The sequence below is a fragment of the Nomascus leucogenys genome, chromosome 3, assembly GCF_006542625.1.
Source record: "Nomascus leucogenys isolate Asia chromosome 3, Asia_NLE_v1, whole genome shotgun sequence".
In the NCBI taxonomy this organism is placed as follows: Eukaryota; Metazoa; Chordata; class Mammalia; order Primates; family Hylobatidae; genus Nomascus; species Nomascus leucogenys.
This window is the reverse complement of record NC_044383.1, coordinates 76946968-77091146: the sequence shown is the minus strand read 5'-3', so window position 1 is coordinate 77091146 and position 144179 is coordinate 76946968. Positions and strand designations below refer to the sequence as shown.

The following is a 144179-nucleotide window of genomic DNA, read 5'->3' as shown; positions in this document are numbered from 1 at the left end:
TAATAATTAAAATTACTTCAAGGTGCCTGACAAAATACAAAAACTCTAAATAATAATTGCAAAAACAGATAAGTGTTTGATGACAGATATGGAGAAAAGATAAAGTGTAGCGAATAAGTTCTCTTTTCTTTTGAATCCTAATGTAACAGAAATAAATTGTGAAGTCCAAAGAGGCATTCACATTTCAAAACTCAGCCAAATTTTACCCAGGGACCTAACCAAGTATGTTTTGGTTTACTTTGTGGCTGCCTTCTTCACAAATTCATGGAATTCATTCACTTTGACCCGCAAAACAATATAAAGTTTGAAATTGCACTTAATTTCTCCAGTAATTTAAAGTGGCATTCTTAAAACTGATAGGATATTGTGGTAGCATAGATGATTCAGTTCTTAGATGTACAATTTGTAATGAAGATATTTGAACCCCGAGTGCTCAAATTGTCAATTGCATGTAAATAAACCAAAAAGAATTCAAGAGTTAATTTTATATTTAATAGACCAATTCAGCTTTTCAATTTCCCATGTCTGTTCTGGTGTATAATTTTTTTTATCATCTTACAAGTCATCCCTCCGACAGAGGTGTGGCTTTGTTATTTTGTTTTGGTTTTTCAAACATTGAGGTTATGGCCTGTCCCTTATTGTAACATGCGTGTTCATGAAAGCCAGTAAACCAACCTGTACTTATGGTGTGTTGGGCTTCACACTCTGGTAGGCTGTGGCAGACACAGAAGATGGTCCCCACATAGAAATCAGTTAAAACCAAGCCTATAGATAAATTTAAGTGGTAAATCATGCCACAGAATACAAATGCTCTTAGAAACAGAGGCAAGAACACTGATGTTTGGAGTGGTTCAGTATAATCCCGCTGGAAGAAAGGACTTGAGTTGGTATTTGAAACATAATTTAGGATTCAGAGGGAAGGGTACTAGATTTTCAAGGGGGGTAAAGATCATGATTAAATTCTGAGGAGAAATCAGTCAGAAGTCTACTGACTACATATCAGGGATGATGTTAAAAAGTAATGATGGATTCATTTGACTAGGTAGAAATCATTTTGCAGAATCTTGGTAACCTGACAAACAAGTCAGACTTGATAGGCAAAAGGAAGCCATTAGGTTAGTTCTTGAAAGATGTGCATTTAAGGAAGCTTCAGGTGGTAATTATAAGCATAAGATTGAGTGGGAATGACACCAAAAGCTGGGACATCCATTTGGAGACACATGAATCACAAAGAATCCGTTCAGAATAATGAAGGAACATATATGACTCAATATCTGGAAGGGAATCCACTGACTAATTCAAAGTCCTTTTTCCAGAGGTAGAAGCTAGGACTTAGAATGATTATATGGTTTGTACAAGGTGATCAACTTCCCAGTTAGCAACAGAATCAGGACTGAAGCCTAAATTTCTGGACACCTAGAAATTTTCACTGGAGAAATTTTGAAGAAAGACATTACAGAACGTGATAATAGGCAAGTTTACCAATAACAATAAAGAGGAAAAGTCTAAGCTTACCTCTACTGCTTAGAGATCAGAAGTGAGTGTCTTAGTGCCACAATTAATTGTGAGAGAGTTAAGAAAATTATCTTGGGTGAAAAACTGATGAGTTAGAATTAGACTAAGTTGGATTCCAGGTGATGGTAGAATATCTAGGTAGACACGTCCTACAATAATTGGAAATAAGGACATGCTCAAGGCTGAGATCACAGTTCTATAATTTCTGCCCAGAACTCTCTCTGGAATTCCAGTATCAGCATATATCAAACCACTCATCTGACACTGGCACCTCCAATTTAGATTGGCCAAAACTAAATTCATTATCTTTATTTGCTATCTTGGTTAGAATCATGATCCATGCCATTCATTTTCACTGGGCAAATACTTGTTATCACTGAAGGCAGAAACCTGGAACTCATCTTTACCTCTTTCTTTTACTTCATTGACTGCAGCCAATCAGTGACCAAATCCTAGTGGATTTTTCCTCCTTAATATTTATGACAATAGTCTCTTATCTGGCTCCACTGTCTCTGGCCTGGATCCCATTTTAGCTTTCTTCCATATAACTATTATAATTATCTTCTGAAATGCAAATCACTTTATCATGTTATACCTGTACTTGTAATTCTTTAATTACTATTTTCATAGTCTATATAGAGCTTAAGCCCCTCTCCCCCATAATCGTACCCTTATTTCCTTCTCAAGAGTTCCAACCAAGAAGAATATGTGGAATTGTCTGAATAGTCTATCTTGTTTGCATCTCAGCATCTTTGATTGGGTAACTCTCTCTACTTGAAATCCCTTCTCTCCACATCTCCCCTATTATATGCTACATTCCTTCTAGCTAGTGAACAACTGTCTATATTTCAATACTGAAACCAAATATGACCATCTCTACTTAACCTTTCCTGATCATCCCTCACTCGGTAGAATTAACCAACCTCTTCTTTGTGTCTTCTTTGTACAAAATCCATATCATTGTATTGCAAGAGTACTTGAATGTCTATAATGTCTTGAATGCCCTTTCTAGACTGGATAGTCTGTGAGGACAGAAACCATACTCAATTCACCACTGTATCTCCTGAAAGAGATCCTGATCCACAGTATGTACTTTATAAGGGCCTGCATTTACGCATTGTGAGAATTCTCTGAATAAAAGCGACACTTGAATGAGACCAGAAATGTAACATTTCCAAGTGGGTTGATTCAGAGACCTGGATGACAGTTAAGGTCCAAGGACAGCTAAAGAAGCCATAAAAAAAGACAATAAATGACAAATTTTGGCTGGGTGTGGTGGTTCCTGCCTATAATCCTAGCACTTTGGGAGGCCAAGGCAAGAAGATAGCTTGAGGCCAGATATGAAGAACAGCCTGAGCAACATATTGAGACCCCCATCTCTACAAAAATAAAAATAAAAGAATTAGCCTAGCATAATGGCACATGCCTGTAGTCCCAGCTACTTAGAAGGCTGAGGCAGAAGGATACCTTGAGCCCAAGTATTCAAGGTTACAATGGCTATGATTGCAGAAGAAAAAATTTTTTAAGAAGGAATGGGAGAAAATCAAGGAAACTTCTTTTAATTATCAAAAGATATTTGTATTACTGTTACTACACCATTGAAAAACTGAAGACAATATAAGCCTCCAAAATAAGGCACAGTAACATATTATTTTGAGAGAATATTATGATGCCAATAAGTAGTTTAAATGAAACATAGGCAGATAAATGCTTATATAAAACAATGCTAACTGAAAAAGTAGAAAGCAATGTTATACAGCTCGCTGATCACAACTATATAAAGATATATGAGCCCAAATTAAAAAGCAGAAGATGGAATAAGCATAGTTGCTGTATTAAAACAAAAGAATTCAATAGATTTTTCTGAAACACTTATATGTTTCATTTAAATGCTTAATATTTAAAATAATGGGTGTTAGTATTGAATTCAATTAAAAAATTCCAACAGTTATTTGTAAGTAAAATTATACCTTAGATGGGCTTGGTAATTACTACTCAAAAGTTCGTAGTACTAGTTCCTTTTATAAAAAGAACTGAAACATGTGTAACAAAAATTATCAAGCTATAACGTCTTTGCTTCATATGTTCAAATTTTTATGTTTTGTGCTTTGTTTGTTTTTAATATGATATACCTGCACTGACTAACATAGTGTTATTTTATGCTTGTAATGGTCCTGTCTTTAAAACACAGATCACTGGGACTTGACTTTCTAGTTCCTTTTCTGGACTAAAATTTCCTAATGTCCTTTATAAGTCACATGCATGCTAACTCAACCAATCAACATATATGGAAGCTCTAACTATTAGGAGTAAATGTGTTCAGTTCACCAAGTCCATTTATTTCTGATCAGACACCTACCCAGAGTCATCTTTAGTTCCTTGGGATATCAAGGATAATAGAGTGAGGTTTGGGTATAGATAACAGGTTTAAATAAGGGCGCCAAATTATAACACTTCAGGCAGGAAAGGTAAATTAATGAATCAAATTAAGCTTGAGAGTACATGCCTATCAATAAGAGAGCAGTAGTTACTCAATTTTGTGACAAGCTGCTTTGAAGAAATGCCAACCCAATATTGCTGGAGCTTCATATTAAGCAAGAAAGTTTGAAATCTAGATTTGTCTGTGAAATCTCCTCATTTTAAATGACTGCTGAGTGAACTATGAGACTAGAGAGTAATTGAGGCTCATAGCCCTAACTAGGCCTAATTACAGTAGTGGTCAAACATTGAAGATCGCAGCTTGAAGACAGATTTTATTTCACGTATGCAGTGTTTTTAATAATGTTGAGCTTCTGCTCCCTTTCAGGCACTGAGTGAGGCAAAAGATTAGTGTGGGTTATTAAGAATGCAGTGATCATATAGAATGTCCCTCTGGTCACTCCCCTAAAGAAAGTTCACAGAGAAAAACCAGGAAGGCCCAGTCAAAAAACTGTAAGGACTGGTTTGTGCAACGTCATAGAAGCCAGAAACCACAGAATTCTAGTGATATAATTGAACACTGTTGTTAAAGAATTGGAACTTGGAAGTTACGGGTGACATTAAAGGGAGGCATTTTGATGAGTCCTAGGACACAGGTAGAAGAACATAGAGGAGAGAAATAAATGCGAGAAGAGGAATTAAATGCAGCAAATATGGATCACTCTTGTGAGAATTTTAAATAAGAAGGGGAACAGACAGATTAGATGGTAGCTATAGGGTAACATAAGGGAAGAATTTATTTTAATGTTTTTTAAGGATGATAAAAATTTAAGCAGGTTTGTAGGGCAAGAAGAAACCATTAAAGGGCAAGTGGTTGATATGGAATGAATGTTGAAGATTCAGGAGACAGAATGGAAGAAACTGGCGGATGCAGGAGCAGCTATCTCAGGGCCCAGATGGAAACAATTGGTCTTGAACAGGATGAAACAATCTTTATCTTATGAGAATAGAGAAAACTGTATAAAAGTTGAGTAGAGATGGGAGGCAAGTGTCTACATGGGTTGGGGGCAAGAAAATGGTGTCAAATTTTTCTCAATACTTTTCTCTATAGAGTTGTGATGGACCACATATGAGCCTCAAAAACTTATCTTTCCATCCAACTAAAGTCCATGCATTCAGGTTCACACTCGCTTTCTCTTAAGCCCACACCCTGAGATTGACACCACAGATCTTACCATTTCTATGGAAAGAGAAGAAAGCAAAATGCATAAATTTTCATTTTCTCTGACACTAAAGTAGAATTGACATAAAACACCTAGCCTGGGTTTTCTTTTCTAATTGGCCATCCAAGAGTACCAGTGTTGGTACAAGTCACCCCCAAACCTCATCTGCTGAGCATGATAAAGAAAAGAGAGCACTTTCAGAAGAAAGTTTTCAAAGAGATCCAAGAGAAGAAATATTGTCCAGTTCCAGAACTTTCCACATCCTCTATACTGCTTCTACTAAATAAAGCTCAAGCTTTTAGTGGGAGAATCTTAGTGGGATTTTAGTTTTCCCATAATTAATAAGAAAACCTTTTCCCTGGAAAGGGACAAGGAGCATAACATATTGAACTACTTGACATATTCACTCTTTGAAACAGTTAATTTAAAAGTATCTTTTCAGATAAAGATTTCCAGGTCTGGAAATAATGACATTCGCCTGAATCCAAATCTCTCCACAAATGCTCTTTTAAGCAAAATAAGTAAAATTAACAAGGAATATAAACAAAACTGCACATGGCCCATCTACATTGCTCAGAGACAGAGAATGCCATGAACTTAAAATTACCATAAATAAAGAAATAAACACCACATTTCGACAAAGCTCCCCAACCATTACAAGCTTATGAATTTGAAGAGTGAACAAGGGGAAGCATAAAAGACTCAGTGAAAAAGAGGAGGGGAGAACAGACGACTAAAACTAAGTACAGACAAAATTACCCCTTAGAAAGAGAAAGTCCAAAACCAAGTCATAAAATACTGAAAAACAAGATTTGGTAATTCATAGCACCAGCTGCAGGGAAGGGGCTTAGTGGTAAGTAGGATAGAGCATGAAAATATCCAAGAAGCACGCTTCTATGGGAGAATCACATAAATAGAGAAAAGATGGTGCCTCTGAGAGGCATAGCCCCTTATTTCTTGAAGAGAAATAAAGAAGGAAGAAGAAAATATTAAAAATTCTGCAGAAAAAAAGAGAAAAAGTAAGCACCAATACCTCCACTGCCAACATCATTGATTAAAAAGATGGCACATTACTATACCTCAGGAAAGGGCACTTTTGAATTCAGAACCCTATCCAAAATATGCCTCAGAATAGAAAAGTTATGGCTAACTCCATACAAAGCTACTGTACAAGGAAAAGAGAAAATGCATTTCAGCTGATGAAAATTCTTCCCCTCCTCTCAAAAAGAAAAGCCATGAGATAAAAGAGTATAATACAATACTCCCAGCTGAATTAAATAGCATTAAATGAGCATTTTGAAATTTTTTTAGAAACTAAATGTAAAAATTCGAAAACTAGAAACCTTTTTTAATAAAATGAAACTTGCCGGGAAAATATGCATAGGAGGTGATTAAACAGTGATTAAACACAGAAAGAAGTTGAAGTAAAAGACAAACCATCTCAGAAAAGAATAAATTACATGATGCCCAAAAGAGAATACATTTACATAAATATTTAATTAGAGATGTCAAAAGGGAAGAATGACAACCAAGAGAATGAAAATAAGATTTTTTTAAAAAGGAGTAAAAGAGAAAAATGCTTAGAAGAGAAAATAGAGAGGAACGGGGTCCAACATACATGTAACAGGAGTGCCTGAAGAAGAAACATAAAACAATAAAACAGAACCAAAATTTGTAAATATAATCAAAAAAAACTTTCTAGAAATAAGAGATAACTTAAATGTCATAGTTAGAAATAGTGACCCCTACTTGTAAACCCAACACTTCAGGAGGCCAAGGACAAAGGGTCACTTGAGGCTAGCGGTTTGAGACCTGGGCAACATAGCAAGGCGACTCTATCTCTAAAAAAATTTTTAAATATTAGCTGGGTGTGGTTGTGCATGCCTGTAGTCCCAGCTACTTGGGAGGCTGAACCACGAGGATCACTTGAACCCAGGAATTTGAGGCTGCAGTGATTTATGGTCATGCCACAGCACTCTACCCTAGGCAACAGAGCAAGACCCTATCTCAAGCCCCTCCAATGCCCCTGAAAAAGAATATCCCACTGTATACATGGAAAAACTGAATAAAATAGTCCTTCTGAAACGACTGGGCTTTATAAATAAAGAAAAAGTAATATGCAAGAACACTTGGAAAGTATTGAAAGAAAAAAGCTATAAGAGGGTACGAGCCCTACTAGATGTTATAATGTACTATGGAACAGTGTAGTACTGGTGACTGAATAGACGGGCAGACCAATGGACTAGAATAAAAAATCAAGGAACAAACTCAATTATATATGAACATTTTTCTTTGTTAAAGAAATGTGATAAAGTATTTGATAAAATATTTTATAAAGGTGGTTTCTCAAATTACTGGGGTAAAGATAAATTGAATGTTTTAATAAATTGCTTTGGAACAATTAATAGCCATTGAAAAAAGATAAAATTTAATTCATTCTTGACACATACAACAAAACAAAATGAAACAACATAAATACTAGAAGAAAACACATTAACTTCTATAACCTGGCTGTAGGGAAAGACTTAATAACCATGACTCAAAATCTGGACACAATTCAAAAAAATTGATATATTTAACTACATAAAAATAGAGATTTTTTTTGACATAAAACACCACAAGCAAAATCAAAAGACAAATGACAAACTGGGAGAAAAATCTGTGAGATATAGTGCAGAGAAAGAATTAGTATTTCTAATATAAAAAGAAATAATGAACAAAAATCCTATAGAAAGGTGAACAAAAGTCATAAATAGTCAACTCACCAAAAAAGAAAGACTTAACAATGACTCTAACCATGTGAAAAAAATGTTCAACTTTACTCATAGTAGATGGTAAAAATTAAAATTATACTGAGATACCATGTTTCACCCTTCCAACTGGCAAAAATTTAGAAGCTTGACGATATACTCTGTTGATGAGGTTTGGGAAGAAAATCACTCTCATACAACACCAACAGGAATGCAAAATGATATAACCCTTATAGAAAGGGCTTTGACAATATCTAACAAAACTGCATACATATTTGCCTTTTAATCCAACAATCCCATGTCTAGGATTTTACCCAGAAGTTACAGCTCTAACAATATGAGGTTATTTATTGCCACATTATTTGCAACTAAAAAATATTGGAAAGTACCTAAAAGCCCTAATGTAAGAGATTGAATGAATTAACTATGGCACAAACACACAGTGAAATATCACGTAACAGTGAAAACAATGAAGAGAATACATATGAACTGATACGGAGTAATTTTTATGTCAGTACAAAAAGGTATATATAGTATGCTACCTTTGTATAAAAAACAGGGAAAGCAGGAAACATATAAGAATATGCTTGGCGAGGCTTGGTGGCCCACGCCTGTAATCCCAGCACTTAGGGAGGCCAAGGCGGGTGAATCACCTGAGATCAGGAGTTCAAGACCACCCTAGCCAACATGACGAAACCCCATCTCTACTAAAAATACAAAAATTAGCCCAGAGTGGTGACGCATGCCTGTAATCCCAGCTACTCGGGAGGCTGAGGCAGGAGAATCGCTTGAACCCAGGAGACAGAGGTTGCAGTGAGCCAAGATCACGCCATTGCACTCCAGCCTGGGCAATAGAGTGAGACTCCATCTCAAAAAAAGAAAAACAAAAACAACAACAAAAAAAAGAACTACATATTGCATATACTCCTTCAAACATATTCCTTAACTTTTCCTCACAAAAAAATAAAATATTGTCCCCCAACCCCCTAGAAGGCCAAAATGGAAGAGAAAAGGAGACGGAACAGAGGGAGCCAAACTACAAGGGTTAATGAGAGGGGAGTCAAATTCCCTCTGTTGTGGCATAAACCATTCAGTTGCAACAGTGAAGGGCACCAGAAGAGAAAATCATGATCCTCTTCCGCAGAGAAATTAATTACTTTCTTAGATTTGAAACCTTTCCAGTGAAAATTTTCCTGTTGCTCAGAAGCACCTTTCTAATTAATGTCTTTAGTTTCTCAGGTAAGCTCATGCTACACAAATCCCCTCTCAGCTCTTTAAGAGGAAGAGGCATTTAAGGCACGAACTGCAGGCTAATAGGAGAGTTCCATGGAGAAAATGAACTGGCAGTTGGAGTTCGTGCATGCTATTCTCATGCATGGAGCCTTAGGATGAGGGGCCACAAGAATCTTTGCCCCCTGGCTTGGTGGACAGGAGTATGTGCTGACTCAAGGCTCCAGTGCATTCTTGAAAAATCACTGCACAGTTAACTTCTAAATTAGTGAGAACAATTGTAAAGATCAACAGAAAACACCAAGCTCTAAAGACATTTCCTACGGCATAATTTGAAGAAGTAGAATACATGAAGCAGTGAGCCACAGAAAATCAGGTCTTAGCACTAATTAGAAAATTTTCTAAGCTTTCTCTCTCAAGAAAATCAGTTCATTGGTTAAGGGGCCAATTTGAAACATGGTTGGTTTACAGATTTTCTTCTGGACTGAAAAAAATTACAGCCAGATATTTAAACCAACATTCTAAATAAAATTGTGAAACTGATTAATTACTTACTGTTAATAAAATTGTAATGAAAAATCGATTATTCACTAGTAGTTAAAAGCTGTTTTCCATATGTCAGAATGAACATAACCTATAAAGCAGAAAAAAATAAAACACCCACTAGAGTTTCTTGTTTAATCAGAAAAGGGAGAAAGAAGCTTAATACTGTGTCCCCAGAAACATAACTTCCTCCCTTAAGCCCTCATTTTATAACATTTACTTTCAACAATGTAATAAACGTTTACCTCATGCTTAACTGTGAATACTAACTAGCAAGGCAATCTTCTTCTCTTATAGCGTAATCCCATCTGACCCAGAATAGAGATGCCCCAAAGAGCTATTCAATGTTTATCTATATGTGTGTATGGCTTTTTCCAAGTAAGTAGTTCAGGAGTCATTTTTGCTCCCCCTATCAATGGAAGATCCTGCTGAACTTCATCCAAATTCACCCATCTCATTTGATTTTTGTATGTTTGGTTCAACTGTTCACACTGATGTGATGTCTCATGCATCACATCAGTGTGAACAGTTGAACCAAACATACAAAATGCCCTGAGAATCCATCTGCCAAAAACTATTCTTTCAAATAGAAATAAGAAAATAAACTCTCCTTGAGCAGATCAGTTGGGCCAAGATTTCTCCTCACTAAAAGGGATACACCTTGTAGAAATAGATCACCAGGGTGTTAGCTGACTCACCATCTTTCTCAAAAGATTGTCGCACCTCCCGTCCTGACTATTGTGACAGTCACTCCCAATAGTTCTATCTTCCTCCTGCCCATGTACAGATTCAAAAGGTGGTCTAATGTGGACTTCTTTCATCTCAGCCTTCTTCTATGCCCAGGTCACATCCTATACATATTATCTTAAATTTTCACTTCTATATTTGCAAAGCTAAAATTCACCTTTATTTTTCAATTGTCTTTTTTTTTTACTGTTTCCGAATTCATTGTATCCTCTCATTTTTTTAAGACAAAGTAGGTATTATCTGTGTTTTATTTTGCCGAATTTTTAATAAATGCTACAAGAAAATATATAAATATAAAAACAGAGAACACATAAATAAATAGGAGTTATAAATATATGTTAGGACTAACTAAATATCAGCAATATCACTAAATATTCTAAAGTCGTATGAAAAATTTCCTGCTACGTGTTGGGCAGACTGGATACTAATACATCTTTTTTATTATATAATTGAGTATATTTGTTACAGAAAAATTAGGAAGATACATATAAGCCTAAAGAAAATGAACACCTCCCTAATCCCACTGCTTAAGATGACCACTGCTAACATTTGGGGTGTGTCCTTTCTGATTTTTCACATTCTTATACATGTCATATTTTTCTTACAATAGTGGGACTCACTGTATCATCTTTTTTGCAATGCGCTTTCTATGTCAACAAACATATATTTGAAACATTATTCTTTATGCCTGCATTTTATGAATTTTATGAATGCCATAATTTTGTTATCCAAATCTTCAAAGATTTTTAGATACTAAACCTGGATCCATTTGTTGCATGGAATTTTGACTTCATGATTGTTTATAACAGTTAATGCACACTGACCAGGTTCCACCTAAAGCCCAAGGATGTATCAGAATATCAGCAATAATGTTTAGCTCTTAGAAAAACCGCACATAGTAATGTGAAATCCAGCTAAATGCATTTTGTATTGAACTACAGCATTTAGTTCCTCGGGCTCATCTATCAATTAGGGTGATAAGCAGGCACTCAAAAGCTAGCTTTTCAATTATGTTTTCTACCTTCAACTGAAATGTTCCTGTCATTGCATATCGTGTAGTAATTTTGAAAAGGCTTCATCTTAGCAACCAAGTGATAACTTTAAAATCAAGAATCTGAACCAATTAATTCCTAACATTAATTACTTCTTTTAAAACAAAAGGCTCTTTAAAGTAAGTGACTGCAAATATACTTTTTATCCCCCTAACGGTCCTTATCTCTTTTTCCCTCAGCTCACAATTCTGTTGACAACTCATGCTCAGTCTCAAATCATCATTCAAATCATAATTAAAGCATAATTCTGAGCTCTCTTTGTACATGCTAATTCCAAAACCACCAGATGTAAAAGCCACACAGAAATTCCTATAGAGTATTATTAGCTTGCAAGGAGCAGAATTAAGATGCATAAAAGTATCTTCTATAGCAAGTAAATATTTTGGTTTTAATTACATTATTACCTTGTTTTATGCTACTAATTACTACAATTTATTGCATAATTGACTCTCAGAGAAAAATATTAACAGAGCAGTTCTGCAGTCTTAAACTGAAGATAGTATATACTAATGATTTTGCCTAACTACTCACCTCCCTTAAAAAAATGCGAAGTATTTTTTGTAATAAGTTTGATAAATCTCTTTCCTATTTTTGCACTAATATATAAAGTTAGGTACCACAGTTATTTGCTGATTTATTTCTCTATAAATAACAGGGCAATAAAAAATTATGTTACTGAGCTGGGGACAATATATTATCTGTCTTTATTCCCTATCACCCAGCTCACAACTTGAAACTTAGTAGGTGCTCAATAAATTTTACTAAATAATGAGTTAATTATTTAAAGTGATCTTTTAACTTGACATCATAAAAGTAGTATTACTTAATACTAGCTAGTGTCTATTTTAGCCTTTACAGATTAAAAACCTGCAGCCTTTAGAGCAAAAGACTGATTAGAAATAATAACAGTTTGCGTAGATTGAAAACAAATGAGCTCATTCTGAGACTGGACAGCCATTCATAAGCCACTTGAGCTGCCTGTCCTCTTGCAGTTTATGACCTCAGTCAAGCCTTTCCAGTGAAATAAAGCTTTGTGTTCACTCCAGGGCCATCTATTTTTCTCTCTGTAATTTGTACCAAATTTTAAAGGTTATAAATATTTGCAGTGAAGCCTAGTTGCTGAGCTGCATTCATTCACACTTAGGTGCCTTTTATTATTATTATTAACTGCAAGACCAGGGACTGGCATTTGCTTACTTCATACTTATTTCATAATAACCTGATCATACGTAACTTTGAACTCAGGATGTTCTTCAAATGCCATGATTTATTAGGTCCTCCTTGGTCATATAGCAGTCAACCTCGTCAAATGCAACTAGGCCAACCTCATTCTCCAAGGAGTAGTAGCTAGCAGTAAAAAGTGAAGAGTTATTTCTTACATGAAACTATATATACTTGAATTCTTTTTCAGATTGAAAAAATTTCCTGGATAAATTATACTGCAAATGACAATAAAATGAATGAAAATAAGCATAGTTATATATATAAATTTTTTCTGCCCCCCACTTCAAAGCCTATTTCCGTCTTATTACTGTGCTTTTTCATTAATTTCCCTTGAACTAATGTGCCCTCTAATGGTTAAAATAAAAATATTATCAGAACCATAAAATAAGTGCCAACTTATTAATTGCAAGAAATATTCCTACTTAAAAGATACTTCTTTAACTCAAAACTATGCCTTCAAGATCAAAATGTATGTCTTTTAATAAATAACAAGAAGAATAAGCATTTTATTTGTTCTATGCAACAGACCATGCAAATGAGATATAGCAAACCAACTTTCATCAATAAATTCAAATGCTAGTTCCTATAAACAAGGATCAAGTATTAAGGCTTGCATATACTGATAATGAAATCTAGATTGGGGCTATGCCTATGTTACTATCCTAATTTAAGCATTTAAGAAATGTTACTCCAAAAATATATTTTTTTGGTTCTTTCTTCATTTTCATTTCTCTAACCTGAAATGAACGTTTGTCCTCACAAACTTCATACAAGTAAACATGTGTACACACAAAAATGTTAAATAGCTGTGCATTTTTGTTCACAATTTACCCTCAGTGTTCATGCTCTCTTATTTTTTGTCACACTGTAATATCAGAAAATAATGCATATTAAGTAATTACCCATTTAATGTGAGCAACGTCAATTGTCAATCCAGATAAGACAGGGATTTAGGAAGAAATTACTTAAATGGTTTACCTTGGCTGATTAAGTTCAGGAAAGGTATTGTAGTTTTATAACAGAATTTATTTCTAACAATAATTTGCTCAAGGCAGAAAAATATAAGTAGAGAAAACATATTTAATTCTGTCCAGAAGGGTAGAGTTGAAATTAAAGACAGAAACAAAATATCATGCTAATAGACCTTCTGCCTTGTTTAACCATTACTGCTAGTAGTTGAGATAATTTGCTTCTTATCAAAACGTTACAATATGTACTTAACATGGAATTTTCAAGTCCCTTCCAATTGGTAATAGTTAAAAAAAAAACCCTGCCTTTTTTTCCTGTCTCAGAAAGTAAAGACATTATTTTTTGTGTTGTATATATGGGGTACATGTCATTGAGGTAAACTGAACTATCAAAGACTGCACTGAGTTAGTGATGGAAGTCATATTCGAATTTAGAATTATTGATGTGATTTGCTGATTTCGCTGGTGCTTTGTGTGCATCACAAAAATGTTTTATTTTGTTAGAGAAAAAAAATTACATTTACCTGAATTAAATTTCTGCCTTTATCTTCCAGAACTCATTGGTGGAAGATAAAGATGTACAGATGTACAATCTATATTGCATGCATGATATTAATATTTTAAGTTAATACAAAAACAAAGAAAAGGCTGCAGGCTGAGGAACAGGAAACCTGGATTCTAGTTCTGTTTGTGCTACCAAATGACCCTGAGCAAGTTATGAAAGATTCTAATCCTTGGTTGTTCACCCTCTGAAGAGGAAAATTGAATTAGATAAACTGGGAGCTCCCTTCTAATTTAAAACCTCCAGTTTTTAAAGTAATACACATTGAAAATATATATACACATTTCGTATATATAATCTAAAATTATAAGATGTCTAGGTTTTTGTATTTTTTTATTATACTTTAAGTTCTGGGATACATGTGCAGAATGTGTAGGTTTGTTACATAGGTATACAAATACCATGGTGGTTTGCTGCACCCATCAACCCGTCATCTACATTATGTATTTCTCCCAATGCTATCCCTCCCCTAGCACCCCAACCCCCAGGAGGCCCTGGTGGGTGATGTTCCCCTCCCTGTCTCCATGTGTTCTCATTGTTCAAGATGCAGTGTTTGGTTTTCTGTTCCTGTGTTAGTTTGCTGAGAATTATGGTTTCTAGCTTTATCCATGTCCCTGCAAAGAACATGAACTCATTCTTTTTTATGACTGCATAGTATTCCATGGTGTATATGTGCCATATTTTCTTTATCCAGTCTATCATTGATGGACATTTGGGTTGGTTCCAAGTCTTTGCTGTTGTGAATAATATTGTGAATACTGCAATAAACGTATGTGTGCATGTGTCTTTACAGTAGAATGATTTATAATCCTTTGGGTATATACTCAGTAATAGGATTGCTGAGCCAAATGGTATTTCTGCTTCAAGATCCTTGAGGAATCACCACACTGTCTTCCACAATGGTTGAACTAATTTACATTCCCACCAACAGTGTAAAAGCGTTCCTATTTCTCCATATTACCTCCAGCATATGTTGTTTCTGACTTTTTAATGATCGCCATTCTAACTGGCGTGAGATGGTATCTCATTGTGGTTTTGATTTGCATTTGTCTAATGCCCAGTGATGATGAGCTTTTTTTCATATGTATGTTGGCCGCATAAATGTCTTCTTTTGAGAAGTGTCTGTTCATATCCTTTGCCCACTTTTTGATGGGGTTGTTTGTTTTTTCCTTGTAAATTTATTTACGTTCCTTGTAGATTCTGGATATTAGCCCTTTGTCAGATAGATAGGGTACAAAAATTTTCTCCCATTCTGTAGGTTGCCTGTTCACTCTGATGAAAGTTTCTTTTGCTGTGCAGAAGCTCTTCAGTTTAATTAGATCCCATTTGTCAATTTTGGCTTTTGTTGCCATTGCTTTTGGTGTTTTAGTCATGAAGTCTTTGCCCATGCCTATGTCCTAAATGGTATTGCGTAGGTTTTCTTCTAGGGCTTTTATGGCTTTAGGTCTTACGTTTAAGTCTTTAATCCATCTTGAGTTAATTTTTGTATAAGGTGTAAGGAAGGGGTCCAGTTTCAGTTTTCTGCACATGGCAGGCTAGTTTTCCCAAAACCATTTATTAAATAGGAAATCCTTTCCCTATTGCTTTTTGTCAGGTTTGTCAAGGATCGGATGGCTGTAGATGTGTGGCGTTATTTCTGAGACCTCTGTTCTGTTCCATTGGTCTATATATCTGTTTTGGTACCAGTACCATGCTGTTTTGGTTACTGTAGCCTTCTAGTATAGTTCAAAGTCAGGTAGTGTGATGCCTCCAGCTTTGTTCTTTTTGCCTAGGATTGTCTTGACTATACGGTCTCTTTTTTGATTCCATATGAAATTTAAAGTAGTTTTTTCTAGTTCTGTGAAGAAGGCCAATGGTAGCTTGACAGGTATAGCATTTAATCTATAAATTACTTTGGGCAGTATGGCTATTTTCACAATATTGATTCTTCCTATCCATGAGCATGGAACGTTTTTCCATTTGTTTATGTCCTCTCTTATTTCCTTGAGCAGTGGTTTGTAGTTGTCCTTGAAGAGGTCCTTGACATTCCTTGTAAGTTGTATTCCTAGATATTTTATACTCTTTGTAGCAATTGTGAATGGGAGTTCACTCATGATTTGGCTCTCTGTTTGTCTATTATTGGTGTATAGTAATGCTTGTGATTTTGCACATTGATTTCGTATCCTAAGATATGCTGAAGTTGCATATCAGCTTAAGGAAATTGTGGGTTGAGATGATGGGGATTTCTAAATATACAATCATGTCATCTACAAACAGAGACAATTTGACTTCCTCTCTTCCTATTTGAATACCCTTTATTTCTTTCTCTTTCCTGATTGCTCTGGCCAGAACTTCAAATACTATGTTGAATAGGAGTGGTTAGAGAGGGCATCCTTGTCTTGTACCAGTTTTCAAAGGGAATGCTTCCAGTTTTTGCCCATTCAGTATGATATTGGCTATGGGTTTGTCATAAATAGCTCTTATTATTTTGAGATATATTCCATCAAAATCTAGTTTATTGAGAGTTTTTAAAATGAAGGGATGTTGAATTTTATTGAAGGCCTTTTCTGCATCTATTGAGATAATCATGTGGTTTTTGTCATTGGTTCTGTTTATGTGATGGATTACGTTTATTGATTTCCATATGTTGAAACAGCATTGCATGCCAGGGATGAAGCCGACTTGATCGTGGTGGATAAGCTTTTTGATGTGCTGCTGGATTCGGCTTGCCAGTATTTTATTGAGGAGTTTTGTATCAATATTCATCACGGATATTGGCCTGAAATTTTCTTTTTTTGTTGCGTCTCTGCCAGGTTTTGGTATCAGGATGATGCTGGCCTCATAAAATGAGTTAGGGAGGAGTCCCTCTTTTTCTTTTGTTTGGAATAGTTTCAGAAGGAATGGTACCATCTCCTCTTTGTACCTCTGGTAGAATTCAGCTGTGAATCTGTCTGGTCCTGGGCTTTTTTTGCTTGGTAGGCTATTAATTACTGCCTCAATTTCAGAACTTTTTATTATTCTATTCAGGGATTCGACTTCTTCCTGGTTTAGTCTTGGGAGAGTGTATGTGTCCAGGAATTTATCCATTACTTCTAGATGTTCGTGTATTTTCATAGAGGTATTTATAGTATTCTCTGATGGTAGTGTGTATTTCTGTGGGATCAGTGGTGATATCCCCTTTATCATTTTTTATTGTGTCTATTTGACTCTTTTCTCTTTTCTTCTTTATTAGTCTGGCTAGCAGTCTATCTATTTTGTTAATCTTTTCAAAAAAACAGCTGCTGGATTCATTGATTTTTTAAGGATTTTTCATGTCTCTCTCTCCTTCAGTTCTGCTCTGATCTTAGTTATTTCTTGTTTTGTGCTAGCTTTTGAATTTGTCTGCTCTCGTTTCTCTAGTTCTTATAATTGTGATGTTAGGGGGTCGATTTTAGATCTTTCCTGCTTTCTCCTGAGGGCACTTCGTGCTATAAATTTCCCTTTAAACACTGCTTTAGCTGTTTCCCAAAGATTCTGGTACACTGTGTCTTTGTTCTCAGTGGTTTCAAATAACTTATTTATTTCTGCCATAAATTCATTATTTACCCAGTAGTCATTCAGGAGCAGGTTGTTCAGTTTCCATGTAGTTGTGCAGTTTTGAGTGAGCTTCTTAATCCTGAGTTCTAATTTGATTGCACTGTGATCTGAGGGACTGTTTGTTATTATTTCCATTATTTTGCATTTGCCAAGGAGTGTTTTACTTCCAATTATGTGGTCAACTTTAGAGTAAGTGCAATGTGGTGCTGAAAAGAATATATATTCTGTTGATTTCGGGTGGAGAGTGCCGTAGATGTCTATTAGGTCCGCTTGGTCCAGAGCTGAGTTCAAGTCCTGAATATCATTGTTAATTTTCTGTCTCGTTGATCTATTATTGATGGTGGGGTGTTAAAGTCTCCCACTATTATTGTGTGGGAGTCTAAGTCTCTTTGTAGGTCTCTAAGAACTTGCTTTATGAATCTGAGTGCTCCTGTATTGGGTGCATACATATTGAGGATATAGTTAGCTCTTCTTGTTGCATTGATCCCTTTACCATTATGTAATGGCCTTCTTTGTCTCTTTTGATCTTTGTTGGTTTAAAGTCTGTTTTATCAGAGACTAGGATTGCAACCCCTGCTTTTTTGCTTTCCCTTTGCTTGGTAAATATTCCTCCATCCCTTTATTTTGAGCCTATGTGTGTCTTTGCAGGTGAGATGAGTCTCCTCAATGCAGCACACCAATGGGTCTTAACTCTATCCAATCTGCCAGTCTGTATGTTTTAATTGGGGCATTTAGCCCATTTACATTTAAGGTGAATAATGTTATGTGTGAATTTGAGCCTGTCATTATGATGCTAGCTGGTTATTTTGCCTGTTAGTTGATGCAGTTTCTTCATAATGTTGATGGTCTTTACAATTTGGTATGTTTTTGCAGTGGCTGGTACTGGTTTTTTCCTTTCCATACTTATTGCTTCCTTCAGGAACCCTTGTAGGGCAGGCCTGGTGGTGACAAAAATCTCTCAGCATTTGCTTGTGTGTAAAGGATTTTATTTCTCCTTTGTTTCTGAAGCTTAGTTTTGCTCAATATGAAATTCTGGGTTGAAAATTCTTTTCTTTAAGAATGTTGAGGCCAGGCGCGGTGGCTCACACTTGTAATCCCAGCACTTTGGGAGGCCGAGGCGGGCGAATCACGAGGTCAGGAGATCGAGACCACAGTGAAACCCCGTCTCTACTAAAAATACAAAAAAATTAGCCGGGCGTCGTGGTGGGCGCCTGTAGTCCCAGCTACTCGGAGAGGCTGAGGCAGGAGAATAGCGTGAGCCCGGGAGGCGGAGCTTGCAGTGAGCCAAGATTGCGCCACTGCACTCCAGCCTGGGCGACAGAGCGAGACTCCGTCTCAAAAAAAAAAAAAAAAAAGAATGTTGAATACTGGCCCCCACTCTCTTCTGGCTTGTAGGGTTTCTGCAGAGAGATCCGCTGTTAGTCTGATGGGCTTCCCTTTGTGGGTAACCCGACCTTTCTCTCTGGTTGAGAGAAATTTAACATTAATTTAACATTACTTCCTTCATTTCAACCTTGGTGAATCTGACAATTATGTATCTTGGGGTTGCTCTTCTTGAGGAGTATCTTTGTGGTATTCTCTGTATTTCCTGAACTTGAATGTTGTCCTTTCTTGCTAGGGAAGTTCTCCTGGATAATATCCTGAAGAGTGTTTTCCAACTTGGTTCCCTTCTCCCCATCACTTTCAGGTACACCAATCAAACGTAGGTTTGGTCTTTTCACATAGCCCCATATTTCTTGGAGGCTTTATTCATTCTTTTTCATTCTTTTTCTCTAATCTTGTCTTCATGCTTTATTTCATTAAGTTGATCTTCAATCTCTGATATCCTTCATTCCATTTGATCAGTTTGGCTATTGATACTTGTGAAAGCTTCACAAAGTTCTCATGTTGTGTTTTTCAGCTCCATCAGGTCATTTGTGTTCTTCTCTAAACTGGTTATTCTAGTTAGCAATTCATCTAACCTTTTTTCAAGGTTCTTAGCTTCTTTGAATTGGGTTAGAACATGCTCTTTAAGCTCGGAGGAGTTTGTTATTACCCACCTTCTGAAGCCTACTTCTGTCCTTTTGTCAAATTCATTCTCCATCCAGTTTTGTTCCCTTGCTGGCAAGCAGTTATGATCCTTTGGAGGAGAAGAGGCATTCTGGTTTTTGGAATTTTCAGCCTTTTTGCACTGGATTTTTCTCATCTTCATGGATTTATCTACCATTGGTCTTTGATGTTGGTGACCTTCAGATGGAGTTTTTGTGTGGATGTCCTTTTTGTTGATGTTGATGCTATTCCTTTCTGTTTGTTAGTTTTCCTTTTAATAGTCAGACCCCTTTGCTGCAGGTCTGCTGGGGTTTGTTGGAGGTCCATTCCAGACCCTGTTTGCCTGGGTATCACCAGTGGAGGCTACAAAACAGCAAAGATTGCTGCCTGTTCTGTCCTCTGGAAGCTTCGTCCCAGAGGGGCACCCATCAGATACAGCTGGAGCTCTCCTGTATGAGGTGTCTATTGACCCCTGCTGGGAGGTGTCTCCTAGTCAGGAGGCCTGGCAGTCAGGGATCCACTTCAGAAGGCAGTCTGTCCTTTAGCAGAGCTCGAGTGCTGTGCTGGGAGATCCACTGCTCTCTTCAAAGCTGGCAAGCAGAAATGTTTAAGTCGCTGAAGCTGCACCCACAACCACCCCTTCCCCGAGGTGCTCTGTCCCAGGGAGATGGGAGTTTTATCTATAAGCCCCTCACTGGGGCTCTTGCCTTTCTTTCAGAAATGCCCCACCCAGAGAGGAGGAATCTAGAGAGGCAGTCTGGCTACAGTGGCTTTGCCAAGCTGTGGTGGACTCCACTCAGTCTGAATTCCTGGCAGCTTTGTTTATACTGTGAGGAGAAAACCGCCTACTCAAGCCTCAGTAATGGCAGATGCCCCTCCCATAACCAAGCTCAAGCATCCCAGGTCAACTTCAGACTGCTGTGCTGGCAACAAGAATTTCAAGCCAGTGGATCTTAGCTTGCTGGGCTCCATGGGGGTGGGATCCAATGAGCTAGACCGCTTGGTTCCCTGGCTTCAGTCTCCTTTCCAGGGAAGTGAACAGTTCTGTCTCGCTGGCATTCCAGGTGCCACTGCAGTATGAAAAAACTCCTGCAGCTAGCTTGGTGTCTGCCCAAACAGCTGCCCAGTTTTGTGATTGAAACCCAGGGCCCTGGTGGTGTAGGCACCTGAGGGAATCTCCTGGTCTGCAGGTTGCAAAGACAATGGGAAAAGTGTAGTATCTGGGCTGGAATGCACCGTTCCTCACTGCACAGTCCCTCATGGCTTCCCTCAGCTAGGGGAGGGAGTTCCCATCCCCTTGTGCTTCCCAGATGAGGTGACATCCCACCTGCTATGGCTCGCCCTCCGTGGGCTGCACCCACTGTCTAACCAGTCCCAATGAGATGAGCTGGGTACCTCAGTTGCAAATGCAGGAATCACCCACCTTCTGCATTGATTTCACTGGGAGCTGCAGACTGGAGCTGTTCCTATTCAGCCATCTTGTCAGACCTTAGTTTTTTAAATACTATAATTTTTATTTTCAATTTCATCATTGTATTTAATCATTTTACAAAAATTCATAATATTCAAACAAATTGTGATAGGATAAAATATCTTGTGAAAGTACTTTTCAACTATAATCACTGAGAATTAATGTAAGTAATCCCACTGTCATTTGCCCTTGTTTACATTGATTTTGATTAAGTTGTTTAGCTTTTGTTTTGTTTTGTTTTCTGGTATATGTTCCTACCTCTATACTTTGGAGACAGGAATTATTTTCTTTATATCAGCTCCCCATGGTACCACTATTTGATAAATGGGTCCTCAATAAGATTGACCAATATAATCATGATTGACTATGCCAGTTTAATGAATAGAATACAACTGGGATCAGGTGAGTGAGTTATCAGTAAAAGAAGTGAATGAGTATGTTTTCATATTCTTTATGGAGAACTTAGGCACAATATATCAACGAGTTTAAAAGTACATGTAGTAAATGTATGTTTGCACTAAAATCTATATCATGGTAAATGATTGGAACCAGAGATGTTTTGGTGATAAAGGTGAAAATACCTAAACAATCAACACAACTCACGTTATGCAGATTTAGAACTGGCAATATATTGAATCTAGTTCTTGAATCTCATAATGTCTCACTATGAAAAGATTTGGGAATAAAGGAATAATCAGTCCAATGGTTCCTCTATGATTTCTCAGCACAGTATCAGCCAGGTGGAACCTCTGTTAAGATCACTAGCTGTTTGGAGGTAGCCAGGATTGGCAGGTAAGCCAAGAAGCCTTGGTGCATTCACTAGAAAACCTCCCCTTGTCCTTGTTCTCCCCAGCTCTCTTTCATACTTTTATTCCCTGGAAGCAAGAGGAAGTCTTTCCCTTCTATCAAGAAAAACTGAAGCCTAGGTTGTAGGTATAGTCCAGGTGTAGATCGAATTGATGGTCAGGAGCCTGCATTCCCTACCTTTACTCCTCACTTCAATCAGATGCTCCTTTTCTTCGCCTCTGCCTGCTCACCTGGCTCACTGCATGGTTATTACTTCTGCTTGCTTAACACCATATGTCACACCCACATGTGAGAAAGCACACTGAAGGTCATCCATAACCGTAGCCTAATTCTCTAATTTCTGATCTCAGATACCAGATGTTTTATCCTGGTCTCTAATTATTTACTTCATGACTTCCTACCCTGGCCCCTAGAATTGCAAACCCCTGAGGTCTGCTCAGCCCTTCAAACATTACTGCGATTGGAGACCTCCCTCTAGAATCATCAGTGCTAGAGGCATGAGAGGCAGAATAAGGTGGCTGTTAAGACATGGACTCTGTGGCCAAAATACCTGGGTTTTAATCCCAGATCTTTTACTTACTAGCTTCGTGACCACAGCAATTAACTTAACCTCCTAGGTATCAGTTTCCTCTTCTATAAAATAGGGACAAGTATAGCAACTTCACAGAGTCAACATGAGGATTAATCCTGTTTCTAAAATAAAATGTAGAGAATAATGTCTGGCACGTAATAAGTGGTCAAAAATGTTTGCTGTTATTAGAGTGGCCAATTTCACTTTTTCTCTCAGTCATAATGGCAGAACACTAAAAAGGCAATTAAATTAATTTTAATGACTCAATCATCTGGCAATCTTAGTTTTCATTTTTTATAATCAAGGTGCTCATAAATTCTAGTTTTCCAATTTATAGCTGTTGTCCTGGGGTAATTATTAATAGCAACCTCTTTTATTCTCAGAAGTGTCCAGATTTGGACAATAACATACGTAATCACCCTAATTGTAATACAGAGTACTCAGTTGTTCTCCTGTACAATTAGAAGAATGAATTAGATGGCCTCTGAGATCATGTAAAACATGAGGGTTTTGTGAAAATATATGTTATATATATGGAAAGAAATATTTGGGTGTTTTATAAATAAATTTTAAAATTGGATAAAGAGCCATTAGCTTCAGTGAAGATGACATAATTTGATGGCTTTTTAAATTTTTAAAATAAATAAAGAGTGAACTTACATGTATGTGGAGTGCTGATTTTACTTTGCATGTTCAAAATGCATAAGAACGTCTCTGAACTGTTCCCTCACTCTCCTTTAGTTCTTCCTCTCCTCTTCCCTACTTGCTTTCACTCTCTCTTCTCTTCATTAGATTTGAGGTGGAGTAGGGAGTAGGCAAGAAGAGAGAGCGCTTTTTCCCTCTCCTAAAACTCAACCTATACTCTGTTAAATCAGGGTTCCCAAAAAAGCTTCATTTAGTTCATTGCTAAACATTTCAAAGCACTTAAAGCCAGAAATAGCTTCTGGAGGATGACATAATTTTTTAAGGTTAAATTAAATACACCACATGAGAATTGTTTTTATTTCTTATCTATTTTCCATCATACAGATTAAGTTTTCCAATTCAAATATTGTACTATTTATGTCCATCTTAAAATTACTTTTAATCACTCTGTTTTAAGTCATTGATTAAACTTGTAAAATTTAAGCTAAATAAATAACACTTATAGAGCATATATTGCAATTAATACTACTTACTTTAAAAGTTGATTGATATATAAATATAGTTCACAATTATGAAAATAGAGATTTCCACAATTTCAGAACCTGTTATTGGTGTATTCAGAGATTCGACTTCTTCCTGATTTAGTCTTGGGAGGGTGTATTTGTCGAGGAATTTATCCATTTAAGTCCCTTTGTAGGTCACTCAGGACTTGCCATCCCCATCAAGTTACCAAAGACTTTCTTCACAGAATTGGAAAAAACTACTTTAAAGTTCATATGGAACCAAAAAAGAGCCCGCATCGCCAAGTCAATCCTAAGCCAAAAGAACAAAGCTGGAGGCATCATGCTACCTGACTTCAAACTATACTACAAGGCTACAGTAACCAAAACAGCATGGTACTGGTACCACAACAGAGACATAGATCAATGGAACAGAACAGAGCCCTCAGAAATGATGCCGCATATCTACAACTATCTGATCTTTGACAAACCTGACAAAAACAAGAAATGGGGAAAGGATTCCCTATTTAATAAATGGTGCTGGGAAAACTAGCTAGCCATATGTAGAAAGCTGAAACTGGATCCCTTCCTTACACCTTATACAAAAATTAATTCAAGATGGATTAAAGACTTAAATGTTAGACCTAAAACCATTAAAATCCTACAAGAAAACCTAGGCAATACCATTCAGGACATAGGCGTGGGCAAGGACTTCATGTCTAAAACACCAAAAGCAATGGCAACAAAAGCCAAAATTGACAAATGGAATCTAATTAAACTAAAGAGCTTCTGCACAGCAAAAGAAACTACCATCAGAGTGAACAGGCAACCTACAGAATGGGAGAAAATTTTTGCAACCTACTCATCTGACAAAGGGCTAATATCCAGAATCTACAATGAACTCAAACAAATTTACAAGAAAAAAACAAACAACCCCATCAAAAAGTGGGCAAAGGACATGAACAGACACTTCTCAAAAGAAGACATTTATGCAGCCAAAAAACACATGAAGAAATGCTCATCATCACTGGCCATCAGAGAAATGCAAATCAAAACCACAGTGAGATACCATCTCACACCAGTTAGAATGGCCATCATTAAAAAATCAGGAAACAACAGGTGCTGGAGAGGATGTGGAGAAATAGGAACACTTTTACACTGTTGGTGGGACTGTAAACTAGTTCAACCATTGTGGAAGTCAGTGTGGCGATTCCTCAGGGATCTAGAACTAGAAATACCATTTGACCCAGCCATCCCATTACTGGGTATATACCCAAAGGACTATAAATCATGCTGCTGTAAAGACACATGCACACGTATGTTTATTGCGGCACTATTCACAATAGCAAAGAGTTGGAACCAACCCAAATGTCCAACAACGATAGACTGGATTAAGAAAATGTGGCACATATACACCATGGAATACTATGCAGCCATAAAAAATGATGAGTTCGTGTCCTTTGTAGGGACATGGATGAAACTGGAAAACATCATTCTCAGTAAACTATCGCAAGGACAAAAAACCAAACACCACATGTTCTCACTCATAGGTGGGAATTGAACAATGAGAACTCATGGACACAAGAAGGGGAACATCACATTCCGGGGACTGTTGTGGGGTGGGGGGAGGGGGGAGGGACAGCATTAGGAGATATACCTAATGCTAAATGACGAGTTAATGGGTGCAGGAAATCAACATGGCACATGGATACATATGTAACAAACCTGCACATTGTGCACATGTACCCTAAAACCTAAAGTATAATTAAAAAAAAAAAAAGAAAATAGAGATTTCATATACTTCAGTAGACATGCAAAATTTAATCTTAAATATGAATCACACTATAATTGTGTGATTGTTGCAATAAGCTGAAAGAAGAAAAAAAAACCAAAAAACAAGGATCCTGCAGAGAACAAGAAATTGTGAAAGCAATCATTGTGGGAAATAATTGTTACATTTATGATTCTTTCAATTATGGATTATGGAGACGATTGCAAGGCAACCTCTTCAGTTTCAAGACAGCATGGTGTTTTATATAATAAGCCTCTGAATAAAGCAACTGTTATCAATAGTGTTTGCAACTTAATTGGCTACCTTTGAAGCCAAGGAGGTCTTTTTGCTCTCCAGCTTTGATTCCCAGCTATATTTTAAAACATTGGCATTCTGTCCAGCTGTTTAACCTCCATCCATGTTCACAGATTCTCTGGAGGATAGTGCACATACATTTTACTAAAGCTGAGCAACATTTTCACAAGGGAGAAACAAACCTTACAATAAGCCCAGAATCTGTTAAGCATTCATAAGTGTATGTGTTTATACAACAACATGCCCACACTGCACCTCTGCCCTATTATAATTATATTTAACATAAAAGGAACATCACCTCAAACCACAAGTAGAATTTATTAAGTTCTTAAACAAAGCTAGCCTTTAACGCTTAGCCCATTTACCAGAAATAGTATTAACAAGGAATGCATTCCTGTTTCAAGGTTTGTCTAGAAGAAGCTTTGCCTCAAACAGGCTTTGGTCCCTCAAAGGCCAATGTTCTCAAAGGCATCTGCCCTAACAGGAATGTCAGCCAGTGAGGATAGCGGCTTGAGAAATGACAGTTTCATGGCCCTGGTTTCGTGTAACCAGGAAGAGGGAGGCTTAGTAATACCAGAAAGTGGGGGGGAAAAGACAGTATAAATGTACAGCTTATGATTAAAAAGGGGAGATCAAGAATTCTACTGACCCAAATATCTTGGAAGGTAAAATCTGGGGGAGGCAAACACTTAACTCAAGCTCATTTCAATGATCCATCCCATTTGCTTTTCCTATAGTGAGGTCTCAACTATAATATAACAATATCCCCTTTAATTTATGTCATAGAAAAAAAAGCGTTCATTTGATGTCTCTTGGCATTCAATCAGTAATACCAAAATAGAAAGTATATAAGAGTGGATTATTAGAGACACCAATATTTTAAAAGCAATACACTGATTCAGAGTGAAGTTTCCCACAGTGATATTATCTCAAATAACTCAGCATTTGATTGGTTTTACCAAGACTATTTCTGGTTTTCCTGGATAATGAGTGCTTATCTAAAACTATTTGGAATGAAGTAAATGCAGTTCTGGGCAGTGAGGTCCCAGTCATGGTTTTCACTCAATCAGCTCCTGCAGAGGAGTCCTTCTGTCCCTCAGACAGTTCCTTCTGTTGCTGCCCCTACACCCTGCTGTCCTTAAACAAAGATATGTAATCATTTTAGAGATGTCGAAAGACTCCCAAAATGCCTCCCCATGAAATTCAATACTGACAAATCCTACTTTTATGGCTTTTCCTATACCTCAAAGGATTTGTTCCAGACAGCCCTTATTAAAATACAAGTATGTTACTGGAAGTCTTAACACTTTGTCATCCACTATGATAGTAAAACCAACCTTGCAATTTCATAAGCTCTTTGTTAGGACATTAAAAAAATTGGATTCGTTTTCATTCATCCAAACATATATTGTCAACCAACCACAGCTAGACTAATTGCTGGGAATCTCAAGATAAATTTTATAAAATGTCTCTACCCTCAAATGGTTTACTGTCTGTTAAGGAAGAGAGAATACTACATGCAAATCATTTAATTGCATGTAATGGGTGAGTCTTAATAAGGAATTGTTTGATTAAAAAAAATTCACTTCGGCCAGTTAAATAAAGGAGATAGTAGCATAAAGACTTGAGTATCTAATAAGAAATTACAGTCTCAAGAGGAACTCAAACAGGAATTGATAAGCCAACAGGAACCAAAATGGTATCCCACTCATTCTCTCTTTCTTAGGCCCCCAAATATCTCTCATATATGCTTTTTCTTGCAATCTGCTTCATTTTCCTACTCTTTTCCACAGATCAGCTCTCTTGGCTTGCATGTGTGACTATGAGAGCTTTAAAACCATGAGACCTTATTCATCCAACACCCATAGCCAATGAATTTACTTGCTCTATATCTCCATATCAATTCCTTAGAAAGAGAATCTGACTTAATGTACAGCAGGTCTAAGGACACATTCTCTTAAAAGAAAGTGTGGTGATGAGAAGTAGACACTTGTCCTCTCCAGGACAGTAAGATAATTTCAAGGTGAGCCTTGAAGGAAAGGTAGGCATCTTTCAGAGACACAAAGGGGAAAAGGCAGTCTAAGACAGACGGAATGACATGTTCAAAGGTATGGATGGAGCAAAGCAGCCCATAAATAGCCCATAAAGACCCATGTATAAAGATGCATGGCCAAGAGGCAATTTATGAAGCTGGGAAGATAGTCGGGAACCAGATGAGGAAGCACTTTTTATGCTGTGCTAAGGAGTATGATTTTTACCCTACACCTGATGAAGGCAGGGTGTCAAAATATTTAAACAGAGAAGAGACAAAAGCAGACCTGTGTTTTAGAAAGAAAACACTAACAGCAGGGTGAAGGATGGACTGGACACACCACTCAAGAAGCTATTTCAGTAATTCAGACAAAAGGTGGTGCAGACTCAAAATAAGACCATGGCAAAGAGGAATAGAGAAGAGGAAGGTTTCAAAAATATTAAGAAAGTAGAATCTAAATGGAATGGGGTCAGTTCAGAAAAGCAAAGATTCACAAGCTTTGATATGGAGAATAGAAGAAAGTTTAAACCAAACCCAAGGCAGGTGGTAAGGGGTGTACCAGACATGGGAAAAAAGAACACACTGAAAGAAATGATGGGCATATGAGAAACATTGTACCTTCTTTCTGATCTTTTTGTGGGCTAGTCTATTCCATGGTCTCTGAGTATGTTAACCCAAATAAATAAAGGAAGACCCCAACTTTTCAGGATGTGAGCATAAGAGGCTGAAAAATAATTGGTAATTAAGCCTTAAAATCAAAGGCATACTCCATTTATCCTGTTATTTTATTAAAATGTCTTTCAGTTCAATGTATCACACAAAAGGACAAGAATTCACTTCTAGTGAAGCCTTAACTTGTGAATGCTGGGCCTTGTTTTATTATGTATTTAATTAGAAGTTTTTGTGGTGTTGTTTTCCTTTCAATTCCATGAAGAAAAGGTAAAAAAATGAGGAATGTGAACTTCTCAGATGATCCTATGACTTTGAAGCCATGTATCTAAATATATGATCTCTTGCTTTTGCAGTTAGAAGCCCTGGGGAGCTACGTTATCTGACTGATTATGAATGCATATATTTTCATAAGAATACGCAATCTTAACCAGCTCAGCACAGGACACTGAAGTGACTAAGTATCAAATTAAGGATTATTCTTTTTTGTGCAGAATTCGCTCCAGCAAGAAATTGAACAAGCGGATTTGAAATCCAAAATCAGTGGGACCACCTCCCAAGGTATTATTCATTATTAGTGGGTCCCAGTCTTCCAGTTTCTTATCTCCCTGTACACCCAATGCTCCCATTGCTTTAAATTATTAACATTATTTGCTAAATGCCTTCGGTATGCTCGGTACCCTGTCAAGCACAGAAAAAAGGTGCCATACCTGCCCAGGGGCTTTCTACCTAAATTACACAGGTATAATTTAAGTTTGAAAATGAGTTGTAGTTGTCAGTTACAGTCTTTTCAATGAGCTTAGAAGCAATATGACAAAACTAAAAGAACATAGATTCATATATTGAATCTTTCCCCCATCCTTGGATCTTCTTTCTATCCCACAGCCCAGTTCGCTAACCCAGACAACAACATCACAGAAATATGCCACAGGTCAATAGTGAGAGGTCATTGATAGCTCAGAGAAAGTCATTAGCACTTAGAAACAATCCTGTGTATGTGCCCCACAGAGAGAGGGGAACCTATATCCAAAAGCAGCAGCAAGTGAGGAAAGCTGAGTGAAAGGTGAAGTTTCCACAACTGCCTCCCTCTTCCCTGACCCTACACCACCCAGTCCAAGGCACTATATTGCTGGCAACACTCACATTCCTGTCCAGATCTTCCCCATCTTCAAAGGCCTTGTTCACCCCAGACCTCTCCTCCAACTCCTGTGACAAATGTCTGGAGAAGTAAGGTCTGAAACTTCAGTACCTCTGATTTCAGTCCTTTACATACCCTGAGAAACACATCTCATCAATATATATTGTATTTGCGTTTACATGCAAGTCCAAGTGTATAAAAGAAAGAGAAAGTGGGGGTACTCTTTCACCTATATTTCTTCCCTTCACTCCCATTATTTCTAACAAAAACAATCCTTTTTAAAAATCAAAAATGCTGTGTTTTCCTCAAGGTCAGATCAGTGATAAGGCAAAGGCAGTGAATCTGGGCTCTATTCCACAAGATGGAGAAAACCCCAGACAAAAACCACAGGAGGCAGATGTGGAAAAGGAAAGCAGGATGACCATCCCTTGAGCCAGTGAAGCAAAGAACAGTAGGGGGTTTGGTGCAAGGGATGGGATATAAGGAAATGGCCTGAGACTTCAGAGAATAGCTGCAGGTTTACTTATACTAGAAAGTTCTTCCACACCCCCAACCCTACTGTTATCACAGCCACCACTAAACCAACCTCACCCCAAACCCTAGACCCTGCCAGTAGTTTGCCTGCCAGTGGTGTCTCCACCACCTATGGTTTGTCGTTAGGGCATTCCTTGTTTCCTCTGCCTAACAGGAAGAAGAGGAATAATCAATCCTTCCAGGATGCATAAAGGGGAACCATGCAGTACACTCAGGAGTTCAATCACTGAAAGTCATTTCCTGGCACAACATCATTCCACAGTGACACAAGTTCCACTGCCTTTGAGGGCTAAGCCGAGAACCTCCACATACACGTTTTTCTATGGGAGGATGTTTGAGTTACCTAAATTTGAACACGTTTCTCCTTTGAAATATAAGTTCCGTGAAGGCAAAGGTCAAGTCTGACCATGAATATAGTGAACAGTGCATATGAATACTTTTCTAAAAAATAAGTACTTACATACCCACTGCATTACTGCCTGCTGGCTTTACCCTCTACCTTATTCATAGAGCCAGCTCCTCAGTCATTTCAATCCAGCCAAGTACCACCAGCTACACCCACTTCTACAACACACAAGGCCAACTCTGCCACCTGCTCTGGCCATCTCTTTTGCTTCCTATCTGGATCATTCCACCATGCATTTCCTCCCCGATGCATGCTTAACACACATATTCATTATTGATTTAAGGGTTATTTACTGAATGCCTATTATGTACAATACATTGTGCCAAGTACAGGGTATTATTAAGTTCAGGGTTTTACAAGTTTTAACACTCCATTCATGTCTGCTGTAACCTAATAATTTCTAAAATGTCAAACAGGTTTTAGTCCACTGACACAATATGAATCTAACTTCTTATTCCTCATACTCCTGGCATTTGTCTGGAGGGTCTTGAATGTATGCATAGTTCATTTCTCACTGATCCTTTATAGTCTTGTTGTTTGGAACACCAAAACCTTAGTCTATTTTCATTCAGGTAAATAAAATAGCGTTCAATAGATAGCACAATGAAACTGTGTTTTGCAGACTGTATAAAAGTAATTTCAAAAGTAGTTATGTTCTTATGGGGCTTAAGATATGCTACCCCAAAATATGGAACCTTGGCATATGTTGAGCTGAAGGAATAATTTAAGCTAAAATAATTTGAAAAAATGGCAAAAGCAGAAAGGTCTCCCTGACCTGTTCCCATCCTTCTCCCCTGCAGCAGATCATAAACCTAGGAAGGATTTTCTGACCCGCCCCCAAAGGAGGTCATAAGAGCCTCAAGTGAGAAGGGTCCTCCTTATACTCGGAGAAAAGAACATCTTTACCTCTGTAGAAAGAGAGAAATCGGAATCAAAAGACCTTGCTAAATTTCCCTGAGTTTATCATATTTAGCTCATACTCTATTTGTCCTATCATATTTCTCCACAAATGTCCACTCTTCACCAAACCTTCCAGAAGAAAACAGTCAGGTTTCACTGTTCTTCAGGTCTTCATTTCCTTATGAAATGACATTTTCCCATGTCACATAAAACTTATATTTAATAAATTTGTATGTGTATCTCTTGTTAATCTGTCTTTCCTTATATGGGCTTCAGCCATGAACCTAGGATGGGTAGAAGAAAATATATTTTTCCCCAAAATATGTACACCTATTCTGTATCAGCTAAAAAAAAAGATAAAAAGAAAATCTTCCACCCCTACAGAGCAGAGATGATGCTCAGGAGACAAAGAAAGCAAAAGGAAAAATATATATATATATAACAAATGCAAAACAAAACTGTAATTAAAATTGAAATAGCAAAAATCCTGAGAGTAAAAACTACTGCTACACCATGTTTGCTTGAAAATACAGATTTTCCGGGCAAAACAATGAGGCAAAGGTGAGTTTTTGCTTGACAAAAAGATTTACAGAATCACTTTGCAATATGAATAAAGCATGGTTCTATCAGTGAAAACAGAATATACACATACATACCTCTTTTCTGGTATGCATGAATATCGCAAATCTGTAGTATTTGTACAATAACTAAATACAAGCTTGTTCAATAATGGATCATCATTTATCAATTTTTAGCTCCCATTCTGTCTTCTAAACCTTGCCAAATACCTATAAAAATAAGAATAATCAGGTGGGAAGTATATTTTAAGAACAGGTCAAATGATTTAAGGTTGGATCAGTCCTCTCCTTTCTCTTCACTGCCCAGACTTCACTTGTCAGATCTGGAATCCATAAATGTCATAAGCACAAAGCTAGATAATCCACATCATTTGGGGGAGGGGTGCAGAGGTAGAAAAGAGGAGAGAAATAGAGAGACCACATTTAAAGAAAACATTTTATTATCATACTTTGTAAATGTTGGTTAAAGAAATGTTTTAATCTTATTGTAATATATTATTCCTAGTTTCCATGCTGCCTAAATTTTTCCTATCTAAATTACTACCTGGATTTGCCAGTAAATTTCCTTTTTTTCTCTACATTTTCTATAGATCTTTTAATCTTATCTGTCTCCAGGCTCTCTCATCCCTGCCTCTCCCCGAACCCTTCTTTCATTTGTCTATATAATCTATTTTCCTCTCAATAACTTTATTTTTTTCTTTTTTTAATCTTAAATCTGGTTTGTTCATAATCAGGTATATAGACAACAGTAGTGACTAGTACGGGATGCTAAAAACTAGGTATAAAAATAGCAACATCATTTTATTTTTAATTTTTTAATCAGGTTTTTTCTTTCCTCGGGGAGGAGTCTACCTTACTTTTTATTGTCATAAGCACCTTTATTCCGTTAAAGGCATAAATGCGAATCAACATTTCCAACAAGAGCTCAAATCCTAAACTAGAAGTCCAGAGAATTCACGGTATGTAAAAACTTGTGGGTGCCTTGACTTTTTAATGGGAGTAGATTTGGGTCTGGATGAAGTCACCGATGTTTCTCAGAAGAAACAAATGTCAGCGCGACCTATTAAAGTCAACCCTGAGCTAGGTAGCAACAATGAGCTAGGGATTAGCATTGACAGCTCCCTTAATGTGATTCTTTTGGACAGGGATTAATTTAATGTGTTGCTGTCAAATGAAACAAAAAACGAGATGGATTTACTAATGACTCTATTCTATACCACACACTTTTCCACTCCTGATCTATGTCAGAATGAATCTGACAGCAAGAGAAAATAATTTTTTAAATGAAAAGGAAGAAGACATTGCCTTCTTGACAAACTTTCAAGAAAGGAGTTTTCACTGGGCTCCCAAGAGGAAGGATGAGCGTGGGGTGCGCGCCCACGTGGAGGGAAGCACTGGGAGCCGCTGCTCCAACGAACGCGCACAGCACCAGGCCCGGACCCGGTGTCAGGTCCCAGCATTGACACAAACTGGCAAGACAGCTTTAACTTCTGCAGGCTTCAGTTGCCTCTGATGTGAATGTTAACGGCTCTATTACGCGGCTTTTAAATTTCCCCTTAGCTCTAACTTGCTCACCTCTAGAAGAGGGAGCCCCCAAACCCACCAGGAGCTCTAGCCTTGTTTCAAAGACAACTCGGCTGTGAGGCTGTGACAGAGAGGGGGCGAACCACAGAGCGAAGGGTTGATCTTTAGCAAAACGGTTTGCCAAGTCAAATGCTAAAGCCTCCTTAAAATAATTTGGATTCTTCTTTGTTCTCCCTAACAAAGAAACTTCAATTCGCAGTTCTCTGCGAAGAAAGACAATGCAGACAAGCCATTTTCAGGTGAAAGGTGTCTCGTCAATTGATAATCATTGAATAATCACTGAGAACTGGCAGGAGCTATTCTTCGAATAGGGTGCTCATAATATGCAACTGCATCGATTTACAATATAGACTGGGCATGATTCGTCCATGTGATTGTTTTGATTTACCCCGAGGTACACACGTTGCTAGTCTTGTGTATTTGTGTATATTCCTGTAAGTTACCGTTAGGTTGTAATAGCCCAGGCCCCCTCGTGTCTGTGAGTCTAGTCTCACCGACAGTGAAGCCCTCTAGCAGCGTCTGAGCCCAGGCGGAGGACACATTGTCCCCGCCCGGCGCCTGAGCCCTGGGACGTGTGGTTGACTGGGCTTCAACCCGGTACAGCCCCCGCCTGCAACCCTCGGGGCGCGCCGGTGGGGCTGGAAAGAGGTGTGGGCCGGGACGGGGGCGCCCCGCGATGGCGAGGCTGGGAGACCTGCCCGTGGCGCAGGAAGAGCTTGAGCGAGACGGGGAGCGGAGGGATGGGGGATGCTTCTCCCCTCACCACAGCCTAGACGCCTCCCGGCCCTCGCTCCCCTGCCCAGACTGCGGCTGGGGAAGGGACGCCAAGAAAGGCTTCCCGGTCGCGCCCCTGAAAAGCGCCGTTGCTTGGGGAGGAAATGGCTCCCCGCCCGGCCGCCTCCTCCGCTCGCGCCTGGCGCCCGCTCCTTCCCGGCCCCCGGCCACGCTCTGCCCGCCCCGCGCGTCCTCTCCCCCGGCGGCCAGCGTGGTCTGGCCGGAGCCCGGATCTGGGGTGAGGAGCGGTGAGAATCCTGGCTCTGGCACTTAGCTCGGTGACCTTGAGCAGTCACCTAACCTCTCAAGGTCGCTGCTTTCCCAACCGTAAAGCGAGACTGAAGCCGCCGTCTCTGCGGGCTCCCGAGAGGATGAAAGGAAGGATGGAGACCCAGCCTCGAGCTCCCAGTGCCCGGCCCCGTCTCCGTCCGACTCGTTTCTTCCTCTTCTCTATTTTCTGCCTACTCTTCTCTAGTGTTTGCTGTCGTTTTTAATCCTGTGTTTTTCCTCTTGGTTTTGTCTCCCCAGTCTCTCGCAGAATCCATTTCCTTTCAATTCTCCTTTTTCTTCCGTGTTCGTTATCATGATCAAATTCATCAAAGATTGGTTTCCACTCCCTAGACCCAGGCCTCCCCAAGAAACCGCCCCCCCATAATCTCCAGCGCCCCCTCGCCGGGCTACCCCAAATAAACAGACAGTCAAGAAAGAACTCGGCTTACTACACGAACACGGTCTTAAGACACACGTCCACTTCGCACCATTTCCAACCATTAAATTTCTGCTACGTGTGACCTCTGAGACCACGGCTTCCCTGAGGGCAGGAGACACCGTGGCTTCTTTGTTACCATGTTCCCAACACCAGGCCCAGAAATCCATGCGAGGGCTGGAGGAACGTCGGCCCGCGACCAACAAGCCGAGTGGGGAGCTAAGACTGGAGCCCAGACTTCCAAATACTCCTCTTGGTCCTTGCTACAGAGAAAAACGAATTCGTATATGATGTTCCATAGTCAAATATGAACATATTATTTAAAAGCACAATGTTGACTTGTGTTTTTTTAAAAACCATGTTCCGTAACTTTTACCTGTAGAAATGAGGTTTGGATCAAGTTCTTAATTAACGAAAGTTGGTTAACAGAGAAAATTAAAACACCACCAAATTGAGTTGCCTAAAGATGAGCTGCAGTTATACTCATTTATTGAAACATTTTAAAGATGCTTAAAAATACACGTTATTTCTTTACAACCAAAAACCACACTGTATACACTCTCATAGTATATATAATACAAAGATTATAAAATGCCATAAACTATAACCAAAGTATGTACAAGAACTTTTTTAAAAGAAGAAAAAAGCTAAGGAAAAAAAAAAACTCTTGTAAAGAAGGCTAAGCAGATAATTTTTAGTTGCTCGCAAGTTACTTCAAACCTAAAAGTAACAGGTTTCCTTTGAAATTATTTCTCATTTTTATTAGAATCTAATTGAAGATCACCTGTAAAAGGTGGGGGAAGGAAGACAAGTTGGGAAATAGCAGTTCTATATAAAGATTTGTGAAAAAGTAAAAGAACCACAGTACCACCTTGTGGGGAAGAGAGATTTTTTTTCTCCTTCAATATTATGGTTGTTTTATTTCCCTATACTGCAGTCACACACACACACACACACACACACACACACACACACAAATTAAAAAAACAAAGCCATTTGGGGCTGAAAGCAAAAATTTAGTTGTGATAATATGCTTTTTCTAATATTTTTAACACACTGGAATGTTTATATTAAAACTTTTAAGATTATTCTAGCAAGTTAAACATTACAATATGTGATATTAAGAAATTTTACCCTTAATGCTGCAAATAATCCCATAAATCAAATGTCAAATGTTAGGCATGAAATAGTAAATATAAAACTGTGAGCACATTCTAACAGAATAATAATTCTTTTAAAATTGGCTTCAATTTCAGTATTAAATACAATTTATGCATTTTAAAAATGTATTTCTTTTTTCAATTGCTTAGACTTGGAAAAAACATATTTTTAGATAAATACAAAGCAATTTTTATATATTAAAGTTGTTCATCTCATTATATCTAAGAAGGGTGGAGCAGCCAGATATTTATAGAACTCATAATTGTTACCTTAACAAAACTGTTCTAGCCACTTTCAGGATATAAAGAGGGCACAGATCATAAAGCTTGAATTTTAAAAAATAAAATTGTAAGACTCCAGAGCCAAGAAATGCAAAACAAAAACCGTTCCTCATCTATTGTACATCTGGAAATATCTTAAATGACACGAATGTTTCCTGCTCTAAACGTGTTTTCTGTGAGGCAAGAGGGAATTCAGGGGTTACCTGTAGGCATTCTTTATTCTTTGTGCTTCAGAATCACAGGGCTGGTATATCCCTCTGACCTTCAGGAAGGACTAAATCAAAAGCATCCCAGGAAGAGACCAGTGTATTTCAAACTGTGTTCAGCAGAGCCCTAGGGGCTGTCAAAAGATTATGAGGGGAGGGAAACACCGAGAGAGGCCCCTCACTCACAGCTTCCACCAAGCAAGTCTGCTTTCATCATTTTCACATATAGGAATTCTGCCTACACTTCATTGTAAACAACAGGCTCTGTGGCTTTAAAAATCCAACTAATTTTGTATAAGTCTAATAAATAAATGTCATAAAAAATGTCCTGATGCTTCCTGCAAGTTTATTAACAAATGCACTTCAAAAGCAGCCCACCATGCTTCCACATACTTCATTCTTTTCTTCTTTAAAAAGATTCATTCATTACAAAATGTACATAGGTTGGAAAAACTTTTTCAACTAAAATGGAAATACATTAAACTAAAAATCTCCTTCTCATAACCCCAACCCATTCACTCCCCAGGAGTGACACAGTTAACGTTCTGATTTGTATCTTCCTAGACAGTTTCTCTGTGTGCACAGGCACACGCCTGTATGGGTGCATACACATGCCCACCCCCAACAGTGTTTGATTGTTTGTTTGTTTGTTTCAAGAAAACAGGATCATATACCTGTGTTTTTTCTTCTCAATAGCATAATAACATCTTTCTGTGTCAGTAGCTACAGAACCACCTCATTCCTTGCAATGACTCCATGGTATTCAAGGTATGGATGTGTATAATTTATTTAATCTCATCCTTATTGTTGAATATTTGGATTTTTCCTCTATTTAAAAAAATATTTCCTACACTTTTCACCTGGCCAACATCTATACATACAAGTTTCGGGTTTTTTTAATGTTTCTTCCTCAGAGTAAACCACACCATCAACTTATAAGAAGTAACAACTGCAAGTTTTTTGTTTTGTTTTTTTTTTTTTTTTTTGAGACGATGTCTCGCTCTGTCGCCCAGGCTGGAGTGCAGTGGCGCAATCTCGGCTCACTGCAAGCTCCACCTCCCGGGTTCACGCCATTCTCCTGCCTCAGCCTCTCCGAGTAGCTGGGACTACAGGCGCCCGCCAACACGCCCGGCTAATTTTTTTGTATTTTTAGTAGAGACGGGGTTTCACCGTGGTCTCGATCTCCTGACCTCATGATCCGCCCGCCTCAGCCTCCCAAAGTGCTGGGATTACAAGCGTGAGCCACCGCGCCCGGCAGTGCAAATTTTTAAAACATAATTTCTCAATACAATATACTTTTCCTGAAAGAGCATTTTAAATACAACAGAATAGGATTTTTGTAAGCATAGTTTCATATTAATTTCTTTACTGGGAAACAAACCTATATCTTTTTAAGATTTTTTTTTTCCAATACCACACAAATGAGATTTATGCTTTTTTGGAGAGCTATTTGGCTGCATCTATCAATATTTTAAATATTCATGTCTTTCAACCTAACATCAAGGTAGCTTTTCTACAGGAATATTCACACAAGTTCACTAATTCATTGAACACATTTGTTGAATCGATCCAAGTGCTAGTCATTTTGCTAATTTCTCATGGAAGAGTGTTTAAAAGAAAAAAATACTCAGGGGGATTATAGTATAGTGAGAGAAATCTATACTGGATAATCACGTGGTACATATGCCATTATAAATTGTGAAAAATAGTAATAGGAAAAGTAAATTATAATAAGTGATTTTAACAGTGGGTTTTCTTCCCAAAGAGCTACAAAATGTTACACCGTCTTCTCTCTCATTATACTTCACCTTTTAAGCCCAATCTTTTATGATATATTTCTAAGGCATCCCACATACATTTTTCTTTTTTTTAAATATACCTCAACACACGGACAAACCACTTAAGTCTAACTAATGAACCTTCAAGATTGACAAGTCACTGCTTTCAGCTCATTTTAGTCTTTTTCCCAAATTTATTATTAAGATATTATTAAGATACTTAGGCATTTGTATTTTACCAGCCCTTTCACTTTTCTATTGTGAATTCATTTTTCAAATAATGAGAAATAAGGAGAAAATATAATAGAATATTCAAATATATAAATAAATATAGTTGTTTGGATAAAGCCAAGAACATAAGTGCAGCTAACTTTTTGACTGGCAATCAACACCAACCTACTACAATTTCAAAATCATTGCCGATAAGATGGTTTAGAAGAGTCCAAATTTAGTACACAGAAGGTAGTTCAGGCATGCCAATCTCAAAGTCTGTACAGACTTTAATACATGAAAAGATATGTATGAAAGCTAAAAGCTAACAAAGTGTTTTTTATTGTAGTGAAGGAATAAGAGCTAGAAAAAAAGGTGTGGCAATGGTTTAGTTTTCAAGGATGTCAGTTGTGACAAGTAGTAGGAGACACCAAGACTAAGCTGAGCTGTGAACCCACAGAAAATTTTGACAAGTCTGAGCATATTTAGAGGACAAGTTAGATTTGCCTACCAGGCTGGGCGCGGTGGCTCACGCCTATAATCCCAGCACTTTGGGAAGCCGAGGTGGGCGGATCACGAGGTCAGGAGATGGAGACCATCCTGGCTAACACGGTGAAACCCTGTCTCTATTAAAAATACAAAAAAAAATAGCTGGGCATGGTGGTGGGCGCCTGTAGCCCCAGCTACTCGGGAGGCTGAGGCAGGAGAGTGGCGTGAACCCGGGAGGCGGAGCTTGCAGTGAGCCGAGATCGCGCCACTGCACTCCAGCGTGGACGACGAGCGAGACTGCGTCTCAAAAAAAAAAAAAAAAAGATTTGGCTACCAAAGGTCTGTTTGTAAAAGGTGCTCCTGGAAAATAACTCATCTTTAGGTTAACAGAGACTTTTAGAGTACAGGTTTGACCCAACAAAGGATAATGAGCCAGTCTCATTAGAGGAATGATTTTGGCTGTGTTAGCAAGCTATGGAGACTTCCTGAAAGCACTGGTAAAAATTTAAGAGGCCAGAATAACTTCAGGGTAGATGGAGGATGGGGAGGTGATAATCAGAGAAGTACTGTTTTGTTTTTGTTAGTGTGAAACTGTGACCCTATGACCTCATTTTTATCCTGTATCTGGTGCAACCTAAGGAAATGTGAGTTAGATAACATAACAGTAGGCCCAACTGGAGAAAGCCATTATGAAGCTCACACTGGCTTTGTTGTGCTAAGTTCTTTCTTTCAAGCTTTGGCTGAGTTTGAATTTTGGAAGCAGAGTTCTTTCTATCTGAATCATGAGAGAACAGATCACTATCAAAGAAAGATTATTTGAGAACTCGTTAATGACTCCAACTGGTATAAAACAATGTCTTGAAGCTATAATAGAATAAACTCCCACTCTTCTCCCCCCTCCCCCCTCCAAAAAAAAACAAAACAAAACAGCCCTGATCTCCAGCATTTGGGGTAGGGATTGACTGGGAAGGGGTATGAGGGAACTTTCTGGGATGATGGATAATGTTTTATAATATAATAGGCTTTCATTTATACAGGTATATTCATTTGTTGAGACTCAGTGAATGTATACTAAAGATATGTGCATTTATTATATGTAAAATTTTCCGCAGAAGAAAAATATGTTTAAAATACTGAATTCTTGTTAATGTTATCAGTGCTGAACTATGTAGGGGAAAATGTACCAATGACTGCAATCTACTTTCACTAGTAAATACATCAAAAATTAAGATGTAGTAATGGGTGGATAAAGGGCTAAATAGATGGACAGAGATGCATAAAACAAGCAGAGTAAAATTTTAATGATAGACTCTAGGTGGCAGATATTTGGGTATTCACTGTAAACTTCAAGTTTGATGTATGTTTGAAATGTTTAATAATAAAATACCAGGGGGAAAATTAATTCCTTGAATCCAAGAAGGTTTGAAATCTAAAAGGGACAAGAGTAGCCTAAGAATCTGTTTACAAGCCATCTAAAACAACAAAGAACCAAAATAATGGGAACAGGCAAGATCAGAATGTCAGCTCTTCTAATTTTCCCTGCTTCTGACTCCCCTAGATCCCCACAATTGGTTATACTGGTTTCCCACCTTGAGGTCAGTTTTTTCCTGGTTATCCAGCCATTCTGAGTGTTAGGTAGTCAGTATGTAAGCAGATACAGCTGTTCACTACACAGCTACCCCTCACTTACACACAAACATCACACTCGAAACAAACAAGCTTAGAAGCAGACACTTGCCCATTACTCAGTCTCATCACTGGCTTCCATGTTGATGCCTGAGCCTCTTCCACCCACAGTCAGGCTTGGGGTTCAGTGCCCCAGGGATGACAAGTAGAATTCTGGAATTATCCTGTCCCTTTCAATCCCAGCTCTGGGAAGCTCTAGTTGTAAGGGTGGAGTTTCTGTTTTGGTTCCTGTTATCTCATCATGTCTCTGTGGTCACTCTCCCACTTTGGAGCCTGAGACCCAGCCTATCACATAAATAGATGATGACTACTATACCAGAATGACCCCTAGGATAAAGAAGAGAGCTGGAAAGAGTCCTAGACTTGGAAGCATGAGACTCAAATAAGGGTTGAGAGAGTTGAGGCTACCACTAAAGAGCTTGAGGTCAAGCCACATAATTATTTAACAAATATATTTAAGTTTCTGCATTGTACTAGGCACTATGCCAGGCACTGACCAATTGGTGGCAAACAAAACAGATCTAGCCTCTGACCTCACAGAGCTGTCAATGGTGGCAGAGTTAGTAAACACCAAAATATATATACATATAAATAGATATACATGAATATATAACAATTTATTATAAATACTATGAAAAAAACAGAGTTCTCTGAGATTATATTAAGGCAACTCACTTTAGATGGGTTAGGTAAAGAAGAGCTCTCCAAAGAAATGCCATTTAAGCTGGGACCATGTGAAGTACAGGGTAGAGAGGGGAAGATAGTCAAGACTGGCTGAAGAAAATATGAAAGTGTCTGAGACAGATTAATATTAGAGGAAAGGGAAGAAATCTGGTGTGACTGGTGTAAACTGGTATAAATCAGGGAAGGTATAAGTCCTTGGATAAGGTTTCAGACAAGTGAGCATGAACCAGATTTTATCACGCAGGCCTGAAAAGTATGTTAACGCCTTTGGGTTTTTATTTAAGCACAATGGGAAATAATTTAAGAGTTTTGGGCAGAGAAATGAAGTCTTCCTGAGTGCCACGTGACCCAGAAATAGCCCCAGTTCTAGGTACCAAGGCTTCTGAAATAATACAACAAGAATGTCAGCTTCAAGAAGTCAAGGGATTTTTATTTGTGTCACTCACTACTCTTTCTCTAATGTCTAAAATAGCAGGAGCTCAGTAAACAGTATGTTTTCTTTACAATTATAGATTTAGGTCATACTCAGTTTAATGGCTCTGCATTTAACTATGAATTCAACACCACAGGGCACTTCTTTTGGCTCCACAGCAAAGAAAACCCTAACTCTGCCACACATAGGATAGGGGCCAATTTGATATTTTGATCACAAAACTCCTGTGGAGGGAAGGAGAACAATGGATTCATATAGATTTACATAGTAAGTATTAGGAAAAAAGTGAGAGAAAAACACAATCTGCGAAAGGATGGTGGGAGAGCGTTGGTGGAGCCGTTGGAAATTAATGGTTCAAGTAAGAGTGGAGAGGTGGATCTCCAGGCACTACTGGATCCAGATGCTCAGACTTTGTCAGTAGGTTTCCATTTCTCTCCATCTATCCTCCAATTCCTTTTACAGGCTTTGTTTTCAAAGCAAGCTCTTCCCAAATGGTCACAAAGATAGCACTATTAGCACCAGGCATACAGACTATCAGCCTAGCAACCCTGGAAGAAAGAGAATGCCTCTTTCCTATAGTTGTAGCCAAAGTTTACTGGTTCTGATTGGTCTAACTTGGTTTACATACCTACCCCTGAACCAATCACCAAAGACATGTTGCAAGAGAGATACTACTCTCATCATTCACAGATGGTGTTCCCACCACTGAAGAGAGGAGCAGTCAACCTCACCTAAAACCCAAGTACTAGGAGAGGTCATTCTCCAAGGGAAAACCGAGATGTTAACGCCAAAACAAACATCAACGACAGACTTAGAAAGCATCATTTCTAAGTGCAAAGAATGCTAATGGCAAAGAATGACTAATAAACCATTGTTTTCTTCAAATAAAACGCATATATTAATCCAAAGCTTTAAATAATGTACTGTATTGTACATAAGCTTTCTGCTATGTTTTCTCAAGGTCTGGCTAGTTGCAAATTTCAGGTAAACACTGTAGTCAATGAATGCACAGAATACGGTGAACATGAGAAAACCATAGTTCTTAGTTTATAAATGTTTACACTGACATATGACTGTAAAAAAATAACCATTTTTAAGATTTTTATGTATTTCTAAGGAAGTATTAACTTAATATTTTTAATAAGCTGAAAAAATTGCTGCAATGTATAAAGCTAAATATGGCACTTATTTCAAACTTCTGCATAGTATTAAGAATTATTTGTGCTTCAGACCACTTAATAAAAAAATGTATTCAGTTTTGAGCATTTTTATACTTAATCAAAAGCTTAAATATTTTTTAGCAAATATGCCTGAAAAAAACACAAAAACTTTGAGAAATGCTAATCTCAGTGAGACATTAGTGGAGTAATAAAATAAACCCTGAAACAAATAAAATTCGACAATAATGAAAACTCATTCTCAAAAGAATGACAATACAAAGAGCAAAAAAAAGAGAACTAGTTAGGTTGATGTACGAGATATGCAAAATCAGTAAGCTGCAATCAATATAGAAGAGCATAGCAGAGAAAAGTGTATTTCCACTCTGAGTATTGCAATGCAAGTACTAGGGAAAATAACCAGGCACATTGAGTAAAACCAATAAACTCTTATTAACAGCTATTAAGATTTGCAAGAGCAGCATGTAAATATAGCTGTAAACAACAAAATAAGCTCAACTTTAAGCTTCTATGAAAGCAGAGAGTTAAGACTAAGCAATCATTAGTGTTAGTCATTGTTATATATCTACCTAGCATAGTACCTAGCACATAATAGATGCTCAGTGAGTTTTGTTCAATTAAAAAATTACACATATAATTACTCCACCCAGTGATTTCTATTATTTAAAGCTATAATTTGGTAGGTCATTTGGTGATCTCAAAGTGAAACCAGTTAATGCAAAATCTTTGTGTACATAAATAATGTGAACGTGAATTTATATATACCAGCATTTATGTGACTGTTAATCTGCAATCAAATATACCTAGTAAGATTCTGCCAGTCATATGTTAATGTATATGTTTTCAGGCCTGAAAAAGAAATAAAAAGTCTAACTACTATCTGTATTTAGCAGACCTGCACTGCTACAACCAAGGTTCCACCTGGATTATTTGGACAATACCAAGTTTTTAGTTCAGTTTCCCCTAGAAGCAAAATCTGAGAAAACAATTATTGAGTGCACATGGGACGGTGTACTCAGTGGACTTACAGGAAAAGTCCATGGAACAGTGATCCTTACAGAAAAAGGGGAAGATGATGGAGAAAAGGAAAAGCGGGCAGTAAAGGGTGTATTATTAAGAACTGCCCAAGTAGACACCACAAGGAAGATCTGGAATTAGTCCATAAAAACAGGTGAAGAGCCTGGGTATTTATACCTCTACACCACAGATCACTGGGTTAAGGGCCATCACCTGAAAGAAATTAATTTCCATCCCCTTCCAGCCAGCCCATGTATGTGGGCAAAGTGGGTTTTGGCAACTCAAAGGTAGCCACCCAAGAAAGACGTAGTTGCTGCCCGTGGGAAGTCAAGCTCACATGTATGGAAACAGTAAGAGAATTTGAGGGAATATGGTGGGACACTCAGAATATCTGCTACACCTGGCAATTATTGGCAATTCTTACATAAGCAAAAGAGACCCTAAAGAAGAGGATATGAAAACAAAATATAACTGTAACTTCTTTTTAACTCCAGGCTAAACAGGCTTTATAGTATAGTGGCTACTACCGTCTACACTCAGTAAACCACTGTGCTTGATAAAGGAATCAGTGAATGATTTAGAAATAAACTATCCACATATAGATACACCACAATACAGCCATTCACACCCCACGTTCACTGAGCTCTGAGTTTTAATTTACTTTTAAAACTTCACTTTTATGTAAGAAGGGACAGCTTTGATGCAGGACTTTTTCTTCCCTAAGAGATGGTCGCATACTCCATTTTTGGCCATAAAGAACCAAGAATAAAAATAATAGATTTAACTAACAATTTCTCCTAATATAAACACAGTTATGTAGCCAATTAAAAACCAAGTAAAAGAGCATCTTGAATGTAAGAAGCAAATTCATCTTACTTTTTGTTCTCTACATATTCTGAATCTCTCACATTCTTTCTCAGGATCCAATGACAACTCAAGGCTAAATTTGTAATGCAGATTTTACATCTTATCATAGTCCTTCAGCTAATTTTGTTGCTTTCAGAAATCATTTTTATGCCAGTTCAATATGCTTCAATCATACGTAAATTATCAATTCTGATAATACCTATTTTTTTAATAAATTAAGCTAGAGACAGGGTATAATGTATTCTTTGTTTTCCAAAGGAGATCCATCCCAGGCTTATTAAAATTGATAATGAGTGAGGGGCTGGAGACTGGTTAGGCTGAAGAAAAGAGTAGAAATCAATTCTGAGCAGGGGAGTTAAGGTAAGCAATACATGAAATTAAAACCAAAGACAATTCCATTTTTGTTAGTTTAATAAATGCCATATGTCAATTAGAATATGCTATTGTTTTTCTTTTAATGAAGATGGCTTATATTGATTAATAAACGTTTGAATTGTCTGAATGTGTGAGGAGGTATAGAACTTACTCTCATTTAGATTGATCAAGAATTGCTTAAGTTGATCTCACAATGAAATTTCCCTTTAGGCTGTGAATTTCATCAAGTTTGGATCAAGATAATGACATAATAACCTTAAACAATTGTAATTTATCAAGGAAACCAGAAGTATTTATTAGAAAAGTTTAAGAAATTTAGAGGTTTAAAACCAGAACATAAACTGAATGATAATATTTGCTATTTTTCATCCTCTCAAAATTACCTATTTATATACTTAATGTCATGCAGTATACCATTACATTTGATGCACTCATTATAGTACAGACTGCATTCCTAAACATCCCAGAGGATTCATTTCTAGGGATTAATTGACCTTGCATTCTTTAAAATGTTTTACTCTGCATAAATTTCAACTTTAATTTCTTCTCCCTAAAATCAAAGAATCTTTCTACCCTACTCAAGTTTTAAGAATAGTTGGCATCAGATAAGAAAAGAGAATACTATTAAGAAAACCATAGTGATGCAACATTAAAGTATAATTATCTCATCAAATAAGCTAACAGGAAAACCTCTTATTTTCCCAGGAAAGTCTATATTCAAAAAACATTCTCTAGACAAGGAAGATAACAATTAATCATTTGTCTTAAGGAACTCCAATATGCCCCCAAATGAAAATGTGATCATCTGATAGCTTCTGTAGAGGCCTAGAATTGGAAATCCAGCTCTAAGCTTTCAGACAAGTAGGCTTTGGTGACTTTACATACAAGGAAGCTTTAGAGATAATTAAAATGAAATGTCTTCCTGTGGTTACAAAGCTAGCTGTTTTCTTTTCAATGATAACCTGACCAAGTTGATAACACAATTTTCTAGGACATTAAGAAGCTCACCGACAACTACACCAATATCTTTTGTCAGCAGACTGCCCTTATCCAAGGGGAAAACATTCCAAGACCTCTAGTGGATGCCTGAAACCATGCATAGTACCAAACTCTATATACTGTTTTTTCAACCTGATAACCAAAATGGCTGCTAAGTGACTAATGGGTGGGTAGTTTCTACAGCATGGATACCCCAGACAAAGGGACAGGACAGAATGTGAAAGGACAAGATTTCATCATGCTATTTAGAACAGTGCACAACTTTAAATGTATGAATTGTTTATTTCTGGCATTTTCATTGAATATTTGCAGACTGAATATGGTCACTGAAACTGCAGAAAGTGAAACCAGGGATGAAGGAGAACTACTGTATATACCACTCTTTTCAAGTCTCCTTTTATTCATAAGCCTATTATCATTGTCTTCAGCTTAACCAGTCTCCAGCCCCTCACTCAGGACTAATATACTATATTGGCTCTTTAGTTCATATGGTCACTAGCGGTTCTGGCAAGCAGGAATCAAAAGCCTAATCATCTTTTGAATGAACTGATAAAATGGAGTTATTAAACTTACAAAACCAAAGATTACAGCCACGATCAAGGTATCCTCACCAATGTGTAACTGCCCCATGAACTCTACTGGAAACAGTCTTCAACTTCAGTGAAAAGAAATGTATTATAAATCAAAACAGCGAACACCAACTTGATTGATTGATTGATTGAAGCAAGCTGTCACTCTGTTACACAGGCAAGAGTGCAGTGGCATGATCACATTTCATTGCAGCCTCAACCTCCTGGGTTCAAGCGATCCTCCTGCCTCAATTTTTTTACTTTTTTGTAGAGACAAGGTCTCACCATGTTGCCAGGTGGCAACTTTCTTCATTTAAACAATAGGAAAATGTGCTGAAGATTAAAATACAATCACTAATTTTTAGTTCTTCAAAATGAATAATTCAAATTATTTATTAAAATAAATGCTGCTGCCTATATGTGACCTCAAGGGCTCTCAACTCTGATTGGCCTGTGACATAGAAACTAATGCTGTCATATCAGAGACTTACTGATCAGAATCTATAGAATGGTGACTAACTGTTGTTGCATCATGTTGTTTATTTCTGTTCCTCTATATAGGATTTCATTCATGTTAACATTTTTGAAAACCACATATTTTCTAGGCTCTGTACTACATACTTTCACATGCTGTTTCATACACACTAAAATATTTAGAAATGGATTGACATTTTAATATTTAACAAAACTGATATGATTCAAATTCCTATTAACAACTAAAACAAAATATTTTAATATTGATAGGAATATAGCGTAGCTCACTTAGCTCAATACTTAGAGTTAGCATGGTTAATCAGGCTTCAAATATTAGAAGTTTATCAGATTATTTATTCATTTAACAATTCAAGCTAAAGCATGAGTTTAATAATCTGTGCTTAGATTGTCTTCTGCACTTCAGATAGAAAATTCCATTAAGAAATAGTTGTCATAATTCCACTTCCTGAATTTCTTCTAATACTTCTAATATTTCTTCGGATATCTAAGCACTAAATATTGATTTCCCAAACTTGTCAAGTGTAATAGAACAAGTGAATATTTTAGATTCAACTAAAACACCATTTGGGGACACTTTTCCCATTAGACGATTTCCCTTAACTTTCTGAATGCCTCTGGGCATAATTAAAAGACCCTGTTACTTTTCCTGTATCATGTGTTAAAGTTTAAGTGTGTTACATAATTGAATTGATTAACAATTTTTAGAAGATTAATTAGCATCCCAACAGAAATTTAACAGAACTTTTCATTAATACCTTAATCTTGATAGTACCGACTTCCCTCTCAGAGCACTTTGAATTCCCAGAGATGGCTTCTAAATATGGAGCCTCTATTTACTTAATAGAGCTTTGCGCCACTGAGAGTAGCTCTGTGGGGTGCTGGGGAACTTGGAGGAAGATGTGAAATGGGTTGCTAACAAACAAGAATGCAAAGTAGACCCTCTCAGCCTCACAGGTTTCAAGCACTACACTATCCCTTACCCTGATTATAGCTTCAGCAGAGTGGAGTGGTTTGTTTGTTGAAATAATGAATAGTAGATGGCATCCATTTTAGTGGAAAGTTTTAATTTGTGATTCCCTGAGGCTGTGTGAAATGAAATACTCTTATTTATTCCCATAAATCAAACCAAATTGCTTCTGCAGTTTCTTCTGAGAAAGGTCATCTAAGAACATCGATGTGACATATTAGTCTATGATATAAAATATTCAGTGAATGCACTTTTGTAGTGAAGAGCACTATTTCCATGAAGATTATTTTTTTCTGACTCATGTTCTTATCTGATTAAGTTTCTGCCATGAAAAACCGATGCTGAAGTATATCATGATGATAAAGCTTAACTCAGAAGCTCAGAAAATAAAAATCTGTCTATTCTCTCTATTTTTACATATTTTTTGGTTAAAATATCAGTTATTTCTGAAAGTAATCATTAGTGCCATAATAACACCTTATTAACTTTCAACAAGCAAACTATTCAAATGAATTAAATAGGTATTTGGAAAGAACTAAAGTTTACCCTTGGAAAATCCAGGGGGGAAAAAGTATCCTAAAACTTAGTAACATTAAGATTGGAGAGATATTTAAACTGACTAGGAGAATGAAGAATTTTCAAAACCCTCAAATACTCGAGAAATCTTCATTACAAATAGTTGGTATGCCAATTATATATCAATTTATTTATTAAATCTTCCCCCAGTTACAGAAAATATTTGGTTAACCCAATCCTTACACCTGAAATAAACAGCATTTATTTAGAAATATAGATACTCATTTACTTTCTAAAAAGTTATTGTCTACTAAACACTTATAATTCTCACCCCAGTTCAGCTAACATCCAATGGGCAGGGTCTGGTAAGGGGTAGGAGGACAGAAAATAAACAAGAGAGAAAATAATTAAATAAGATGATGTTGATAGGTAAAGGGCTAGAAATAAAACTTAGTAATAGATAGAAGTGAAGGGACAGAGAGCCAAAGGGAGGACAATATCACTATCTCTGAGGTGCTGTTTGAGCTGAGACCTACATGATAAGGTAGAGACATCTGTGGAAAATTTAGGAAATAGCAAATCCAAGCTGGGAACATCTTACTTATAAATCACGAGTAGTACACAGGAACAGAAATCTAGCACTTACAAAAGCAGACATTCTCCTAACATCTGTGGGGCTCAGGGTAAGAGTACAAATGGAGGCTCACATATTATATGCCTAAATATTTATAAGCAGTAAATCAAGGTAAACTGGTAAATAAAATATATTCCATTCTTCTACCTTTGAGAGGTGACAGCATGCTGGCAGTCCTCACAGCCCTCGCTCGCTCTTGGCACCTCCTCCGCCTGGGCTCCCACTTTGGCAGCACTTGAGGAGCCCTTCAGCCCACCGCTGCACTGTGGGAGTGCCTTTCTGGGCTGGCCAAGGCGGGAGCCGGCTCCCTCAGCTTGCAGGGAGGTGTGGAGGGAGAGGCGCGAGCGGAAACCGGGGCTGTGCGCAGCGCTTGTGGGCCGGCTGGAGTTCCGGGTGGGCGTGGGCTTGGCGGGCCCTGCAGTCGGAGCAGCCAGCCCGCCCTGCCGGCCCCGGGCAATAAGGGACTTAGCACCCGGGCCAGTGGCTGCGGAGGGTGTACTGGGTCCCCCAGCAGTGCCAGCCCACCGGTGCTGCGCTCCATTTCTCACCTGGCCTTAGCTGCCTTCCAGCAGGGCAGGGCTCCGGACCTGCAGCCCACCATGCCTGAGCCTCCCACCCCCTCCATGGGCTCCTGTGCCGCCCGAGTGCCACCCCCTGCTGCATGGCACCCAGTCCCATTGACCACCCAAGGGCTGAGGAGTGCGAGTGCACGGCGTGGGACTGGCAGGCAGCTCCACCTGCAGCCCCAGTGCAGCATCCACTGGGCGAAGCCAGCTGGGCTCCTGAGTCTGGTGGAGACGTGGAGAACCTTTATGTCTAGCTCAGGGATTGTAAACACACCAATCAGCACCCTGTGTCTAGCTCAGGGTCTGTGAATGCACCAATCGACACTCTGTATCTAGCTACTCTGGTGGAGATGTGGGGAACCTTTATGTCTAGCTCAAGGATTGTAAATACACCAATCGGCACTCTGTATCTAGCTCAAGGTTTGTGAACACACCAATCAGCACCCTGTGTCTAGCTCGAGGTTTGTGAGTGCACCAATTGACACTCTGTATCTGGCTGCTCTGGTGGGGCCTTGGAGAAGCTTTGTGTCGATACTGTATCTAACTGATCTGATGGGGACGTGGAGAACCTTTATGTCTAGCTCAGGAATGGTAAACGCACCAATCAGCACCCTGTCAAAACAGACCACTCGGCTCTACCAATCAGCAGGATGTGGGTGGGCCCAGATAAGAGAATAAAAGCAGGCTGCCCGAGCCAGCAGAGGCAACCCACTCGGGTCCCCTTCCACACTGTGGAAGCTTTGTTCTTTCACTCTTTGCAATAAATCTTGCTACTGCTCACTCTTTGGGTCCACACTGCTTTTATGAGCTGTAACACTCACTGCGAAGGTCTGCAGCTTCACTCCTGAGCCAGCGAGACCACAAACCCACCAGAAGGAAGAAACTCTGAACACATCTGAACATCAGAAGGAACAAACTCCGGACATGCCGCCTTTAAGAACTGTAACACCACAAGGGTCCGCGGCTTCATTCTTGAAGTCAGTGAGACCAAGAACCCACCAATTCCGGAAACACCTTGACAATATTCCCTTTCACCAGAATGTAGTGGTATAAGCAAAGCTAGCCTCCAACTCCTGATTTATACCCCTGTCCTCCTACTCTGGGCTCAATCTACACTGCAAGGGGCCTTTACACACCCACATGTGGGCTCCCAAACCTGCCCATCTGAGCCCATTCACACACACATGCATACACAGATACTCTGGCTAGCCCTCGGGAGGACAGACCCAGAGAAGAAACTTGTACACGTAGCTTTGGGGCTGTTTGGGGGCTGTTTCAGGGTCCTGAGTACCTAGAGCTCTCATCCCATGAGAAACATGCTATAAAAGGACATTTTAAAGTGTGTGGCTCAGAGCAGAGAGTCCTCTTATTGGGGCTAGTGGAGAGAGTATACATAAAAAAATCACCAGCACACTTTTTTCCCCTCAACAAATCTCCCCAATCCAGCCTCTCTTTTCTTTCCAATATTATACCAGTTAGCAACTAAGCTATGATGGGACAATAGTCTCCTAGTATCTGTGATGGAGAACTGTTTTTCCCATTATCACCACACCAAGAAGGAAAAAAGGAAAACTAACAATTACTTCATATGTAATTTCTATGAACCAGTCACTTTTAATCTGCACCAAAACCTTTGATGTAGGTATTAGATAAACTAAAGGTGAAATTTTAAGTAATTTATTGAAGATATGTGGCAGAATCAAGATAAGAACTCTATCAGAATTCTAAAACCTGTGCTTTGAAGATAAAGCACAGAAATCCTAACTACGATTAGTTTACCACCCCTCTCCAAAGCATAAGCAAACTTGAAGCATTTTCAGATTAGCAAAGAAATAGAATAGCTTTTGCATGAAGATACCCTAAAAACACTAAATTGAAATACAAGGATGTTCATCTCAGTGATATTTAAAGGGGGGAGGGGAAGTGTTAAAAACAACCTCAATGTCCAACAGCAGACAGTAAGATGAATGACTCACAGACATCCTGACGTCTCAGTTCCTGCCCTTCTCAGTTCCCTCCTTTTCTCTCAATCGTATCTCAGATCGAATGTTGCCCTTACCTGAAACTGCACCACTTTTGAAATCAGAAATTCAAAAGTCTCACTCTCTAAACACAACCCCAGATCCACCCAGTTTGACCAGGAAACGTTCACCACACCTGTTCTTCAATCACATGGCAAACCTCCACCCTACTGACCCTTCTACCTTCTCCCAAACTATCATACCCTCCCATTATCTCTTTATCCTCTCTTCAGGTTAGCTCCCATGGCCCATCATTCAGCTATACTCTTGCCAAAGCCCTAAACTCCCTCGCCGCAATGTGCGTTTAATTTATACTGTTCTATATTTTGCCTTCCCTTAACAATCAAATTTCCCAAAAAGTTGTCCACATTACTGTCCTCATTTCTCTCATCTCTCACTCAGTCCAACTCATCTAGTTTCTGTTCCCATCTTGGAAACTGCCCTAGTCAAGGTTATGGATGACCTCTGAGTTCCTAGACCCAATAGACCCTTTTCAAGATTTTCTCATGTTTAACTTCTTTTTTTTTTTTTTTTTGAGACGGAGTCTCACTCGGTTGCCCAGGCTGGAGTGCAGTGGCGTGAGCTCGGCTCACTGCAAGCTCCGCCTTCTGGGTTCCCGCCATTCTCCTGCCTCAGCCTCCCGAGTAGCTGGGACTACAAATGCCCGCCACCACGCCCAGCTAATTTTTTGTGTTTTTAGTAGAGATGGGGTTTCACCGTGTTAGCCAGGATGGTCTCGCTCTCCTGACCTCGTGATCTACCTGCCTCGGCCTCCCAAAGTGCTGGGATTACAGGCGTGAGCCACCATGCCCGGCCATGTTTAACTTCTTATAAGTATTCAACACAAACATCCTTTTCATCTTGGTTTCTACAATATCATAGGTTTTAAAAATTATTTTCCACAAATTTCTTTGGTAGTTACTCCAGCTCCACCCACTCCTTAACTATTTTATTCCTTACAGCTCTTTCTTAAATCCTAGTCTCACTTTACACATCTTTCTATTTTCATGAATTTAATTATTAATATCATCAGTAGGTCAGCATCTGTTTCTCTAGCTTTGTCTTTTCCCGGAAGATCAACTGCCTACTTGATATAATACTCTCTGGTACCTCTAGCTCAACATGTTTAAAACTTATTTCTTCATTCTCCTCTTCCCTAACCTTGTTCCTGCTCTTCTTCTTGCCTCCTGTAAAAGGCACCCTTTCTACAATGAATTGCACAAATGAAAAACCTAGAAATCCTCCTCTATATTGCCCTTCCCTTTACCTCCTTCCCCACTTCCAGTGTCAGTCACTAACTCCCACCAATCACTAACTCTACCAATTCTATTTCCTCAATGCCTCCCATTTATCCATTTATCTATAACCCCTATGGCCACTATCCATGTTGTTTAAACCACTATTATGTCTTGCCTTGAATACTGCAACAGCCTCCTAACTCGGTGCTTCCTAAACTTTTTCATGTCATGGCACACATAGAAAATGATATATTGGCCAGATGTGGTGGGTCACGCTTCTAATCCCAGTATTTTGAGAGGCCAAGGCGAGCAGATGACCTGAGGTCAGGAGTTCGAGACCAGCCTGGCCAACATGGTGAAACCCTGTCTCTACTAAAAATACAAAAATTAGCCGGGTGTGGTGGCAGATGCCTGTAATCCCAGCTAATCAGGAGGCTGAGGCAGGAGAATCGCTTAAATCCAGGAGGCAGAGGTGGCAGTGAGCCAAGATCACACCACTGCACTCCAGCCTGGGTGACAGACCGAGACTCCGTCTCAAAAAAAAAAAAAGAAAGAAAGAAAAAAAAAGATAATATTGTAAGATACTCTGGGATAAACTAGAAGGGATTGAAGTCATCTATTCAGGGCTTAATTTTAAAAACCATTGCTTTTTTTTACATTATATAATTTTGAAAAATAAAATACAATATATTAGAGACAATGTTAAACACTAAATTTGTATAAAACATCAAATAGACTTTTTGAAATTTTAGTAAGAATTTTTAATAAGCTTTCCTTCATGAATATAATTTTTAACATAAAATATTATATTTGAAATGACTACCATCAATTCCTGACCCAGACTTTTTAAGGATGAGCTCTTCAAATTCTTGATAGTCATCATCAAAGAAAAAGTTTCTTCATAAAAGTAAATGAAAAAAGCATTTTTATAACCATTCTAAAATTTACAACAGTTGAAATTTAACAGTTCTCCTTTAGTTGTCAAATATAATGTTCAAATGTCTTGTGGTAATATAAGCAAATTTTGAGATAAGTTGTACTTTCTTATATCAAGTGTTTAGAAAATAATGGACATTTTTATCGGCAGAACACACAGACATCATCAAAACGGTCACCTATAACTAGCTTGGATGGGGACAGGGTTAAAGGAGAGAATGTTACCTGCAAACAGAAATGTCAGCTAACTGTGATGTCAGAGAATGTCTTGGAACTGCACTTGCCAGAAGCCTCCACCTTTGCAATGCTCGCCCTTAAAAGCTACATTGTGGGTAACTGGAACACCAACACTTCCTGTAGCTCCATGAGTTGGCTAAGTTCCAGCTTAGTTTCTCCTGGGATGCCAAAGACCTGGGATGAAGATATGGAGGGTAGAAAACATAGAACAAATATATATATTAAAGAAATGCTGCTCTCTAGCAGTGTCACTAAAATGCTAAGGGACTGGCTATCCTCTGCATACTCCAGTTCTGAATACAGTGCAGCAGAAAACTATTTCTGAATTCCTGGAAAGAATAATATTTAATTGGGTTGGGTGGGTTTGGGTCTCGGGCAGTAAAAATAGCACTTTCTAGGTATAGAGCTTGTGTTAGGGCTTTCTGGAGAATCAAAACCAATAAGATATATATGAGGAGATTTATTATGCAAATTGGCTCATGTAATTATGGAGGCCATGAAGTTACACCATCTGCTTTCTATAAGCTAGAGAACAAGGAAAGCCAGTAGTGTAATCCAGTCCAAGGCCTGAGAACCAGGGGAGCCAAGTGTGTAACTCTCAGACGGGCTCTAAAGGCCTGAGGGGAGGACTGGTGTAAGTCCTGAAGTCCAAAGGCCAAGACCCAGGATCTCTGATGTCTGAATACAGAGGAAATAGATGTCCCAGCTCAAGAAGACAGAGTGAATCATCCTTCCTTTACCTTTTTGTCCTGTTGGGCTCTCAACAATGGGATGATGACTCCCTACATTGGTGAGGTCAGATCTTCTTTACTCAGCCTACTTAATCAAATGCTAATCTCTTCCAAATACACCCTCGCCGACACACCCAGATATAATGTTTTGCCAGCTAGCTGGCTATACCTTAGCCAAATCAAGTTGACACAAAATTAACCATCACAGAGCTCAATCTGAATAAACATATGAATAATGAGCATTTGCTGGTTGCATACCCACCAGCCACAAACCATTCCCTGCTTTGCTCTTCCTAAGAGTATTAAGATTTTCCTTCGGGTTAGCATCTCCTCCTCCTCCTTAGAGCCCATGTTTCCAGGAGCCCTCAGTCTAAGTTAAACAACGCACAGTCATGCATTGCTTAACTACAGGGATAAGTTTTGAGAAGTGTGTTGATTGGCAATTCCATCATTATGTGAGCATCATAGAGTGTACTTATACAAACATTATATACTTATATCATTACAAGATGATATAGCCTACTATACACCTAGGCTATATGGTATACCTAGGTATATAACAGGTATACCTGTTCCTAGGCTACAAGCCTGTATAAACCATGTTACTATACTGAATACTGCAGGCAAATGTAACACAATGGTATTTGTGTATCTAAACATAGAAAAGGTACAGTAACGATACAATATAAAAGATAAAAAAAAATGGTACACCTACATAGGGCGTTCACCATAAATGGAGTTTGCAAGACTAGAAGTTACTCTGGGTGAGCCAGTGAGTGACTGGTGAGTGAATGTGAAGGCCTAGAACATTACTGTACACTACTGTAGACTTAATAAACACTGTACTCTTGGGTTACACTAAATTTATTTTTTAAAAGTTTTCTTCAACAATAAATTAACCTTAGCTTATTATAACTCTTTTACTTCATAAACTTTTAAATTTTTTAAAACTTTTTGACTCTTTTGTAATAACACTTAGCTTTAAAACACAAACACACTGAACATCTGTAAAAAAGTATTTTATTTGTATCCTTATTCTATACACTTTTTTCTGTTTAATTTTTTTTTTTTTTTTTTTTTTTAGTTTTTAAACGTTTTGGCTAAAAACTAAGACAAACACATGTTGGCCTAGGTCTACCTACACAGGGTCAGGATCATCAACGTCACTATCTTCCACCTCCACATCGGAGGTGGTGTCCCATCTGGTGTCCCACCAGAAAGTCTTCAGAGGCAATAACACGCACGGAGCAGTCATCTCTTGTAACAATGCCTTCTTCTGGAATACCTCCTGAAGGACCTGCCTGAGGCTGTTTTATAGTTTTTTTTATGGAAGTAGGAGTACACTGTAAAATAACAATTAAAAAGTATAGTATATTAATTATATAAACCAGTAACAGTTGTTTATCATTATCAATATTATGCACTGCACATAATTGTATTATACTTTCGTATGACTAGCAGAAGTTTGTTTCCACCAGTATGACCACAAACACGAGTAATGCACTATAAGTAATGTGTCATGCTATGACATTACTATGGCTACAATGTCAGTAGCCAATAGGATTTTTTCAGCTTCATTATAATCATATAGGACCACTGCCACATATGAGGTCCATTGACCAAAAAATCGTTATGCAGCGCATGACTGTGTGTATCCTCAAGCATCCTGTTCCCCATCCCTCAAGGGTACACTTACCAAGGGCTTTTGAAAAGGAATGTTTAACTGCTCTTCTGAGATGGCTACCAAGAGATGCTCTCTGTTGTACTTTGTGATGTGTCATGTGAAAAATGAAACTGCTAGTACATGCATTCTCAATGAAGGCAATAAAACCTCCAAAGGGGGCAAAAACTGGGGAGATAAAAAATCTTACTCTTTTTACATATAAAGCACAAATATACATACAATACAATAATAGATATACAGTGTATCTGAGGTATTAAAACTTTGAGGAGGGGCATTAAGATGTCTAAAAAGGCTCCTTAAAAGAACAATAATGAAAAAAATGATTGAAAAAGACTATTGTAGAATATAGCAAATACCACAAAAGGCAGAAGAGAATAATGGAAACTATTATTGGTGTTATCATCAAGCCTATGATGGAAATATGGAACACTTGTCTGACATATATATGACCCAGAACATTAAAGTGGTGCTACTTTAGTCCCAGTTTCTGCTAAGCCTCCATGAAAATAGGTCCCAGATATCCCTACACCCAAAATGAGCCAAGTAAGATCAGAATCTCATTTAGAACACGCAAAGAGGTGGTGGGAAATGGATTTTGAAACCCTTCTCCTCTCATCCCCTGGAGAGTATAAAAGGGCCAAAATTGAAGACAGAGTTGGAAGTTAAAAGAGAGTAGTTACTAGGGTGCTGACATGAGGGAGAATGGTGGAGGGTGTTCAAACTCAGAGGGACTTCAAGGAATTTACCTAAATAGTTTTATTATGTATCTGGAAACTTGTGGAGACACACAGACTGGCGACTGAAGTTGACATGAAATTGTGAGGTCAAGTTTCTATCCTTCATTCATGAAAGTTAAAGGAAATGCAAAGTCAAAATTGAAGTGAACTGAGAGAGGTTCAGCTCCCCTCCATCATTCCTCTGCATTTAAACTTTATTACTTAGGATTATTTGGTTACAAGTGACAAAAATACAACTTGGACCAGCTTAAATGAAATGGTAATTTACTAGCTCACATAACCAAATCACAGAATGTAAGAGATGGATTGGACCTTGGGAATAACTGAACCCAGAGACATAAACACTGATGAAATTTTCCATCTATTACTAGAAGCTAGGGAAAAGGCGCAGGCAGACAAAAAAGAAAAAAGTAATCTGCAAGCAAGTTGGACAAAAATTGATTTTAGACTGGCATCAATATCAGAAGTCCAAATCAGTGGATAAAACATAGAAGTGTTGGGGTAGAAGATATTCAAAATCTTGTAATCAATTCACTTTGAAATGCATCTAGCAAAATGGTAGATGGATGTAAACATGGATGGAGAGATGCACCTATGTATATTATGATAAAGCAAGTATAGTAAAATGTTAAAGGTAGAATCTTGGTGGTGGGCATATAGGTGTTCACCATAACATTCTTTCAACCTTTCTCTATGTTTGACATTTTTGTAACAAAATTTTGGGGGGAAAAAATCAAGCAGGAGAACTGCATCATGGCTGTAGTAATTAGCCCTTTGTCAAGATTCCAGTCCTAAACTGAAGGTACAGGAAACATATCTTACACTCCAGGGAAAGGGAGGATTGACAAAAGCTATTCATTTGTACAGAATATGTAAGTATTTATTGAGTTCCCACCTGGCAGCAAGATCAAGGTGTTAAAGGGAAATCAGATATAGACCTGCAGAGTTATAGCACAAGGTAAGAAGTGACCATTCTTCTTTGGAAATGCAAGGGGAATGACAGGTGAAAATGACTGTCCCACTGACTAAATCAGCTTCTATTGGGTATCAGTGCACCACACACCATTTCACATGCCCTGATTTCTCACTTGGACAACCAACTGGGTGATGGCATCCTTAAGTGACATAGGAAAATAACATAGGAATATATTTGTGGTGGGTGACAACTTTTGAATTTTCTGTGGTATCTGAAAGGTGTTTGTCTAAGTACAGATGACCAATAGGTCCAGAATTCAGGAAAAATCTTGAGCATTTGGAGATTAGGAGTCATCATTATAAAAATAGTATGAGAAACAGAGACCTTGGGTAAGAGCATGCAAAGAGAGAGTGTACAGTGAAAAGAAATTATCGCTTCTTTCATTTTTTTATCCACTCATCAAACTGTCACTGCGTGTCACTAGAACTACGAATAAAAAGTGACAATGTTTCCCAGGAGTTTATAACTTCTTGATGGTGAAATCCAATGATCTATTTTCAATCCCAAATGTGTTTAACATAATTCTATACAGCATATACTTGGTTGGCTACTTCTTCATTGGAAAGCTCTCCTCTGGTGACATTCCAATTACTATTTTCCTCACTTCCCCCTTTCAGTCTCTTACTGAAACTTAGAATTTGACATTCGCAGGAATCCATTCTTGGTCTTTAAATCTTCATCTCTAACTCCAATTTCCACAGTTAGGCTTTATGTCAAACGGACTATATAAAGTTCAACAGTTAGTTTAAAACTAAAACTTGTGTTGGTAGTACAACATGAGCAATACTGACCATCTTGGGGACAGATTGATCTAGTTTGTGAGGACCATAATTGCTTTAAACTCTCAGCGTATTTTCTCATGTCCTGAAAATGGTGACGAAAATATTTGATTTTCAAGGCGACTGTTGATGATTCATTTACCAATCTAAAGCACTAGTGCCCCGCACTCGTAATCCATAACTTGAGATGAACACACCAAATTATAAATACCTTATTCACCTAATCCGTGGAAAGTTTGCAACACCAAAATATTAACTTCTGTTCTTGATCACTCAGCCTCCATAGTTATTCATGTTCCATGATCCGATTCGCTCTTTTAGAATTTCTCATGTCGTCAGGTACTAGCTCAAAGTAACAGGAGCAACTTCTTTCTATATCCCACATTGAGGAAAACATATCTTGCAAGCCGTCTTAAAGAAACAGGTCAACTTAGTTTAGGGATGAAACTTAAAAGCTTCGTCACAAAAAACACAGTTCAACACCACCTCGCCTGTCTGCAGGCAGCTCAGAGGAGAGGAAGTGAGGCCAAGACATATTTCACGCAGCACAGACGAAACCCCAGCTTTTATCTTTCCCGCTGGTCCTTAAGGGACCAACCGTACTGATTTTCCGTCATGTTCCGCGCCACTTCCGTTCGCGCACTTTAATTACGTCAGGCATCCTCTCTCGCGGTATCATCCGGTTGCTGAGGCTTGTTCTAGAGGTCCAAGCTTGCTTCTTAGCTTACTCCACCCCACCCCCAACCTGTCCCTCCTTTTCTTTCCAAGTCACAAAATTCTCCCCTCCCCTACCCCGGAGTTTACGGCCCTCCTTCTGTTTCCGATTTAAGCCCGGAACCGGAAGTGTAGTGGGCGGGGCCCGTCGGCGGAAAACGCAGCGGAGCCAGAGCCGGACACGGCTGTGGCCGCTGCCTCTACCCCCGCCACGGGTCGCCGGGTAGTAGGACTGCGCGGCTCCAGGCTGAGGGTCGGTCCGGAGGCGGGTGGGCGCGGGTCTCACCCGGATTGTCCGGGCGGCACCGTTCCCGGCCCCACCGGGCGCCGCGAGGGATCATGTCTACAGCCTCTGCCGCCTCCTCCTCCTCCTCGTCTTCGGCCGGTGAGATGATCGAAGCCCCTTCTCAGGTCCTCAACTTTGAAGAGATCGACTACAAGGAGATCGAGGTGGAAGAGGTGAGCGAGGCCCGGCATGGAGACGCCGGTCCCGGCCCGCCCCGCCCCCGCCTCTGCCTGGTCCCGGCTCTGAAGGTGCCTCCCCGGCCCCTCTGATTCGCGGGACCCTGCGGGGTCCACCCGGGAGACCCCACAGCTCTCAGTAACGTGGGAGTGGGGGTTACTCTCTGAGCTCAACTGCTCGGGAGTAGCTGCCTTTTTTCCTCTCTTGGGTACTCTTGATTTTGGATTTAATATTCCGGTGATAAACAGGAGAATGAACTGGTGAGATAGTGTGGTCCACCAGTTCTCGTATCTGTAAGTAGTAGTTTCAGCGAAGATCGTAGCCGTTCTGGAGTTTCAGTCCGCTGGACGTGATGTTCTTAATGGCCAAAGATTGTATTATGTTCGACTTCTACTTCAGTACCTGGCATGTAGGGGATGCTCAATAAATGCTTGTTAAATTAGTAGATCATCAAGTCTAATAAAGTGTTTCCCTTAGCACCGAATGGTTCTCAATTTCTCCGATACCGCACAGCAAAGGTACCCGTAATGTTTAAATGCTCGGCTTTCAGTTGAGCTAATGTAGGTGAATTTCACCATAAGTAACATATACTGGTCTACGATCAAAAGATGTTTCAAGTAGCATATTCTGAAGAGATAACGAATGATTTCGGTGACAATCAGAATATAACATTAGACTAGAAATCGCTATCAGAAAACCCATATCCTTTCTTTATTCTGCAGTAATTTATTTTAGAACAAGATATTTCAAAGTGACTTTAAAGCGCCGTTTTTCAAATTAACAGGTAAATTGGGTTCTAATGACTATAAAATTTAGAAAAGTAAAAACTGCATATATATTTTTTAAAGACACTTTAGAACTTGTTAAAAACTTTGGTTGAAAATACTGTCTCTTACCATTTATTTGCCATTTTTTAAATTTATTAAGCACTTTGCGTTATATATCCCATGAAAAACCTAGTGAAATATTACAGATTGTCAACGAGTTATGTCTACTTTAAAATACTACAATTATTTTTAAGTGTCAGCAAGTTCAAAGTAGTGAGATAACGTTCAACAAATAATTTTTTTTTCCTGTGCATGTTTTGGAAGAGTAATGGATTACTGAATTTATATATTTTTTATCACATAAAGTAACTTTAGAGATCATTGAGAATATCCTCATTTTACAAGATAATATGGTGGGAAGAGCAAGGTCTTTGGAGTTAGAGGAAAGTTCAGTGTATCAGATATTCCATTTATTAGCTGTGTGATTTGGGACAAGTTTCCTAACCCCTTTGAAGTTTAGTTTACTCTAAGAAAAGACTAATAAATTCTGTTTCATTTTATCTGCATATCAGATCTTAGTAGACATTATATGCAAAACACCTACCACAGGGCTTGACACATATTAGGAAACCTAGTTCCAGAGAGGAAATGTGACCTGCTTTAAGGTCACATGGCTAAAAGAAGACCTGTATTTTGAAAAGAGGGGGAAATTTTAGTTTATTTTTTTTACATTGAGGCTATGATAAATTCCTTTTCCAGAAGTGGATAGTTGATCCAGCTTTCATGGCCAATATTCTTTTTTAAGAATAAAAATTCAGTGAGTCAGTATACAAGAATTGCAGTTTTTAAATAAGCGTTTACGTCTGCTCTGTGGTGAATTGCTATGCTTGTAGACTACAAATTGTTATATAATAATAACTTGTGCTTTATGGTCTACTAAATGCTTTCACAAACTTACTTCATTTGGTTCTTAAAACCTTAGTTTTTGAATGCTACTTTCTAAAGCTTTTTACATTCTTGATTCAGGGAAAAACAAATTACTAAGGAGGTAGTTATCACTTTGATGTTCTTCCCCTAAAGCTATTTCGCTTCTGGTTAGGTTTCTGTGTTTCCAAGACCCTTCTCTCAGTTTAGATAATGTTTCAATCTTTGTGTGTATGTGGGTGTGTGTGTGTTTAGGACATTTCTGGGAGTAGGTTTTTGTTTTTAGATGAAAATTTGTTTCTAATATTAGGCAGTCATTTGGGTTTTTTGTTTGTTTTATTCCCTTTCATGTTTGATACTTAGTTCATTTTTGCATTAAAGATTGAATTTGGACCTTTCTGATATTGAAAGCATTACATAATTTCCATCATCTTCTTCATTTGCATGCATTAAACCAGTGTTACACAATCCAGGGTGAACCATGAATACTTATTAGCTATTTGTCAACTTAGATTACACTTCCAGTTCAATTGTAAGGTAACAGAGGAAGATGACCAGAAACAAAAACTATTTTATGTTGCTTCCAATATTTTATATTGTATGAGAATATTACCTTCTAAATTAAGAAAATCATGTATTTCTCAATATAATTGAATTGTATTATATCAATATAATTAGAAACTGTAAAAAAATAATAATAATTCAACCACAGGCCAAATATGCAGCCATTTAGTAGATACATATTTCTAAGACATTAGCTGATCTTGCATTTCTAATATTGTAACTCAGTAGTATTAGTTTGGCACATCTTAGATTCAATTCAATTCAATCAAATTAGGTAAGGTCTCAGCCTCAGAAATCTGCCTAGGTACTTTTTAAAAGTCATTTAGGATTTACCATCTAGATCTGGCTGTAGACAATGTTGGAATAAAAGGGGATGGGTTGCAAGAAGTGTTACACAGGGTGGTATAGTGGAAAGTGTTCTGGACTGAAAAAGAAAATTTAGATGCTGTACTGATTCTGCCATAATATATTTTTGTAACTTTGAGGAAGTCACCACATTTTTCTGGGCCTGTGGTTACTCATGTAAACTGATTGAACAAGATCATTTAAGGTCTTTTCCAGTTCTAAAATGAAAACAAATTCATTTTTTCCAGTATTTAACTGTTTTCTACAGTAAGCTTAGAAGTTCTTTAAAGACAGTGATCGTGGTCTCCTATAGAATTTAGTTGGTGACCAACTAATCCTGGGTCGACAGGGCAAATGATATCCCATTTTACAGATACTGACAAGCAGTCATAGAGTTTGACTTGCCAGAATCCGCATGCCTAAGTAAATGGTAAAGCTGGGAATTGAATATGAGATTTCTCACTTGTGAGTCAGTTGCCCTTTCCACTGGATTTACAGTGTCACTCAGTACTTTCTGAAGTACTCTATAACCAAACCTAATATGGGAAAGGGGAAACAAAATACTGATTTCCTTTTTAGTGTAGTTGGTCCTGAGCATTTAATGAACATTCTCATCTGTGCGTAATACTCTGAGGTACTATAAAAGATGAATAGGGCTTGGTGCGGTGGCTCACACCTGTAATCCCCAGCACTTTGGAGGGCCAATGCGGGCAGATCACTTGAAGCCAGGAGTTCAAGACCACCCTGGCCAACACGGAGAAACCCCATCACTACTAAAAGTACAAAAATTAGCTGGGTGTGGTAGCACAGGCCTGTAATCCCAGCTACTTGAGTGGCTGAGGCATGAGAGTCGTTTGAACCCAGGAGGCAGAGGTTGCAGTGAGCTGAGATCACGCCACCGCACCCTAGCCTGGACAACAGAGGGAGACTGTCTCAAAAAAAAAAAAAAAGATGATAGAAGAATCCTAGGATTCGCTCCTTAAAATGTCTGACTTAGTATGATATGAGACAGGAGTAAACACAAAACAGTTAACTATAGACCACAAATTTAAAACTGTGAATATAGTGTAAATTAAACACTTAAGCCATAATTTGAAAATAGAGTTAATCACAGAAGGTTCCATTGAGTAGGGACAAGTTTAAAACTAGGTTTTGAATAAAGTGACCATCTTGGGTTGGGAAAGTCACTAAGATGAATTTTCTTTGCAGTTATTCCTCTGCCTAAAGTGCTGTTCCCCCAGAACTTAAGATGACTGACTCCTCACCAGTCAAGTCCCACCTCAAATGTTATTAATACTTCCTTAGAGAAGCATTCCCTGAGCAACCTAGATCTTTGTCATTTCTATTATCTTTCATGGTACTTACCAGTAACTGAAATTGTGTCTCTCCTTCAGCAAAATGTAAGGTGCCTTATTCACTTTTGTAACCCCAATGTCTAGAACCTAGAAGGTTCTCTATACATATTTGTTCAATGAGTACCTGAAAGTATCACAGCATAATCATAAGAATTAAATGCCCATCTTGTTCTCTTCTATTACATGTGAGAAAACAGAAGCTAAGTTATGCAATTTGGCTAAGGCAACACTTACATTAGAAATGAGATCCGAGTCTTGTTTTAATGTCGACTCTATTATAGTTAGCAGATACTTTTGTTTAGCAGGGATAAAAAATGCTGTAAAGGGCCAGATGCTATGATAAGCCACGTATGGTAGGTCTTTACTACAGAGTGCTAAAAAGACACTATTTACAATGGTTGCTTTTGAAACGGGAGACCCATAATGCTGACCTCAACTATAGTGTAGGAACAAAGCTACAGTATTGGACACATAAAATTACTGCAGCATTTGTATATATTCTTCAGCTTTGTTAAGGAGACACACAAAGGTTTTGTTTTAAAAGCTAAAATATGCTACAAAGAGGAGATACAGATAGAACTTAAACAGTTATATATACTTTGTAAGTTTAAGTTACAAATATATGGGGAATTGGTATTAGAGAAAAACCTAATTTATAGTGGTCTAAACAAACTGAGTACATAGATTTGTTAGTCACTATTTAATTATGGATACCTAAAACAATCAATACATTCTTTCATGTGAAAGTGACCACTGATTTCAGTAGAAATCTGGAATTACTATAGTTAAGAGGCAGCTACAGAGATAATTTTTGCATTGTACATGTGTAGCTTAAAAGATAGCATGAGCATATTATTTGAAATAAAAGCCTAGAAAACGGGTGAGATGTATTGTGGCAGGTATTAAAAGACTGCCTGAAAAATTCAGAAGAAAGTTTGAATAATCAAAGCTTTACTTTTATGTTGTCAAATCCATCTTGTCAGCAGATGGCAGTTCCACTCTGCCAGTTTATTAATAGATATTGAAGTTCTAACATAGTTGGAGGCTCCAAGTCCTAACTAATAAATGTATGATCTATGCTTGTTCTGTCATGTTCCGCATTTCTAGCCAGAACAATGCCAGCATCACCAGGGGTCCATTCAGATAGTTCATAGAACAGGGCCAAATGAAACTGACAGCTATAGTCACTGAACTAAAAATAACATGAATTCGGAACAATTAAAAGAATTATTTAATAATAAGAGCACAAAGGCATACATCCTTTCCCATTTAGATTAGGTGTGTGTTTGGTTGTTTAACATGACTTCTCTGAAGGAATGGAGTCATCTTACATCATGAGGAAATTAATTTTTAAAGGAATTTCTTTAAAAATAACATACATACACACAAAACCTGATTTTTGTTTTTGTGCCTTTCAATAGTAGTTGCATGGAAATATTCTATATACCATCTCATATTCTTCTGTATTTTTTATTAAGAAATTAAATTTAAATCTACTTAATTGTATGAGACTAAAGTTGTAGACCCAAAACAGAGAGGATTCAACCATAGGGGGAGAAATGCTTATCATAAAGTAATCAAAAACATTTTGATTTAGAAAACATTCATAAATTTAGAAGGAAATATTTCCAAATTGACCTCCCTTTTAAAACCAAAGTCCTTTCTGCATTCCTGTTTTTTACAAATGAAGGATTATGAAGAATATCTGAAATATTTATTTGTAGGTCACCATTTTAGTTGGATGTGTGTGATAGAGGAAATACGTGTAACTTGATATGTTCTCTTTTTTACTTTTTTGATGAAAATTCATCTTTGGGGAAAAAACAGTCATTTAAAATAATGTTGGGCAAGGTACGGTGGCTCACATCTGTAATCCCAACACTTTGGGAGGCCAAGGTGGGAGATTGTATGAGGCCAGGAGTTTGAGACGAGTCTGGGCAACATAGTGAGACCGTGTCTCTCTAAAAAATTTTAAAAAACAACCTAATTGTTAATTACAGTGTGTCAAATAAACTGTATTATTCAGAAAAGAATACGGTTCAGAAAGCACGTTTGATTTGTGAACTTGGACTAGAAATTTGGTAGTAAATAAAAAGTGGCCTTCTTTCAGTGGTTTACAACTTGAATATTAAGTTTTTTCATTGTTTACCTCAGTTGCCAGTATGTCTCGAGTGGCCATCTATGCCACTTTTTTCTATTGATCTACCATATGTCAAGAAAAACATCAAATTTGCTTTCTGTAGTTTGGAACATTGGCTCATTCCTTATCTAATAATGTACATAATCTCCTTATGTGTTTTTAGGCTTGGCCTTTGTAGTTCAGACATATTATTATTCTACATCTGATCTTCTCCAAGATTTTATGTTCTTGATTAATACAATAAGGAAGTTTGTTACCAAGATATTTGCATTTGAAACATTTTCTTAGAAATATATGATATATTTTTTAAAAATCTATACACATGTAAGATTTTCCCCAGTCAGTGGAGTGCTGTTTTACATAGCCTGAGAGAGTTGGAGTGCAGACAATAATGAACTTTCTTAACCAGCGTTTCCTGTTGGAGCAGTGGTGTCCACAATTTTTTGTTTGTCTGTCTCCCACTGGTAAAACAAAACACTTTCTATTTTGTATACTCAGTTTTCAGTGTGTATGTATGAAATAGATATTTTTAAACAATGGGAGATGAAAGGTTTCATACTATCATTTGATCATGACTCAAGTTGCAGTAAGTACTTTCTAAATAAAACTTTGCTAAAATGTGAGAATTGACTTAATTAAAATGAGATAATATCTGTAAATCTACTTAACGAAGGTCAAGTAAACTACAATATACACAAGTGAGGGACTGATAATGGAGTCAATATTTGACATATTGAACTTAATAAGCCTGTAGGACCCCTGAGTCTCAAAGGCAGTTTTAAATATATCTTGAGCTTGGGCAAAAGACCTGGATGGGAGAGATTTGAGAGTATGAAGCCATGAGATTAGAGAACAGATTCAGAAACAAAAGGGCCAAGGACAGAACCCTGGAAAGTAGCAGCATCTAAGGTTTGGACAGAGGAAGGAAGAATCAGTGAAAGAGGCTAAAATAGAACTCTTAAGCAGAGACAGGCAGAGAAGGGATTGTGGACAGCCATCTTTGGAGACTGCCATAAGCCCTTTATACACAAGCCTTCTATTAACCCAACTTCACTCTTTTTTCTTAAAGGAGATTAGGGCTTTTTAAAATCCCCTTCTAAACAGCTAAAATCCAATTTGAATATAATCTTTTGAAAAGTTGATTGTTGTTATCATACTTGCTGCCTTTGAGTAGCATTTTTCTCTGTACTGGGCACTGGACCAAATCCTGGCAGGCCTCTGTTTTGTTGGCACCATGAAACATACCTGAAAGCTGACTCTGATTTACTAATTCCATGATCCTTGAATAGGTAACTTCAGTTCTTGGAGCCTTGGTTTTCTTCTCTCTAAGGTAGGAATAAAAAATCCTATATATTCATGGGTTTATGGTGACACTCAAACTCCATCATATTTGTAAGAAAGAGCTTTACAGGTTGTAATATATTGTTAAATATAAGGTTGCATTATCGTTATACAGATAATAAAATTGCATTTCTTTAAAATATTGTTTCTTGAAGAAAGGAATGAGAAGTATATTGGAATGCCCTGGGAAGCTTTTTTTATGCTGCATAGCACCTTCTGCCATCTCTAATTCCCATCCAGACTTTTCCCTTAGAGAGCTAGTATCAGAATGGGGGGAGGGAGAACAAAATATACCAGGAAACAACTTTATCCGTTGTATATATCATCTGATTATTCTATCTTCTACTCTTATGGATATAGGTTTATACTCTTTCTTGTTTAAAGCACAAAACTCCTGTCTCTGGCCAGGTACAGTGGTTCATGCCTGTAATCCCAGCACTTTGGAAGGCCAACCCAGGCAGATCGCTTGAGCTCAGGAGTTCAAGACCAGCCTGGACAACATGGCAAAACCCTGACTCTACTAAAAATACAAAAATTAGCCAGATGTGGTGGCACAAGCCTGTAATCCCAGCTACTTTTGGGTGGCTGAGGCAGGAGAATCACTTCAGCCAGAGAGGCAGAGGCTGCAGTGAGCTGAGATTGTGCCACTGCACTCCAGCGTGGGTGACAGAGTGAGACCCTGTCTCAAAAAAAACAAAACAACAAAACAAACTCCTGTCCTCCTGCCGGTATTTCTTACTTGTTTTTAAAAGTTCAGAAATGTAACTATTTTTCTATAACTACTATTTAATTACGAGTCATTCCTCTTTTCAACTCAGTAGAGAAAAGCGTTTAATCTTGCCACAACAAGGATAATTTCCATGTAATACTTACCTCTTTTAAGTATCTTTGTACTCAGAAATTTCAAGATGAATTCGGTTATTTCAAAATTCAGTCTTCCCTCATGAGGATTTTCCTTTTCCCTTTCTCCTGCTCAAGATGACATATGGGTGCTGTAGAAAGCTTCCACAAATAGTATAAACAGCAAGGGAGAGCTCTCTGGTCTGTGTGATGGCTTCCACTGAAATATCTTGCCTTATTATGTGTTGTTAATGGATTAGCCTTGAATGCAGTGGTTTTCAAACATTGAAACTACCTGGAGGGCTTGATAAAACATGGATTGCTTGGCCTTACCATCAGACTCAATAATTCTGGGTTGCACCCTGAGAATTTCTATTTCTAATAAATATCCAGGTGATGTTGATACTGCTGAACCGGAGACCACACTTTTAGAGCCACTGGCATATGCTTTCACTGCCCTCATATCTGCTTTCCTCCTGGAACGTCTTTTTCTTTTGGCTTCTCTGATGCTCTCCTAGTTTGCCTGATACCATACTGACTGTTCCTTCCTGTTCCTTGCCCATTCCTTCTCCTCTCTTGTGATCTAAATGTTGAACTGCTTCAAAGCTCAGTTCCTGGACTCCAGTATCTCCATATTATTTTTGATTACTTCTTCCAACTGATTGACCAGAAAAACTGACTACATGCTAATGACTCCCAAGTTTGTATCTCTTTGTCTGACTTCTCCATAGATCCTCTTACTCAGTTTCTACCTTCTTACTTGATATCTCCTCTTGGATATCCAGTAGGCATCTTAAACTTCATATGACTAAAACCAAACTGAGTTATTAAAAAAAAAAAATGTGCATCATTCTTATCCCTCAGTAAACTGTTGTCCAGTCTAGGTGTTTTCCTTGATTCATCTCTTTTCCTCTACACCTGTCCTGCCTGGATGCAGAGCATCTGCAAACCCTATTGACTCTACCTCTAAAACGTCCCAGATCTGCCCAGTTTCTGCGCTACCATTGACCTTGCCCTCGAAGCTATTGTTGCTTGTTTGGACTGCTGTAATGGCTTCCTAATGGGTCTCTATTTACATATCCTAGCTTCCCTACAATTCTTTCTTTAAGAGCTATAATGATTTTGTTTAATGTAAGTCACATACCATCCTTACTTCCTTGAATTTTTTCAGTTCCTTCACATTGCACTTAGACTGAAATTCAAACTCCTTTTCGTGGTAGGTAGAGCCATTCAGGATCCAACCTCTGCCTGTCCCTCCAGCCTTACCTTACAATCGCTCTTCCCTTCTCCCACTATACACCAGCCACACCAGACACTCCCAAGTATTTCTCTAAATCATCACTAAAATGTCACCTTTCTCAGTGAGGCCTTGAGTGATTACCTTGTCTAAAATTTGAGTGAAGCAGAGTGCATACATGTGTGTATACACACACAATTATACTCCTTTTCTTCTTAGCACACAACTCTCTTCCTTTTTATTTGTCTTTTTCCACAAGAATAAAAACAATGAGAACAAGGATTTTGATTTGGTTTGTTCACTCTTGTATCTTCAGTGTCTGGAATAGCGCATAGCCCTTAAGTTGGGCTCACATATTGGAGTGAACAAGGTAGTGAGGTTTTTCTTTTCCCTTAGGGCAAAGCTTTATATTAGTTGTTTCTTCTTCTTCTTCTTCTTCTTTTTTTTTTTTTTATGTGAGATGGAGTCTAGCTCTGTTGCCCAGGCTGGAGTGCAGTGGCGCGATCTCGGCTCACTGCAACCTCTGCCTCCCAGGTTCACGCCATTCTCCTGCCTCAGCCTCCCCAGTAGCTGGGATTACAGGCACCTGCCACCACGCCCCGCTAATTTTTTGTATTTTTAGTAGAGATGGGGTTTCACCGTGTTAGCCAGGATGGTCTCGATCTGACCTCGTGATCCGCCTGCCTCAGCCTCCCAAAGTGCTGGGATTGGTGCCTTGTGTCATCCAAATGTCAGATTAGTAACTTCTTTATATGGCCTTTTCAAACTGCCCAGCCTGGAGCTGCCACTAGTCTCTTGGTCATAGCATCTCCTATTTTTTGTTGTTGTCATTGTTGTTCTACGTGGCATTTTTTTAAAGTCTGATTTTTTTCTTACTCATCTTTTGTTTGTATATCGATTGTCTTTTCTCCTTCTCCCCTCCCTCCACATACACTAGAAAGTACATTTGTGTAGATCAGAGCCTTTGTCTTATTTCTTTCTGTATTTCTGATGTCCCAAACAGTAGCTGGATGTAGTACGCACTAAAGAAATATTGGTTTAAGGAGTAAACAAATGAAGTTCATCATTCTTTCAACATCAAGCCTCACTTGCATCCTTTGAAGGCAGAAGACCTAACCCATTTCTCCCTGCTTGCTGACCAGGCCTTCCCCTTGGCTTTCATTAATCCTCTGAAACCCAGCTGTGTTCTTCATTAAGTATTTGAGCTAGCTACCATCCCACAGACCTCTAATGTAGGCCCCAACACTCTGCCCTACTGCAGCCTCCTTCCTGCGATCAGAAGACTCCTTAATTCTCAGTTACCTTGCTTTTTGCTTCACAAGAGTTTTTCTTTATCCTTTACATGTTCTACTGGGGCTGAGGGAACCCGGGTTAGGGCCTCCCTTGGTCTGTCTTCCTTGCCACAATCCTTACTCCTTTGAAGCTTCTGGTGTTTGCAGAGCACATGCTGTGAGGATGCCTGCTCTTGGGGATCTAAGTGAGAAGAGAGGGGTATAAGTCTTTTTGCTGTTGAATCCCTACCCTAACCCTATCCTGAAAAGGGGGAGGGAGGAGTTTATTAGCCTTCATCATGGACCCTTACCTTTGGCTCTCTTCAGCTGGTAAGTGTTTAAAAGTTTTTAAGTACTATTATTTAGTCTTAAATTTCTTCTCTACTGCACTTTCATTCCGTGAAGGCAGGGGTCCATTCTTTATATATATTTTTTCTTCTCATCCCCAGTGTATCTACCTTTATGCTATTTTTAAAAATGGGAAGTCATTTTTGATACACAGAAACTTAATTCTTTATGTATTGACTGTGCTTATAATCTCACTCCTTTGAATTCACAGCAGTTATTATTTCTATCCTGTATTTCAGGTCAGTACAACCTTGGACATCTTCACCTTTCTTTATTATAACTTTAGATCCTGTCATTTCACTGTGCATGTGAAATATCTTGTGGCCCTAATAAGAATGGAGGCTTCTTGAGCCAATGGGCTCATCTTACAGGAATGTGCCTGTTTTGTATTTCAGGGTATTCTAGAAAATTGCTTTCTTGAGCAAAAGGAGAAAGTTTATCATGTCCTCATTTGGCCACATTTTGTTCCCATGGCTTTAAGTTGAAAGCTCAGAATCAGCTCTGCTCTCATCACTAGGTGGCACTTGTGAATTACAAATAGTCAAATGAATTTTTATGACAAACGTGTGATTCACAAATAATAGATAATGTTTGGAATCCCTGCATGAACGTTCCTCAAAATGGAGGAAATGAAAAAAGGGGATTCCTAGTAAGTACCAGTTGCTGTGATGTATTTATAAATACGTAGTTGAAGAATAAATTACTTCATAATCATTTCATATTTAATAGTAATATCACTAGGTATAGTCTGGTCTCCATGTCTGTGTTCTTAAACTAATGTTGCCACGAAGTTGAAATTTTTTAAGGACCTGCTTGCTATTCATCTTAGTTTTTTTTTTTTTTTTTTTTTTTTGAGACAGAGTCTTGCTCTGTTGCCCAGGCTGGAGTGCAGTGGCGCAATCTCGGCTCACTGCAAGCTCCGCCTCCCGGGTTCACGCCATTCTCCTGCCTCAGCCTCTCCGAGTAGCTGGGACTACAGGCGCCCGCCACCACGCCCGGCTAATTTTTTTGTATTTTTAGTAGAGACGGGGTTTCACCGTGGTCTCGATCTCCTGACCTCGTGATCCGCCCACCTCGGCCTCCCAAAGTGCTGGGATTACAAGCGTGAGCCACCGCGCCCGGCCTCATCTTAGTTTATTGCAGGAGAAATGAGTACTACAGGTCAGGTGCAGTGGCTCATGCCTGTAATCCCAGCCCTTTGGGAGGCTGAGGCAGGGGGATTACTTGAGTTCAGGGATTCAGGACCAGCCTGGGCAACATAGTGGGATCCCATCTCTACCCAAAAGAAAAAAGAAAAAAAAAGAAAGAAAAGAAATGAGTACTACAGCCCTTTACACTGCTTCATACCCAATGCCAAGCACTTACTGTTCTTTGTAGTATTTGAGGAAATACCTGGTTTAACTTATGAATCCTGTAGATATTCATAAAGTAAAACGTCAGCACTTCTATTTTACTGTTGAGAAAACAGAAACTCAAACTTGTCCACCATTAAGAGCTAATAGGTAGACAGAGCCCTACATTCAAACTCAAGTCTATTGGATTTCAGAGCCTGGGTGTGCTCTTTCATTTATTCTAATGGTACCAGGTAGCCAGTACCCTCTATTCACCATAAAGTAACTGAATGGCAAGTACAAATGTCTGATGAGAATTGTGAAGGAGAACAAGAACCTAAACCACAGAACACTGAGTGCCCAGGGCTAGGACGAGTGAAATGGAAAGTCAACAAAACAAAGACTAGCTACCAGAGATGTTGGCCTACTTTGAAATTTTTGCCTAGAGGCAGCCCCATTTCCTTTAAGCCACTGATGAACAGAAGCTGAATATAGAGTATGTTCATCATTACGTGCTCTAGGCTTCAAATCCTGGCTTCTCTGAATATTTTCTGACCATCCAATCTTGGGCAAGTTACAACCATGTGACTCCATTTGCCTCCCTTTTAAATGGAATAGGATTAAATGTGTTAATGCATGAGAAGCACATAGAATAGTACCTGGTACATAGTAAACATTCAATAAATGTTAACCATTTGAGTGGCTTTAGACATTGAACAATATGGTAAATGTTCATTCTGCCTTATTGATACATGAAGTGGAATTTAAGCTATGGCTAGAGTGGCCATACACATCGCAGTTTACAACTAGTGTCCTAATATTATCATTATTAATACCCCCTTTTTAATCTCCAAAGTGCCCTCAGTTAGATAATAACTCATTTGAGCAACCTAGCTATAGTCAGCTTTGTTATAGAAGAGTTTTGTGCCAGGAATTTGTTCATGTAAGTCTAAAGTGAAAGTTCCTCCAAGGGAAGATACTAACTTCTACTTCACGACATGGGGCTTTATATATGTTACAAATTAGGATTGGTAACAATCCCGTGTTAGACTAGCTGGCATCAGACTGCACTTTAACACTTGCTAGCTATATAGCGTTGGGCAAGTTAGTTTACTTCTTTAAAGCTAGGCACTTCAACTGTAAAATGAGGATAGCATTAGTACCTTCCTCTAGGCCTGTGTAAATGAGGTAATGTATGTAAAGCATTAGTTAAGTGCCTGCTGCATAGAAAGTGCATATAAATATGGTTAAGAGATGCAGATTTTTTGCTAAAGAAAAAGGCCTTGATACAAAGTGCTTAGGTTCATTGGAAGCTGAGAGATTGGAGTAGGTGGTGCTTAACTAAGGTCCTTTCACAATAATAAAATCTAATGATTTTATTCTAACAAGTATCAAAAGCTATTTTTATTTTCTTCATTTTTTTATATTATGAAAAATGTCAAATATTTGTAAAAATAGGACTCCATGAGAGAGCAATGAACCCATGCAGTACTCATCAGTTGGCTTCAACAATAGTATGATACATGGCTGATCTTTATTTTTATGACTTTTGAAAAATAGCTGTAATGAGATCTATTTTATACATCATAAAATTCACCCATGTGAAGTGTACAATTTGGTGGGTTTTGCAAATTTACCAGGTTGTCAGCCACCACCATAAATTAGGTTTTTGGGTTTTTTTTTTGATAATTTCATCACTTTGTCAGGATACCAGCTACTCATTTACTGTTAATTCTAATTTTCACCCTCGGACCCAGGTATCTATCCTAGATTTGCCTTTTCTGAACATTTTGTATAAATGGAATCATACAATATGTAGTGTCTGGTGTCTGACTTCTTTGACTTAGCATAATGTTTTTGGAGTTCATATTGTAAGTAACATATATCAATACTTTTTCTTGCGGAATAAAATTCCATGGAATAAATAATACTATATTTTATCTGTCCTTCATAGCCAGTCTTTTAACATCTGTATTTATATCCTTTCTCCTCCATTCCCTATCCCTATTGAATTATTCAAAGGCTATTTTTAATTTCTAAAATATGATAGCTGGAAATATTTATTATATGTTCCTGCTTTTTGTTTTTCCATATCATCTTCTGTCTTCTCATTCATCTTGCCTGTTTTAATTTTTTTTTTCTCTGTTTAACAAATCACTTTACTTTGTTCCTCCGTGTGTCTTTTTTGGTTTTACTTGAGAATGAATGGGTGTACAGATCATAAACTTTCAAAGATAGAGACAAGCGTGCGTTTAATTATCTTCTCACTTTAACAAAAATTCATACTTGTTCAGTGGCAAATCCAGATACTGTTGATTTCCATGTTTTTTTTTTTTTAATTTAAAGTCTTAAAGATTGGCTTTAGTTTTTTATATTGGGCTGATCTATTTGATTCCGATTCTTGTGTTTTTTGTTTGTTTTTTTGTTTAACTCAGGTTGTTGGAAGAGGAGCCTTTGGAGTTGTTTGCAAAGCTAAGTGGAGAGCAAAAGATGTTGCTATTAAACAAATAGAAAGTGAATCTGAGAGGAAAGCATTTATTGTAGAGGTAAGTTGAGATGTCATTTCTTTTGTGTAGTTCTGCACTTAAGATACTCTGTGAATTTAATATTATGAAAAAGATTGGTTTCTCAGATGTCATTTCTTTGTATACATGAACATCAGCAATTTGGTTTAATCAAAGGTACTGCCATAGGAACATTTTCTCATTCATACTCTTAAGTCTGATTAAAAATTAGGGGAAAAGAGACTTAACTACATAAATGAATTCACCCCTGAATTAAAACAGTTTCATCCATGGAATTCAGATCTATTTCAAGGCATAATATTTTAATTTTAAAATAGAAAAGAAATGGTATGCTTTCCCATTATCTAAAATTAAGAAATTTTATACACTTATTTTAAATGGAATTTTTTTAGAAACTCAAATTAGATTATTTTAAAGAAAAATTATTTCAAATTTGATTTTTCTCATTTAGCATGAAAATTTGCAACTGTTCTTTTAGAAATAGATTAGATTGAATGATGAAGGAAAATCAAATAATCATGAGATTAGCATATTATCAAATTTATCCTTTACTAACTTTGTTACTTTGTATTTTGAATCACATTATTTAGTTAAATCAATGTTTTTATCACTGTTAAACCTCATTGGCCAATGGATAAGTGGCCTGTACCTTATAAACCTTCTGAATTCATATCTCTGTTTTTTCATTTAATCATAATTTCAAAATATACTTCAGATTTTTAATGTATAACATGGAAAAATGAGGACTTAATTGTGATATGAGAAAGTGATTTGTAAGTGGCTGAATGAGTTGAGAAATGCTGATAAGTGATTTGATGTCAGCATGAAGAAAGGTGATTTCTAGTAATATGTTCTAGGAGTCTAGCCTCAGCTTTGTCTTATGCAATATTTTTATTACAGTTTAGATAAAACTATTGATCATTTCCTGTTACATTAGCAGTTTCACAAAGCTGGGTGAAATAGCATATGTGTTAAACATTAGGAATCACAAGTCAAAAAGATCATAATAGCGTGAAGAAAATTTTTTAAATCCAGATGAGATGTGCATGTAATATAAAAAATCAAATGGTTCTCCAAAAATTCTTAGTAAAAAAGACTTCAGTCTCCTATACCTCCTCCAATCTAATTTCTGCTTCCCAGAGACAACTACTTTGTGCTCATTCCTTCATGTTTGGTGTCCCCAGTCCAGATGCTGTTTATTACCCCTTCTCTAAAGAATCAACCTCTAGTCTTCTGCTCAGATGATAAGAGATAGTCACTGAGCTGTCTGAAGTCAAGGAAGGAATCTTTGAGTCTTTTACGCTGTCCCCTGCCCTATCCTTTGATTAGCTCATTTGCATAGGTACCTCGTTCTGCCACCACTCCCCAACCTTTTGGAAGCTTTGTGAGATAAATCTGTTTGCTTCTCCATTTTTCTCATTGCCAGTTTATGATGCAGCTCTTCTAGGTCTGCTGTATCAGTTATTGCTGATAGTCATTTGCTTTCCAGCTTCCAAAAATGTATGCTGTTTGTGCACTTTACATTCTCTTCATCCTTCTGAGGTTATGCCTTAAAATTTTTCAAATCTCTACCATCTTAGTGGCAATTAGGGAGAGAGGAGGAAAAAATGCTTGTATAATCTGCTATCTGAATCTCACCTTAGCAAGATGAAATATAGTAAATATATTTTCATATAGTAAATAAACATAATAAATAGTGATACCAAGTCTTCTATTAGGACGAAAAATCCACACATGTTGGCTCTAGATAGATAGAGCTTTTTATTAGCATACAGTATGAAGGTTTAGAGACATTAGTGGACTGAATATGAGCCAGCAGCATAATGTATGTAATAGAGAAGAGGAAGAAGAGTGGACAAAGGGCAGAAAAGAGAGGAGAAGGGAGAAAAGAATGAGAGCAAGAAGCAGTTTGCTGTGGAGCGGGATGCATTAATAGAATTTTGAAGACAGGCATGATGGTTCACATCTGTAATCCCAGAACTTTGGGAATGGCAGATGGGTTCTTGAGCCCAGGAGTTCGAGATCAGCCTGGACAACATGGCAAAACCCCATCTCTACAAAAAATACAAAAATTAGCCAGGCATGGTGCACCTGTAGTCCCAGCTACTCCAGAGGCTGAGGTAGGAGGATTGCATGAGTCCAGGAGGCAGAGGTTGCAATGACCCAAGATTGTACCACTGCACTGCAGCATGGGTAACAGAGCAAAACCTGTCTCACAAGAGAGAAAGAAAGAAGTTTGAGATCTAGAATAAGAGAAGTGACTATAGCCAAACCCTTCATTCACCTTAGTATGGATCATTGGATCAGGGATGATTAAAACTGAAAGAGGGAAACCAGCCAGTAGGCTATAATGATCACTGCAGCAGTTCAGGTTGGGATTACTAAGGCAACGGCAGTGGGAACGGAGAGGAGAGAATTAATTCAAGAAATGAGAAATGGAATGGAGGCAAGTATACAGAGGGAGTGCACATTTTAAGTCAGATAGACTAAAGTTCACACCCCACTTCTTAGCTATAGAACAGGTCATTGAACCCTCTCTGAGACTTAAGGTTAAAATCTCATCTTTAAAATGGAAATGATAATACCTACCTTGCAGAGTTGTGATAATTATACAATATCTATAAAGTGCACATTAGGGCCCCACGCAGAGTAGCTAGACTGTTCAACTATAGCTATGAAGATGATAACAATGATAACATGACTTCTGGTTTGTATAATGCAGCTCAGTACCATCTCTGGGATCATATCCTAACATTTCTTGGCAGAGTTCATCTCTTCTTATTCTATATACTCATCATGCCTTGTTCATAACTCCTGTTATAGCACTTTGCACATTGATTTAATTATTTGTTTAGATGTCTATCTCTCCAGCTAAACTGTATGAGCTGGAGAACAGGGATTCTGTGCCATTCTGGGCAGTCACTTGGTATTTTCAGTGACTATGATTACAATGCCTGTTACTTAGTAAATAGTGATTGTTGAATGATTTAAACAAATGTTTTGTACAACAGTAAGATTTTAATGATACTGTGAAATCAGTACTTCGAAAGTTATCACCTTTTAAAAGAAACCTTAATTTCTTAACAGCTTCGGCAGTTATCCCGTGTGAACCATCCTAATATTGTAAAGCTTTATGGAGCCTGCTTGAATCCAGTAAGTTTGTTACTTTTTCATGGTCACCTGTGAGAAATGACATGGCAGATGTGTGTAGTTTATGTAGGTATTTTGGTTTTTTTTTTTTTAAAGTTTTTCAAAAATACTATATTTTTTCAAGATAAAAAGGTACCTCCAATACTTTAAAATATCAGCAGTGATCCCAGTAGTTCAAGGACTATATGAGTACATGTGGCTATTGTACACGCACAGTATGTCACCAACACACTCTAAACAGTGAGAATACAGCACTGTGGCATTGCTCCCATATTATTCTTTTTTTTTCTTTCTCTTTATGTATTTATTGAGTTACTTTTTTGTTTTTGATATCTTTTTTTATCATACTTTAAGTTCTAGGGTACATGTGCACAATGTGCAGGTTTGTTACGTATGTATACATTTGCCATGTTGGTGTGCTGCACCCATTAACTCGTCATTTACATTAGGTATTTCTCCTAATGCTATCCCTCCCCCGTCCCCCCACCTCACGACAGGACCCAGTGTGTGATGTTCCCCAACCTGTGTCCAAGTGTTCTCATTGTTCAGTTCCCACCTATGAGTGAGAACATGGGGTGTTTGGTTTTCTGTCCTTGGAATAGTTTGCTCAGAATAATGGTTTCCAGCTTCCTCCATGTCCCTACAAAGGACATGAACTCATCCTTTTTTATGGCTGCATAGTATTCCATGGTGTATATGTGCCACAATGTCTTAATACAGTCTATCATTGATGGACATTTGGGTTGGTTCCAAGTCTTTGCTATTGTGAATAGTGCCGCAATAAACATACGTGTCCCTGTGTCTTTATAGAAGCATGATTTATAATCCTTTGGGTATATACCCAGTAATGGGATGGCTGGGTCAAATGGTATTTCTACTCTAGATCCTTGAGGAATTGCCACACTGTCTTCCACAATGGCTGAACTAGTTTACAGTCCCACCAACAGTATAAAAGTGTTCCTATTTCTCCACATCCTCTCCAGCACCTGTTTCCTGACTTTTTAATGATCACCATTCTAACTGGTGTGAGATGGTATCTCATTGTAGTTTTGATTTGCATTTCTCTGATGGCCAGTGATGATGAGCATTTTTTCATGTGTCTTTTGGCTGCATAAACATCTTCTTTTGAGAAGTGTCCGTATCCTTTGCCTACTTTTTGATGGAGTTGTTTGATTTTTTCTTGTATTTTTGTTTAAGTTCTTTGTAGATTCTGGATATTAGCCCTTTGTCAGATAGGTAGATTGTAAAAGTTTTCTCCCATTCTGTAGGTTGCCTGTTCACTCTGATGGTAGTTTCTTTTGCTGTGCAGAAGCTCCTTAGTTTAATTAGATCCCATTTGCCAATTTTGGCTTTTGTTGCCATTGCTTTTGGTGTTTTAGTCATGAAGTCCTTGCCCATGCCTATGTCCTGAATGGTATTGCCTAGGTTTTCTTCTAGGGTTTTTATGGTTTTAGGTCTAGCATTTAAGTATTTAATCCATCTTGAATTAATTTTTGTATAAGGTATAAGGAAGGGATCCAGTTTCAGCTTTCTACATAAGGCTAGCCAGTTTTCCCAGCACCATTTATTAAATGGGGAATCTTTTCCCCATTTCTTGTTTTTGTCAGGTTTGTCAAAGATCAGATGGTTGTAGATGTATGGTATTATTTCTGAGGGCTCTGTTCTGTTCCATTGGTCTATATCTCTGTTTTGGTACCAGTACCATGCTGTTTCGGTTACTGTAGCCTTGTAGTATAGTTTGAAGTCAGGTAGCGTGATGCCTCCAGCTTTGTTCTTTTGGCTTAGGATTGTCTTGGCAATGCGGGCTCTTTTTTGGTTCCGAATGAACTTTAAAGTAGTTTTTTCCAATTCTGTGAAGAAAGTCATTGGTAGCTTGATGGGGATGGCATTGAATCTATAAATTACCTTGGGCAGTATGACCATTTTCACGATATCGATTCTTCCAACCTACGAGCATGGAATGTTCTTCCATTTGTTTGTGTCTTCTTTTATTCCACTGAGCAGTGGTTTGTTGTTCTCCTTGAAGAGGTCCTTCACATCCTTTGTAAGTTGGATTCTTAGGTATTTTATTCTCTTTGAAGCAATTGTGAATGGGAGTTCACTCATGATTTGGCTCTCTGTTTGTCTGTTATTGGTGTATAGGAATGCTTGTGATTTTTGCACGTTGATTTTGTATCCTGAGACTTTGCTGAAGTTGCTTATCAGCTTGAGGAGATTTGGGGCTGAGACGATGGGGTTTTCTAAATATACAATGATGTCATCTGCAAACAGACAGTTTGACTTCCTCTTTTCCTAATTGAATACCCTTTATTTCTTTCTCCTGCCTGATTGCCCTGGCCAGAACTTCCAACACTATGTTGAATAGGAGTGGTGACTGAGGGCATCCTTGTCTTGTGCCAGTTTTCAAAGGGAATGCTTCCAGTTTTTGCCCATTCAGTATGATACTGGCTGTAGGTTTGTCATAAATAGCGCTTATTATTTTGAGATACGTCCCATCAATACCTAGTTTATTGAGAGTTTTTAGCATGAAGGGCTGTTGAATTTTGTCAAAGCCCTTTATCTATTGAAATAATCATGTGGTTTTTGTTGTTGGTTCTGTTTTTATGATGGATTATGTTTATTGATTTGTGTGTGTTGAACCAGCCTTGCATCCCAGGGATGAAGCCAACTTGATCGTGGTGGATAAGCTTTTCAATGGGCTGCTGGATTCAGTTTGCAAGTATTTTATTGAGGATTTTTGCATCGATGTTCATCAGGGATATTGGTCTAAAATTCTCTTTTTTTGTTGTATCTCTGCCAGGCTTTGGTATCAGAATGATGCTGGCCTCATAAAACGTGTTAGGGAGGATTCCCTCTTTTTCCATTGATTGGAATAGTTTCAGAAGGAATGGTACCAGCTTGTCTTTGTACCTCTGGTAGAATTCGGCTGTGAATCCGTCTGGTCCTGGACTTTTTTTGTTTGGTGGGCTATTCATTATTGCCTCAATTTCAGAGCCTGTTATTGGTCTATTCAGGGATTCAACTTCTTCCTGGTTTAGTCTTGGGAGGGTGTATGTGTCCAGTAATTTATCCACTTCTTCTAGATTTTCTAGTTTATTTTCATAGAGGTGTTTATAGTATTCTCTGATGGTAGTTTGCATTTCTGTGAGATTGGTGGTGATATCCCCATTATCATTTTTTATTGTGTCTATTTGATTCTTCTCTCTTTTCTTCTTTATTAGTGTTGCTAGTGGTCTATCAATTTTGTTGATCTTTTCAAAAAACCAGCTCCTGGATTCACTGATTTTTTTTGAAGGGTTTTTTGTGTCTCTGTCTCCTTCAGTTATGCTCTGATCTTAGTTATTTCTTGCCTTCTGCCAACTTTTGAATGTGTTTGCTCTTGCTTCTCTAGTTCTTTTAATTGTGATGTTAGGGTGTCAATTTTAGATCTTTCCTGCTTTCTCTTGTGGGCATTTAGTGCTATAAGTTTCCCTCTACATACTGCTTTAAATGTGTCCCAGAGATTCTGGTATGTTGTGCCTTTCTTCTCATTGGTTTCAAAGAACATCTTTATTTCTGCCTTCATTTCATTACGTACCCAGTAGTCATTCAGGAACGGATTGTTCAGTTTCCATGTAGTTGAGTGGTTTTGAGTGAGTTTCTTAATCCTGAATCTAGTTTGATTCCACTGTAGTCTGAGAGACAGTTTGTTGTAATTTCTGTTATTTTACATTGGCTGAGGAGTGCTTTACTTCCAACTATGTGGTCAATTTTGGAATAAGTGCAATGTGGTATTGAGAAGAATGTATATTCTGTTGATTTGGGATAGAGAGTTCTATAGATGTCTATTAGGTCCACTTTGTGCAGAGCTGAGTTCAATTCCTGAATATCCTTGTTAACGTTCTGTCTCATTGATCTGTCTAATGTTGACAGTGGGGTGTTAAAGCCTCCCATTATTATTGTATGGGAGTCTAAGTCTCTTTGTAGGTCTCTAAGGACTTGCTTTATGAATCTGGGTGCTCCTGTATTGGGTGCATATATATTTAGGATAGTTAGCTCTTCTTGTTGAATTGATCCCTTTACCGTTATGTAATGGCCTTCTTTGTCTCTTTTGATGTTTGTTGGTTTAAAGTCTGTTTTATCAGAGACTAGGATTGCAACCCCTGCCTTTTTTTTTGTTTTCCATTTGCTTGGTAGATCTTCCTCCATCCCTTTATTTTGAGCCTATGTGTGTCTCTGCACGTGAGATGGGTCTCCTGAATACTGCACACTGATTGGTCTTGACTCTTTATCCAATTTGCCAGTCTGTGTCTTTTATTTGGAGCATTTAGCCCATTTACATTTAAGGTGAATATTGTTATGTGTGAATTTGATCCCATCATTATGATGTTAGCTGGTTATGTTGCTTGTTAGTTGATGCAGTTTCTTCCTGGCATCAATGGTCTTTACAATTTGGCATGTTTTTGCAATGCCTGGTACTGGTTGTTCCTTTCCATGTTTAGTGCTTTCTTCAGGAGCTCTTGTTAGGCAGGCTTGTTGGTGACAAAATCTCTCAGCATTTGTTTGTCTGTAAAGGATTTTATTTCTCCTTCACCTATGAAGCTTAGTTTGGCTGGATATGAAATTCTGGGTTGAAAATTCTTTTCTTTAAGAATGTTGAATATTGGCCCCCCACTCTCTTCTGGCTTATAGAGTTTCTGCTGAGAGATCCACTGTTAGTTTCATGGGCTTCCCTTTGTGGGTAACCCGACCTTTCTCTCTGGCTGCCCTTAACATTTTTGCCTTCATTTCAACTTTGGTGAATCTGACAACTATGTGTCTTGGAGTTGCTCTTCTCGAGGAGTATCTTTGTGGAGTTCTCTGTATTTCCTGAATTTGAATGTTGGCCTGCGTTGCCAGTTTGGGGAAGTTCTCCTGGATTATCCTGAAGAGGGTTTTCCAACTTGGTTCCATTCTCTCCATCACTTTCAGGTACACTAATGAGATGTAGATTTGGTCTTTTCACATAGTCCCATATTTCTTGGAGTCTTTGTTTGTTTCTTTTTACTCTTTTTTCTCTAAACTTCTCGCTTCATTTCATTCATTTGATCTTCAATCACTGATACCCTTTCTGCCACTTGATCAAATCAGCTACTGAAGCTTGTGCATGTGTCACATAGTTCTTGTGCCATGGTTTTCAGCTCCATCAGGTCATTTAAGGTCTTCTCTATGCTGTTTATTCTAGTTAGCCATTCAGCTAATCTTTTTTCAAGGTATTCAGCTTCTTTGCAATCGGTTCAAACATCCTCCTTTAGCTCAGAGAAGTTTGTTATTACCGATTGTCTGAAGCCTTCTTCTCTCAACTCATCAAAGTCATCCTCCGTCCAGCTTTGTTCTGTTGCTGGCAAGGAGCTTTGGAGGAGAAGAGGCGCTCTGATTTTTAGAATTTTCAGCTTTTCTGCTCTGGTTTCTCCCCATTTTTGTGGTTTTATCTACCTTTGGTCTTTGATGGTGGCGACGTACAGATGGGGTTTTGATGTGGATGTCCTTTCTGTTTATTAGTTTTCCTTCTAACAATCAGGACCCTCAGCTACAGGTCTGTTGGAGTTTGTTGGAGGTCCACTCCAGACCCTGTTTGTCTGGGTATCACCAGCAGAGGCTGCAGAACAGCAAATATTGCAGAACGGCAAATGTTGCTGCCTGATCCTTCCTCTGGAAGCTTCATCTCAGAGGGGCACCTGGCTGTATGAGGTGTCAGTCTGCCCCTACTGGGAGGTGTCTCCCAGTTAGGCTACTCGGGGGTCAGGGACCCACTTGAGGGAGGCAGTCTGTCTGTTCTCAGATCTCAAACTCCATGCTGGGAGAACCACTACTCTCTTCAAAGCTGTCAGACAGGGACGTTTAAGTCTGCAGAAGTTTCTGCTGCCTTTTGTTCAGCTATGCCCTGCCCCCAGAGGTGGAGTCTACAGAGGCGGGCAGGCCTCCTTGAGCTGTGGTGGGCTCCACCCAGTTCAAGCTTCCTGGCCGCTTTGTTTACCTACTCAAGCCTCAGCAGTGGCAGACGCCCCTCTCCCAGCCTCGCTGCCGCCTTGCAGTTGGATCTCAGACTGCTGTGCTAGCAGTGAGTGAGGCTCCGTGGGCATGGGACCCTCCGAGCCAGGCGCAGGATATAATCTCCTGGTATGCTGTTTGCTAAGACCGTTGGAAAAGTGCAGTATTAGGGTGGGAGTGTCCCGATTTTCAGGTACCATCTGTCACGGCTTCCGTTGTCTAGGAAAGGGAATTCCCCAACCCCTTGTGCTTCCCGGGTGAGACGATGCCCTGCCCTGCTTTGGCTCACATTCCATGGGCTGCACCCACTGTCTGACAAGCCCCAGTGAGATGAACCCTGTACCTCAGTTGGAAATGCAGAAATCACCTGTCTTCTGCGTTGCTTACGCTGGTAGCTGTAGACTGGAGCTTTTCCTATTTGGCCATCTTGGAGCCTCCTATGTAGCTATTTTGATCTACTATCTTAGATGTATTTCTGAAAGAACAGTTATAGTTTGTTCATTTGACTTGTTTCTAGTCTTTTAGCAAAACAGTGTATCAGAAGAGTTGTTTTAGGTGATTTTGTCCAATAACCTCATCTTCTTATGAGGCTTTTGATATCCTGTGGCAGCACCTACTTACTGGCACTGGAGAAAGTCCCCAAAATATCTTGTGATTGTATTTTACATACATTTTCACACTTAGTGGACTCCTAGAAGACAGTCTTAGGTCATAGATACCTTTTCCTTCCCTAGTAGTATTCACATACTAGGGGCCAAAAGAATGATTTTTAATATATCTATAAAATCAGGGGAGTGAATTAAATTCTCTCTCAAAGGCCCTAAGATGATGGAGCTTCTTGGTTAATGCTTCTGGTATATGTTTCCTTTAGGTGTGTCTTGTGATGGAATATGCTGAAGGGGGCTCTTTATATAATGGTGAGTGTTATTAGACCTGTCTTTATCTAGTAGATTAAAATAATTTGAAAACTTTTAATATAAACCCTAAGTTGTTTAACATTCTTCACAATTTACTGTCAGTCTCAAAAGGACATAATTTTTAAAAATCTGCTAAAGAATAAAAATGGAAAGATAAGATTCTATAACATTAGTATGTGAAATTTAGAGGTCTATCAATTTTTTAAGTAGATGGTACTTTGCATTTCATTAAAAGCATTTAAGTAAAAGTTTACTTTTTAAATAGATTTTAAAATATCTTCAGATTTTTTTTCTTTTTGCCCTGTCATAACTTTGAGCCTCCTTATTTTAGAATTCTTTAACCATATTTCCATTTCACTCTGCTTTATTTTTCTTTTTTTCAAAAAAAATTGTGAAAACTCACTTCACACAACCTTTTATTTGTAGCAATGAAAAAAAACTTTGTGTAGTTACCTTTGTAGAACAGAGCTCTTTTACCCTAAAAATACCAACCATATGCAGAAATGTATTGTCTCTTGTAGCCCGTTATATAAAACAAATTGTTCCATTTTATTTTTTAATTAATATTATTTTATGTAAACTTTTACTTATATTTACTGCCCATGTGTTCATCATTGTTGATGGATATCTAATACCCCATTGTTTTATTTGATTGAACTACTTCTGGTTTTTAGCCATTACAGAAAATACAGGTGCAAACATCTTGATACACATTGTTTTGTTTCTTTCTGTACTATTCTCTGCCTCTCTCTTGTAGTAGTGTGCCATAAGACTGCTCATAATTTATATTACTTTATAAAAGTCTTTATCTGTTTGAAAAAGTGTGGTAATGTATATTGATTTTACTTGAATGTAGGAATAACATTTAATAGATGTACTATTAAATGTTAATATTATGGCAATTATCCACTCAAAATTATTAGATATTTTCATCCTTTTTATTTAGAAAAAAAATTAAAAGGCCGGGCATGGTGGCTCACGCCTGTAATCCCGGCACTTTGGGAGGCCGAGGCAGGAGGATCATGAGGTCAAGAGATCAAGATCACCATCCTGGCCAACATGGTGATGCCCTGTCTCTACTAAAAATACAAAAATTAGCTGGGCGTGGTGGCACACGCCTGTAGTCCCAGCTACTCGGGAGGTTGAGCCAGGAGAATTGCTTGAACCCAGGAGGTGGAGGTTGCAGTGAGCCAAGATCGCACCACTGCACTCTATTTTTTTTTTTTTTTTTTTTTTTTAGTAGAGACAGGGTTTCACCGTGGTCTCGATCTCCTGACCTCGTGATCCTCCCGCCTCGGCCCCCCAAAGTGCTGGGATTACAAGCGTGAGCCACCGCGCCCGGCCTGCACTCTAGCCTGGAGACAAAGTGAGACTCCATCTCAAAAAACAAAAAGAAAAAAGAAAGAAAAAAATTAAAAGCAGGACTGATGGAGCATATGTATATATAGAAAAATACCCAGTCATGTGTTCGGATAGTGCTTGCATTCACATTGTGTCTTTTGTTATATGCAATAAAGTTCTTTTTAGTTTGTGCCTTTCTTTCGCAGTGCTGCATGGTGCTGAACCATTGCCATATTACACTGCTGCCCACGCAATGAGTTGGTGTTTACAGTGTTCCCAAGGAGTGGCTTATCTTCACAGCATGCAACCCAAAGCACTCATTCACAGGGACCTGAAACCACCAAAGTAAGTTATAATAATGTGACACCCCTCAGCCCCTTCCTCCTTCTCTTTCACTCGCCACCCCCAACCCACTCTCTAATTCAAGCTCATTATTGTACAGGAGTTTCTCTTTTCTCTATTTGGCTTACTCAATGTTTACTTTTAACTCATCTTCATCATTTAGTCATTTATCTAAGCTTGTATTTTAGATGTTGTCTTTAGTGGGATTTTTATTTTTGGTAACCTCTGCCTTAGATTAGCATACTTCTAGAATCTGTTAGCCTATAAAAATCTCATTTTGTGCCTGCAGTATATAATGTTGCTGTTAGACAATTCCTTGGGGGCAGAGATAGGTCTGACGTTTTTCTTGCTGTGTCCCTAACACCTAGCACATAAACATTCTACAGAAATTTGCAGAGTTGTTATTACTTGCTCTTTCAGAGGAAAGTAAAAGGGCATTTCTTGGCATCTGGGTAGAAATTGAAAATATTCTGGATTCTTCATAATGTGAATACTTGGGACTTTAAAAACTTATAAATTCCTTAGATAAGTATTTTAAAAGACTAAAACTTTGGAGGTTTTGTTTGTATAGGTATTCAGTTAAAGAAAACATACACATAAAACGTATTGTTTCCTTTTCTGTCTTTTTTTTCTTTTATGCACCTGTGACAGAGTAAAAATAGTCTCTACGTATCTTCTTTACCCTTCCCCAAGCTCCCACCCCAGCACATTAGTCTTTACAGAAGAGGTTTCCCTTAGGAAATCAGTATAGTCTTCAGTTATTTCATTCTCTTGATACTGGTTAAAGCATTAAAACATCCCTTCTGGATGTAACTTGTCACTCTCAGGTCTAATCTGATATACTCTACATAGGTTCCAACTCTTAGAATCACTGTTCTTGCTAGTGTATCTTATCTCTGCTCCCAAACTTAAACTGATTTGTGTTTCCCCAGGTCACTGATAAAATAATGTTTTCCTGAGGCTATTATCTTAGTTACCTGCCTTAACTAATGAAGAAATCACTTAGCCTTTTTTTTCTTGGTTGTGAATATTCAGTCATCCTTTTTCCACTATGTTAACAGAGTTGAATTATTAAAGCAAACTCATGAGAATCACAGCTCTTAACCAGCAACAAATTGACAAATGATCCAAAGGATATAGGCAAGCATCAGATACAGCCAAAGCATTCTTTTCCTAAAAGAGTCTGAACGCATCTGATACAACACCCAAAAGTACCCCTTTTCTCCTCGTTACAATGTGTTTTGGCTTTGGAATAAATGATTAGTTATTGAACAATATATGGAGAAATATCTTACAAAAGGAAGTCATTTCCATTTTCTAACATCTTTTACATTGCACTAATTACACAGTTTAAATGACTATCCCTAATCTTCATCCAACTACACCCCATAAATTTTAGGTTTATTTAATCAACCTAGTTAGACCAGATATATCCTTCTAAAATCATTTGTAGATAGAGATTCTCCTTTTGCTAATAAATACCATTAACATATTTACAGAAGGTCTGGTCTAGGTCATTTATTCCAGGCCTCTCCATGATTGGATTCATCTTGCAAATCATCTTTGGAGCCCTTGGTATACAAGTTGGACTTCAGAATCAGAATTGATTCTAATTCAGAAAGTACTGGGTGAAAGAAATTCTTTGGAATGGCTAGGCTTTTATATACAATTGGACATACATGAATACCTGCTATATCTTTATTTTTTTATTATTTTTATTATTTTATTTTATTTTATTTTATTTTTGAGACAAGAGTCTCACTCTGTCGCCCAGGCTGGAGTGCAGTGGTGGGATCTCAGCTCACTGCAACCTCCGCCTCCAGGGTTCAAGCAATTCTCCTGCCTCAGCCTCCTGAGTAGCTGGGACTACAGGCATGTGCCACCAAGCCTGGCTAATTTTTTGTATTTTTAGTGGAGACAGGGTTTCACCGTGTTAGCCAGGATGGTGTCGATCTCCTGACCTCGTGATCCGCCCTCCTCAGCCTCCCAAGGTGCTGGGATTACAGGCCTGAACCACTGCACCCGGCCAATACCTGCTATATCTTATTGTCAATGGAAAACCTACAGATTCTGTGGTCAGGAAGAGTTCCTCAAAATGGTATCTAAAAAAGGTACCTGATGATCTAGGGAGGTGTTTTATACACTATCAAGTTGTGCTTGTGCTTGTATTTTATCTTTTGCAAGTTTATTCGCATGTACATTAGAAATTAAAATGAGTTTTTAATCTTAACAATGTGAAAGTAAGCCTACAAAGATAATTTAAGTTCAGATTTCAGTGAGCCTTGAATTTCCTGTTCAAGGCTGGTGAACTTTTGAAATCGAGTAAAGGAGTACTACCATAAAACTCATTCAGGAAAGTTATCTTGAATCATCAGAAATTATCTTGATATCTTGAATATACCAGTATAAAACAAGGAAACTAGTTACAGAGTTCTTATAATTTTCTTGGGTAAAAAGTATAAGAGTTTGAACAAGAACATTGAGATGCAGGAAAAAAGTTTTGTTGAAGTACATATAGAGGTATACTGCATTTAGCATTCTTTTCACTGGAATGATTATGAGAGTCTTTTTGGTATTATGGAACTGTGCATAGTAGTTTATCTGACTTATTTTAGTCACATTGGACTAAAAGAGAAGAAATTTCCAAATAATCTCTCCAGATATAAAAAGTTTATAAAACTTGTAATTAAAATGAATTCCTATGTACTGCTATTGGATATTACTACAATGTGATGATGGTGCAAATTATATTACCCATTTCTATTTCTGTTTGTCATGAAAAGCAAAACCTTGTAAGTAAGAGTATGCTACTTGGTGACTGTAGTTGGGTAATAGTACACCTAGGAAAGTCCAAATCTTAAGTTCAGAAAATTTTCCAGAAATCTCTCATTAGGTCATTTTAGCTATAATAGATTTGTATTTCTCCCACATATACATAGTCTAAGCACAAAAATGATTTTGGGATTGAACATTTTTAGAAGTATCTTCAAAATAAAGACTTTTTCCTTCTATATTGGCTTATTTTCTTTCAATTATATAGTGTTACTATTTTTTAAGTAATACATATTTATGATTAAACTCCCATTTCAGGATACCATAATGTTGACCTAATAGAAGTTTTTTAAACCCCACATTTTATTTTGGCCGGAGAGAAGTATGATCAGGAAAGATTTTGGAGCTAGAGATGAAGACATCAGAATGTGAGTCTAGCAGCCTTCCAAAGAGAGCTAGGTTATCGTCAATTAATTTTTGCTTATATTTCTCTGAACTATCAGGCTTTTATAGTGACCAAGTAAATTAGTCATTTCACAGAAGTTGAATGGTAACATTCATTTTGCTTAACCTTTTCCATTTCCACATATGTCTCTTCTTTTATTGTAGAATAAAATGTTGGCCTTGTAACTTTTGATGTTTTTTGTTTTTTTAAACAGCTTACTGCTGGTTGCAGGGGGGACAGTTCTAAAAATTTGTGATTTTGGTACAGCCTGTGACATTCAGACACACATGACCAATAACAAGGGGAGTGCTGCTTGGATGGCACCTGAAGTTTTTGAAGGTAAAATGGCAAAAGTATGGTATGTTTGATAATCTCCCTCACTCCTTGTGAATTCAGTATGTTTTTATAGATTTTCCCCATTTCCATGGTTTTATTTCTGCATAATACATAAAGTATACAATGAAATCTAAGGGGATATTAAATATAGTGTTATATCCTAAATTTTATAGTAAGATTTAAATCTTCTCTGCAAGTTCAAGCATATGTACAGTTGATCCTCATTGTTCACCAATTTCTTAATTGCAAAATTTCCTATTTGCTAACCTTTATTTGTAACCCCAAAATTAATACTCATGGTGCTTTCATGGTTATTTGCAGACAGTGCTTTCATGTATTCGCAGACAGTGTGCATGCGCTGAGCAGTGCAAATTTTGAGTCATCTTAACACATGTTCCCAGCTGAGGTTGAACAAGACAACGCTCTTCCATCTTGTTTCAGCTCTCATGCTGTAAGCAGGTGTCCTTTTTGTACTGTTTAGAGCCCTTTTTCATTTTTGTGATTTTTGTTGGTAATTTTGCTACTTAAAATGGCCCTCAAGCATAGTACTGCCTAAGTACAAGAAGGCTATGATGTATGATAGACAATATACATGTGTTAAATTATCTTCATTCAGGCATGAGTTACAGAAATGTTGGCTATGAGTTCAATGGTAATAAATCAACAGTATATATGCATAAGGTGTCTTTAAGCAGAAACACACATGAAACAAGGCTATATATTGATCAGTTGACAAAAACGTGGTGACCAGAGGCACACAGGAACCTACCCCTGTATTTTCCCTAGGAGTGATGATTCAGTGTTCACTAATTCAGTGTTCTCAGAAACTTTATAGAACATAAATACCAGGAATAATGAGAATTAACGGTACTTTTGTATTGATTTCCTAGCAATTAAAAAATTGAGAGCCCTAAAGTTTAAATGAGGATGCCTTAAAAAGAATGCAAGAGGCCGGGCGCGGTGGCTCAGGCCTGTAATCCCAGCACTTTGGGAGGCCGAGGTGGGTGGATCATGAGGTCAGGAGATCGAGACCATCCTGGATAACACGGTGAAACCCCATCTCTACTAAAACTACAAAAAATTAGCCGGGCGTGGTGGCGGGTGCCCATAGTCCCAGCTACTCGGGAGGCTGAGGCAGGAGAATGGCGTGAACCCAGGAGGCGGAGCATGCAGTGAGCCAAGATCGGGCCACTGCACTCCAACCTGGGCGACAGAGCAAGACTCGTCTCAGAAAAAAAAAAAGAATGCAAGTAATTGGACAGAAATAAGATACTAAGAATTACAAATAAATGTCAAGCTTATATGTTTACCTTCTTTTATACCTCCATATGTCACGGAAGTTCTAAAAGAGTTGTCTGTGAATTATATGCTAGGTTTCTGTATAAAAACATCAAATTATCTTAAATGAAAGAAGCTGAAATGAAGGTGTGTGATTTGTATGTTAGGAAGTGTGAATGCCCATAAAATTCAGATACATTCAGTTAATCAGACTCCGGTTATAGCTTATTTCTTTTAGTTTTGATGACTTTAAAGGGCTTTCTGTTTGTTTTTAGCCACCCCAGAGGAAGAGAAATTGCAATGCAACTAGTCACCTGAGTGGAGCTCTTTTGCCCTAAAATTCAATTTAATAATAAATGGATAATCGGGTGTTATATTACACAAGATTAAATAATGTCTCCTGTTTCATATACAGAATGTATACATTTGACATTGTTTTAAAATTATTTACTTATTTAATATACCTTTATGTGAGTTAAAATGATCTAATGTTACTATATGTGGAGAGCAAAAAGATTTGTTTATACAAAAGATTAATTTTATTGCTCTAGACAATCCTTAATTGTCTAGAGCAACAAAATGCAGACTGTTAGGCTGTGTAAGTTTCTTCATTTCTGAAAGATGTCAGTCAACCTGTAGCCCAAATTAGATTGTAGCATGGTCGTAGTGCTATATTACAGTGTACTGCTTAGCATGTAAAGCTATAACTATAATAATTGTTCATTCTTACAGTGGGTTGAGTTTTTGTTTGTTTTTGGGAGATTATGAAGGGTGCTTATTGTGCTGATTCAACCACCTACTTAGTTTGTAAATTTTTGGTGTATAACTCGGGTTATCCATAATTTTCATTACTTACAACTTATGTTTAAGTTTACAAATTAAGAATTTCCCTTCACCATATATTGAGGAAGAAACTGTAATACTAAATTAGAAAGTTCTTCTGCTTTGATGGCAGAGTAGTGCTGTCCGTCAGAGAATGGGAAGAAAATTTAAGATTAAAATGTAACAGAAAGGAGGCCAGGCACAATGGCTCATGCCTGTGATCCCAGCGCTTCGGTAGGCCAGAGCAGAAGGATCAGTTGAGCCCATGAGTTTGAGACCAGCCTGGGCAACATGGCAAGACCATGACAAAAAATTTTAAAAATTAACCAGTTGTGCCAGCACATGCCTGTAGCCTCAGCTACTCAGGAGGATCACTTGAGCCCAAGAGTTTGAGGCCACACTGAGCTCCAGCTTGGATGAGAGTGTGAGATCCTGTCTCAGAATAAAATAATAATAAACAACATAAAGGAATGTACAGATGTTTCATACTCTGCCCCAGAGAAAGTATCAGTCTAAATACATAAAAGTCAAGTCCTATGCCTCTTGATGAAAAGATAGAAAATAACTGAGTTTCTGAAGTAGATTTTTTTAGTGTATTGTTGATAATTCATTTAAAAATATACTTGTTGGAAAGACAAAGTACTTCAGAAAGAGTAGTTTCTTAGTTCTACATGTGACAGCCTCATTTTTATCCATGGTACCCATTCTCAAAATTTAAGCCATTGTTTCTGTAAGTCATGTGGAAAAATAGTCTTTAGGTTATATACTACCTTTTTTTTTTCTAGGTAGTAATTACAGTGAAAAATGTGACGTCTTCAGCTGGGGTATTATTCTTTGGGAAGTGATAACCCGTCGGAAACCCTTTGATGAGATTGGTGGCCCAGCTTTCCGAATCATGTGGGCTGTTCATAATGGTTCGTAAAAAGAAATTTTTCTTAAATGTACTTTTTGTGTTTTCTACTTGGAAGACTACTCCTGTCCCCCTCCCTAAAGAATATCATTTATCTCTAACATCGAAATGTACAATTCTTTGTTAAGAGACTACTTTACTATTATCAGACTCTGCCCTGTCCCTGCCCCAGAGTCCAGCAGAGCAGGATTGAGAGTAGTCCTGATCTCCACATGTGGCTGAGGATGTTCACTGGCTCCGCTGATTAGGGAAAGGCCATCAGTACACAACCTAGACAGTTGGCTCTCTCTTAGGGAGAAGCATCAGGCTGGATCCTGGAAAAAATTAAAAAATACATACGTAAAATCTCTGACATGGTTAATATAACTGAAGAGTTATAGCCCTTTTCTCCTGAAGAAGCAAGGGCCTCATCAAGGAGAAAAAGCAAAGAATAATAATGCTTCACATATTTTTCCTGTTTATATTCTCACCCACCCTTAGAAGGTGAGTACTGTTGCCTCATTTTACAGATTAGGAAACTGAGGCCTAGAGAGGTTAATAACTTGCTTCAGGTCACAAGATTAGTAAGTGGTAGAGCTGGGATTCAAATCCAGATGCTTCTGACTTGAATGCTCATATCTTAAGTCATATTGACTTACGGACTCAATGTCCTTGCATCCGTCCTGTTTCTTTTATAGTTCTGGTAATGTTGTTTTTAACCACATATGATGTTAGAATGCATCCTCTTCATTAGTAAAGTTACTTTACATTTGCTTGGGAAAATAGCTTTTCATGAAGGAAAATTACTTACCTTCTTAACTTTAGCGCCACTCTTAGTTATTTCATTTCTATGCCTTGTTTATAATCGTGACTAATGGCCATTTTTTACATTATTCCACAAGTATAAAAACAAATGTCTGCCTAATTGTTTAGGTCATTCATAAATTTATCAAACAGTACCATCATCTGAGTAATCTTAGCTGTTTTTACCAGTTTCCTATACTGCCTTTAATATTACTACCATTAGTATCATTGTGGAGACTGTTCAGCCTTGACCAGGACAGCTTGCTTTCTATCAGTTGTCAGTAAATAATTGAATGTCCGTGAAGTAAAGAATAAAAGAACTAACTTGTTAATTGATAAAATTACAAAGCACTTTTATTACTCCAAGTTATATATCTTAAACTACAAGATCTATAAAATAAATACCACTTTGGAAATATGTACAGAGTTTGCATCATTCTTTGGGTAAATACATTCTTCCCCCCTTCCTCTAATTTTCAATTGTAGGTACTCGACCACCACTGATCAAAAATTTACCTAAGCCCATTGAGAGCCTGATGACTCGTTGTTGGTCTAAAGATCCTTCCCAGCGCCCTTCAATGGAGGAAATTGTGAAAATAATGACTCACTTGATGCGGGTATAATCCTTCTTTTGAGGGGCTTTGGATTTAGGGGAATTTAATATGTGCTGAGTTTTAATGGAATTTTAAAAGGGATGTTATTACTATATTCTGCTTTATATATTACTATGTTTTCTAAGTGAGAATGGGCATTTATTACTCATAGTCAGAAGAGGAAACATTATTTTGAGAGGGAAAATCTAGTTCTTTATCACTGGAAAGATGGCTAGACTAGGTTTCTAGACTTGCTTTTTTCTTTTTGCTTACATTAGTGGACAAGTGTGTTTGTCTCTGGGCCTGTTGCCTCATTTGTAATGTGGGAGAGACTGAAATAGATGGTCTCTAAAGCCATCACAGGACTTGGCTATATTAATATTATGACTTCAATACATGATAAACTAAATTTTACATTTTTCTGATACCAATTTTCATCAAGCATTTAGTCATTTATGCAAGGCAATAGGTTGCATTCTCAGACACATTTATTTGAGTGACTTACTATTTGGCCTATTTTCAGGTTTTTATATCCCAGTAAAAAGTTAAACTTTCTTCTGTTTAGAAGAACCCTTTTAAATGATTATCAAATTTTCCTAGTCTATGAATCAAGCGCCTTTATAATTATTTGGAATATTTTATGCCTCTGGTTTTTGGTACTTTAACAAAAACTGTGAAGTGATATCTTGGCTTTACAAAGTTCACATATCTATGAAAGTGCCTGAATTTTGGAACAATTTGTTCAGTAGAAGAATCTTACAATCTCCTTAAATACAGACTAAGTGATTTCCTAAATGGTAAAACGTTGTTTATTCAATCTATTGAAAATTTCTTAGGCAAAGCAGCTTGAACTATTCTACTAAAAGTTTACCATCATATTTAGATACCAGTCATATATAGAACCCTAGGCCCTAAAGGTGTGTGCATAAGAAAACAACTTAGTCTCTGTAGTCAGATTACTTAAAACTTTGGGATATGTGTCATCGAAGTTGTAATTTTGCTTCTCTGTGCTTTGTCTAATTTGAGAAGAATACGTTTCCTTTTTTTCTCTAACTTCTAACATTTTTGTCCAGCATATACTTTGAGTATTATGCCTCCAGTTTGTAGAAAGACATTCATAATCTATCCTCTTAATATTTAAAATGTTCTAACAATTATTCTATGGTATACTAGTCTCAGTCATCAGACTAACAATCACCGGAAGTTTACATCACTACTGTGAGAACATGAGTATGTTTTATATAATTATGAGAAATGATACTATTTTATTTCATATGTTTCTCTAGAGAAATATTTGCTGTTTTCTTCAAGACTATCTAGACTCCAATGTAAGCTAGATTCTTAGGTAGGTGCATGGCATTGATCAAAGTTGAAATCCAAGAGTACATTATTGTAATCTTTGTAAAATAAAAAACTTAGGCACCTACAAATTTAGTATATACCTTAGGGAAAATAAAACATTAACAGGATTTAATTTGTATTAAGGAAATTTTAAGCTGTGGTTTACTTTTTTATATATAGTACTTTCCAGGAGCAGATGAGCCATTACAGTATCCTTGTCAGTATTCAGATGAAGGACAGAGCAACTCTGCCACCAGTACAGGTAAATGGATAGATTGGAAGAGTATTGATTTGATTTTTCTTTCGTCTCTATTCCCATGAAATTATAATCAAGAAGTAATGAATAATGTCCCCATTTGCATTTTAATTCCTTCATTTCATATGATTGACTGCAATTTGAGTTTACAGGTGCGCCATTCTTCATGTAGGTACCCTGATTAAAGAGTTTTTGAAGACCTGCTTCCAAGTCTTGGAATTCCTACATAATTATGAATAAAAAGATGGCACATTGTATTACAGTGAATGTCATTCTTAACTTGAAAAATAACTTTTACATGGATACTACTAGATCAAGTAGTATTAGAAATTATTGTAAATGTATTTAACACATTTCTTCATCATGAACACCCTAATTTTTGTTCTCTTCTACAGAGACTCTGATTTAAGAAGCTATGTTAAAAGTTCCTTAGTTTTCCGAAATATGAAGTAGTAGTGGGACATGTAATTTGTGGTCATCAAAAAGATAATAGAAATAATACTGTAACTTAGAAATATTGTACTTCTCAAAATATAGTGGCATTTTAAGCATTTCATTATTAATTAAAACTAAAAGATATGTGTGTGTCTATATGCACACGTATTTACCCTGCATTTATTGACAAATACTTTTACTGATCTATTTCTCCCCCCTCAAGAATAGTTTTATTTATTTTAAGATGGTTTATTGTTTGGCTAGTTATTCTCAAATTCCAGTTTTACCGAAAATATTCTGAGTTGCTCTGAATTCTAAAATGTACTTCTCTAAAATTCTATCATTTGTGTCTCCCACGTCCTCCAAACCCTCTCTTCATGTCCTTACTGTGACCTTGAATTTTTTGAGCCTCCCACCTTTTTGCTGGTCCTCAGTCCTCTTAGGTCCTCTTTTCTTTCTCCCTCCACTTAATTCCAATCAACTATTATAATTCCTTCGGGAATAATTTTCATCTTTCTAGCGTCTCTCTCAAGCTTGCTTGACTAAACCACAAGCCTAATAAAAGCTGACACTCGGCTTACTCCTTGCCTGTACCAGTGCTGCTGAGTGTGGCTGGAGATAGCACAGGTTTACTATCCTCACATGCATGTTTAGTGCTATTGGACAGTTGTACTATATTGTAGTTCATCTCTTTCCTCCTATATGTCTTAATTTTATACTGTAGCCCCTCCTCAAACACCTCCTCGCCACTCCTCACTCTCAGCTGATCTTGTTTGCTCTTTCTCTGAGAAAATCGGAGTAATCGGAAGACAGCTTCGACAACATCTGTGCCCATCTACTCTGCTTTCTTCTGTTACTCTGGCTAAACTATCCATACTTCTGGCCAAAGGTGTACCTTTCTGCCTGTGCATTATATCCCATCTGCTCTTCTGAGCAATTCTCCCCTGTCTCTTGCATCATCAGTTTTAGCTTTCTACTGGATCATTCCTAGAACATACGTAGTCTGTATTTGCATTCACTAGCTTCTCTTTTCCCCTTCTTTCTTGAGCTGACTCCATTCAGACATATTATGCCAGCACTTCAGAATTGTTCTTGTCAAGGTCACTAGTTATCTCTACATCACTACATTTAAGGAATCATTTTTATTTCTCATCTTGACTCTCAGTAACACTTGACCTAATTCGTTACTTTCTTCTTCTTACAGACAGCACTTTCTTCAATTGGCCTCTGAGATACCATACTAGCCTAGATTCCATCTTACGTCTCTGGCCATCTGTTCTCAGTTTTCTTTGCTGGTTATTCCTCATCTCCCCAACCTAGAAATGTTGGAGTGCCCAGGGCCTGGTCATTTGGCTTCTTCACTTATCTGTCTGCACTCATTTCCTTGGTAACCTCATCCAGTATTATGGCCTTATATACCATCTGTTGGCTCATAATGTTTTCCATCTTATACCTGAACTCTATACTCGTATATCCAACTACTTCCTTTACATCTACTAGAAACTCAATATTTTCCAAACTGAGTTCCTGATACTTCCTTCAAACTCACTCTTCGTGTAGTCTTTCCCCATCTCAATTAATAGCCCTCAGTTCTTCTACTAGCTCAGGTTAAAAACCTTAAGTTATTCTTGACTATTAGAAGACTATTTAGGCATCTTGGTTCCTTTTTTGTGCTATCCTTAAGTTTCACTTAAAATGGGTTTGTTTGGATATCTTCATTAGCCTGAAAAGTCTTATTTTATTTCTGTTCCTGCCTGACTAGTTTATAAAAGAATGTAAGTTACATAATACTAAGCGAAGCATTTGTATTATTTCCAACCATTAGTCATAAATGTTTCTGTTTTTCCTAGGCTCATTCATGGACATTGCTTCTACAAATACGAGTAACAAAAGCGACACTAATATGGAGCAAGTTCCTGCCACAAATGATACTATTAAGCGCTTAGAATCAAAATTGTTGAAAAATCAGGCAAAGCAACAGGTTTGTTGTGTTATTACAAGTAAAACTGATAACCTTACCAGTAGTCACAATATTATACTAGCTGAAATTAATTATTTACCATCTTCTATTTTATAAATCCTGAATTTTCTTCCTGAAACATACAAAAGAGCTTACAAATAGAGACATGTAATGAGATTCTCCTACCATTTATTACCAAATGGTTTTTCCTTCTAATGATTGCTACTTTTGCCAACTCTAAATCCCTATCTATAATCATCCCTAAATGTAATGGTTGATGGTTAAAAATGTAAAATCGGTATATTTTGGCCACGCTGCCCAGTTAGAGGAGTTGTCCTAAGTCTATCATTTAATGCTATTCAGATTTATTATATTCTTGCCATTGTTGATTTTTTAAAATATTTCAAGAAGTGAGTTTATTCATTTTGCCTGAGGCATTTAGGTTAATGAATAATTGGGGCTTTTAGCCCCCAGTTCTAGTGACTGCCCTTTCATAAAGACAGTATCTGCAGCTTGCTTTCCCTTACCCCTGTAGCTCCCTCTCGTGCAAACTTCCCTCTCCTTTCAGAGCAGAACAGGATCTATCAGAACCCCACTTGCCATCTTCCTCGTTTTAGGTTGCCTAAGATTGCTAAATCTAAAGAACTTCAGTAATTCAGATTGACTGTAATTTTAACAGAGTGAATCTGGACGTTTAAGCTTGGGAGCCTCCCGTGGGAGCAGTGTGGACAGCTTACCCCCAACCTCTGAGGGCAAGAGGATGAGTGCTGACATGTCTGAAATAGAAGCTAGGATCGCTGCAACCACAGGTAAAAAGGAACTACAAGTCTGAAGAGTGAAAATGTATATAAGCCTTTTTGGCCATGGTAGTTTCAGTTGTCAAAGGTTTTTTGTGTGTGTCTTGTATTTTTTTTAAAATAGGAAGTAGGTTTACAATATATTTTTCTAAGTTACTAGCAATAATTTATGCATTTATCTCAAATTCCAAATAAGGAAAGTATGACTTGTAAAATTATTTGGATGAGAAAGTATGCCTTCCTCATTTACAGATTTTATCAAATATAATTCTTTCTGCTCAAACTTGAGTTGAAAGTCTAAGTGAGAAATTGAAATTCTGCCAAAACCAGAATATTTTGGGGATTTTGAGTGATACTACTAGATTTTTGTGCTGAACTCAAATAATAGCAAATATTTTGTTTCAAATTTAACAGAAAAATGTATTCCAGATCCATGTATGATTTGACCTTCTATCGGCTTCTTCATTCCAGTGACAAAATAATAGCTAAGCTGGTTGTGGTTAATTTTTTAAATTGTAAAATAAAATATCATAATTTTATTGGATCTTGAAAAAGCTAGCATTTAAATTCCATTGTTCAGTTCTTAAAATTATTAGTCATGGAAGAACTGGTCAGCACAAAAACAATTACATGTTTTGTTACTTAAGTAAACTGACAACCTAATTCTCTGACCAGGTTTCATTTTAGTAATGCTGGTTTAATTTGGACTTTTTTGGTTTTTTGCTGATTCTTTCCAGGGATCAGGGGGAGCTGATTTTAAAAGTAAACACATTTCTGTTGTGGAAAATGTGGAAATGTAAACAAGCCAAAAAAACTTACATAATTACCCCACTCAGAGATAAACACTTAACATTTGTGTGTATTTACCCCATCTTTTAACTATATATGTGTATAAATGTATATTTTCATGTGTATTTGCATCTTTTTTAACTTAGCTAACCAATTTCTTAGGTCTTTTTTTCACTTACTTGGTTTTTTTCTAAATAGAATATTCATTGTGTGTGGAGCTCTTTTCAGAAAGAAGTTGTCAAGATGGACCATCATACTATACTTGTCTTCAACTAGTCATGATCATTGATTTTATCAGCTAGTATTAGAATCCATTAGATATAACAGAATATCCAAAATAACTGTCTATAACACATAAGCATTATTTTTCACACATAAACAAGTCTGGAGGGAGTGGGCTGTGTGATCTTGAGGTAACTGGTCTCCTATTTCTGTGCTGTAATCCCTATTGTATAGCTTCCATTCTCAAAGTTATCCTGCACTCCAAAATGGCTGTTAAAGTTCCATTTCATCACTTCTACATTCCAGGCAATAGGAAGGAAGACATGGGGGCAGGGCAAATAGGCATCCAAGTTCTTTGAAGGAACATTCCCAGATGCCTCTCCTAACAACGTCCACACGTCATTGGTCAAAGTAACACAGTCGAATGGCTACACGTAGCTCTAAGGGAAGAGGAGATCGGCCCTCTTTTATGTGATGACTTTTCTGTCCTAAATAAAATCAGAGTACTATTGCTAAAACAGAAGGGAAGAGTAGAGACTGGCAGAAGATAGCTGTGTCTGCCACAGATGGGTCTTCAGAAACTATCAAGTTGAGTAGAAGTCACCAGCCACTGACAAGCCCATGAGTCTTCATGAGTCACAAGTATTTCTTTGGAGCAGGGTTGTCTCACTGTAGTGTCAGATGAACCCTACTCACCAGGACATACCCTCATACTTTGAGGAACCCTTTTCACTTCAGGGGTGTTATTCAGGATAGATCTGCCACATACTAATTGCTGTCTCAAAACTGAAAATTGTTATAATAATGGTTTCATGTCTTTGCTAGTATCATATTTCTAGTCAAGCACTGGTTTTTTATTATTATTTACAGAAATGACTTTGCTAGAAGGATAACCACACACATTAAAATTACCCTATCTTTTTTTGCCTAAATGTAGAACAAATGCTATTGTACATCCTTTGAGTTTTACACAATTTAAATTTTTTCATGAATTGTCTTACTTGGAAAGAGTCATACTTTCCAGCCTTTTGACAGACTTTGTGTTTACTGTGAATGTACCCTAAACTTTGCAAAATATAGTAAATATTTGGTTTACTAGAAATATGCATAAGTATGATTACAAAAGCATATACATTTCACACTTTGATTCAATAATTATTATTTAATCACTGAATTTTACTTTATAGCACACTTCAAGAAACACCTAACTTGAACATATATTCCTGTGTTTGTGTAATTAAAACAAATACGACAAGTTACTTTTTAACACCTTTCTTCCTTTCCTCGTTCGTTCCCCCACCCCCATCACATACCAGTGATTTCACTTAAGTAGACTGTTTCTATGAATATATTTGAAATTTTGCTTCCTCATTACCCTGCAGCTTTGTCTCTGTTCTTTTTATTTTTTTCTGCTAATTAAAACCAGTATGTAAAACATCTTGTATTTGGTAGTTGTTTGCTCTTTAATCTCACCTTTTCTGAGCATGGATGAACAGTTAGGTAGTTCTGCATGCCATTCTGCATGAAATGTTATTAACATGAACTATTTGAAAATGAGTCTATTTTTGTAGTTAATCATTTTCCGTGTTACTGTTTGTGGTTGTTTGCATGTATACTGTATATATGTGTTTTTGCAGCCTATTCCAAGCCTAAACGGGGCCACCGTAAAACCGCTTCATTTGGCAACATTCTGGATGTCCCTGAGATCGTCATATCAGGTATCATAGACCACCTGAGTTGGTCTAATAGCTGTGGAACCGGAATAATGATCCCTGGTACTTGTAAAATGCTTCTTGCTCCAATTTTTACAAGACATGAAAATGGATACCTTGCATGCAGTAATTAGGGAGACAGATTGAAAAACTACATTTATTCTGAAGCAGTCTTGAAAAGATACCTCTGATCTACAATACATGAGGATAAAATAGAAGAGAAAGTAAACCTTTTTGGAGAAGGGAGAACACCAACCCAGAATTCTACCAACTTCCTCTCTACTTTTAAGTGAGCACATGAGCTAAACCCAGACCTTTTTGGCACCCAACAGAAAGAGGAAACAACTAATTAAAATTTGTTATTTTCCTTGGCTCCTTTCCTTTCTCAGTTACTGCTTTTTGGGTCCCCTCTAGACTTTCTATCCTAACCTCTTTCTGTTGGTAGCAAGTGAATATGAAGTTGAGAGAAGAGAGTCGCTAAATAGCATTTTGCCTTAACCTAGAAAACAAAAAGTAAAGCTAAATGAGATGTGCTGTTTTGCAGGGTATCTTGCCAAAGAATCATGTAAAATAATTGGTCAATTCTGATTTTTGTGTATTATCAGGAGAATCTCATAAATTACATGTTTTTATACCTAACTTACACATGGTACTTTAGTGTCTAAAATTGGTAAACTGCTTTATTTCTTATGGTGATCATTTCATAGAGGAATATGTTACCATTTTTAATGGAAACTTAAATGGCATATTGACCTTCAGTATTGATTAATGTATTATCAGAATTATCATTTATTTATCCCTTTAGGTTTTTCTCTATCTCTTTACCCAAAATCTTGATAAGGAAATACATATTTTCCACACACGTTCATGAATGTAAGTTGGATGAATTCTTCGGCAGGCTGTCCTTTGCCTGTGATTGTGTTTTTAGCAGTGTTGATATTCTAGTTGAATACTTAATGGTTATTTTCTCCTCTACTAAACTGAAAACTATGTGAGGACAGAATCCATATCTTTGTGCATTATTTTGTTGTTGTTGTTGGTTATTATTGATTGTATCAGCAGTTGCTGGCTCAGTGCTTCACATATTAAGCATATTAACATAGTGCTTAATAAATATGTTTATTAAATAAATGAACAGACCTATTGAGCACCTCCACTGGTGAGGAACTAGCATACAAAAATATGAATTACACAATTCTTAGGTGCCATTTTGTCTGTATAAAACTATTTTATATTAATTTTTCCCTGGTTATCAAAGTGGTTTCTTATTTTACAGCATCATTACTATTGCTATTCAAAGAGTATAGTTAACCCATTTTTCACATGGTAATTTTTATTTATTGAATCTGGACTGCTTTAGAAATTAACAAAGAGGTCATTTTACATGGAGACCAGTTTACCTCCATGCTGAAAGGTACTGTGTGTAAGGGACGTATTTTTAAGAGGTGGAAGCATTTAAACTTACATACTGCTGAACTGTGCTTCCCTTAAATGTTTGAGGGAATCAGGAAAATTTAGACAGATGGCAGTATAATCTTATGACTAAGCATTAAGAATAAATTTATATATGGCAGTATAGCCCATACTATATAAGATAATGGGGGAGAGAAAAATAAGGAAAGAATAATAGTTTGCAACTGTCAGGTACTACTGGCATGTAGTGGGCAGAGACCAGGGATGCTGCTCAACATCCTGATGTGTACCAGGCAGTCTTCTCCAACAAAGAATGATCCAGCCCAAAATGTCAACAGTGCTGAGGCTGAAAACCCCTGATTAGATGTTCTTTGTGCCCTACAAAGTAGCTTAAAGTACATCTTATTTTACCTTCATACAATCTTATAACTAGGTTATCAGATGAAATTATAGCTGCTTAACAGATGAAGAACTTAGATCTGATGATGTTTAGTGGTTTTTCCAGAATCATAGCCAGGACCCCAACCCAGATCTTCTGACTCCAAATCACATCCATTTTTTGTTCTTTTGTTTAAGTCAGAGAAACTAGAGTAATTTCTTCTTGCTTTCTCTTAGTGTTCACATTAAGGAGAGCTCTTCAGCCAGGGAGATCCTCTTTTATGACATTGGGCCCTTATGGAATCAGGTAACCTTAATTCTCTTAATTGCCAGAGTAGCAGTGCTATTCATATGAAAATATTATTCAGTAATACCTTTTATTAAATGTTCTTTTTAGGCTTTTCCCCCCTCAGATATCAAACATTAACTTACTCAAGTGCACTTTCTTTAATAGAAGAATACAAGCTGTAGAATTGCCACTAGTGGACATAAAAGCCAATCATGAATGTGCTCATAGGTAATGTTTTTAAATTAAATATAAAAATACTGCCCACCCTTTGGGAATATCTCAAATTTCCTACGTGCATTTTAATTGTAAAGAAGGGTGATACCTAATTTCCAAAATTTCTTAATACTTTCTAGAAATTGTTTAGTTCTAAGTGGATTTCCCACAAGCTTTATGGTGTTAGCAAATACTTCTTGATATATTCAAACTGTTTAATTAGCATTGAAACCCAATTGCAAGCATTCTTTTTAAATATAGCTTTTTAAAAATCTTATTTATATGGATAAGAGTTTCATTAATACTTCCCTTTGGCCAAGTGTAATATACTGAGTCTAATGTACTTCTTGGAATGAACTACCTCTCTTAATAAGAGCAATCCTTCAAGCATCACAAAAAGGTTTTGTATATATATCTTTATAGTCACTAAAATCTCTAACCTAGTCATAGATAAAGAAATGCAAAGACCCTAATCTTGTAATCTTGTTTTTTGCTTGCTCTTCAAAATGTGTATACTATGCCATCAGTCAAATGTGGAAGAAAAAGCAACTTAGCAAAACAGCAGTATTTATCAATTTAGTAGTCTCTCAGATCATACAGAAATTAACCTTTAATACCTTAGGACTCCCTGTGGGTCAGACTGTACAATTTTTTATACCTCTTCCACCATATTACTGGCTCTGAAGAAGAACGGGCAAACTTTTGTATGGTAACCCTTCCTTCTTTCCACTGTCGATCCGCCCTTAAAAGAGTGAGCTTTATAGATTAGCCTGGCACCTTTTTACCAGGGAAGACACGCAGCTAAGAGCAAATTACCAGTAGAATGTGTGACATTTTGCTGAATCTTCCTTTGCAGAGAAGGTCCTGCCAAGTAGCAGTGTGCTACCTAAGTAAAGTAAATGTAAATGTGGAAGTTTCTTGCCCAATATTCAGACCATTTGAACTACAGTTTTCTAATGCATTTGCTTGCCGATAAGTTGGAAGGGACTTTGAGAAAAGAAATAGATTTTCTTAAATGTTTTTTATTAAAACTTGAGTTTTAAAAACCATATCCTTTCTCCCTTTCAGCCAGTACATCTAATTTGTTACACTTATGTTTGAAGAAAAGGGAATGGGTGGCAGATTATTGGATTCCTTGAAGTTTTTCTAGATTTTTTTTGTTCTAGGACTTTAATAAGGGCAGTAAGAACACAGATCTTTGTTTTTCATGGATTTTCTTTACTTTTTCCCGTATTTTCTTTTTGTCACCATCTAAGCTTCCAAGAATCTATTTTTCACCCATCTTCATCTCAAATACACAAATGAAATAGATTATTGTGATTGTGAAACTATATAAGACATTCTAATGCAGTTTATCTGATGTCAGAAGAATACCTAAATTTTACATTTCTTTTAAAAATCCAAATGTCAAAGAGGAACAGGTGGAATGCCTAACTATTACAAAAAAAGAGGAACAATTTCAGTTTAACATGTAGAGTAAGAGAATAAATAGTTAAGAAAGCGAATTTTTTTTCATGCTTGTAGCATCAATAATGGAAGATGGGCGGTTCTGCTCTGGAGCCTTTGTGTGAGTAGTTATAGCATTTAAGGAAATAAACTGTAATTATAATGCATTCTAAAATCTACTGGAAAAAAATACTGTCATACATATATACTTACCACCTATAAAAGATTTAATTAAATATTAGTCTTCTGCACTTCTACTCTGATATAAAATTTGTTGTACATGGTTCACACCGGCTTGATTGCTTTTATAAAGTGAAGTGAGTTTCCCAAATGTGATATGCAAAAGTAAAATTTTCTAAATTACAGACGTTTTTAATGCTGTTATATCATCATAGATAATTCTAAATTTATTTCTTAGTTCAGATTAGATTATAATGCTTGATTTCAAGTACTTGAAAACCATCCATTCTACAGATGAACATTGCCTTGAAGTGCTTCAATTTGAGAACCTTGAACAGTGTTGCTTTAGTGTACCTTTTGTTATTTTTAAGCCTAAAATAATATGGCATAACATTCAAGAGCAATAAAATGCCTTGACCAAAGAGGATTTTCTGTCTTACATACTGTTCTTAAGGATATGCAAAAGAAGATTGAATATACAAATGTTTTTGAGTCAGATCTTACTGAAATAGATAAGATTTTTGCCTAGTTTCCTGAAGAGCCTGAACTTAATTGATATTTATTGTTTGTAATATCATTCTTAAAGCTAAAAAGAAACCTTAGGTGTCCTTATGATTTCAGCTGCATTTAGATCTCTTAACTGAATAAAAAACGCGTATTCGCTTTTAATTTCAGTCAAGGACGTTTAGCTCTATTGTATATTGGCTTTTTACTAAGAGTATGATAAGTAGTAAATTGGAGTAAGTAGAATGTAGAGAGGCCCAAACATTTTAACAGAAAAATAGATGGTTAGTTAGGCTTCTAATACTTGTATCTTGTTGCCCTCCTTCAGAAGTTTCAAATGTCAGGTTATTGGCAAATAAATTATCTAGGTGGGGAGGGCTTTATAGAATGCTTAAACAACTGGAAGCAGAGATACTTTTCAAGGACACCTAAGCACTATTTTGCTTTCTCCACCAGGATGAAAATATCACTTTTTTTTTTTTTTTTTTTTTTTTTTTTTTGAGACAGAGTCTTGCTCTGTCGCCCAGGCTGGAGTGCAGTGGCGCAATCTCGGCTCACTGCAAGCTCCGCCTCCCGGGTTCACGCCATTCTCCTGCCTCAGCCTCTCTGAGTAGCTGGGACTACAGGCGCCCGCCACCACGCCCAGCTAATTTTTTTTGTATTTTTAGTAGAGACGGGGTTTCACCGTGGTCTCGATCTCCTGACCTCGTGATCCGCCCGCCTCGGCCTCCCAAAGTGCTGGGATTACAAGCGTGAGCCACCGCGCCCGGCCGAAAATATCACTTTTTTAATACTATATTTGGTTCAAGAGCTGGTCGATAACTAATGTTTGTAAACATTTCTTTAACTGGAAGCATGTAAGTTATTAAATATTTCCTCCAAACTACTGCAGCACCAATATGAAGAGGCAAAGAGAGAAAGAATTGAGTTTTTCTAGATCTGGCAAGTTCTTACCTAGCACAGATAGTGTCATTAGCAGATGTAAGCCTTTGATAGGGATCCTAGGGCTAAGGGGTGCTATACTAAGATGTGCTGTACTAGTTTCTGTGTATAGCCACCTCACTTTCAATAAAATTCTCTATTTGTGGCAAATTAAATAGGGAAGTTAATCTAACTTTATAATGAATATTTAGGTGGCCTTTCTGCCATATTATATAGTCTACCAAGATCACATTTTGTAATCTAAAAAATTCAACTCTAACCTAATAAAGCTGGTTTATTGGAAAGCAAATAAACCACCTGACAGACCTTTCCAGTGAAAGAGCCAGAATTTGTTGAAATTAGTAAAGAAATATGAAACTTTGGCAGCCTAAATTAGAACATATATTTTAAAATTACATGTTCAGTTTACCATGAAGCAGTAATGTAATGCTACTGTATCATGCTATGCATTTTTTTAAATCTTGGGTATTTTACACATGAAGAGAATGGTGTCCCGTAATTTGTAATATTCAAAACTTGTGAATCTCAAAATTTCTAACATTTAGGTTAAGAGAAGTCTCCAGGAAAATGTAGGGTTGATTCTTACATGAAGACAGTCTTTGGGAAGTTTTAAAGTGCAAAATAAGAGTAGTGTAAGTCAAGGAAAACTATGAGCTTAACTGATAAGAAAAATTACAGGAGTGGCTGTCTGGGACCTAAGCCAGCAGTCTCTGGAAGAACCCCGGGATAACTTTTAAATACCAGCTCAGGAAATCAGTTGTACTTAAAAGAGCAGCTTTTTGGAAGAGGGGCTCTGTCTTAATGACATTACTGTAAAAAGAATGGAAGTGACCCCTAAGTTGCTTTCTATTTGTGGGGGGCAGGAGTGCAGATTTAGTATGCACTGGCAATGTGATGTATTCTTAGAAGTCTTTCTAAAAAGTGGAATTTGTTCTCTATTATAAGACATGAACGTTCCAGAATTCATTACAGAATGAAATACTCAGGATAGCATATGCAGGTTTCAGATTCCTTGATCAGGCATCTGTTTACATCATGCTGTCCTCATTTCTACTACTTTTTCCATTTACACTACCATGTATAATATAGGTATGTACATATCAAAGGACCAAAAAAGGTAAAATGAGTGAATGTCTAAATTAGTATTCAGTTGCAAAAAACTTCAGAATCAATTCAAATTTACTGAGAACACACCCAGTAATTTTCATTTGAAGTAATAGGAGGGTGATTTTTCTTACATTCATATTTCTAAATTATGACTTAAAATTTAATATTGGAGCAACAAGTATTTGTTGATTGCAATCCTGTTTTGCTTTGTCTGAACTATCTGCCAGATGGTTTCTGCCATGGTTGTGCTAATTAAAATGCATTGCCTAATACTGCTTGCTTTGATTCATGCAGTAGCTTAAAGATTTCTCATTTTATGGCATTTGTTAACTGTCAGCTCTTCTTTACCTTACTTCCTTAAAAGTTTTTACTTCCCTTTTCTCCTATCCTTCCACCTAAATTTAAGTTGTTTTTGTTGTTATTGCAATGGTGATGTAATGGTTTATAGACACATGTGTTGGGTGGTTCCTCAGATTCACAAATGTTGCTGTGTTGCTAATCTGAAAAGAGAATTCCAGACACTTTTACAAGCCTGTCTCATCACCGCTAATTTTAGAATAAGTGTGTTGAATGAAATGTGCCTAAAATTGCTTATTAGTCATGGTTGTGGGGGTCTTTTTTGTCCTCGGGAAACAGGGGTAGTTGAAAGTATTCATAAAAGTAATCTAGTGGGTCTAATTCAATAAATGCACAGTTTTGTTGTTTTAGTTTGTAATGAAAAGTTGAAATTTTTGGAATAAAATGAAATTTGAAGTAAATGTGAATTTAGATTATGCAAAGGATTATAAAACAGCTTAAAATGGAAAAAACTGATGATGTCTTACGTTTGCAAGAGGAGTTACAAATTTGAGTTTTTATATTCATTACACATATTATTCTATTAAACATTCTTATTCCATTGTAAGGTCCTTTTAGTTTATCTGCAGTGTAATAATGGGGTCATGTGGGTTAAGGTGCTAAATTATATTGCTGATTGGTTTTAAAAGGATGTCTCTACAAAAGATTCTGGAAGTCTAAAATTTTAAGAATGAATTCTGTCTACTAATCGGGAAACTACAATTAGAGTGAGTACATGTTGTAAGTGTTGCCCACTAGTTGAGAAATTACATAATACAGATTTCAGAGTCAAAAGAATTTTGAGTATTGTATCAGCTGTTACTCAGTATTTTGGTGTTTCCTTTTAGACAGCTGATCTCTCATGTTAGAAGATACTGCATAAACAGCCTTATTCCCAAATAAAAGTGCTGAGTGAAGCTATTGCTCAATTCATTGTTTTGCTGAGGACTTATATGTGTAGAATTCTTTCATAAATTGATTTTTAATTAAACTAATTATAAGCATAGAAGTTTCTAAAGCAGAATTAACACAATAGCCCATTTCAACAAGCTGTATATTTGAGAACAGAGTGACAGTTATTAACATCCAGTAGGAAATTAAGAGTTGTTGTTCACAAATAATAAATTACTAGATTCTGACAAAGACTAATGGGGATTAAGTAAGCGTGACTCAATATAACAAATTTAAGCCTAAGCATCTTTTAGGCCCTGAAATGAACAAGATATTGCTGCCAGTTAAAGTCAGTTGTGTCTTACAACCTGCTAGCTGTCTTGCTGTAAAAACTGTAACGTAAGGCCCTTGAAATAGATGCCGTCATCAGCCCCAGCCCCCAAGCATTAATCTATTTAAACACATGACAGAAGATGGTGGAAGAGAGTTCAGCAGCTATTCATGTGGTAGAAGTGGTTATTGTATTAGGACATAGTCAGTTGTAGACCAGCAACTTTTGAGTTAAAACACTGCAGCTGTTTCTCTTCCTTTCTTTACATCTTTCTCTTTTTTTTTCTTAGCAATAAACTCACTTTTTTTTCCCCCACAAACATTTTGTGTAGATCCAAGGAGCAACAAATTCCAACTTTCTGCTGTAGCAATTACACCCTTTTTGTCTGTTTGACTAGATTTTAGTATTTTACTTTTTTTCTTCTTTTTAAAGGCAACGGACAGCCAAGACGTAGATCCATCCAAGACTTGACTGTAACTGGAACAGAACCTGGTCAGGTAAGACAACATTCAAATTTTCTATCTTGGAAGAATACTAGGCAGAAATCAAGAATTCACTGTAATCTACTCTGCAAAATTAGTTTTATGAGTTGACCTAAAGTTGTGATAGAGAAATTCATTGCACCTGAACTTAAATGCTTAGGGGGGAAAAAACATAGGTGCCATTGTTAATTTAACTTGAAAGATAATTTATTAAAGTAGGTTTATTAAACTCCATGGAAAAGTAAATTGTTCATTAGCACTGTATATATGTCATATGGTTTTATGTATGTTTTAATAAGTATTCAATTTTATAATTTAACAATTTATCATTAAAGTGTCCTTTAAAGTGAATCATTAGTATGTCTCCTTTTTACTAATAAGGGTAGTAAACATTTCCCCAATAAGTTGCTACTCCTCTAGGGCCACGTAGGGCATTGGCATATGTGGAGAACTCTAATATCTTTTAACTTGGCATATCCACTGGATTAATATTTTTTTCAAATATCCTTAAGATAACAATTTACTAAGCAAATGTGTAAACTCTCGAAAGGCTTCTATTCCAGTGGTTAAGATTTCGTTGTTTATATTTCTGGATCCTCCTCTAAACTCTCCTTGTCTCTTTATCACTGCTGCTTTGCAGATGATGCAGACAGTGTTATAATTTAAGCCATTACTGATTAGTGCAGAGTTTTAACCCACCAGGTATATAAAAGTAGCTCAGTCATTGTTTTTTCTGTGTTACTCAGATTGATACACTTGACATATATAATTTATTATATACTATATTCTGTAAAATGAATGAAGATTAATTATAAGGTGTTTGTTTTCAGCTGTACAAGAATAAGTTTTATGAGAGCAGCATAAAAGTAATGAAATTAATAAAGTAATGAAAATATTACATACTAAGAAGTATTAAGTATTAAATTATTAAGTATTAAGTAATGAAATTATATCATGTTCCATATTTTTATAAAATTTTAGCATTTATATATTATAAACAATCTGATGTAATTTATGATAATATGTATTAGTACTTGTCATCCTAAAAAGGTATTTTATTATTATATCATTTTTATAATATACTTAAAATTTGGGAGATTCTTTGTAGTCATTAATGAAAAAGCCTTTTATACCCATCGATTTAACCAACTTACCAAAAACCACTTCAAATATTTAAGTGGTGAATATCCATGATCTTCATTTAGATCTGGAAATATGTTTATTTCACAAAATGCTTATAAACACATATATAAATAAAATCTACATAGACACATTAATTTATTATGTGTTGTGATACTAGTGACTCTAAATCTTGATTTCATTATTTAATGATAGTTTTTTTCAGTGTATCTGTTTTTGTAAGACCCCAGAACTTTTAGCTGAAGTTTCCCATTTTCTCCCCCTCAGATACTTAAAAGTTTTAATCAGCCCATTTAGTAACAGACAGTTTGACATCTGCTATTTGCTTTGATTCTTTGGAGGTTTGATGAGCTCAGCCTTTTAAACTCTGTTTACTATTGCCACTGATATTCCAGTTATGAGAACTTCTAGCTAAGTGTTTGACTAGGAATGAGAAGCTTGTCCTAAGACATGTCAGGAGCAGCTACGAGTTTGAAAGCTTTTCTGTAGACTCTAGAATAAAAGTGTTGCCATAATTCAGGACTGATCTTCCCACACCAAGTCTTACTTATTTCTTCACAAGTTCCACATTATTTGAGATTTTGGTTGTTACCCTTTTAATTCACAATAACTTCAGGTAGTAAAACACTGGAACTGAGGCCAACTATGGGTATGGGACAGTCATTTGTGGAATTGTCATAGACCACTCTGAAAGATTTGGGGTGAGGGAGAGTTTGATATGGCAGTAGCCACATTTTAAAACTGATCCACTCTTTCAAAATTATTTGTGTTATAACCTTAAAATGCCTAATGTTCAGCTTGGCATGAGAGTGGCAAATACTAATCCTAATGTACTATGAAAACATTTCTCCCAAAAAATGTATGATAAGTGATCATTAAATCTTTTAAATTACTCACAAAGATGATATTCATTTGAAGAAGAAAAGTATTCACAATATGTGTTTTCAAAATTGGAAGGTGCCATCCTTTTTGAAGTCTGGCTAAGCGTGATTCCATCTTGTCGAGGAAAGTAAACTTATTGTACCATGGCTCTTGACTCAAAACATAATCTTAGTAAAACCACTTAGAATTTCCATCTGTAAACTAAAATTAAATTGGTTGTCTTTCTGTTGCCATCCATTTGAGAGGAATAGTAAATGAAGCAAGCTTCTTAATTAAAAGTAATGATATAAGTATAGGCTTAAAAGATTGCATTCTTACAACATACAACTCACTTTTAAACATGGTTTTTTCATTAATTCAGGAAGCTTTTTAAACACTCAATAGATGTGACTTCCTAGAAGCTTTGAAAAGATACTGAGAAAGAAAAAGCAGTCCCTGACATCCGGGAACTGGTTTGACACTGTGGCCTCACTGTTGTTAGTAGCTAGCCTTATTCTCAACGGCTGGCTGTCACAGCTAGACCATGTTACTGTCTTATTGGACATAATCTCTCAGAACACCAACATCAGACAAGATAATGCTGAGACCGTGATAAAAGGAGATGAAACAAGACTATTTCGGAATGTTTTCTAAGCACAGACAAAAACAAGGTCACTGTGCCATCCACAAAATATCTAACATTGTCCTCTCCCAGCTATTAAGAGTGACTGCTGCTTCTTTACCAGTTACAGCTTGGTCCTCACTCTGGACTGCCCTCCCTGTGGAATTGCCCTTGCTCTCTGACAGCGGCCAATCTGGAACGAACCCCTCCTTAGAGTTTCCCCAAAATCACTCAACCAAAGCCTAAATCCTATAATACATTCTTTTTCTAAAACCCTCTTACTGAGACACCCCATGCTGCCCCATGGTAAGCATTCTCCTTCACTGCAATAAATATTAAACCCAGCTCTTTCCACTATTGGTGTGTTTCTGGTGGTCTTTGGCTAGAGGGCTTTGATAATACCAATAAAGCCTAGTCCGCAAGGACCTCATTTGGAGAGATCAGACTTATGCCCAAATCAATTAGAAAACTAGAGTAATAACAGCTTCCATTTGTTGTGCACTGACTTTGTGCCAGATAGGCTCTTAGTATACATTATCAGAATGTTAATCCTGTTATCAGGATCTTAGTACTGTGAAGTTGGTACTTTTTCACCTCATTTCCAGCCAGGTAAAGTGAGGATGAGAGAAACTGACCTAAGTCTCTTACTTCCTTATACTGCCAGTAATTCCTATAACCAGGTTTTGAATCAAGACCTGATTGCAAAGCACACAAACTGTATACTTTAATCATTCTAACTTGCATGTGAAACTAGATGTGATGCATGCTGTTATAGCCCTAGATCTCTTACATTTAGGTATTTTGGCTTCTAATAGTCTGCATTGTCATTAATTATTTAAATAGTTGTTAAGTGATGATGAATTGTAGCTGTATCATATCATTGAACAAGGTTAGCCTATCTTGATAATAAATTTCTACCAATGACAGCACAAATTTATGTTTTATACACCTGGGTGAGCCATTCTGTGTTTCACTAAAACAATATACATTCTTATAAATGCCTGAATACCCCTTCTGGAATTGTATTCAGTATAGATCTATATTCAAGAATTCCCTTAGAGGGGGCTGCAGTCAGTGAAAATTACGACTGCAAGATGATACAGTTAGGATTATTTAGAGAAGTGGGCATATTACATTTCCATATGAACTTTATAATCTACTTTTACTAGTCAAATATGTGACTTTGGGCAAGTTCCTTAATTTCCCTGAGCTTCTGCACCCTTATCTGCAAATAGGCACCATAACACCCACCTCCCAGAGTTCTTAACAGATGTGAAAGTACCAGGGCACACAGTAGATACTAATCCATGTTGTATGCCGGCCTCTTCACAGTGTGCCTCATCGGGCCCTTGATACCACTTCCTTGCTTTCATGATAGTGAGAAATAAAAAGAAAATAGCACTTGAAAAGGGAAATAAAAAGAAAATAGCACTTGGGAAGGGAAAGAAGTAAAATCCACCAGCGTTCTTTCTGTATCATAAGGAAACTTTGTGTCAAAGATCATGGAAAGTATTTGCTTTAAAGGTCTCTTATCGCATAGTGAGTGATATTAATATACATTGTTATTATTTATTTAAGGGATGTGATTTATTATACCACTTTTGTCCATGTTCATTCTGCACCTCCTTTTGTGTGAACAAATGTTCTGGTAAACTCTGAATCAGAAACTTATGTAATAGTTTTGAATAATTCCTTCTTCATAGTATACCTTTCTGTTGGAGAATAGACACCTTTCTTCTTTTTTTTTTTCTGAGACACAGTCCCCACTGTCAGCCAGGCTGGAGTGCAGTAATGTGATCTCGGCTCATTGCAACCTCTGCCTCCTGAGTTCAAGTGATTCTTCCACCTCATCCTCCCAAGTAGCTGGGATTACAGGCGTGTGCCACCACACCTGGCTAATTTTTGTTTTATTTTTAGTAGAGACAGGGATTCACCATGTTGCCCAGGCTGGTCTCGAACTTCTGGCCTCAAGCGATCTGCCCGCCTCACCCTCCCAAAGTGCTAGGATTACAGTCGTGAGCCACTACGCTCGGCCTCTGTTGGAGAATAGACACCTTTCTATTGTAGAAGACCATGTAAGAATAATAAAATTCTGAAATTTCCTTATAAAAAACTGTAGTGAAGCCAAAATTAGATCAAGCCTACAGACCTTTAGATTAGAAAGAGTATTTTCAGTACAACCTTCATGTATAGATTTAATTATCTGTGACTACCATAATAAGTACCCATGTAAACCCACATTACTAACTTATACCCATTTTAAAAATATTTATATTATTGAGATGTTACTTTAGCAAGAATATCGTAGAAGTCATCATTTAATCTCTGTGTTTTGTGCTTGTATAATTTTAGCTACTAAGATTTCTGAGGGTATTAAATAGCTTTTAAATGTCAGTCTAAGTAATAACACTGGGTGTAAATTCCTGACTTATGAAAATATTTTCCCAGTCTTTCAGGTAAGAAATTAAAAGCTTTGCTTTATTTTTGTCTGTAAAATAACTTCCAATTCCTTTTTATAAATATAGGGATAAATTTCTGGTCAAAGGCCAATTCTGGTTCATGTTTACTGATGGTAATCTGCCCCTGCGGTTTAAATTTGGCTTAGTATTCTTTTGCTGCCTTAAATTGCTGTGTCGCGTTTCTATACTCTTGTAACCACTTTCATATCCAATCCTCTTCTTAAGTCAAGTTTGCCTATATCTCTTAAACTTTGCAATTAATGTGGGGATAGAATAAGTAATTGTAAATGTCTTAAAGGAAGGAGCAACTTAAATGAGTTTTAATAGTTTGAGAGCATTTGTGACCCTCAGAATTTTACCAGTGATTTAAAAAAATAACTACTGTAAAAACTTCTTCAGTAGTTGGTTACAAGCAGTAACATAAATTCAGCCACAGACTAGTTTGAGTTTTTTTGTTAATTGTCAGACGTTATGTGTTCCTCTTATTTATGCCTTATATTATTCACATATTTAAAAACTACAGTTATGCCTTGTTTTTAAATATTTCCTTAGTTTTTTATACAAACATATTAGCATACTGTTATTTATTGAGATACACATTTCTTAAAATATAAAGATTTATTTATTAGTTTATGGATTTAAATCTAACTCTATGCTGGTCTAAAGACAGTTCTGAAACTTGCACTAAAAGTGCAAGCCTTGTATTAGTTTCATAGCTGTTGGAAATTACAAGTGGGACAAACAAGCATGCACAGAAGGTGCTAAGAGTTTCTTGGAAAGTAGAAGGTCAAAAGAAATGTGTAGCAAAGAATCATTTTGCAAAAGATTTAAGCTTAAGGAGTACTATAAAATTCCTATTAGGTCCAACTTACTTGTTTTAATATTGCAAATGTTCAGTGACCTCTTTTTTAAATATACTAAATCCATTCTCATTTTAAAAACCTAATTATTACTTCTACTGTATCTTGTTGATTTCTCACAACTGATACTGATTCTCACATGTCACAAACGTGTTTCTTTTTTTAAAATGTGGGTTAGCATTACACTGACTCTGAAACCCTGGTCTGCCACCACTTTGAAGGAAAAATGCTTTTGATTTACAATAGCAGTTATAACTATGCGCAAATTCGTGTACTTGCTTTCAGTCAAAGAAAGTTAAAAAGACTCAGGAATAATTTCATAATGTCTATACTTGCTTTATCAAGGGTAAAAGTATCCTAAAAGTAAGAGTTAAACATTTCATCACTGGTTTTCTTTGGTGTATGTCGTTGTTATTCTTATATACTAAAGGTAAATAAGCTTAAGCACCAATCTTATATCTGAGTGCCAATAGCTTGTGTTCTCATTTTATTCAATGAGTATCTATTATGTGTTTATTATATATTCAGCAATTTCCCAGATCCTGGGAAGTACAATATAAAAAGTACGCATGGTCTCTGCCCTTAAGAGGTTATAATAGTTTTGAAGAGGAATAAAACTTTGAGAGTACTATAATTTCAGGCACAAGTTGAAGTAGGTACTGACTATACAGCCAAAATTCAAAGAAGAAAAAAATCTCGTGTGAAGACATTTCATGTACATCATTTCATTTAATTTTTATAACCTTATGAGATAGATAATACCGTCCTTACTTTCCTATTGAGTCTTAGAGGTTAAATAAGTTACCCAAAGCTGCACTAGTTAGAAATGGCAGAGCACAATCAAACTCTGGGCTGTCTTGTCTCCAACACCCAACTTCTTACTGCTACTACTTTTTCTCATTCACACTTCATCAATGAGAAACCTAAGTCTCAGCGAGGCTGAGTTACTTACACAAGTTCACACAGCTGTAAGTGGCAGAATGGAGACATAACCCCAGGTCTCCAAAGTATTAGACTGAAACATGTGAAGTTGCTGAGTTTTGAACTACAAAAACATCAGTTTTATGTGGTTCAGTTTTATACATGCCCTGTGCACTACAGCATATTATCTTTAGGTGAATACGAGGTCAGGATTAAAAACTGCAAGGGATGGCCGGGCGTGGTGGCTCAAGCCTGTAATCCTAGCACTTTGGGAGGCCGAGGTGGGCGGATCACGAGGTCAGGAGTTCGAGACCATCCTGGCCAACATAGTGAAACCCTGTCTCTACTAAAAATACAAAAAAAATAGCAGGGCGTGGTGGCGGGCGCCTGTAGTCCCAGCTACTCGGGAGGCTGAGGCAGGAGAATGGCGTGAACCTGGGAGGCGGAGCTTGCAGTGAGCCGAGGTGGTGCCACTGCACTCCAGCCTGGGGGACAGAGCCAGATTCTGTCTCAAAAAAAAAAAAAAACGGCAAGGGAAACAGGGGCATGAGGAATTTTAAGAGGAGAGAAAATCCAGATGGGCAAGGTAAACCTGCTGATGGAGAGTCATGAATGCCAGAGTGAGAATTTCAGAATTGATTCAGTAACAATCAGTAAACGAACATTTTGCCTGCAGTACACTCTTAGGCACTCCATGTCCTCAAACACAAGGTCTGGCCTTGTACACAAACAACCAGAGAAGTGGCAAGAATCACCACATAATGTAGAAGAAAACCTGAGCTGGGCCTTACAGGGTGGGGAAGGATTAACAAGGAGAAGAAAAGAACAGGATGAGCAATCTTATGTGGAGTTAAAAATTGGTTATGGTGTAGAAAAGCTTTTTGGAATTTCTGAAGCAATTTCAGTGAGTACCCAAAATGAAAGTTGTATTTCATCAGTTTTTCTTCAAAGTTAATTTATGATTTTTTTCTCTGAAATTGTTAGGAAAGTACCTTTCACTAAAAGTATAATTAGATTGTTTGTAACACAAAGGATAAATACTTGAGGGAATGGGTACCCCATTTTTCATGATGTGATTATTATGATTGCATGCCTGTGTCAAAACATCTCGTGTACCCCATAAATATGTACCCACAAAAATTAAAAATTATTTAAAAAAAACAGAAATGAGAGGAAAACAAAGTACCTCTCACTGTTTAATATCCTGAATCCATTGTGGGTTTTCAAGACCTAAAATCATAGAATGTTAGCACTATATGGAACACTTCTCATCACATTCTTAACCCAGCCCCAACCCCTCTGCAGATAGAGGTTGAAGTGATCTAAAGCAGACATTACAGCATAATTAGAGCTCACATACGATGGATTCTACTCAAAGGTACTTTTGTATTGCGTTTCATTTTACTTGTTGCAGTCTTGAATTTGAGTGTTTGTATATATGTTGAAGCTAGATGTAAGATTCTTCATGAATTTATTTTATGTTTTATTTTCTATAACTCCACATTCTTTTTTAAGTCTCTTCTTTGGTACTCAGTAACACATCAAGAAAAAAAGGGTGCTTTTTAAAAAGTCCTTATGAAACCCATTTTAGTTTCTATGTCCTTTGAAAGGCTTTAATATATGAAATATTAACATGTAGACAAGAATGTATATAATGTATGAGTTATGAAAATAATAAAATAAACACTTGTGAACCCACTACCCAGCTTAAGGAATGGAACATTAGCAATCCCAGTGGGGGTTGGTCCCTGTGTGTTCCTCACCTGTGGCCTTCCCTGTCATTTCCCCAGCAACCCTCAGTGCCACGTTCTGTCATATATCATGTTTCCAGATATCATAAATACCTTTTATCTGATTAAGAAATCCTCTTCCCACTGGGCACAGGGGCTCACACCTGTAATCCCAGCACTTTGGGAGGCTGAGGCAGGAGGATCGCTTGAGCCCAGGAGTTCAAGACCAGCCTGCACAACATGGGCGAGACCCCATCTCTACAGAAATATTTTTTTAAAATTAGCCATGCATGGTGCCATGAGCCTGTGGTTCCAGCTACTCAGGAGGCTGAGGTGGGAGGATTACTTGGGCCCAGGAGGTCAAGGCTGCAATGAGCTGTGTTGGTGCCATTGCACACCAGCCTGGGCAACAGAACAAGACCCTGTCTCAAAAAAAAAAAAAAAAAAAAAAAAAAAAAAGGAAAGAAAGAAATAAAGAGAGAAAGAAAGAAAAAGAAATTATCTTCTCATACATGGAATTTAAGTTTGTTAAATGTATTTTTTATAAGTAGATGTTAAATGTTGTCAAATGCTTTTTCTGCATCTGTTGAGGTTTTGTCCTTTAATCTGTTGATGTGATGAATTTTATTAATGGAATTTCCTAATGTCAGATGAGTGACCTTTGCAGTCATTTGCAAAGTTGGATAAACTAAACTTTTTAAATGGTTTTTATTGCTTCTACACTGCCACATTATATTTGCTAATATAATTTTTAGAAATTTTGACTTTTGTGTCTATTTTTATTTTATTTATTTTTATTTTTTTGGAAGTGAGGTTCAGTTCTAACTTTCTTTCTCACACTGTCCTTATATATTGATTTTTACTGCCTTCACAGAATGGGTCAGAAAGTTTCTTCTTTCTTTGTTTAGGATAATTTAAGATTGGAAAAATCCTTTTCTTGAATGTTTGATAGAACTTACCTATAAAACCCTCCTCTGTGCTTGGTACTTTCTATAATATATAGGAATTTTGGAAACTTTTTTTTAAAGAATGTGTTCATTTTTATAGTATTGTCTCTGATTTCAAAATACTATCTTTTACCATTTTTCATTTTGGGAGGCAAATTCTTTTTTTTAACAAAGTTAGATCTCTAGCTTATAAATTGTCAGTGTTTCTGGTTTTTTCATATATATATTTAGAATTAATTATTTTCTTCTAAATGCTCTTTTAGTCGCATCCCCAAGTATTAGCATGATTCATGTTAAAAGTCAGTTCAAGTATTTTCTAATGTCCCTTTTGTTTTCTTCTTTGACCAATGAGTTATTTAGAAGTGGGTTTCAAAACAAAAGATTTTTAAAGGTTTTGAAATCAGTATAAAAAGTAATTAAATTATGATGCTGAAATTTTTTTTAGCTTTGAGATTTACTTTACAGCTTAGTACATAATCAGTTTTCATCAGTGTCCCACAAATGCTTAAAAAGAATGTTTATTCTTCATTTGCTAGGCGTAAAGTCACTTATGTTTAGATTAAGCTTGTTTTTTATGGAGTTCAAGTTTTACTGTGTGTGTGGGTTTTTTTGTTTTTTGGTCTCCTTTTATATAATTTACAGAAGAATATTAAAATATATTACTGTGGGGCTGGGCACAGTTGCTCACACCTGTAATCCCAGCACTTTGGGAGGCCAAGGTGGGAGGATTTCTTGAAGCCATTAGGTCAGCCTGGGCAACATAGTGAGATCCCATCTCTACAAAAAGTTTAAAAATTAGCCAAGTGCAATAATAGCATGTAACTGTAGTCCCAGCTACTCAGGAGGCTAAGGCAGGAGGATCACTTGAGTGCAGGAGTTTGAGGATACATCCTTGAGTTTTTTTACTTTATCTGTTTCTATGTACAGCATACAAGTTTTAAATTTTGAATTGTTGGCCAGGCACAGTAGCTTATACCTGCAATCCCAGTGCTTTGGGAAACTGTGGAGGGAGGATCACTTGAGGCCAAGAGGTCGAGACCAGCCTGGGAACATAGCAAGACCCTGGCTCTACAAAATTAGCTGGGCATAGTTGTGTGTGCCTGTAGTCCCAGCTACTCAGGAGGCTGAGATGGGAGAATCGCTTGAGCCCAGGAGTTTGAGGGTACAGTGAGCTATGCACTCCGGCCTGAGCAACAGAGCAAGACCCTGTCTTTAAAAACAAATCTCACTGTGATGGTGGATATGTCCTTTTTCCTTGCAGTTTTTTTTTATTTATCTATTTGTATGTACAGCATATAAATTTTGAATCATTGGCCAGGCACAGTGGCTTATGCCTGTAATCCTAGCACTTTAGGAGACTGAGGCAAGAGGGTCACTTGGGGCCAGGAGGTTGAGAGAAGCCTGGTCAACATAGTAAGACCCATGTCTACAAAAAAAAAAATTAATTTTTAAAAAATAAATTTTGAATTGTTGTATTCTGAATTGAACCACTTATATTATCTCTTTCTCTAGTAATTTTTTGGACTCTAAAATATATTCTCTTTGATATTAATATAGGTACCTTATTTGGGGTAGTTTTTGCTTGGTTTTCTTTTTTTATCCTTTAACTTTCTGTTTTCTCTGTCTCTGTAAATTAGATATGTCTCTTATAAATAGCATTTAATTCATCCTGACAATCTGATTTTTTAAAAAATAACTGGAGAGTAATTCATTTACATTTATTGCGGTTACTGGTAAGTTTGCTCTCTTATGTTTTCTCTTATTTCTCTTTCAAGTTTTCTTTTGAGTTGAATAAATTTATTTTTCATTTTATTATTTTCTTCCTGGTTTGGGAGTTATATATTAATTACTACTTTTAGTAAATACCTTTGAAATTTTAACATTCATGCCCAACCTAGTAAAGATTTGTACCCTCATCCTGAACAATACAAGGATTTTTAAATCAGTGTTCTTTATGCTTATGCTATTGCTATTTATAATTTTAGTGCCATCTTATTTATTTGTTTGATAATTCTATAAATTCACTGTTTCCGTCACTGAATGTTTTCAGTGTGTAGATTTATTTTCTTGTTTATTACTATTCCTTATTGCATCTTGATCCTTCCATCAAGTAAAATTTCTCTTCTTCCAAAAATACATGCTTGAAAAACTTCTGTGGTAAGAATGTATGGAAGGTAAACTCAGTTTTTGCCCTTCTAAGAATGTTATTTTGGCCTCTATCATCTTCAAATTTTGTTGGCTAGACAATTCTAGACTGGCAGTTATTTTCTTTCTGTACTTTGAAGATATTATTCTACTTTCTTCTGGCTGCTTTTTCTGTCTCCTGTTGATTGTTTCCTAGAATTTGAATGTATACGTTCCATGTTGAACTCAATTTGTGAGCTTCCTCCTATTTCTAATGCTGGGGATTTGTTGTGGTTGGAATTTCTTGTAACCTGCATCCAATCTGGAAATTTTTTGTGGATTCACAATTAATACATTTCTCCCTTCCACCCAGAGCCACTAACCCAAGAGAGAAACATTTGTTTCCTGTCTGCTTTTGTAGGACAGATTTTTTTTTTCCTAGTTGTGTGACCTTTTCTCTGAGAGTGAAGCCTTTGCTGAGTTTTAGCTTTAAGCAGAGGTTTCTGCAGTCTTACTTCCACCTTACAAAGGCCCAAGGCTTTATGGTCCATTCCTCTGAGTGCAGCAGCCTGTGAAAACAGTAGCTCTAGGCCATTGGTGTTCAGTTGAAATTCCCAGGGCTGTCAGCTTAAGCACTTGCTAGCTTCCTGATCTTGTTTTGTTTCTAATCTCAGAGTATTTCTTAGTTTCTTGCAAGCTCATCAGTTTTTAAGAGGTATCATGTGTGAGTGCATATAAATTTTTACACATATATGAGAGGATTTATTTTGTTGTTTACAAGAATTTTTTGGGGATCTCTAAGTCTCTTCTTTGCCTTTTAATGGAAACGTTCTCTTGCCATTTTTTTAATCAAAAAATCACATTTTGTTTCTCCTGTGACTTCTTCCTGTAGGTGAGCAGTAGGTCATCCAGTCCCAGTGTCAGAATGATTACTACCTCAGGACCAACCTCAGAAAAGCCAACTCGAAGTCATCCATGGACCCCTGATGATTCCACAGGTGACCAGTCTGTTTCTTCATACTTAGGAAATTGAATCAGTCATGTTTATGTTCATTTTCATTTGGCCATGTCATTACTCTAATGTTTACAAAGGCAGGCATTATACTGTTGTTTAGATTTTTATATTAAATAAACTATTTAGCAATACATGTTAAAATACCATTTTGAATACAGAGACGGGGACTGCCTTGCCTTCTATATTTTTTTTTATCCAGATACTAAACATGTATTTTAAAGATTGTCTGGGCCAGGCGCGGTGGCTCATGCTTGTAATCCCAGCACTTTGGGAGGCCGAGGCGGGCGGATCACGAGGTCAGGAGATCGAGACCACAGTAAAGCCCCGTCTCTACTAAAAATACAAAAAATTAGCCGGGCGTGGTGGCGGGCGCCTGTAGTCCCAGCTACTCGGAGAGGCTGAGGCAGGAGAATGGCGTGAACCCGGGAGGCGGAGCTTGCAGTGAGCCGAGATTGCGCCACTGCACTCCAGCCTGAGCGACAGAGTGAGACTCCGTCTCAAAAAAAAAAAAAAAAAAAAAAAAAAAAAGATTGTCTGTTTGGGGTTTTTTTCCAGTTGCAAAGCATATTGAATTCTTGGTACTTATCCTGTGATTTCCCTACTAGATTCATCCTACTAGATGATAGTGTAAAGTCATCATTTTTTCAGTAACCAAAATTGGAGAATGTTAAAAATCATCCTCATCATCTTCATCTCAATCTTTTAAGGACACAAGATGTCACGTACCTTAAGTTGAAAAAAATTCTGACCATTGAACTTTTGAATTGTTTTTAACTGATAAAAGATACCATTTTCAGTTATACAAATATTCTATTAGACCTTTAGAAACCTGTGAAGAGTTATTAAAGCTCCCCAACATGAATAACTAACTGGTCACAATATTAGTATTAATGTCTACCCACCTAAAGGTAGTGATGACATCATTTCATTATGGGCAAACAGGAAATGATGTGCTATAATAGAATTAACTTTTCCCTAACTTTAAGAGAATACGTTGATAAGTGCTTTTAAGTGTACTTTTGAAATTTTTTATTTATATGATATTAAGTCATGAAGGGAAAGATGATCTCTTAGCCCTTGGAAAATTAAAGCATTTGATATTGTATATAAGATCGACTATGTTATTAATAGTAACAATTAGATTGAAGTTTAAAAGCCAGCCTTCTATCTTTACAAACTAAAATACAACTCAAGTATTTATAGTTATCTGATGTGGTTTGGTCAAGTTTATAATTTAATTTAAAAAATTAACTGGGTGCTTTTTCTCTGTGTCATATAAGAGAGCCAACTATGTTTAGCCAGGGTGTAAGTTTAAATTTAGTGGTGGCAAAAACTCCTGTTTCACCCCTAGCACAGCCCAACCTAGGACTCTCCAGAGCATTCACCACTACATAGCACATGTGTAGAATTCATTATAGACTTGCTTGTCCCCAGTGATAGACAGGGAAATGCTCTTGCCCAATTTTATTATTAACATTCAGGTGATAGCAGCTCTTTTTGATTTCTGAACCCCCTGGCAAGGGAGTACGCTCTCTGACATTACAGCATTTGCCCGGGTCTGGTACTCAACTCAGCAGAGCCTCCTGTCTTCAGTCTACACTAATCTGTATATGCCAGTCAATAGTGTGGCAGACTGTGACTTCATGGGGGTAAAATAAAAAATGTTTAAGGCTCTCTCTCACATAACCGCTACATTTCTCCTTCATATGTTGCTTCTACCTTCCAACTCCTGTCCCATTGTTTTCTTTTTCTGTACCTAGAAACACCACAAAATACCAATTGCTAGAAATAATTTGCAATATCAGCTGAATTTTGTCTTTGCCTTGAAATATATTGCAAATGTGTGGCTATAATTTTGAATACATTTTAGGCCAGGCGCGGTGGCTCACGCCTGTAATCCCAACACTTTGAGAGGCCGAGGCGGGCGGATCACGAGGTCAGGAGATCGAGACCATCCTGGCTAACACGGTGAAACCCCGTCTCTACTAAAAAAATACAAAAAATTAGCCGGGCGAGGTGGCGGGCGCCTGTAGTCCCAGCTACGCGGGGGGCTGAGGCAGGAGAATGGCGTGAACCCCGGGGGGCGGAGCCTGCAGTGAGCCGAGATCGCGCCACCGCACTCCAGCCTGGGTGAAAGAGCAAGACTCTGTCTCAAAAAAAAAAAAAATTTTTTTTGAATACATTTTAAAAATGGATGCTCTGGTTTAAGTTTATAATTAATTCAGCTTTGCAGTATTTCTAAGAAAAATATTGGTAACCAAGCTAAGAGAATAAATTAGGGAACAGATAGGTAAAGTCTTTTTCTTTGAAGGCCCACTGACCAAGGAAAAAATTAAGAGTGTAAACATAAGTTAAAGCGACCTAATTAAATTTTTTTAATTTGAGAGGTTTTTGTATATTTTCAGAGAAAGCTAAAGAGCATAAAAATTTAATAATCATAGCCGTTAATGAGTGCTCTTCAGTTCCTATTTATAATATAATGGGTATTTAAAAAGACACACATACTGAGAGAATCTAGTGAGAGATATCTAGACGCAGTAGAGGGAGCTGCAGAGGGGGAAGCTCACTGAAGAATTTTCACCTGTGCTTAGTACTTTGCAAAGATGTATTAATATAAAGTATAAGGCATGGCCCCTTCCTTGCAGTCTGGTTAGAGTTATAATACTGACACATTAAAAATAAACTTAGACTATATAATAACTTACTAAATTTATAGTACAAGCTGAGTGTTTTGATAGTTGTAAGAGAAATCAATTAAACAAGACCTGGCATAGTCTCTGACCTTTTCATAAAATGATGAGACTTTTTTTAGTCATAAAGCAGAAAGGAGAAGGCAACATTTCACTGAAGGGAATGCATACTCAAACAATATGAGATAGTAACAAGTGTTGTGTTTGAGGGGTCAGAAAAGAGAGTTTGCCTAATTTAACCAAACCGACTTCAGCCTTGACATTCAGGAGAAGCAATTAGATTTGATTAGCAATTGAAACACACACACACACACACACACACACACCCCGCAAAAAACTTTCATTAAATAATCTTCCGATCTTTGACTAATTATTGCTAGTAGAGACTGGAAGTTCAATTTCAATTTAGTTTAAAAGTGAAAAAGTGAAATCCCACTTCCTTGTTTTAGAGAGAAGATGAAATTCAATGAAGGACTTTAAGTTCCCCACCATAGAAGGGCTTTAATTATTTGAATAACACAATCCTTGGACTTTTTTCCCACTCCCAGAATACCATGCAACATTGATGTATTATACTTAATTCTAAAATACATATCAGATACAGGGTGCTGATATAATGAGATATATAATGTATCAGTGATTTAAGAAAGAATAATAGGAATGGAAATCTTAAATTGAAACTTTTTCAAGACACTTAAATTTTTCTAGTAAATCAGGAGGAAATCAGTCATTTTTAATCAGTTTTAGTTTTGTGGAAAGCAGTGTTTACGTGGGAGCATAGTTTGAAACTACTGTTGGGGTGGGAGGAGAGTTAGTCAGAGAAATAACAAATTAAGTATATTTCTTGTTTAGCCACTTCAGAAAAACACACATTTATGTTAGTACTGTGTATGAGCTTTAAGGGTAAGTGCCTTAAGTCTCTACTGTTTTTCTGTATTGCCCTCCAATATTTAATAAACATTACTTTTTTAATATGAAATTCATACTATACTATTTTAAATTGTTCTTTCTAATTCTCCATTTATTCTGAATAATAATGATAACTACTGTCGTGTGTTGAGTGCTTAATATACACCAGCATTCCATGGTGTTTCTCACATGCATTGTCTCATTTGGTCTGATTTTGCTAATTAGCTTTTGGAGTTTCTTACGAGCACATTCTCATTGGCTTTAAAAAAAAAAAAAAAAAGCAAAAAAAAAAAAACACCTGGAATATCAGTTAACAATAAATTAGAAGATTACTGAGCCAGCAACCCTTCTTGAGTTTTTCTGGATTGCATACAGTGCGTGTGCTGTCATCCTGACTTGCCTTTATCCACACCACTCCTTCAAGGAGTTATTCGTCAGAAAAAGGCTGAACAGCTCACTCATTTAGCTCATTTTTTCTCTACTAACAGTGGGAAAGCAACTACTTCTGAAGTAGAAAAGTCTGTATTGCTTCAGAGTTATTCTGCTTACTTCTGTAACTATTCTACATAACCATTAAAGTTGAGAAGAGACTGTCCCACGCATCTCATTCAAGTTGTATGGCAGTTTTACCTCTTTTGAAATATAAACAAAAGCATTCTATTCAAATAATTGTATAAAATTGACTGGGTGTTTGAATTAATCAACTTAACTGTTTTCGGCATGACATTGAGCCACAGGTTTCAACCTCATTTTGGTTCCTTACTGTTCATACACTCTCATCACCAACATCTCGTTTTCTGCAGTGATTCTTACTGCGAAGGGCAGGTTGAGTGGTGGGGGTCACATTATAATCTATATAAATTGAAAATGATCCGCTGGAAGAGAATTTGTCTCTGCTTTCTCCCTTTCCCTGTTAGGGAACATTGATATTAGCAGAGTTGACATAGCCTTCTATAAAATAAACTTAGCATGATACAGAAAAGAGAAGGGGGCTTTGATTAAATAGGGTCAATTAAGACTGAATTTAAAATATAAATATCTCATATCACTGTTTTTGTTTTTAATTAACTAAGCTTAGAAGCTCTAATATATTGTGTTCTATTCAGTTTATAGCCAACTTAAATTATAGGTATGAGAATATGATTGCATTCTAATATATGATAATTGAATATCCTTTTTTTAACCTTTAGAATTCAGAAATAGACTCTCCCATTACCAATAGCCATAACTTTTAATTTACATATTATTTACTTTAGAGAAAAAAAGCATTTCATTCATGCTTTCTTGCTGTTCGTTTATAATTATTTGTGACAGAAAATGAATAAAATACATGCTTGAATTACAGATACCAATGGATCAGATAACTCCATCCCAATGGCTTATCTTACACTGGATCACCAACTACAGGTAAAGAAGTACTTTCTTATTGAAAGTTGACTTTTTTCTTCTTAGAGAGTTTAAGCTGACAATTGTGTTGCTACCTGTCATTGTATAGTCCTTAATTTATCCTTTTAGTTGGCCTCCTTAAACTTTCTAGAATCAAATCAAAATAATTCTCTTGGTTAAGTTAATCAAACTTTAAATTGGCAGAATCATATTCTTATCTTTTCAGTCATCTTAAAATCCTCCAGTATCTTTCTTTAGTACTGTTAAGCATTACATTTTCACTCTTTAATTTTAGTGCATTAAAACAAAACTCATAAGCTTATTTCCACTTAATACATTTGTGATACATTCTCATGTTCATAGTGACTGGAAATGTAAATAATATACTTCAGTGCCTCCTCATGAGTATGAGGGCTATAAACATCATTTAGTTTGATCCTGTTTGCAACCTGAAATGTCATACCAGAGACTACAACTCCAACAGTCGTGGTTCTCTGTAACAGACTGTTAAAACAGCAAGAGTAAATTTAAATGCTGAGTTAACTCTGACAAAAGGACACTGAGATTTTCTAGGGCATGGTTTAACACTTACTTTTAAAAGATCATTGCTTTAGTGCTCTAAAAATATATCACAGTCTCTGTCTTAACTCTCATCTTAGCTAGATATTGAAATTTGATTTAATTATGTTTTAACATTCCTGATTATTTTCAGCCTCTAGCACCGTGCCCAAACTCCAAAGAATCTATGGCAGTGTTTGAACAGCATTGTAAAATGGCACAAGAATATATGAAAGTTCAAACAGAAATTGCATTGTTATTACAGAGAAAGTAAGTTATTTTTATGAATAAAAATAAAAATACATTAGTATTTTGAGTTTAAAATATGATAAGGTGCAATGAAAACGTAGTTTTTAGAATTAGTCATTAAGTATACTTTCAACTTGTTTAAGCTTTTAGCACCCTTTTACTAAAAATTTTTTATGCAAAACTCAGTCTTTTTGACTATATCATATTAGTGCTATGGAAAATAAACTGGTGCTCTATACCCATTGTTTTGTGTTCTCAGAGCTGTTTAGATTTATTATTATAAGATTTATTGTTTTCTTGTACATAGACAAAATAATTTGATTTACTAACATTCAGTTGTGCCTTATCTTAGAAACATTTTTGTAGAAAACATTTTTTCCAGGTGTATGTTTAGAATTGGATTACTTATTAAAAGACTGTATTTCATAACTGAGTGTTTTTCTGAGGAGTTATAGAAACTGCCCTCCTCCCTTTTTAAAGAAACCCAGTCTAATTTCCTCACTACTAAATTCACAGTTCTTAAATATGTATGTATCTTCAGTTTTCTTAAGCATGACCTTCATGAAATTTTATACTTAGGAAACAATTATTGGTCGTAACTAAAATGAAGTGTTAAGGAAAAAATTTTGGCAACTTTATATATGTATGATAATAGGATTCCCTTCATTAATTTTAATCTAAATAAATGAAAGTTGTTTTCTGAATTTGTGAAAAGCTTTCTGTATGTACTTCAAAAAAAAGAGAGAAAAAATTGTTTTATCACAATTTATTGATACAGTGATTTAAATGGAACCAACCCGGTATTTGAAAGGTAAGCCTAAACAGGAAATTAAATACTACAGTCTGGAAATCATAGAAGTAATTATCGAACTGCTGGCACTTTATGTTGAAAAAGCTTGATTTCTTATTTCACGTATTTAACCTATACTTTTGCCATACTTTAATCATTTGAAAGAAGAATTCTATGCTGGAAAAAACAAATGGTGGATTAGGGTGTTGGCTGTGAAAACTATGACAGTTTTAATCAATTTTAAATACTTTCAGAAGTAGTATTAGGTAGTTATTTTACTTGAGGACTTTTTATTAATTATTCATTTATATCCAGTAACCTCACTTTAGGAAATGCTAAAGATGCATCTTTTTCGGGAATACTTAATAGTTCCCAAATAAAAAGGACTTAAATAAGTTTATCAGACTATAAAAGAATGAGGGCCTTTCCTGAAAATGCTTGCAAATATAAGTGTTTTAAAATAAGTGGTACTTTGTCATTTTTCTCACTGCTTTAAAATGGGAAAAAGCTTTAAATTGGATAGCATTTATTTTAATTAGATTGCAAATTTTCTATTAGCTTACCACTCTCTACTACAGTTAAGTAGGATTGTGACTTCAGAATGTGAATGAGTATAAAAGTAGAATGTGAAGGACAAAAACTTCATGATATTTTCCCATAGCCAGATAGAACCCTTCCCACCCTTTTTTCATCCTTCCTACACAAAAAGAGGATAGAAAATGAAATTTTCTGAAACTTTTATTTTACCATTTTATCTGCTTCACTAGTTATCCAAGTACAGTTACTTAATAAAAGGATTATGATATTTGTATGATTACACTAGAAGTAGATGAGAGTTCCACCCCAGCCCATAATTATATTTGATTAGTGTACCTAAGATGCAAAATGATAAACCAAGAATAAAAATTCTCATTAATTGAGCTTCCACCATCAGCTAGTTAAGGTATGAATTTTTCCATCATGTGTAATATTATGTGGTATTTGTTTGTAGGCAAGAACTAGTTGCAGAACTGGACCAGGATGAAAAGGACCAGCAAAATACATCTCGCCTGGTACAGGAACATAAAAAGCTTTTAGATGAAAACAAAAGTCTTTCTACTTACTACCAGCAATGCAAAAAACAACTAGAGGTCATCAGAAGTCAGCAGCAGAAACGACAAGGCACTTCATGATTCTCTGGGACCGTTACATTTTGAAATATGCAAAGAAAGACTTTTTTTTTAAGGAAAGGGAAACCTTATAATGACAATTCATGAGTGTTAGCTTTTTGGCGTGTTCTGAATGCCAACTGCCTATATTTGCTGCATTTGTTTCATTGTTTATTTTCCTTTACTCATGGTGGACATACAATTTTACTGTTTCATTGCATAACATGGTAGCATCTGTGACTTGAATGAGCAGCACTTTGCAACTTCAAAACAGGTGCAGTGAACTGTGGCTGTATATGCATGCTCATTGTGTGAAGGCTAGCCTAACAGAGCAGGAGGTATCAAACTAGCTGCTATGTGCAAACATCGTCCATTTTTTCATATTAGAGGTGGAACCTCAAGAATGACTTTATTCTTGTATCTCATCTCAAAATATTAATAATTTTTTCCCAAAAGATTATATATACCAAGTTAAAGACAGGGTATTATAAATTTAGAGTGGTTGGTGGTATATTACGGAAATACGGAACCTTTAGGGATAGTTCTGTGTAAGGGCTTTGATGCCAGCATCCTTGGATCAGTACTGAACTCAGTTCCATCCGTAAAATATGTAAAGGTAAGTGGCAGCTGCTCTATTTAATGGAAGCAGTTTTACCGGATTTTGTTAGACTAAAATTTGATTGTGATACATTGAACAAAATGGAACTCTTTTTTTTTTAAGGAGTAAAGATTTTTAATTCTGTGATTGTGTGTATGTGTGTTGAAACTGTAAAGCTTTTATGACTCTAATATTAATCTCTTAAATGAAATTAAAAGGCAAAAGAACATGATTGAGCTTAAATGATCATTTCTTCCTGCAGTGATTCTTGGATTGTTTTCTCATGTATTTGGAAAAAAAAAAATGAAGAAAAATAATGGAAAATGGAAGTAATTACTCCAGCTAAAAAAGGCTTGGGCTTAGATTTCTTTTTATGATACCAAATGAGAAATAAACCAGGCAAATCAGAAGGAAGTTAAAGAAGTAAATATAAATTCAACAAGTATCCTAATTATCCTGGATATTGGAATATTTGATTTTCCTTACAATCCCATTCTAGAATGCCTGCCGCCTTTCAACACTTTTAAGAGAATTTCAACACTTATAGAGTATTTATATTATTAACAGTAATTTTGCTACCAAAACCTTCAGAATAACTTTAATAATAAAATGACATTGAAATAATAGACTATACAAACTCTATATTTTTTCAGTTGGTGTTAAAATAAGTCACATTTTGATACCAATACAAGATGTCTTTTTTAAATAAGGATGTCGTCAATCTGATTTTTATAGCATTAATGTTTTAAGAAGAAAAAGTTCAAAATGAAAGCATTAATTGCTGTGATTATTAGAATTCTATCATGACTGTATTGTAGTTTTTGCTCTATTCCAGATAAGCAAGATCTAAGAAGTTATCAAAACTATTCTTTAAAATGCTAAAGCAGGTAACTTTTTCTTCCATTATTTTTTCCTCCTACTGCTGAGTTTTATAATGAATTCCTTGTGTATACAAGCAATACAGGTGAAGGACAGTTTGTACTAAACTGTTATTTTTAGCTTCTTCAAAAGCTATTTTAGAAAGCTTCCTGGAAATAAATGTCTTCTATCATTTAATTTAAATAAAAGGAGTGTTATTGTTCTCAAATTTGATTACCTAGCTGAAACAGATATTGGGTTCAGCATAGTAATAGTAAAATAAAATTGGCAGAGAAAATAACTGTAGACTAGGATAAAGCATGACTCCTCCATAGCATTGTTGCTTGTATGTACATCTGTCACTCCACTGAAAGGGACCTAGTCACTTTAAAGAGGCCTTTTATCTCAGAGCACGAGATATCCAAGCGTGAATGCTAAGGCTTGATGTTTCCATTAGGATTTAGCATTCGAGATTTCAGATTTTATTTATAGTCATTGATGTGTTTTGCTGTATCATAACACATTTAAAGGGAAATTTTATTATGGTTTTTACATGTAGTCATTTCATAAAAATATCCAAATAGGTAAATGGAAGAAAATAGTAGATTTTAGTCGTGGTACCAAATGCAAGAGGCTGTTGAACAGTTGCTTGTTTGTTTACAGTAAGTTCCTTGGGATTTTCAGTACTGTAGTTGCCCTGGACATTGAGTACAGTTCAGCCTTACTCTGTTTTTAAGTAGTTGTGTTGTCAATTTCATGCTTTTAAGTCCTGATGATCCCTGGAGATGGGAGAAAAAGATACCCAGGGATAATTAAATCCACAGCCAGTTTCATCAGTGTCCTCATCCATCAAACCTGCAAATAAAAATGTTAACAAGGAGCCAAACTTATTCGTTCTGGTTTTATAATTTATTTTGACTATTTTTTGGGGTGGAAATTGCAAACAGCCAAGCAAGTGGCTGGAATGCCCCAGTCTAAGAAATTCAAAAACAATCACTGAGTAAGCCCTAATTACATTTGACTCTTGCCTCCAGGGAAAGCAAGCAAGCTTTTCTCTAATCTAGAGGGAAGTATTCGTGAGCAATAAAAATCACTTTTTTGAGTTGAATAATAATCAGTTAAGAATATTTACCATATAGCAACACAACATACAAAGATTTGTTAAAAGTTGTTTACAAATGTTTGACTATTTTTGCTGAAGTATTTTAGAGTATTGAATGTCTTCTCTCTTCAAGTTTCTTTCATGTTCCTAATTTCAGCTCCTGTAGCCAGAGATCACAGGTCTTCCCTGTGAAACTTTGGTTTCTTTCTATAAATGTGTGTGGTTTTCAGCGCTCAACTCCTGTCTTCAAATGGTAGTAAGTTCTACTTCTACTTCTGTCATTCAGAACATTTTATGTCAAATGATGTAATGCAGAAATCCTTGTGCATATTTGTAACTGAAGGAAGCTTTTTAGATTTATTTTTGTTTTTAATAAAATTCAGATTCCTATTCTAAACTGGTATATAAAAGTGGTGAATGACTTGTATCAGCAAATGAGCTGCGAAGTGTTCTGCTTTAGCACCATGTTTACCTTACATAGAACCTAGTAAAAACTGAAATGTCACTTTTGTACGATAATCATAGTTTTTAAGAGGCTGGGTAATTGGCCAGTTAACACATCATCTCTTGCATTTCAAAATTTTGTGTTAAATGGAGCTCTTCACAATTTCATTGTATGAAGCACAACACATCATACATTGCTAAGTGATTCTTCTCATCAGAAAGCCTATTTCTTAGAGCATTTCTAAGTTAAATTAGGTGTTTCATTCATTTTTCAACCTGCTGGCTTTCCAACCTAAACACATGCACACATTCTTATAAACTCTACCTTCATTTTAGTAAATCCATCCATTCATTTGCTCATTCTTTTAATAAATATTTGTTTATCATATATTATAAACTGCACTGCTGTTACCAATACCAAGTTACATGTCCATTTCAGTCACACAGTAGTTAGATGGTATTCCCATCTTACAGATAGGAAAATAGGCTCCTAAAGGTTAAGACTTCTGCCTGAGTCTGCTTTTCCATCATTATCTGTTTCAGGCAGAATCTCATGCATGGGGACACTGTGGCCACTATTAGTCCATGATGCAAAGAAGAGCATAGGAAAAATCTTAGATTGATTGGCAAACAAAGGAATAGAACAAGATAACTTAGAACTAGAAGATGCAGGGGCTTTGTGACCGCTCTATAGATAGCAACAAAGCCAACATTGAGACCCACCCCCATGTCTTTTAAAACCCAAGTCTGTGGTCTAAACAACTTTGCCATGCTGTAATTTTAAATGCTCTCCAAATTCTGAGGTGATTTAGCTTTCACATTGACTTATTTAGCAGGTGGGAGATCTGCATTGTTTTAAATTGGGGTATAATTCATGTATGATAAACTGCACCCAATTTTTTAAAATGCAGATATCCTACCTGCCAAATAAGTCAATGTGAAAGCTAAATCACCTCAGAATTTGGTGAGCATTTAAGTAAAAGTGTGCTGCTGACAGAGTTTTAACTTACGTATTCGCTTGTGAAACCACCCCAGCAGTCAACATCCTCAGTATGTCTACCACTCCCAAAAGTACCCTCCTGCCCCTTGCAATTGAGCCCTTCTCTCACCCCAGTCCCCAGACAACCACTGATCTGCTTTCTAACAATATAGATTAGTTTGCATTTTCTACAATTTTGCATAAATGAAATCCTAAAATATGCACACTTCTTAAGCCTTTTCCCCACTTGAATAGTTTTTGTAATTCCTTTGAGAGGAATTTTAAGTTTTCTGTTGTTTTTCTTTTCTTTATTTTTTTAAGTTGCAGCTGCTTTCTGCTTGCTGAAAATCCCAGGAAAGACTAGGTTGGTTGTTATGCCACAGAACAATTTGCAAAACAATATTTTCAGTAATAGTGAAGACAGTCTTTGTAAAAATGTTTGACACTATCTCATACAGATGCTGTCAGTGGTCCTTCCTGATATGGTGGTGCATGCAGAAATAATATTTGCATTGGCAGATCATGTAGCGCTTAACACTAGGCCCTATGCTCCTTTTCCATCCATGACTAGACACTGGTCTTGGAGGTTCCAACACCCCCTGCCAATGCAGTTCCACCAAAACGGAACTTCAGTTTAAATGACCTGCCCATCAGTTACTTTAGGCAGCCTTTAAATCAGTAGCTTCTATGTTATGTATAACTTGAGTCTTCCAAAATACATAAGGCCACTTTTAAATGAAGCTTTTTTGAGAAATGAATGGCTATTTAACTCTATTTGAGTGTCATGGTACTTTCAAATTTCCAAGTCATGAAAGGCATTACTTTTCCTTTAATTTAATGGTTAATGATATCTTATCAGTGCCATATAGCAGCAGGATCATTGCTTTGAAAGCACCAGAAATTACTAAGTAAATGCTGGATATTTATCTTCTGAAAAGCAAAAGTAACTTACAAAATGCAGTTACTTTTCAGACTTCTTGCATGTTTCTGTTTGTGGATACCTCTTCTTTAGTTATTACTGGAATGATTACATTAATCATTGATTGGCTCATTTACTAAATTCAAATTAGAGACTGAAGAAACCTGAAACTGGGTGTAACTTTGGTTGTAGAATTAATGGTGGTATTCCCTCATCATATGCTCTAGATTAAAAGCTCTTAGCTTTTAATCAGTTTCCTACAAAGGTCCTTAACTAAATATCCATCTAAAATGTGATAGACATCTTACTTAGAAAAATTGGCACCACTCTTGTTCCTTTTGCAGGTACCATGAAAATATTATCTAACCTGCATGTGAAGTGGATGAATTATATGCTTACAAAGCAGATCTACTTCTGTACATTGGGGCTGTGATACTATTAGTACATTCTTAGAATTATGTAGTCAGATTTCAGTTTTACTATCTTCGCATTCATGGTTCCAAGTTTTATGTTTAGGAGGACTGAGGAAGTATAGATTTCCTTGGCCTACACTGAACATTTCTTCCTATTGTGCTTTCTTTTTTATCCATATCAGAAAATTCCTTAACCTCAGTGCCTCAGACCATGTTCACTATCTCTATATTCACTAGGATGTAAGTTTGGCTGTTGCCCAAAATAATGGCTGAAACAAGTTAGCAGTTCTTTTTTTCTCGTATAAAAAACTAAAGTAGTATAATTCTACACATCTGCATTGCCGCCAAAGGGAAGAGGAAAAGGGTAAGAGCTGTGAAGGTGCACATCATTTACACTCATATGTTTTGACCAGAACGTAGTCAAATGGCCACTCCTAGCTGCAGAGAGGCTGGGAAATATCTCTATAGTGGATAGCCACATGCTTCACTTAGGAGATCAGATAGAGTTAAGTTACAGGTGGAGGATTGGAAGGTTATAGGAGACAAGAATAGCCTCTGCCGCACTCCCTTGGGAAGGAAAGTAGGCCACTGCCTTGAACCACTTCCTCCTTCCCCACTCTCCACAGTAAAAGGGGAGCAGGAAAACCTGGCCTCTCACTAGAATGCACAAGTAACTTGCATCTTCATTAATGTAAAACTCTGATCAATATGGTGTACACATACCTGGAGATTTTCATGTATTTATAATTGCAGCTTGGAAAAATAAAATAAAACTTCAAAATGTGTTTTAAGTTGAAACACCTTAGCTGGAAACTAGACTTGAAATAATTTAAATATTCAGTATCAGACAGTGTCCCTTAGAAAAGAAACTGGTAGGAAGTCCATTATGAAAAGAAAACAAAATTTAAATTACAAGCATAAAAAGGTGTTAACAAACTTAGAGATGTCAACAAAGACAGAGAAAGAAGCTAACATTTATTAAGTGTATATTATGTTTCAAGCATTTCTTAAATGTGACCCTTGCTTTAGAGGTAAGCCGAAGCTCAGAGGAGTTTGAAAGTTTGCCCAGGTAGTAAATTATGGACTCCAGTTCAAACCCAGGTCTACTAAGCCTTAAGCCCTGCAAAACTCTCATTTTTAATTAGTATAGAACTTGTAGTGTATTTTCTTGTTAATAAAGGGGAAGAGAGCTAGATTCCTGGGCTCATTCACAAAAGTATATTTGGTCCTTAATATAAATGAAATAATAATGCTATTGAATGGAACAATTACAAAAGACTATGAGAGAAAATTAAAAAGTGAAGTGGTTGATGTCCAGATGTTGGCATTGTGATTTTCCCCTTTTAAAAATTCTTTCCCTTCTTACTGTTTTCTGTGCAATAAAAATAAAAACTAAGAGGTGGGGAAGTCTTAGACAACACTCTGACTAAGTTTTATTGGCATGGGGAACTCCACAGGACAGCTTAATGGGCCAGGTACCCAGGCCCTTTGCCATGGACACAATTAGAGCCTTTGCATTCATCCTACAAGAGCTGGAATTTCTCCTCCCCACTATTGGCCGCAACCTGGATCCCTCCAGGTAAGGGTGGGATCTGAAAGGAGGGGATTCTAAAGGTATTCCCATGGATTTGATGAGAGAAATTCTGCTCCCAGAGTTTGATGGGAGAAAGTACACATTCTAGGGAAATTCTGCTTCACAGTGACAGTGTAGGACCAGGGATGTAACTTTTTTCCCAATTCCCCAAGTGATTCTGTTGCACAAATGTGAGAACCACCAAGACTTCTGGTTCCGAAATGGCAGCACAGAAGCAAGCTTGCTTTACTCCCCACCCCACTAACCCCCATACACAAAAAAAAGACAAACATATAGTGCCGAGATTATCACCAGCAATATTCTAGAATTCAAATATGAAGAAGAGATAGTTCCCAGAACCATAGAGAAGTGAAAAGACTCCAAGTAGTCGGAGAATTGCACCTCCATGTCCACAATGCCCTTCCCCCAAAAATTTCACCCCTCAGCTCAGAGTTCCTACACTGGAAAAAGAAATTAATGTTAACAACCACCTTCCCCACCATCTTGAGTTCCCTGTCAGGAGACCTGTCCCTACCTCAACCCATGGGAAGCATCAAGAGTGCCTAAGGGAAAAATACCCCTGAGGTCATCCAAAGACAAAGGCAGGAGGCAAGCCTTGGCAGCTATGTAACTCAGCCAAAAGAAACACCAAATCAGAGTGGCTCTTCAGCAACATCAGGGTATATGAGGTTCATTCCACAGGCGTCCTGGGCGTGAACCCCTGGCCAGCCTTCCGCACTACCAAGATACCCCTTTGGATACTTTTCCGTCCCCATTTGGGTGGGTGGCAAACCTGGGCTTAAGGCACCATCTAGTGCCAGAAAAGAGGCAGCGACTTAGTGGGGGAAAATCAGTAGGTCGATGGCAAAAAAATCTCTAACAAACGTATCCAAAAAAAAAAAAAAAGCCGTACGGAGAAGACGAGTAAATAATTAATGCTTTGATGCAAAGACATAAATGTATATCCACTGGAAACTTAAGCAAACAGGAAACTGTGACCGCCCAGACAAAATAAGGAACCAGGACCCAAACAAGACTGTGATATGGGAACTCAGCAAGAATGCAAAATAGCAGTTATAAGGAAACTCAGTGATTTTCAAGATAACACAGAAAATCAATTCAGAAATTTATCAGAGACATTTAACAGATTGAAATAATTAACATCTTGGAATTGAGAAATAATTTGCTGAATTAAAAAATTCACTAGAGGCTTTCAACAGCAGAATAGATCAAGCTGAAAAAGGAATCAGTGAGGGCGAAGATAGCCTGTTTGAAAATAGAGGAGAAAAAAGAATGTAAAAGAATGAAGGTAACATACCAGATACAGAAAATTACCTCAAAAGACCAAATCTAAGAATTATTGGTGTTCAAGAGGGAGTTGAGAAAGAGCAAGGGGTAGAAAGCTTATTCAAAGAAATAATAACAGAAACCTTTCTAAAACTTGAGTAAGAGGTAAATAGCCAGGTCCGGGAAGGTCAGAGAACACCAAACAGGTTCAACCCAAATAAGACTACCCCAAGGTATATAGGAATCAAACTCTCAAAAGTCAAGGACAAAGGCCAGGCACGGTGGCTCATGCCTGTAATCCCAGCACTGTGGGAGGCTGAGGTGGGTGGATCGCTTGACCCCAGCAGTTCAAGACCAGCCTGGGCAACATGGCCAAACCCTGTCTCTACTTTATTAAAATACAAAAAAAAAAAAAAATTATTAAAATACAAAAAAAAAAATTATTAAAATACAAAAAAGTTAGCTGGGCATGGTGGCATGCACCTGTAGTCCCAGCTACTTGAGAGGCTTTGATAGGAAGATCACTTAGTGCAGGAGATAGAGGTTGCAGTGTGCCAAGATCACGCCACTGGGGTGATCTTGTAAGTGGGGTTACACCAAACTAAAAAGCTTCTGCACAACAAATGAAACAATAAAGATACAACCTACAGAATGGGAGAAAATGTTTGCAAACTATTCCTCTAATAAGGGATTAGTAACCAGAGTACACAAGGAGCCCAAACAACTCAATGGGAAAAAACAATACAATTTGAAAATGGGCAAAAGATCTGAATATACAGTTCTCAAACAAAGACACACTGGTGACCAACGGGTATATTAAACAATGCTCAACCTCACTAATCATCAGAGAAATGCAAATCAAAGCCACAAGGTAATATCGTCTCACCCCAGTAAAAATGGCTTTTATCAAAAAGGGAACAATTTGGTGAGGATATAGAAAATGAGGAACCCATGTACATTTTTGGTAGAAATGCAAATTAGTACAGCCACTATGGAAAACTGTATGGATGTCCTTAAAAAACTGAAAATAAAACTACCATGTGACCCAGCAATTCCACTACTGGGTATATACACAAAAGAAAAGAAATCAATATATGGAAGAGAGATCTGCACTCACATGTTTATTGCAGCACTATTCAAATAGCCAAAATATGGAATCAACCTAAGTGCTCATCAGCGGATGAATGGATAAAGAAAATGTGGCATACAGAGTAAATGTAAAACTATAAATTATTAAGTTAATGCCAAAGTAATTGTGGTTTCTGTCATTACTTTTAATGGCAAATATCGCAATTACTTTGACACCAACCTAATTTTGGAGATATACTACTCTATAATTAGGTTTATCACAGCATTGAGTAAAGAGAAAAAGACAAATACTCATTAATCAGGGTTAAATAAGTTATAGTAGAGCTACACCATATAATACTATGTAGCCATTAAAAGACATGATATAGTTCAATTGGTGAAATCTGTCCATATTGAATCCCTTAAAATATTAAATGATTGACACACCAAGAAGCAGGGTTTATAATACAAATCCAACATTTTCATTCATTATGTATTCATTATGTAACATATTAATTATGTAAACAATTATGTAAGCAATGTAGTGAATTATGTAATCAATTATGTGACATATTAATTAAACAATTTAGAGAAACTACACAATCAATAGATGACCAAATGACATTTGATAATATTTACAAATAAAACAGGATTAAAATGAAATTTCCCAAACTTGATAAAGAACACTCACCAAAACCAACAGCATATTAATTAGTGAAAATGACTACTATCATTTTAATTAAACATGAAATAACTAGGGCCTGAAACAAAGCAGAGATTCACTTTCTATCATAATCTAACATTTTCTAAAAGTTTCAGCTCAATGGAAAAAGCCCTCAAAAATGAGAATAGTTAGTAGTGTAAATGATGGAAATTAATTTTTTTTGTTTGCAGGATATAAAATTGTATAGAGAGTTCATGAGACTCTGCTTAAATACTGTTAGAATTAAGAGAATTTGGTAAAGTGACTGTATCTGATATATATCAAAATCAGTAGTTTTTCTTTATAATAATCAGAAGTAAAAAAATGATATTTTAAAAAACTTAGTGGCAAGAGCAATAAAATTATAAAATATCAAGAAAAACATTTATCAGGAAATAGAAAGGGCTGAAGAAAAGTAAAGAGGCTTCGTGAATAATGTAAAACAAGACCTGAATTTAACATTTTCCTAAATGATAAGACAATATCAAATATTTGGTATAGATATATGTGCATATAGATTATGGATTTGTTTAATGTAATTTCAATTGGAAATCCAATGGAGTTGAGATTGGGTTTATTTTGAACTGGACAAAATGATTTTAAAGTTCTTAAGAAATAAATGCTCAAAGGTTGAGGTATAATTTATATGCAAACTGTACATTTAAGGTGTACAATTTGATAGGTTTTGACAAAATGTATTGTCCTGTGAAACCACCACAATCAAGAATGTGAGAGTTTCCCCAATCCCAACAGATTCCTTGCTCCCTTTGATAATCCGTCTGTCCTCCACCCTCATCCCCAAGCAACTACTGATCTGCTTTCTATAACTGTAATTATTTTGCATTTTATAGAATTTCATCCTACAAGATGTAGTCCCTTTTTGGCTGACTTTTTCATTCAGCATGATTTGATATTCACCCAAGTTATTAACATGTATTAATAGTTTCTTCCTTTTTAAAAACAGGATTCCATTGTATCGATGTAACAAATTTTGTTTATCTAGTCACCTATTGATGGATATTTTGAGTTATTTCCAGTTTGGCACTCTTACAAAAATAGAGTTGATACTAATGTTTGTGTACGAGTCATTATGTAGACATGTGTGTTCATTTATTTTGGGTAAATACTTAGAATAGCTGAGTTTTATGATAGGTATATGTTTAACTTTTCAAGAAACTTCCATACCTTTCCAAAGTACTATGTAATTTTATATTCGCAGCAGCAGTGTATGAGAGTTGTGGTTGCTCCATATCCTTGCCCACGCGTGGTATAGTCAGTCTTTTTCATTTTAACCATTCTAATAGGTGTGTGGTGGGACCTTATTGTGGTTTTAATTTGCATTTCCCTGATGACTACTTTTAGCCCCTTGGCATGTGTTTATTGGGCTTTTTTTCATATAATTTCTTTGGTGAAGTGTCTTAAAATATTTTGCCCATTTAAAAAAATTGTATTGTTTCCCTTCTTCATATCGAGGTGTAAGACTTTGGTATATTCTTGTTACAGTTTGTTGTCTGATATCTGTGCTGTGAATATTTTCTTTTATGCTTGCCTTTCTATTTTCTTATTGATATTTTTCAAAGAGAAAAAGATTAAATTTTTATGAAGTCCAATTTATTAATTTTTTATTTTATGCTTCCTGTGTTCTGTTTTAAAAAATCTTTGCCTACCCTTCACAAAGGTTTTTCCTTCTGTTCCTTCTAGAAGTTACTTATTAGGTTGGTGCAACAGTAATTACCTTTAATGGCAAAAACCACAATTGCTTTTGCACCAACCTAATAATTGAGCTTTTACATTTTGGTCTGTGATCCATTTTGAGTATTTATTATCTTCGGTTTAAGGTAAGAATTAATGTTCATTTTTTTCCCCATACAGATACGCAGTTGTATTCCAGCGCTATTAATTGACTTTCCTTTCCTCACTGAATTGCCTTATTGCTCTTGTTGAAATCAGTTGACCATATGTATATGAGTCTATTGGTGAATTCACTATTTTTCTCCATTGTTGTAGCTTTTTCATGTTGTAGCTTTATAGCACCTCTTGAAATCAGTAATGTAAGTCCTCCGATTTTGTTCTTTTTAAAAAATTATTTAGCAATTTCTGCAAAAATTTTAATATCAGCTTGTTAATTTTTACCAAAAAAAAATGTCTATTGGGATTTTGATTGGGATTGCCTTAAATGTATAGACTCAAGTTGGGGAAAATTGATATCTTAACAATGTTGAATTTTCCAATCTATGAAGATAGGAATTTTCTCCATTTAGTTAGATTTTTTC

General features: G+C 36.9%; 1 protein-coding gene across 5 annotated transcripts; it reads left to right on the top strand.

The window, feature by feature from the left end:
* The first annotated feature begins 60404 nt into the window (after window positions 1-60404).
* MAP3K7 (mitogen-activated protein kinase kinase kinase 7) lies at window positions 60405-134923 on the top strand. Of its 5 annotated transcripts, XR_004029327.1 has the most exons (19): window positions 60405-60839; window positions 75742-75852; window positions 78919-78984; window positions 85862-85907; window positions 87455-87593; window positions 91022-91146; window positions 94029-94157; window positions 95423-95553; window positions 97051-97132; window positions 99412-99542; window positions 100201-100330; window positions 102967-103047; window positions 111504-111568; window positions 124110-124215; window positions 129177-129238; window positions 129930-130045; window positions 131806-132578; window positions 133396-133447; window positions 134678-134923. XR_004029327.1 is itself a non-coding variant. In XM_003258342.4 (17 exons), exons 1-17 carry the CDS (start codon window positions 60720-60722, stop codon window positions 131984-131986), a joined length of 1821 nt encoding a protein of 606 aa, XP_003258390.1. In that variant the 5' UTR covers window positions 60405-60719; the 3' UTR covers window positions 131987-134917. The 5 variants fall into 5 exon arrangements, 2 of the variants coding, with proteins under 2 accessions (XP_003258390.1, XP_003258391.1); XR_004029326.1 differs by having other exon boundaries at window positions 133396-134923; XR_004029325.1 differs by having other exon boundaries at window positions 131806-133447; window positions 134678-134917.
* Window positions 134924-144179: the final 9256 nt, after the last annotated feature.

What these genes read in the sequence shown, in the direction of transcription:
- MAP3K7 (XM_003258342.4), top strand. Translation starts at nt 60,720, where the DNA reads ATGTCTACAGCCTCTGCCGCCTCCTCCTCCTCCTCGTCTTCGGCCGGT. An exon ending in CCCTGAGATCGTCATATCAG is followed by an intron (nt 103,048 to 111,503) that starts GTATCATAGACC and finishes TTCTTTTTAAAG; the next exon opens with GCAACGGACAGCCAAGACGT. An exon ending in GACCCCTGATGATTCCACAG is followed by an intron (nt 124,216 to 129,176) that starts GTGACCAGTCTG and finishes CTTGAATTACAG; the next exon opens with ATACCAATGGATCAGATAAC.